At 44.2% G+C, this 144179-nt stretch overlaps 1 protein-coding gene, 1 non-coding gene and 1 pseudogene across 2 annotated transcripts; 1 reads left to right on the top strand and 2 right to left on the bottom strand.

The window, feature by feature from the left end:
* Window positions 1-17349: 17349 nt before the first annotated feature.
* LOC132489696 (small nucleolar RNA U13) lies at window positions 17350-17453 on the bottom strand. The gene has a single exon (XR_009532084.1). It is a non-coding gene; the product is annotated as a small nucleolar RNA U13 (small nucleolar RNA).
* Window positions 17454-26538: 9085 nt separating this feature from the next.
* On the top strand, window positions 26539-135041 carry CCDC3 (coiled-coil domain containing 3). The gene is made up of 3 exons (XM_060095426.1): window positions 26539-26929; window positions 31331-31505; window positions 133167-135041. The coding sequence occupies exons 1-3, from the start codon at window positions 26556-26558 to the stop codon at window positions 133440-133442; spliced, it is 825 nt and encodes a 274-aa protein (XP_059951409.1). The 5' UTR covers window positions 26539-26555; the 3' UTR covers window positions 133443-135041.
* Window positions 48303-48738, bottom strand: LOC132487683 (large ribosomal subunit protein uL24-like; annotated as a pseudogene).
* Window positions 135042-144179: the final 9138 nt, after the last annotated feature.

Raw genomic sequence — 144179 nt, 5'->3', positions numbered from 1 at the left:
TCCTCCCAGAGGTTGCACTCATTTGTTTCATACTAAATAACCAACCACGTTGACCTGGCCCTGGGGCCACCTCATGGAACCATCCTGGGATCCATGGTTCCCTGCCCCATGCTCCTTGCCTTGTTCTTCCCCCAAATCCCAGAAACCTTCAGAAGGTAGAAAGCCCAGAGTTGGTCCTGGTCCCCAAGCCCTAGTCCATGCATCACCATCTCAACAACTAGGATTAATTTGTAAGTTTGCAGTTTTCAAAGTGCCTCCCTCTTTATCTTCTTTTACTCTTTACCACAACCTGCTGTGATAGATGAAGATAGAAAGAAGATGGATGGATAGATAGATAAATAGATAGATAGGAGAAACTGGGGCTCAGAGGATTTAAGTGATTTTCCTGTGATGACACAGCAAGAAATGGTGGAGTTGATATTTGGATCCAGGTCACCTGTCTGCAGATTCTTTGCTTTATGCACAACATCTCACTGCTCCAAGTCCAAGGTCAAAGAAAACCAATTGGAATCTTTTGAGTCTGGGGTGGCCCGCTTAGCACCCTTAATGATCACACCTCTGGAGATGGTGGTAGGTGTTAGCATGTGGTCCTGGTCTGATGGCCACTGTCTGGGGCCATCCCACTTCATCAAGATTCTCTGCCAAACATTTGGAAAGGACTTACTGCGAGGGGAAATCAGCACATATGCGTACTTATTGCGGAATAAGATTACTTAACTCGGAACAGGATGTTATGGTGTGGAGCCAAGAGGAGCTGAGTCTAAACAAACATTCACATAAAAATGTGCAAGATTTGCTGTGAGTGGTGTTTTAGTTTGTATAGCTGTACCAGAAATAAGACTTGATTAGTAAAATACCAGTTATCTAGCTTTAGTTTTGTTTTGTTTTTAAATTTTATATTTATTTATTTATTTTTGGCTGCATTGGGTCTTTGCTGCTGGGTGTGGGCTTTCTCTGGTTGCAGCAAGCAGGGGCTACTCTTTGTTGCGGTGTGTGGGCTTCTCACTGTGGTAGCTTCTCTTGTTGCGGGGCATGGGCTCCAGGCGCATGCAGGCTTCAGTAGTTGCAGCATGTGGGCTCAGTAGTTGTGGCTCTTGGGCTCTAGAGCACAGGCTCAGTAGCTATGGTGAACAGGTTTAGTTACTCCGTGGCATGTGGGATCTTCCCGGACTAGGGATCAAACCTGTGTCCCCTGCATTGGCAGAAGGATTCTTAACCACTCCGCCACCAGGGAAGTCCCTAGTTTTTATTTTTAATTAAAGACACCAACTTTTAGAAACCAAGAGAAATACTAACTCTGTTTCAACTTACCTCAAAGTACCCAAATTAATAGTTAGTTCTGGTTAAGTTGACTTTACCTATACTTGAGTGTTATTTTTTGGAAAACTTTTGAGGATAACTTTTTGGTGTGTGTGCATTCAGACATACAGTTTGGAAAAATAATTACTCCGTCTTTGGAGCTTGATTTTTTTATTCTTCAGTGTGAGGTATTTCATTTGAGGCTGAGCTCTTGAGAACATTATAAAGTTAACTGGGATCTCTAAGAGTGATTGATTCTGTAGGCCTTAAAGGAGCCAGTCTGTAGGTAAGATACACAGTAAATAATTTTAGTCCACTTAGTGCACGCAGGACATAATTTACTAAAGGACTACAGCATCATAAACAGCACAAGGTCACCCTCCAAGACCACCTGGAAGTTCAAGTGTACAGATGGCCAGGAGTTTAGCAACCTGGAACATATTCTGCCTGTCCTTGTTGGTTGGCTCCAGCTGTTTACTTCTAAGTACAGCTCAACTTGCTGGTTAGTCAGGCTCCACTGGCAGCTGGGACCCACTGGCTACTAAAAGAGTTGACCTTGGGCTGATGATATTCTTTACACAAGTTGACAGGGTTGCCAATATTAGATTCTTGTGTGGAATTTAGAAGCAAATCTGGGTGAAACTTTGGGGCCCTTCCCAAGCAGAAGCTGAGTAACCTGAAAAACTTGCAAATGATAGCCCCTGATGCCAGTTGTCTGCTCCCTTCTGGTTCCTCTCATCAAGCCTGGGCTGGACCAGCTGAGTGTAGAACTTCATCTCTCTGTGACTGGACTGTCAGTGACCGATATGCATAGACTGTCAACTGGGAAGGGTGTAAGAGATCACTTACCAGGGTAAATGACCATCCAGAGGACTACTGGCATTTGGGGCAGGAAGATCTCTTTCTGTGAAAACTTTGCTGTGCAGGAGAAACAGCATCCAGGCTTCTGGCATCTACATATCACTAATGCATCTGCCACCATTATTATGACAACTAAAGATCACCTCTCCCAGATTTTCAAATACTGGGGATGGGGGGAGAGGAGGAGAGGGTCATATTATTTTCAGCTGCCAATGCTGCATACAGGGAGGACACAGGGCTCCAGGGAGGAGGACCATAATGCAAATTACAATGAAGTCAGAAGTTTACTCTGATATCTCTAGACTTTAAACATCCTCGTGCTGCTATCCATCTGTAAAGTAGGAATTAATTTACAGATTAATTTACTGTTCATGGTCAGTGTTTGTGAAGTGCTTTAAAGTCCTGTGCAAAAGATACTACATAACTGCCCCAGATGATTTATTATCTATTTATAGTATAGAGCAGTAGCAACAGGAGTATAAATTACAGAATAAAAATTTATATTGGAATCCATTCTGGAAGTACTTTAAAAAAAGAGACAGATCAGGGGTGGATAGAGCACAACTGTGTCCAGACTGACAGCTCTGGGAGGGCAGGTCTGGAATAGTCTGGAATAGTCTCTATATGTCCCAGTCCTGAGCACCAAGCCTGGCGCTGAGCTGACAGTCAGCCATCATGTGTTCATTCAAACTAAAGCACATGCATGTTTGCATGCTCTCTTAGATAGTTAGTCAAAAGGTGTACCTTGGAGTTTCATTTCTAATTACTCCAGGGCTTCCTGACCAGGCTCCTCTGGATTATGGTGAGGAAACCGGACCCTCAAAGCAACCCAGATTGAGCGGGAACTCAGAAGGAATCACCTTGAAGCAGGTATGCAAGATGTGGTCAAAATGAACCACCAGTGCTGCTGGGCATGTGTATAGAAGAGGCCCCCTGGCCAGCCCATAAACCCCTCCCTCCCAGGAGCTCCAGCATCCTGAGCAAGGTGCTGGCTGCCAAGTGCTCTGAGCTGCCGGGAACTTCATCTGTATTCTTGTTTCTAAGCTGCAGATCCAAGCTCCATGTCTGTAAATACAAAGAAAGGAGCAGGGCTGGGTAGACAAGCAAATACATGCGAGCACCGCAGGCTACTTCTTGCTACTTGCCTTCCAACAAGAGACGTGGAGCCTCTACTGCTGAGCCTCAGCAAGTCCTACAACTTTGTCTGTGATAGGAGCTTCCTCTTCTGGAACACTAACACTGTTGGTTGTTTTTTCTCCTTAACAATCAACTTTTGTTCTTTCCTGGCAGAGTGCCTGCACAGCCCTGGGCTACTCTTTCTTTAACTGGATTGTGGGAACACTTCTCTCCTTTCCAGCTCTCCTAGGAAACCCATTAGGGATCTTCACTGGAGAAAAGCTGTTTCTTGGGGTTCCAAGTGGTTAGTTACATTCCTCCACCTGGATCCAGGGGAAGAGTAGGGTAGCGTGGACACGGGTTATACGCCCACCAGTTTCACCAAGTGAGGCAATACAGAGTGTCCACAATATCAAAGGATGCTCCTCTGGAAATCATAGCTAGCCAGGGGGTTTACAGCTTAAGAAATGGCCTTGCAACCAAATTCAGGGTGTGGCAAGTTCTTCAGGACTCTGGACCCAGTTTTTTTCAACTACCCAATAGCATGGGAAGAAAAAAGGGAAGAGAGAGAGGAATGCTCTAGTGTGAAAGAAACTTAAAAGAGACCTAAGTCACATAATAACCTTATATAGTGTTTCAAATAAACCTATGGTAAGAAAGATTGTTTTAGATATTTGAGAAACTTTTACGAAGTTGGGTATCATAATTTTGTTGGGTGTGTTAATGGCATTATGGTTATGTGATAGAATATTTTCTTCTTTTTAGATGCCTAATGAAGTATTCAGTGGCAAAATGACTCGAAAACTTAGATTTGCTTTAATATACCCTAGCTTAAGGAAAAATGACTGTTCATGAAACAAGCATGACAAAATGTTGATGGTTATTGAAGCTGGATAACTGGTACTTGGGTATTTGTTATACTCTATTTTGGGGTATATTTGGAATTTTTTGTCAAAACAATTTAACAGAAAAATTAAATGGTTTATATAAAAATATGAGAATTAGTTATGGGATAAAGTTACTTAGCATATTTAAGGCTTCTTTTACTTTTTGTCTAGGTTAGAGAGAGCCTGGTTTTCTAGAACTTCTCTGACTTAAGCTCTTTGAAGAAGAGGTTTCTATTTGCAAATTGCGTATGGTTTACCTGGAGTTTATGGATTGTTTTACATTTTGGAAATACTGTTAAATTCAGTGATGTCAACTGAATTTAAAAGAGATCAAGCAGGATTCAATATTTTCCACCTTCTCTTTTTTGTTCAGTTTTTAAAATAATTATTTTATTTTTTAATTAATTTTAAATTGATATAGTTGATATACAACATTATATAAGTTTCAAGTCTACAACATAGTGATTCACAACCTTTAAAGGTATACTCCATTTTAAAATATTGGCTATAGTCCCTGTGTTGTACAATATATCCTTGTAGCTTATTTATTCTATATATAGTAGTTTGTACCTCTTAATCCCTTACCCTTATCTTGCCCCTCCCTCCTGCCCTCTCCCCACTGGTAACCACTAGTTCTCTATATTTGTGAGTCTATTTCTTTTTTGTTGTATTTACTAGTTTCTTTCATTTTTTAGATTCCATATATAAGTGATATCATACAGTATTTTTGTTTCTCTGTCTGACTTATTTCACTTAGCATAATTCCCTTCAAGGCCATCCATGTTGTTGCAAATGGCAAAATTTCATTCTTTTTAATGGCTGAGTAGTATTCCATTGTGTGTGTGTGTGTGTGTGTGTGTGTGTGTGTGTGTGTGTGTATGTATACCACATCTTGTTTATCCATTCATCTGTTGATGGACACTTAGGTTGCTTCCATATCTTGGCAGTTGTAAATAATGCTGCTATGAACGTTGGGGTGCCTGTATCTTTTCAAATTAGTATTTTTGTGGTTTTGGATGTATACCCAGGAGAAGGAATTGCTGGGTCATATGGTAGTACTTTTTTTTATTACTACGTACTGGTGGACGGCTACTTCCTAGTGGTATTAGACACTTAAGCCCCTTTTTGCTTTCCTTCCTAGGGGAAAATTTTGTTTGGTGGTGTGTTTCTATTCAAGTTCATTTTCTGAAGTGTCTTCCCAAGTGGTTCCAATTCCAGGGCCCCTTAAGTCATGGAACCATAAATTATATGTGAATGGTTACCACAGACTTTGATATTTTTTCTTTTTAAAATAATACACATTTTATTGATATAATCGACATACAACATTGTGTTAGTTTTAGGTATACAGCATAATTCTTTGATACACGTATTAATTGCAAAATGATCACCACAATAAGTTTAGTTAACCCCTAACACTACACATAGTTACAAATATTTTTTTCTTGGGATGAAAACTTTTAAGATTTACTCTCTCAATAACTGTCAAATATACAATACAGTATTGTTAACTACAGTCACCATGCTGTACACTACATCCCCAGGACTTATTTATTTATAACTGAAGATTATACCTTTTGACCACCTTCACCCATTTTGCCCACTCCTCTACCTGTGGCCATTGGCAACCACCAAACTATTTCTGTATCTATGAGTTCAGTTTTTGATTTTTAGATTCCAGATACAAGTGAGATCATACAGTATTTGTCTTTCTGTGACTTGTTGAGAAACAGTAAAACAGTAAAACAGCCAGTTATTTTACTGGCAAAATGGTTTACTCAGGAAGAGCAAAGAATTGCAGTTTGGGACATGCAATGTGTAGTGAACCACAGGCAAGTTCAGAGAACAAAGGAGAGGAACCTTCTCTTATAGAGGAGAAGGGAGAGTTGGAAGGGGCTGTTATAAACAAGGAGTCCATTGGAGGAAACTGAAAGTTTTAAGTGTAGTGGCTTTTTACTGGCTGAATTGTGACAGTCTATTATTGGCTGGCCTGCTACCAGGCAAGGAGAAATTCTTCCTCCCTTCTGCTGTGTAGTAAAGTAGTAACCTTCCTCCTGTGGGAGATGAAAATGTACCTCTCTTCCTGTTGGATCTGCAATTGACATTGAGTGGTAGGGTGTGAGAGCTCTCCCTTCTGGCCCCCAACTCCATTTTATTTTATTTTACTTTTTATTTTTTCGGCTGCCTTGGGTCTTCGTTGCTGCATGCCGGCTTTCTCTAGTTGCGGTGAGCGGGGGTTACTCTTCATTGTGGTGTGGGCTTCTCATTGCAGTGGCTTTTCTTGTTGCGGAGCACAGGCCCTAGGCGCGTGGGCTTCAGTAGCTCTGGTGCGCAAGCTCAGTAGTTGCGGCCTGTAGGCCCTAGAGCGCCGGCTCAGTAGTTGTGGCTTGTGGGCTCTAGAGCGCAGGCTCAGTATCTGTGGCGCACGGCTTAGTTGCTCCGCCGCATGTGGGGTCCTCCTGGATCAGGAATCAAACCCGTATCCCCTGCATTCGCAGGCGGATTTTTAACCACTGCACCACTAGGGAAGTGCCCCCGCCCCGACTCCATTTTTTTTTTTTTTTTTTTTTTGCGGTACGCGGGCCTCTCACTGTTGTGGCCTCTCCCTTTGCGGAGCACAGGCTCCAGACGCGCAGGCTCAGTGGCCATGGCTCACGGGCCCAGCCGCTCTGCGGCATGTGGGATCTTCCCCGATCAGGGCACGAACCGGCGTCCCCTGCATCGGCAGGCAGACTCTCAACCACTGCACCACCAGGGAAGCCCCTCTGACTCCATTTTAAATGAGGTTTCTGTTTATCAGTTTTCACAGACTTATTTCACTTAGCATAGTGCCCCTATGCTCAAGGTCCATCCATGTTGTCCCAATGGCAGGCCTTTTTTATGGCCGTATAATATTCCATTGTATATTTATCATATTTTTCTTTGTCCATTCATCCATCAATGGACCCTTAGGTTGTTTTTATGTTTTTGCTATTGTCAATAATGCTGCAATGAACATGAGGGTGCAGATGTGTTTTACAGATAGTGATTTTGTTTCTTTTGAATAAATACCCAGAAGGGGATTGCTGGATTATATGGTAGTTCTATTTTTAATTTTTTAAGGACCCTTCATGCTGTATTCCATAGTGGCTGCACCAATTTATATTCCTGCCAACAATGTACAAGTGTTCACTTTTCTCTGCATCCTCATGGACACTTGTTATATCTTGTCTTTTTGTTAATAGCCATTTTAACAGTTATGAGGTGATACTTCATTGTGCTTTTGATTTGCATTTCCCTGATAATTAGTGATGTTGAGCACCTTTCCATGTACCTTTTGGCCATTTCTATGCCTTTTTTGGAAAAATGTCTATTCTGATCCTCTGCCCATTTTTAATAGGATTGTTTTTCTTTCTATTGAGTTTTATGAATTATTTATATGCTGTAGGAATCACATTGAGTCTATAGATTGCTTTGGATAGTTGGACATTGCAGTAATATTAATTCTTCTAATCCAGAGCACAGAATAGCTTTCCATTTGTTTGTGTCTCCTTTAGTGTCTTTCATCAATGTTTTATAATTTTCAGCAATACAGGTCTTTCACCTCCTTGGCTAAATTTATTCCTGGGTATTTAATTTTTTTTGATGCAATTATAAATGGGATTATTTTCTTAATTTCTCTTTCTGATATTTGTTCAAGTAATTCAAGGGATTGTTGTATATTGATTTTGTATCCTGCAACTGTACTGATTTTTTAATTAGTTCTAACAGTTTTTTTGAGGGATTTTTAGTGTTTCCTATATACAATATCATATCATCTGCAAATAAAGACAGTTCTACTTCTTCCTTTCCAATCTGGATAAGTTTTATTTTATTTTTTTCTTGCCTAATATATCTGGCTAGGAATTCCAGTACTATGTTGAATAAAAATGGTGATAATGGGCATCCTTGTCTTGTTCCTGATCTTACAGGAAAAGCTTTCCGTTTTTCACCATTGAGTATGTTAGTTGTGGGCTTGTCATATATGGCCTTTATTATGTTGAGGTACATTCCCTGTATACTCACTTTTTTGAGAGTTTTTAATCATGAATGAACCTTAAATTTTGTCAAATGCATTTTCTGCATCTATTGAGATGCTCAAATGATTTTCATCCTTCATTTTGTTCATGTGGTGTATTATATTTATTGATTTTCAGATGTTGAACCATCCTTGTGTTCCTGGAATAAATGCCACTTTATCATGATGTATGATCCTCTTAATGTATTGTTGAATTCAGTTTGCTAATGTTTTGTTGAAGAATTTTGCATCTATGTTTATCAGGAATATTGGCTTATAATTTTCTTTTCTTGTAGTGTCATTGTCTGGTTCTGGTATCAAGGTAATGATGGTCTCATGAAATGAGTTTGGAAGAATTCCCTTATCTTCTGTTTTTCGGAAGAGTTTGAGAAGGGCTGGTATTAACTCTTCTTTAAATGTTTGGTAGAATTCACTCATGAATCCAAGTGATCATGGACTTTTCCTTGTTGGAGATTTTTCATGACCAGTCAATCTCTTAACTAGGAATTGATCTGTTCAGATTTTCTATTTCTTTAAGATTCATTCTTGATAGGTTGTATATTTATAGGAATTTGTCCATATCTGCTAGGTTATCAGATTTTTTGGCATATAATTGTTCATAGTAGTCTCTCATGCTCCTTTGTTTTTGTATCTCATCACTTGTAACGTCCCTCCATTTATAATTTTATTTCACTCCTCTCTTTTTCTTGATTAGTCTAGCTAAAGATTTGTTTATTTTGCTTACATTTTCAAAAAACAGCTTTTTATTTTATTTATTTACTTATTTTTAGTTTCTATTTCATTTGTTTCCATTCTGATCTTTATTGCCTTCCTTATAATAACTTTGGGCTTGGTATGTTCTTATTTTTCTAGTTCCTTGTTAGGTTGTTTATTTGATATCATTCTTTTTTCTTGATGCATTTATAGTTATAAACTTCCCTCTGAGAACTTCTTTTGCTACATCCCGTAAGTTTTGGTATGTTGTGTTTCCATTTTTATTTGTCTCAAGATGTTTCTGATTTCTCTTTGGATTTCTTATTTGACCCATTGGTTGTTCATTTGCATGTTGTTTAATCTCCACATATTTGTGAGTTTTCCAGTTTTCTTCTTGTAATTGATTTGTAGTTTCACACCACAGTGGTCAGAAAAGATGCTTGATATGGTTTCAAAGTTTATTAAGACTTTCTTGTGGCTTGACATGTGCTCTATCCTGGAGAATGTTCTATGAGCAGTTGAGAAGAATGTGTATTCTGATGCTGTTTGATGGAATGTTCTGTAAATGTCTCTTAAGTCTATCTGGTCTAGGGTGTCACTTAAGTCCAATGTTTCCTTATAGATTTTCTGTCTGGGTGATGTATCCGTTGATGAAAACAGGGTATTGAAGTCCTCTACTATTATCGTATTGCTGTCTATTTCTCCCTTTAGGTCTGTTAATATTTGTTTTATAAATTTAAGAGCTCCTTGATATTTTTTTAAAATGCCTTTGGATTCCTTAACATGAATCAAACAATCAGAATATGCTTGGTTCACTGGAATGTATATAAACATGATATGTTTCCTGCCCTTAACAATATCACAGGTCTAACCAAAAAGACAATGTGGAACCACAGAAAAATTGAAATTTTTGAAAGGCTCATGTAGGGTAGGATATCTGTTTCGGCAAAGTGGTTTTTTTTTGTTTTTGTTTTTGTTTTTTTGCGGTATGCGGGCCTCTCACTGCTGTGGCCTCTCCCGCTGCGGAGCACAGGCTCCGGATGCGCAGGCTCAGCGGCCATGGCTCACGGGCCCAGCCGCTCCGCGGCACGTGGGATCCTCCCAGACCGGGGCACGAACCCGCATCCCCTGCATTGGCAGGCGGACTCCCAACCACTGCGCCACCAGGGAAGCCCCCGGCAAAGTGTTTTTGAAGGATATTGCCATTCATTCCAGAACCAAGTTGAGACTTGTCTTCTCTGGCCTTCTTTACTAGGTGGTGTTCATTCCTTTTTTTTTTTTTTTTTTGGTTGCTAATACCTATTGTTTAGCTGCTGAGCTACAAAACCCATCATAGCAGTCATGCCAAAAGGTGAGTTTCTTTTGCCTGGCTTTCAGGAAGTTAGCAGAAAAGTAATGTAAGACATGCTGGAGCAAAACAGGAGCAAAAAGCACTGAAGCTTGCAGAGGCCACTTCCACTTAGTAAAGGCCCCATATGTAAGATTGCAACCCAGAAACAGAGCAGTGGTGCTCTCTACTTGGACATCCTGCAATAATCCCAGAACTGGGTGTTATAGTGATTTCCTTCCATCTCTTCTGTTTTTAACTCGAATGGACAAGATGAAACTGTTTCCTGAGGCAGTATCAAAGCAGCTTTCCTCATGTCACAGAAACTTCCAGAAGTTGGAGACTTAGAATTGGAATCCGCAGTGGGGGCAGTGGTATCAGAGCCCACCGCAGGCGTACAGGGGAGAGACTGGCATCCCATCAGCCTCCACTTTCATCCTTGATCACATACCACCCACCTTGTTTAGTTATAGAACAAGTGACTCTAAATCGGAGGGAAATTCCACACACTATTAGATTATGCAGTGGTTCATTCGGTATCTGTTGAGAGCTGACAGTATGGCCACCGCTCTGCAGAGTGCAGTGATATGCTAGGGACTGAGACACCAGGTTTCCTATCCTCATGTCATTTATGGTCCAGCAGTGTCTGGAGAAATACCTCATCTGTAAAGAGGCAGAAACTTGGTTTTGGTGAATTTGACTATCAGAAAGGGAGACAGTGCCCTTTGGATTTTACTGCCCTTCTATTTTCTATATCTGTGTTTTTGCATCAATTTGTCCTCCTAGGACTCCAACTTAGACCAGTTATTTAGTGCATGGGGCCAAGAATCCAGCAGTAGTCTACAAATTGACTCCAATACCCATTTTTTTGGTGGGTGAAGTAGTATAATCCACTGAATCCCTAGAGTTTTGATTCTGCTCTGGCATCTGTGAGTGCTCTATGAACTGCAAATTAGAAAAAAAAAAGAAAAAAAATTAAAATCCCAATGAGGTTGTTCGAGTGTCTGGGTGGTCTGGGTTACATGTGTTCCAAATTCTGTTCTGAGCTATTTCACTGACTTAACGACATTGAGACACTGTGTCTTATGTCAACCTGGCCATTGTAAACCAAGGGTCCTTGTCAAACGTGGTAAACATTCTACGGCAGAATCATGATAACTCCCTAACAGGAATCATGATATCTCCTTAGTTTCCATCACTAATTGAGAAAAAAGAATATGAGGTTTAAATGCTGGCTCTAGGGCTTCCCTGGTGGCGCAGTGGTTGAGAGTCCGCCTGCCAATGCAGGGGACACGGGTTCGTGCCCCGGTCCGGGAAGATCCCACGTGCCGCGGAGTGGCTGGGCCCGTGAGCCATGGCCGCTGAGCCTGTGCGTCCGGAGCCTGTGCTCCGCGATGGGAGAGGCCACAACAGTGAGAGGCCTGCGTACCGCAAAAAAGAAATAAATAAAAATAAATAAATAAATAAATAAATAAATGCTGGCTCTAGCATTTACTAGCTGTATGACCATGAGAACTTGGGCAAGTTAATATAACCTCTCTGAACTATTGCTTTAGTTCATTATCAGTAAAATGGGGCTAATAATATTTACCTTGTAGTGTTGTAGCGGTTAAATGATAAACCCTGGTGGAGTGTCAACATGTACTGTGGGCAGGTGGTGGCTGCTCCATGAATGGTAGCTGTGAATGAGTTAACAATTAGTGTCTTAGTGCAGTGAGGAGTCAGAGAGAAGGGGGACAAAGGGGAGACTTCATATTATTATGGGATGTGAAGGAATTCCTGATAAGGCATGATGAATGGGACACATTTCTGAAGGAAGCCATTGAATCTCTTTCTCACTAGATTCTTTAAAATAAGACACTATCCATCTGTTGAAAGAGTTCACTATAGGGTGGATTACATCCTGAGGTGCACTTTGGGTTCTGGGAAATGTCTGTTAGCAGAGGAACTGCTATTGAAATTCACCCATGAACCCAGACCCTGACCCTTTCTCGTAAGCTCATCCCTCACAGTGGCTCTACCTTCCAGGTTGGTGATAGACCAGCTCACTGGCCTTTGGCAGTTTTGTTTTCAAGTTGGATGGAAGCAGAGCTAGTACTGAAGCAGCAATTATAGTTCCTTTAAAAACAACCCAGATTGTCATGGAAACTGAAGGCAAAATGACAAAACTCCAAGGTTGGGGGGTATCCTTTGTTAAGTGCTTATGAAGGTATGTGAAAGGAACAGAAAGTTCAGGCCTGGAAAAATGATGGATCTATCTAAGAGGAGGAAATGAAAGAATAGGTAACAACACTCTAGGGGTGGCCCCAAACAGCACTGTTGAAATCGTTGGCTCTGTGGAAGCATTTGATTAGAGAGTTTCAATTACATTACGTCTCAGATTCATGCTGGGGTAAAAAAAAATCTTGTGTTACATTGACCACTATATGATTAAACTGAGTCTCTGGGGAGGAAATCAAAATGGTCACCATACATGCTTCCTGGCTAGATATTAAATCCCTTAAAAAATTTACCTGTCGTTTCCTCAAGGATTAAACAAGAATGTAGAGTGTTTCCTAAGTTTCAGTGAATTCAAACATTTTAGATTTTTTTTATCTCTATATAAAAAAGACATATCCCAGGTATTCAATGCTAAGTGTAGACTCCATAGCATTATGAAACATAAAGTACTCTTATTCGTTAAAGCCTCCTTCAAAGCTTAAACATGTATCAGAGAACAAAATTAAACCTCTGTTTACAAAGTATACCTTTGTTCAAAATGTTCCTTATAAAGACTCTAGGCCTTTTAGAACTAATATCTGTAGAATTCTCCTAGTGAAGCAGTTTGTAAGAGCTGTAGGTTTTTAAGGCTTGACAAGGAAAGTACTATTGTAAATAATTTCAAGCCACACCTGGTTATCAGTGCCTAGTTAGAAAACTGGTGGGAAAGTGACCATTTAATTCTTCTTTATGAATAAAGTAAAAAAAGATATGTCAGGATGAGGGGTGATGTTTTGGTGCTATTATGATATTTCCAGGGACTAGTGATGGCCCACATCCTGTTTTGTGACTCACTCCTTTTCTGCAAAGGGCTCTTGACCTGAGAGCGAGACTCAAGGCACAAAAACTAAATGCGAAACAAAATACAGGACTCTTTATATCCGAGGATAACTAATACTAGAAAAAGGCCACTCAAACGGAATTCACTTAAAGTGAGGACCAAAATGTCATAGTAGACAATGTAAAACAGGTTTGACAGGTATGATTTTTGACAAATAAAATGCAAATTTAGAAAAATTAGTCTATTTTGTTTCATACTCAACAAAATGATCTTATAAGGACAATTGTGCACTAAATCATTTGCTCAACCAAAAATAAGAGTGTTGATCTGAAGGATGTGATAGACTGTTACTTTAGTGGCCCTCAATGAACCAAGCTTCTTCTTATTTGCATCCCTGTGAGTCCCCTCACACATTGATTCCGGGCTTGGCCATGTGACTACTTTGACCAATGGAACATTAGCAAGAGTGATGCAAGTGAAAGACTGGTTAGTCCTTGCATAGTGGACCTTGCTTTCTTAGAATGCTTCTTTTTGGAAACCATCCATATGCTGTGAGAAAGCATAAGCAACCATGGAGAGAAGCCTCCCTGGAGGAGAATCAAGGCCTCTAGCCAAGTCCAACTGGGCTCCCAGCCTGTAGCAAGTACCAATTTCCAGCCATGTATGTGAGTCCATTTTAGATCTTATAGGCGTCCAACTCCGAGCCAACAACATGTGAAGCCTAATAACCTCCTGGTCAACCCACAGAGTTGTAAGAAGTCATAATAAATTGTGAGAAGCCATTAAATTTGGGGTGGTGTGTTATGTAGCATTAGATAGCTAAAACAGAAACTATGACCTCAAAGTGGGGTCCTGCCACCACATGTGGCATTGATTTTGAGTCTGGTGGAAGAATGGAGAAATTTGGAGAAATGACGAAGAGACTGTTAGTGGACACTGAAGGGAAGTGAGGAACATCCTTCTAGAAGCTGAAGGAAAGAGAACCCGAGTTACGTATTGGTAGAACAATTAGCAAAACTATTTGCCTGTGGAAATATGCGAAATAAATAGAAAGGGTAGCTTATGAACTTGGGATCTGGCTAAGGGGATTTATGGACAGTATATTGAAAGTGAAATCTGGCTCTTTTTAGATGCCTGTGGTGAAGTCCAGGAAGAGCCAGTTGAGGCAAAGAAGGAACTGTTTAGATTTCAAGCAGAATTTAGAAGAACTAAAAAGGCACTAGAACTTGTGGGTTTGATAATAAAATTGATTCCATCCTTAGTCTCTCCAAGAAAAACATTTCTCAAAGTAAAAAATGGCCTTGGTTTGAGGATGAAATACAGGGTGCTATTAGTAAAATATGACCCCCGGGTCAATGTCTCTGTTAAGGTGTCAGAAAGATTTAAGGACTATCTCAATGATCCTCTCAGCTAGACAAGAAGATTTCTAAGAACCTTAAAAGTACCATGTGAAACAGAAGAGCTACCAGATCATCCAATAGCACTGTGAGAAATGTTACATTGTTATTGTTTTAAATCTTTAAATGTATGGGTGGTTGGTTAGGCAACAATAGATAAGCCAAACAGAGCTAATGATTTTTAGATGCACTTGTATAATGGTAGGATAAAATATCTTTGACTTCACGTTTGACTTTTGATGTAATCAGAAAAGGGCTATTTTTGCAAAAATATTCAAAAAATTTATTTAATTTTTCCACGTGCTTTGTATCTTTTATGTCATCATCTTTGTTTATTTTCTCTTCTTCAATTGTTAACTGGTCAAATTATCCCCATTTATTATTATTATTTTAAAAAATAAATTTATTCTCTTTATTTTTATTTTTGGCTGAGGTGGGTCTTCATTGCTGCGTGCTGGCTTTTTCTAGCTGCAGTGAGCGGGGGCTACTCTTCGTTGTGGTGCGCGGGCTTCTCATTGTGGGGGCTTCTCTTGTTGCAGAGCACGGGCTCTAGGCGCGCAGGCTTCAGTAGTTTTGACACACAGGCTCAGTAGTTGTGGCGCACAGGCTTAGTTGCTCTGCAGCATGTGGGACCTTCCCGGACCAGGGATTGAGCCCGTGTCCCCTGCATTGGCAGGCGGATTCTCGACCACTGTGCCACCAGGGAAGCCGCCCCATTTATTATTGGCTTGACATATATTTCAAGCAGTTCTGCAATATTGCTTTCATCAACTTCATGAAATCCAGCATCTTTTGTAATATTTACAAGTTCTTTTCACTTCTATATTTGAATTTATTATCTGCTATAATGTTGGTAGGATGGATACTAATGTCTTGAAAGAAAGGGTCTTTGGTTGGACATTAATTTTATCAGTAGTCAGTTTATTAATGAATAGGTTTGCTTTAAGATGACTTTGCTTCTCTTAAATAACCCAGACAATGGATTCTCATATAATGAGAGGCCCCCTGTACCACTCTGTTTATAGCTGAACAGGCCCTAGTACCAGACAATGCTTGACTCTCTGGTAAAACTGAGTTGAAGCATGTGATTTTGGCTCACAGTCTAAGAGGATTGTCTACGTTTTATCCTGAATCTAAATCTTGGCACAAGCCACTCAGATATAACTTTGGGGAGGGAGAAAACTAGAGAGAAGTCTGGATCCCCTGGCCCATTTTAGCATGCCATTAGAGGTGGAAGAGGTGGAGAAAAGAAATGAATCCTCTGAGAAGACAGCTTCTGCATAGTCTACAGGAGGAGGCTGATGAGAGAGGTCTGCCCACCTGTGTTGTCCTTAAAGGCACCATGAACCTGCTCACTGGCAGATATGACCTGATGAATGTCCTGGGCTCTCACCAATAAAGTTAGTAAACCCTCATCTCTTGTGAGAGGATGGAGGAAGGAGGGGGTAGGGAAATAGAAAAGCAGGAAAAGAGGGCCGGAGATTCCCATCCCTCTACAGTGTCCATCTTACTGGAGAGAATCTACCCATGAGGTGATGGGAGGTTGGAAAGTCACAAAGCAGAGAAGGGAGGTAGGTGTTATACTCCGAGAGCCGATCACTCTCTATTTCTCTCTTAATTTTCCCCCGTGGAAAGGAGATACGAGAGCTGAGTAAAGGAAGCCACACTTCTGGGCAGAATTGCTTTAGCCACAGACTGATAGAAGCTGGTCACAGGAATGAGCTCTCATGCAAGTTGAAGTTCAGAACTTACTGCTGAAAAAAGCTGTAAGATTTTTTTAAAGCCAATTTCCCCCAAAGTGTGTTACTAGAAATAGAAGGGAGTTGACTCCAAGGAAGGATTGAAGTGGAGTGAGAAGCTCTTGAGTGCAGATCTGGAGATTCGTGCAAGATTAAGCTGAGATTGAGAAGAAGAGAAAGATAGAAGGGAACCTATTGTACTTGGAATTGGTTTCTTTAAAAAAACGATTTCAGAAGAGTTATCTGCTTCTATTGCGAAGTGTTAAGCTTAGCTGTGCCCACAAAGAACTCATTTTTGTAAATAATGAGTAGAACATTTGTAGCTATATTATATTATAGCTATAATCCACCCCCAAAGCCCACATTTTTTAGTTCGAACACAAAAATTAAATACATGATAAGGGAACATTTAAATTGAATAAATAGTTTTAGTGTTGGATCATCTTTCAGATGAAGTTGTACATTTATAGATACAGAACATATATATTCATTCATTCATGTAACTCAATAGTGCCTGCTCACTGCTAGTCACTACATGTAGTGCTCACATTATTAACACAGGTTTGGAAAACTTATTTTTAAAGGCTATAATGTATAAAGTGGGGTTACTGGCAGCAAGTCAATATTTTTAAATGGAACAAAATCAGTAATGGAAAATTTGGAAAAAGCAGATATTCTTCTGCAAAGTACTTTACCTTAGGGGTAGAAGTTGCCGAAATACTGATCACATTATGCCTTTGCAATAAGAGCACAGATAGAAAGGTTAATAAATGCAGAATGCAAGTGAAAAGAATCACTTAGGGAAAAAAAAGACTCTAATTGTGATGCCTTTGGGGTTTTGCTATAAATGAATCCGTTGGACTTCTTCCTGATGCCAAACAAAGGGCTGCAATCTACTTTTTTTTTTTTTTTCTTTTTTTTTTTTTTCTTTCACGTCAGACGGGTAATGTGCCACAGGCGTAACAAGGTTGGAAGGAGGCACATGTCACACAAGCGCGTGAACACCCAATCATCACACTTATGAACTACAAAAGGATCTGCAATCTACTTTTATGTATGTTTCAGAGCCATATTTATTAACCCTTTTAATGCAGTGCTTTCACAGTAAACATAAGAATACCTGAAATCCAAACTTTCTGTTCATTTCTCAGTGGTCATCACAATGTCCCACCAAGCCAAAATCCTATGAGATCCTTCCTCTGGAATAAAAGCCTGTTTCTCCAGCAAGCTTTTCAACAGAATTTGAACTCTTCTATGCAGCTGGCAAAAACGTTGAACCAGCAAATTGAAAACACCCAGTGGTTTATATGTTTGGGTCTAAATAAAATTTCCCATGCACGCTATTCTATCGGTTTTATACATTCCCGGAGCAGGAACTGATAAGCTGAGCTAACAGGCAAGGGCTGAGAGGTGAAAATTGGTCCAGGATGCACAGTTTGTGAATTTACAGTCTGTTGAGTGGGCCCAGCTGTGTGTCTTCTCTTCAGCAGGAGGGCTCTTCCCTTTTAAGAACTTTGTTCCACTCCACCCACCATGGTTTCTACCACCTCCCCACGAGACTTCACTTCCTATGGGAAAGAACCACTCGTTGATAACATCTCAGGGCAAGTCAGAGCGGCTTTACGGTAATCACACAGATACCCTCTCTCCACTCCTCCTCCTCAACTGTGGCTTATTGTTTTCCTTCCAAGAACACTCATGTGAAAGGAAATGATGTGACACTAATGTCAGTGAACCCCACCTTGCTCTCGGTCTGAGGGTTGGTTACGCTCTGAAATAGAAAGGGGAACTTGGCTTCTCAGAGGCTCATCTGAGACCCAGAGTGCTGAAGTTTTATTTTTATTTTTATTTATTTATTTTATTTTTTATTTTTATTTATTTTTTTTTTGCTGTACGCGGGCCTCTCACTGCTGTGGCCTCTCCCGTTGCGGAGCACAGGCTCCGGACACACAGGCTCCGCGGCCATGGCTCGCGGGCCCCGCCACTCCGCGGCATGTGGGATCCTCCGGGATCGGGGCACGAACCCGTGTCCCCTGCATCGGCAGGCGGACTCTCAACCACTGCGCCACCAGGGAAGCCCTTTATTTTTTTTATTTTTTATTTTTTGCAGTACGCGGGCCTCTCACTGTTGTGGCCTCTCCCGTTGCGGAGCACAGGCTCCGGACGCGCAGGCCCAGCGGCCATGGCTCACGGGCCCAGCCGCTCCGCGGCATGTGGGATCTTCCCGGACCGGGGCACGAACCCGTGTCCCCTGCATCGGCAGGCGGACCCCCAACCACTGTGCCACCAGGGAAGCCCCAGAGTGCTGAATTTTAACCTGGTCAGTTACTTGGACACTTAAGTGAAGTTGTTTCAGAGGATGTTGAACGAGGTTTTCAAGCCATTCTTTCCCAGGTAAAGGCTATGTCTTCAAAGGCAAGCCTTTCTCTCCCCAACTTATCAATGGCACCAATTTGGCTTTTGGTGGATGTACCCACCCAAGAGGGAGGGGGTCTCTGTTTTATTCACTGCTGTATCCTCAGGGCCTAGAATAACGCCTGACACATGGTAGTTGAAAGGTAAATGTTGAAAGTTATTTGTTGAAACGTACATGTTGATTGATGATATTAGAATGTCAAGATGCTCAATCCATGCCTAGCATTTCCACTTAGCATCTAAAAACTTACACAAAAGGATGTTGGGAATTTGGTTTGATGTACTTAAAATTATAACAGGAATTCTTACAGCCTCAGCTCAGTTACTTGAAAAATCAACTAGTCTCTCTGTTTCTGTTTTGCCAACTGTGAAAAGGGGTCTGGCCAAGTCTTCATTGTGACAATAGAGTGAGGAAGTAAGCATGGTTCCTAAAACCTAACAGAGAGCCATGCATTCCTACGGGGTGCTTGTCAACCCCAAACTTAGCTCATTCTTGTTCTGAATGCGGACGCATAAAATGGCATAGATTAAGATGTCTGTCAAGAGTTAAGCCTCCTTATTTTTATCTTCTCTGGATAGAATTGTCATGGATTCAGCACTGAAAGGGTCTTTTAGGCTAAATATTAGTCCCCAAATTGGATGAATTGGAACTATCAATATTACAGACAATACCTACGTGTCCTAAACCTGCCTCCTGAAAATGTACTCTGCATGCATGTGGGGAAGAATAATGTATGTCGCATCCCAGCATCCCATAACATTCCTTTTATAGAACAAGATTCCCACAGAGTTTTAACACACAAAGTTGTCTCTTAAGAAGAAGGCCCTATTTGGGAGCCAGTGGACACCCGGCAGGGATTCCTGACCCCAAGCCCCATTCCCAGCACCCCCCAGCTCCTGTCGTTATGTGATCCCAGGCAAGGCTTTTAACCCCTTGGGACTCCAGCTTCTTTATCTATGAAATAACATTGGCTTCCTGCCTTCCAAGGGAACCAGAAGGAAGAATGAGTTAATATTTATATAGCACACTGAGAGCCTCCAAGAAAGACACCGTACAACTGGGAACTATGATACAATGGGAAGAACGTCCTTTGTTTTTAACTTGTTGGTCTCTGGTCAGCCTTTCTGGGCCTAGTCCCTATGTACAATGTTAAAATAACAGGCAAAAGTGAAAGACCATTCTGAACCTAATTCAGGTAGGATGACTCTGAATTGTAGCTGCTGGAGTCTTTGTTCATTTGTTAACTTTAGGGAGTCCAGGGACTCAGCTAGTGGTTATTTCCCCAGTTGCTGAAGGTGTAATTGGAATAGACATAGTTGACAAGGGGCAGAATCCCACATTTGGTCTCTGACCCGTGGGTGATGGCCACTATGGTAGGAAGGGCTAAGCAGACACCCCTAGGGTTTCCATTCATATCAAGAGAGTAAATCAGAAACAGTACTGCATCCCTGGGAGGAGTGCAAAAATTAATGTTGCCATCAAAGACTTGAAAGAAGTCTGGGTGATGATATGTAGTGTAGGCCCTGACAGTTTTTTGTTTGATTGTTTATTTTTCGTAGTGCAAGTGCCTGATTTAAGCTTTGATTGCCAAGGCATCCTCTTCAAAGTCAGCTATCTTGAATAAACACAGTGCCAGCCGCAAGACTAGATAAAAAGCCAGGCTGTCCCTACTCCAACCCACCAGCTCCTTTGTTAGAGATCTTGGTTGATTTCGATAACTGACCATCTGGGCTCCTGGGTTTCCTCTTCTTGTGCTTTAGGTTCCTGCTCTTACATTTTATTTATTTATTTTGAATTTTTGAATTTTATTTTACTTATTTTTTTATACAGCAGGTTCTTATTAGTCCTGCTCTTACATTTTAAACTCACCAATAAATAGTGAGCCTGCAAAATCCTAGGCAGCCCCCTCTCAACCCCAATAAAAGCAGAACTCCAGGGACTTCCCTCGTGGTCCAGTGCGTAAGACTCCACGCTCCCAATGCAGGGGACCCAGGTTCCATCCCTGGTCAGGGAACTAGATCCCACATGCTGCAACTAAAGATTCGCATGCCAAAACTAAAAAAAAATCCCGCATGCCGCAACGAAGATCCTGTGTGCCACAACCAAGACCTGGCGCAGCTAGCTAAATAAATAGATAAATAGATAGATAGTTAGATAACAGAACTCCAGGCCTGTGCTCTCTCTCTCTACCTGTGACTTTGCTGTATGACCCTATGTGTCCCGTGTAATTTCTAGGACTTGAAAATAATAAAAAAATTTTTTCAAAGCTTCCTATTAGTTATTGCTGAGGGCATCTTACAATTATAATAAGAACCACAAGGGCCGGTCCAGCCACAATATTAGTTATCTATAGGCTGAAAGCTGCACAAAACATGACACTTAACCACATCTCCATTGAACTCACCAGTTTGACCTGTGCAAAAGTCACACTGATCTTGAAGAATGAGTGATGCCTACTATAAACTTAATGAAGTGGTCACTAAAACTCCACCTGCTGCCCCAGATGTAGTATCTTTCCTGGAGCAAATTGACATGTTCTTGAGCACTTGCTTTGCAGCTACTGACCTGGTGTATGCCCTTTTCTCTATACCAAGTTGTAAAGGCCACCAGAAACAGTTTGCTTTTACTTGTCAGGGCTAACAGTGCACTTTCACAGTCTTGCCTCCGGGCTATACCAATTCTACTTTCTGTCATATTATTCTGGACAGATCTTGATTTTGATTATCTTGACATTCCACAAAACATCATACTCCAAGCTCACTGATGACATTATGATGATTAGATTTGATGTTCATAAAGTAGCAGATACTTTAGAGGCCTTAGTAATGTGTCTGTAAATTAGAAGGTGGGAGATAGGTCCCACAAAACATAATACATATTCATTGAAAAAAATCCCCTTATAAGAGGACTCAAACTCAAGCTCAGTGTAGTTAAAACCCCTGTTGTTCAGGGGTCAGCTGTATATATCACATTTGAATGTGCTACTTGGACCCACCTATAGAATCAACTGTAAACCTGGTTTACAGATTGTTCTGTCTTGTATGCTAGTATCACTCAGTGCCTGCCGCTCAGGGTTGATGCTGAAGGATGCTGGTGAGGAAAAACATTCCCATGGGTAGAACTCTGAGCAACATACTTAGTTGTACACAATGTCCAGACTGAGAGATGGCCAGTAGTACATATGGATACCAACTCTTGGGCAGTTGATAGTGGCTTGATTGGATATGTGTTAGGCATCACCAGAAAAACATGAATATATATATTATATGTATCACCAATATGAGATAGATGTATATATATTAGAATATATAATATATATGTTAGGATATATCTACATTTATATATATTTAGGATACAGGCATATATCGTTTCATTATGCTTCACTTTTCTGTGCTTTATAGATATTATGTCTTTTTGCAAATTGAAGGCTTGTGGCAACCCTGTGTTGAGCAAGTCTATCTGTGTGATTTTTCCAACAGTATTTGCTCACTTCGTGTTTCTGAACTTACCTTACTAAGGCTGATCCTGCTAACACCAATGCTGAAGTCTTACTATGTCAGCACCAGAGATCAATACTGATGCCCTGGTGGCAGATTGACTTCACTGGACCTCTTCCTTCTTGGAGGGAGCAGAGACTTGTCCTCACTGGAGTAGATACATTCTAGGTGTGGATGTGCCTTCCCTGCCCCACGATGCTTCTGCCAGGAGCACTATCTATGGACCAAAGAACACCTTATTCACCGTCATGGTACTCTCCGTAGCATTGCTTCTGATCAGTGACTTCCATAGCATCTCTTCTCTCACAGCAAAGCGAATGCAGCAATGGGCTCTTGGCCATGGAATTAACTGGTCTAACCATGTACTACATCACCTAGAAGCAACTGAGCAAATTTTGAAAGCTTACTGGTACAATGTAATGGCTTATGAAGACTCAGTTCCTGTGTCAGATGGGAGTCAGCATCCTGAAAGGATGGGGTGCTATTTAAAGGATATTGTAAATGTTGTGAAGGATATTGTACACGTTTGAAACAGAGAACATATATGGTGCTATCTCCCCCATAGCCAGAATATACGGGTCTTGGAATCCAGGGGTGGAAGTGGCTTGTTTGCCACCGAACCTGTAGATTCAGTCATAGAGTTTTTGCTTCCCATCCTGACTATCTTGAGCTCTGCTTGTTTGGAGTTCTTAGTCCCCAAAGAGGAGCTGCTCACCCAGGGCTCCAGGTGAAGAACCCCAATCAGTGAGGCCCTCTGCCAGACTTTATAGAGAAGAAAAGCATGACTGATGTGTCTGTGAAGAATCCAGGAGAAGGACAACCTCTCAAAGGCCCTCGTGTCTGCAAAATACATTCTGGGCAGTATTGGAAGAGTTTTGATTCTGTCAGGTTTATACAACAAGAGAGACATCAGTCGTGCTTACTGATTTTTATTTATTTGTTCATCTAAATGGAAAGAAAATTCAGGGTTTTAAGGTCTGTAGAAATGGACAAATGTTTTCCAGGCCTCTGAAGCACTTGAAGATACAATTAAAAAGAAAAACTTCCTTATTCTCTTGTCTGCATAAGTTATAGCACTAACTTAAAATAAACTTAATAACTTATAGAGCAGGGCCGCTGGTTAAAACAAAATTAACGTTAGTCCAATTACAGCCTCATTTAACCATCACTGGTGATTCTGCGAAGGTTATTATTGTTCATATACTCTACTTCTTGATAAAGGGCCCACTCACGCCTTTAAAACATTGCTTGTTTTGTCCATATTTTAATGCTGTAGTTAAGTGCATGGACTCTGGAATTTGATGCTGGGGTTTGAATCCTGGCTCAGTCACTTTCTAGCTCTGTGATCTTAGTAAGTCAATTAACCTCTCTGTTCTTAAGTCCCTTATCTCTAAAATGAGGATGATAGCAGTACCTGCTTTTTCTTAAATTAATTTTTTAAAATTGGAGTATAGTTGACTTATAATGTGTTAGTTTCTGCGGTACAGCAAAGTGAGTCAGTTATACGTACACATATATCCACTCTTTTTTAGATTCTATTCCCATATAGGTCATTACAGAGTAGTGAATAGAGTTCCCTGTGCTATTCAGTAGGTTCTTATTAGTTATCTATTCTATATAAGCAGTACCTACTTCAAAGTGTTGTTTGGAACATTATAATATGCAAAGTCGTTACAATGGTGCTTGGCCCATAGTAAGCGATGAATAAATGTTAGCAGTTGTTAATATTATAATTTGGCAATGCTTGCTCTATGTCGGCTTGCCAGGAATATAAACACTTTTATATTCTCTCTCTCTTTTTCTCTAGCAAACCTGCAGAACACCTGCTAAATAACTTATGGATTAAATTGTGTCCCCTGTTCCCGCCCCCTCCTCCCTGCCCTACATTCATATCTTAAAGCCTTAACCACCAATGAGACTGTATTTGGAGATAGGACCTTTAGGGAAGTAATTAAGGTTAAATGAGTTCACAAGGGTGGTGATCTAATCTGATAGGACTGGTGTCCTTACAAGAGGAGGACGGACGAGACACCAGAGATTTCTCTCCCTCTGCAGGTACACAGAAGGAAGGCCGTGTGAGGATGCAGAGGGGAGGCAGCCATATACTAGCCTGGAAGAGCAACCACACCAGAAACCAATCCTGCTGACACCTTGATCTTGGACTTCCAGCCTCCAGAACTGTGAGAAATAAATGTCTTGTCGTTTAAGCCACTCAGGCTATGGTATTTTGCTATTGCAGCCTGATCAGACTAAGACAGTGACCATGAAATGTTTTAACTCACATTTTCAGTGAGAGACAACTGAGCAGTCCTGAAGTACAACACGTGATGCCATCCTCCATGCCACTGGGAAAGTCTGGTACCTACCATGGGGGGGTGGGGTCGCCGTGAGGAGTCATATACCCTCAGGACTACTGTCCACTTGCTTCCCTCAATATAACTACTTTTTCTACAAAATTAATGGAGGCCTCAGGCTGACTACTAGCTATACAGGGGTTAGTTATTACCTGTGAGGAGCTCTTTACTCTGATTTCTTTCTTCTTTTAGGCCCATCACAGATGATTTTGTAGGAATAAGAATTTGGTCCATTGAGTCATTGATCAGATTCTGGATTAGTGTGACCTCATGTCGGCTGGAGCCTTCCATTCTCTCAGGAGCTGGGCAGCGCTGGCTGGAGTCCTGGTCATTCCACTTCTTGGGATGCCGAAGCCCTCCCTAAGATGTCTTCTGGTTCCCTGAGGCTGCCCTTTTCACACACTCTTCCTCCCCATTCCTTGTCCCACAGTGGCTGGATCTGTGCCCCAGAGTTGCCTTTCGAAAACTTCAGTCACAAGAAGCACCCACGAATTCAGTTGTCCTAACCGAAGATTCAGGGATCACGGTAAGAAGGTTTGGGGATCATGGGAGGTGAGGCCCCAGCCTTGGAATTTTCTCTCCTGCTTCTCTACACTCTTTTCTCTTTACCTTTCCTTCCAGAATTCCCTAAGAACTCTTCCCTTCAGTACAGAGAAGAATTCATCTGGATTCTAAGATTTACACTTTCAGATACCCTGGTTAATATGCTTGCAGAACAAAGAGCCTTCCATTTTAAGGCAGTTTTGCTTATAAATTTATTATAAATATATATTATATAATATGTATGACATATGCATATATGTATATTATATGCATATTATGTATATGTATTGCCTATATAAAATATTACATATTTATAAATATCCTCTTTTTTCTTCTTACTACATTAGGAGCAATTAAGGCAATTTGGAGATAAAAGGAACTGCTAAGTTTAGGAATAAAGATTTAACTGTGGAGTTTGGCTCTCCTCACAGCCACTCATTGACTTGTGAAAAGCTGTTTGCAATTTACTTCTGAATTTATTTCTCAGGTGAAGGGTATTTAGAATCTGAATGTAGGAATTATGTAAAACATGAAATCATGTAACTGTAGGAAAATCAGAGCAGTCTGGCTTTGGCTTTTCAAATCTTTAAGGCTTTCCTAAGAGCATTATTAAAAAATAAGGGGGTGGGGTGGGGAGAGAGAGAGAGAGAATGAATGAATCCAGAAAAGTTTGTTGTATCACATTGAATTTCCTAGTTGACCTCTGCGATGGTAAAGTTAGATTTCTGTGTATTTGACTCTAAATGAACTACAGAAAATGCAAAAACGTATACAGCGTAATCATGGCAATTGACAGCGATCATTCTAAGGATGCCACATCTGGAACAGGTTTTGCGCCTGGAAAGCTTCGACCAGTCGGTCCGCGGGGCGCTGCAAGAGGGCTGGGCCGCCGCTCCCAGCACTGGCTTTTCCGCGGAGCCCGGCACTCCCCAAACACGACGCCTGGCCCGGGGCTACGGGTCCAGCGCCCCGCGTCTCCCGAGCTTCGCGCGTCCTTGGCCCGCGTCCCGCCGCCGCCCCTCCCGCCGCCGCCCACGCCCCACCCGCGGTGGGCAGGAGGAGGCGGCGGTCGGCCCTCCCCGCGCCCTTTTTAAAGCGTCACGGGCTGGGGCCAGCCGGCTGATCCTGGCGGCGGAGGGAGCGGCGCGTCGAGCGCCCAGGGCTGCGCTTCCCCGGCCGGCGGGGCGGCGCCGTGGGCCGGCCGCTCCGGGCTCCCCGACGCCACCGGCGCCCCAGCTCCGCCCCGGGCCTCCCCGCCATGCGCCCCGGCTAGTGCGCCTCGGGCGCAGCGCCCACCAGGCCGGTCCCGCCGCTCGCCCCGCCGCCGGCATGCTGCCCCGGCTGCTGCTCGCCGCGCTCTGCCTGGCCGGCCGGCTGGGAACCTCCCGCAGCTGCCAGCTGCCCTCGGAGTGGAGACCCCTGAGCGAGGGCTGCCGCGCCGAGCTGGCCGAGATCATCGTGTACGCCAAGGTGCTGGCGCTGCACCAAGAGGTGCACGGCTTGTACAACTACCTGCCCTGGCAGTACGAGCCCGGCGAGGCGGGGCTCTTCTACTCGGCCGAGATCGAGATGCTGTGCGACCAGGCGTGGGGCAGCATGCTCGAGGTGCCCGCGGGCTCCAGGCTCAACCTCACCGGCCTGGGCTACTTCTCCTGTCACTCCCACACCGTGGTCCAGGATTACTCCTATTTCTTCTTCCTCAGGTGAGCCCGCCACCTCCCGCCCACACCACCCCCTCGGCCATTTGCGTGTGAGGTCACCTTTATTGGGAGCCGGATCAGGACCTCCCACAGGATCCTGGCCGTGCGTGCCATGTTAGATGATGCCTTGGGCTCCTTCCCGTGCTCGCCTCTTTCCTGCTCCTCCCGACGTGTCTACAACATCCGGGGTACCTCTGGCTAAGACTTGGCAAAAGAGGGATGATTCCTGCGCTTAAAGGGCAGAAGAATGTTTCAGGCAAAAACTCTAGGTGGTTTCCAGCAACAAGTAGCCAGCCTGTTCCAGGAGCAAAGGTTTATGCGGGGGGCTCCGGGGGGTGGGCGGGGAGACCCTGGTCACAGTGCTTTGAGGAATATAAAGGTAAATCAGGCAGGAGCCCTCTCTGATTGAGTTCCATGAAAGTTGGTTTGTGGTCCAGATGAAATGCTTGTGGATAAGAATCGAGGCGATGGCTTCGACTCAAGTTTGAAATAAAGAACAGGTGGAACCCTAATTTAGGTGGGACCCTATATTTTAAGCTGGATTTGGTGAGTGTAGTTTGGGCTGGGCGGTGGTCAAAACAAAACCCCTCTGAAATCGGACCGTTGCTGGAATTCTGGCTCTGCTCTCCCTATGATTTTGAGCAAGTTACTGACCTTGTCCGGAACCTCAATAGCCTCACCTTCATAATGTGAGAAACAAGGCTGGTTGAGACTAAAACACAGTAACTCATGCAAAACACCTGGTTCAGGTTAGATGGGGAACGAATAGTTACTCTATTCTGCGCACCTGCTTAAATGCCAAGATGGGAATGGTGTGGAATGCAGCCCAGCTGTTGTCTTCTTGTTTCACTTATGTTAGCTCATATCAGCTGCCAGCAGACCTCAATGCCAGGCTCTTCGAAATAGCAAAGGTTTATGGAGGACGGTAAGGGCTCGGGGCGGGGTGTCACAGGGCTTTGAAGAATACAGAGGTGAATTAGGTAGGACGCCCTGTCTGATTGGAGACTCCTGGAATCTCGTGCAGTTCCATGAAAGCTGGTCTTGTGGTCACGGTGAAATGCGTGTGGATAAGAATTCAGATGATGGGTTCAACTGAAGTTTGAAATAAAAAACAGCAGGTGGAACCCTAAATGCATTGGTTTTCTCCAGTTGAAGGAGAAGACTGATACGTTAGATTCCATTTTGAGGTTCTGTATCTATCAAGACAGCGAGTGAATCCACGGCTGTGATGGGCCGTGGATTCACTCTCTATCTTGATCTTCAGGGGATCCAGCCTCTGGAGTAGCAGTAAGGAAATATGGACTGACCATGACCTTGGCCTGCAGACTCACTTTTAGCTCTCGAGATTTCATGTCACTGAGAAAGAAAACAGTAAGTTCCACAGAGGGCCGCCGGGAAGCTCATGTCAACACATGTTTTCCATATTGAAGCCAGAATATCTAAGTTTAGAATACATGGCGTGCTTTGTGTTGGCTTGGGTGGTTTAGCTAGATTGAGCTGAGTTTTTTTAATTGCTTGAGAAGTAGAGTTTCTAAATGAAGTCAGCAAGGAGTGAGACAGTGTCTTCTTGATACAGAGAAACTTCATATAGATTTTTTCATGCCTTGATTTAGGGAAAACACTGGGAACCCAGCTATAAAACTATTCAACAATAAAACTTAATTTTCCCAAGAAAAAAGAGCTGGGGCTTCCCTGGTGGCGCAATGGTTGAGAGTCTGCCTGCCGATGCAGGGGACACTGGTTCGTGCCCCGGTCCGGGAAGATCCCACATGCCGCGGAGCGGCTGGGCCCGTGAACCATGGCCGCTGAGCCTGCGCGTCCGGAGCCTGTGCTCCGCAACGGGAAAGGCCACAACAGTGAGAGGCTCGCGTACTGCCAAAAAAAAAAAAAAAAAAAAAAAAAAAAGAGCTGGAGTACTTGAGAAGACATTATTTTCTTTTCCGATTTTATAATGAAATACAGTTTTGTCTGCTGGCTCTGCGGTGGTCAGCCAACTCTTTCATCTTTTGCTATGACATGTTTATAAAACGTTAGGGCAGAAATACAGAGTCAAATGGTAGTCTGACAGATTTCTATTTCTCAGGGCTGTGTTGCCCTGATGTATGTTAACAACCGCATACAAATCATTCCTCTTCTGTTATTCTGGGACCCACTGAGAAGAGAACAGATTCTGGTCAGTGTCACAGGAGAAAGTGGCAGTGGAGACTCCCTGGTGACCCCTAAATGCCCCCTTTTGGCTGGAGGGTAACTCCCATCTCTCCTTTTCCTTTTCTTGACTTTATCTTGCCAACAGATACTTTACGTGAGGCTCTGTAAAAATATTAACTAACTTCATAGTGTCCTCACTCTGTGCCAGATGCTTTACTTACTTTTTAAAATGCAGTCCTTACACCACCATTAAATAATAAGGCGCTGTTGTCATCCTCTTTTTATAGATTGTAAATTGAAGCTTAGAGAATTTAAGAAATTCACTTTGTGTCAGACAGGAGGTAAGTAGCAATGGTAGGACTTGAATCCCGGCTCATTACAACTGGCTTTTCCTTTCACCAAGAAACACTCTGAGAAGGAAGGCCACTTGGGAGACACAAATAGACAAACAGACACATGCACACACTCCCCCATTCCCCAGCTCACGTTTTTTGAAAACCTTAAGAATAGACTCATGTGATGTGAGGCAGAGAAACAAAGTCACTCCTCTAATGAGAGCCATGTAAGACATTGTCGTATAATTGGCAACTGCATCTAAATCAGTGAAGTTAGAACGCACACTCACACCATGCACAAAAATAAACTCAAAATGGCTTAGAGACTTTGCGCCTTTATGAGACTTTTTCTCATAAACATAAGACATGACACCATAAAACTCCTAGAAGAGAGCATAGGCAAAACATTCTCTGACATAAACCGTGCCGATGTTAGGTCAGTTTCCCAAGGCAATAGAAATAAAAACAAATATAAACAAAAGAGACCTAATCAACATCAAGCTTTTGCACGGCAAAAGAAACCATTAAAAAAAAGAAAAGACAACCTATGGAATGGGAGAAAATATTTGCAAATGATGTGACAGACAAGGGCTTAATCTCCAAAATCTAAAAGCAGCTCATACAACTCAACAACAAACAAGCCAATCAAAAAAATGGGCAGAAGACCTTAACAGACATTTCTCCAAAGAAGACATGCAGATGGCCAGTAGGCACATGAAAAGATGCTGAGCGTCACTAATGATTAGAGAAAAGCAAATCAGAACTACAATGAGATACCACTTCATGCCGGTAAGAATGGCCACCATTAAAATGTCTACAAATAACAAATGCTGGAGAAGGTGTGGAGAAAAGGGAACCCTCTTACATTGTTGGTGGGAATGTAAGTTGGTACAGCCACTATGAAAAACAGTATGGAAGTTCCTCAGAAAACTAAAAATAGAACTACCATAGGATCCAGCAATCCCACTCCTGGGCATGTACACGGACAAGACTATAATTTAAAAAGATACATGCACCCCTATGTTCATAGCAGCGCTATTCACAATAACCATGACGTAGAAACAACCTAAATGTCCATCGACAGATGAATGAGTAAAGAAAATGTGGTGTATATACAATGGAATACTACTCAGCCATAAAAAAGAACAAAATAATGCTATTTGCAGCAACATGAGTGTAACTAGAGATTATCATACTAATTGAAGTAAGTCAGAAAGAGAAAGACAAATACCATATGATATCACTTACATGTGGAATCTAAAATATGGCACAAGTGAATCTGTCCACAAACCAGAAACAGACTCACAGATAAAGAGAATAGACTTCTTGTTGCCCAGGAGGACGGGGGGAAGGGAGAGGGATGGACTGAGTGTTTGGGGTTAGTAGATGCAAACTGTTACACTTAGAATGGATGAACAACATGGTCCTACTGTATAGCACAGGGAACTATATCCAGTCTCCTGGGATAAACCATAATGGAAAAGAATATTTTTAAAAGTACATATATGTGTATAACTGAGTCACTTTGCTACATAGCAGAAATTAGCACAACATTGTAAATTAACAATAATTTAAAAAAAGACATTGTCATAAAATTGGCAACACTGTCACAGTCTTCTGTTGACTCTTTTTTTTTTTTTTTTTTTTTTGCTGTACGCGGGCCTCTCACTGTTGTGGCCTCCCCCATTGCGGAGCACAGGCTCCGGACGCACAGGCCCAGCGGCCATGGCTCACGGGCCCAGCCTCTCCGCGGCATGTGGGATCTTCCCAGACCGGGGCACGAACCCGTATCCCCTGCATCGGCAGGCGGACTCTCAACCACTGCGCCACCAGGGAAGCCCTTCTGTTGACTCTTGATTCAGGATGGTACACCCCATATGTATCCAGTCTACAGCTCTGCTTTTTTCCTTTTTTCCATTAGGATGGATGAAAATTATAACCTCTTGCCTCATGGAGTCAATTTCCAAGATGCCATCTTTCCAGACACTCAAGAGAACAGAAGGATGTTTTCCAGCCTTTTCCAGTTTTCAAACTGTTCCCAAGGGCAGCAACTGGCAACTTTCTCCAGTGACTGGGAGGTCCAAGAAGACACTAGGGTAAGAATTGGCTGTACTCTGAGCTACAGCAAAATAATAGAATAGCTACATCTTGTGTGCATTTTGTGACAAAGGGAGTCAAGAGTCTTCCAAAAACCCAGACCAAAGAGTATTTTTCTCCCTTCCCTGCCCGCAGTTAACAAACACTGCTCATAAACTTTGGATTTCTGAGGCTTTACTGTTTGGCGTGGGGTTCCTCACAAAGTGAGGGAACAAGATGGGATGAAGGTTGGCACACTGTGCCTCAGTTTCCTCTTCTGTAAAATGGAAACAATAGTAGCAGCTACCCTGTAGGGCTGTTGGGACATGATTTAACTAGGCAGGAAATGGAAATGTGTAAAGCCCTTAGCACAGTAAGTGCTCAATACACATGAGCTATTATGACTACTATCACTATTATTATCATTATTATTGATAGCATAGGGCTCTAAGGAATTTTCTAAGAGGAAAGAAAAAGCCCTTAAGGAAATGGACTTAAATAATTATCATAGCTAACACTTCTATGATTCTTATCTATAGTTGCTAAGACACGTAGAGGTACAGTGTGACCAAGGTAATTGTGGAATGTAAGGGTCGGGTAGTTTTGGGCATGAAAATATAAAAGGGATCCTTCAATCTGAGGCAGTTGCCAGAGTTGTGGAGACACTTTGAGGATTGTCACTTTCCCAGAGCAGTGGCATTGCCACAATAGACCTGTGGTGATTGTGGGACCAGGTCAGGGGAGGTGGTGGCCCGTGGCTCCCAGTCTCCCATCTGAGATGTTTTTAGGACCATGTGACAGACCACTGGAGAGAGTTCTGATGTGGGGATGTGGGTGTCCCCTGAAACAAGGACTTTTTTAATGGGTCAATTTGCACATGTTAGATGGCTTCCTTCTTTTCTCCTATCTGGGGTGGCCTTGGGGGATGTGACTTTCTCTTGTCTGGTGGATTGGCCCAGGGGAGTGGCCTTGTTTGCCCAAACCTCCTTACCTTCTGCCCAGGGCTCCCTGGCACCTGGAGGCTTTCTTCATGTTCTTTGCCCAGAAACTGTTCTCATGATGGGCAGGTGCATCCAACGAAGGAAAAATGTGGATTCTTACTTCCTTAACATGACCAAGGGTTCCTTCCTTAGGCCTCCTCGACTGACAGAGATCTAGACTCCTCTGACCCTTCCTCCATGGTTTGCCAGAATTTTCTGAGTGCTTGTCTTATATTTTGCTCCCAACATGGTTCCAAGCACCTGTTTGTTAGTTTGTTTTTCTGCTCTTCATCTGGTGGTGGGTGCTGGCACCCACCCTGCATTGAACTGGACCTACCAAGTATCAGCCTGAGTATCCCCAGCCTGGGTCAGTCCTTAGCATGTTCCGAATGAAATCCTTTTAGTCTTGGTCCTTTGGGTCTCCATCCTGTGGGAGTTTTGCTTAAACTACTAAATCCTTGGTAACAATAGATTTATATCAAGAGATCAGATGTTGTTCCAAAAATACCTTATAGCTTAGCCCCCAAACTCTTTAGCTATATAACTGATTAGCCCCGTGGTCACATAATGAAGCTATTAACATTTCCCTGGAATTAGATTTTTCCATCATTAGAAAAAAGTAGAACAATAGGACCATGGAGAATTGTTTCAGTGTGAAGGCAGTCCTATTTCTGGTGGTCAGATGTTGAGCTTGGGGAGAATTCCTTTTCCCTTTCATCACCCTGGTCTCTTAGACAACAAAGGGTGGGCGTGTGCATTTGCTCGAAGAGTCAGAAGCTTCTGGGGAGGAAAGTTAATTGTTACAGATTGCTGAGCTGCTGTGTAGCTGAAGGCGTTTATGGACCTTGTATTTTTCAACACTTTGGCTCTTTCCATTTTTATCCGTGGACCATTTGGAAATGTACCACATTAGAGCTAAATTAAATTAGCAAGTTCATTTGAGAATTTAGGTTTAAACTAAAACTAAGTTGGCTTTCTGGTAAATGTTGTTAGCATTTACATTTTACAACACTCCTTGAGAAATTTTTATGGCCTCTGGAGTGATTAAAGTAGCTGTGACTTGAAGATCTCAGAGTTAGATGAAGAGTTATTGACAATCACTTGCTCCTTTCTTCCAAAAAAGGCTAAAAATTCTCTGCCTTTTCTGTCTGAAGGTGAGCATGCTATTTTCTCTCCTACGCAGTCTAAACACATCATTATTACATCAGAAGCTATGTTTTTCCTAAGGTGGTGGGGTCTCTGTCTTAGGAGGGACCAGAGGAGTTGTGCAGGTCACCTTTTTACTCCAGTTAGACTCTTGCTAATCGGAACACACGAATCCTTCATTTGTTCTGAGACCTTTATGAATGGCCTTGGATGTCGCACGTTAACATGGCTTTCTTGAATTACGTGCCATATCTTAGATGATGATAAATCCTGGAGGAACGCTGAGTTCTTGTCCTTTCCACTGTTGCTGCTGCTCTCCTCTAAGCCCCCAGTCAGCTTGAACGGTGGATCTAGGCTCTGGTTGTGAAGGGCACATCTCCTTCTTTTGTCTCATAGTTCTCACTCATTCGGAGCATCACATGAATCTGGGACTCTAGGGTCCATCTGGAGGTTAAGAAATGGAACCAGAGGAAACTACGTAGGGAAACTTTTTGTGATGCGCACCCAGGGTGACCCGCAACTCATCCTCAGCAGCCGAATCCTCCCATTCTCTAGTTCCACCCTCAAACGTTCCACCCATGCCTCAGACAGTAGAAACACAATCTTGCTTTCAAAAGTTGCCAGGAGGGCTTCCCTGGTGGCGCAGTGGTTGAGAGTCCGCCTGCCGATGCAGGGGACACGGGTTCGTGCCCCGGTCCGGGAAGATCCCACATGCCGCGGAGCGGCTGGGCCCGTGGGCCATGGCCGCTGAGCCTGCGCGTCCGGAGCCTGTGCTCCGCAACGGGAGAGGCCGCAGCAGTGAGAGGCCCACGTACCGCAAAAAAACCAAACCAAAACAAACAAACAAAAGTTGCCAGGAAATCAGCAGCGTTCCTAAGTGTTTAGTGTCTCTCTGGTGCAGTATCATGGTGTTAATGGGACCATGGGGGATGTCTTTGGCAAGTTAGAGCCTCCATCCCATTTTCTGGCAGGATTCTCTCCACAGCAGCCAAGAAGCTTTTCCTTTTTTTCTTCCCTGCTGGGTGAGTGTTAACAATCAAAACAGAAGTTGTCTGTTTTCCCCTCTCAGCATGTCCTGTCCCCTAGGACCAATACCCAGACTGATCCACACTGTTCTAGAATGTCATGGGATTGGGGTAAAATCTGTGAAAGACCTGCTGCCATCTTTCTGTTTTCCCATTTTGGAGTCAGGAGGGATGGTGGGGGAGCTGTCATCCTCCAAGCTGCATCCGAAGGAACGTCGACTTTTCATCAGGAGATTGAGATTGGCTCAGCCATTTCCAGAGGCGTGACCTCAGGCAGGACCCTTAATGTCCCACAACCTCAGTTTTCTAATCTATAAAATGGGGCTAAAAACATCTAAACTGTCTCAGGTTGTTATAAGGACCTAATTAGAGCACATGTTTGAAAGCACTTTGTCAAGTCTAAAGAGTGCTGACTGTAAATTGGTAATTAGAAAGTAGGGCTTTCCAATGTAAAGGATATGTAGCTTTAAAAAAGCTTCCTGCTTCTTCCCGGGGCAGTGGCAGAGTGGTGGCAGCAGTGGTGACGGGGATGTGTGTTGGAGATGGGAACAGTGACGAGGAAGCTGTCATGTGTGCTGTAATTCATTCAATAGAACTTACTGGGTTCCAGCCAGGGAGCACTTTAAAAAAATCGTTTACTGAATTATAAACCATGTTCATGTGGATTCCCAAATCTAAAAGTACAAAATGGTAGCCAGTAGAGTTTTTTTCTCCCACCTCTGACACCCATCCACCCAGTTCCCACCTACCCTCCAAACAAGTAACCACTGTTAACAGTTTCTTGTAAACGTTCGATGAGTATTCTCGTCCAACAAACAATTCACACGTGGTTTATTGTCGTCTTTGACACCAGTGGGACTGCACTATGCACACTTTGCTGTGCCCTGCGTTATTCATAAGTAGATCTTAAACATCTTTCCATATCAGTGCATGTAAGTTGCTTTAAATTGCTGCATAGTATTCCACTGTATGAATGCCTCACTGTATATATTTAATCAAGTCCCCTGTCGATAGGTAGTTATGCTGTTTCCAATCCATTGATATTACATAGAGTGCGGACATGTATAACATTATACATACCTCATTTTGTGGGATTGTTGAGTCCAATCTTTTTTTTTAAAGATCTATTATTTACTTATTTTATTTTATATATTTTTGGCTGCATCAGGTCTTAGTTGCGGCATGTGGGATCTTCGTTGAGGCATGCGGGATCTTTTGTTGTGGCGCACGGGCTCTTCATTGTGGTGCGCAGGCTCCAGGGCATGTGGGCTCTGTAGTTGTGGCGCGAAGGTTCCAGAGTGCGTGGGCTCTCTAGTTTGCAGCACATGGGCTCTAGTTGAGGCGCACGAGCTCAGTAGTTACGGCATTCGGGCTTAGTTGCTCCGTGGCATGTGGGATCTTAGTTTCCTGACCAGGGATTGAACCCGCGTCCCCTCCATTGTAAGGCAGATTCTTTACCATTGGACCACCAGGGAAGTCCCAAGTCCAAACTTTAGCAAATGTTTATTGAGTGCCTACTGTGAGGCAGCTGCTGTGTTAGATACTAGAGTTTCAGTGTTGAACAAAATACAAAGTTCCTGATCTCATGAAGTTTATAGTCTTAGTGTTGATGGTGGACACAATCAAAAGACCACGTAATGACTTTATAATTTAAAATGGAAATCAATGCTCCAAGGAAAAGAAAGGAAATAATCAGGGTGTCTGATCTAGACTTAGGGGTAAAGAAAGCCTTTTCTGCTGAATTGATAATGCAACTAAAATCTGATGGATGAGGAGGTATCTTAGTTAATGTTGGGGTAACTGGGAAATGAGAGCAATCCAGAGAGGGAGAAGAATCTGTGCAAAGGCTCTGTGGTAGCAGGGTCCATGGTGCCTTTGAGGAAACCAAAGAAAGCTCCTGTGGCTGGAGGAAAGGGAGTGAGTGAGAAGAATGAGGCCAGAGCAGTAGGTGGGGTCAGACCATGCAGGGATTGGTAGCTCCTGGTGAGGATTGGGCTTTGTTCTACAGTAATGGGAAACCCTTGATGTTTTGAAAGCAAGGGGGTGATGGGAGCAAATTCACACACACACACACACACACACACACACAAACCACCCAAAGTGGCAGGAGTAGGGAACTGGATTGGAGGGGATCCAGGTGATATGGTAAGAACAGGTAGTGGTTGTTAGAAAGCTACCAGATAGATGTTGGACCAGGGTGGAGGCAATGGGGGTGGAGTGATGTAGGCAAACTTGAGAGAGATTTAGGAAATAAAATCAGTAGATGTTCATGACGGTTTGGATTGGGGTGGTACAAGAGGTGGGAGGGTCAAAGATAACTCCTGTGTTCCTGGCTGACTGCATGCCAGAACTAACACTGATAAATGGGGATAGGACAGGTTTGGTAGGGAATTCATGAGTCTAGGGTTGGACATGTTGAGTTGAGGTGCCCTTGAGCCATCCATGTGAGATCTTGAATGGGTGGTTGTGTCTGTAACTTTGGAGCTTTGAGAAGAGCTCTGAGTAGAAGATATACCTTTGTGTCTGATCGATAACTAATGTCAGCTGAAACTGGACACGGATGAGACTTCCATGGGAGAGGGCTTAGAGTAAGAGTAGAAGCCCTAGGGCAGGACTGAGTGGTGTAGAATGCTAACACTGGTGGAGAAGGAGCGGTCAGACCGGTACGAGGAAAACTAGGAGAGTCAACGGCACAGAATGTCTCCGGAAGGATAAGTGATCGACAGAACCAAAAGCTGTTGAGAAGTCAAGTAAGATGAAGTCAAGTAACCACTCGGCTTTGGTGGCAGAGATGAGGACAGTTCCATAGAGGGAGGAGAATCTAGGTTGTGGGGTGTGAGGAGAGAGTGGGACAAGAGGATATAGAGATAGTGGGAGTGGACAACTCCTTCAGGACGTTTGGCTGTGGAGGGTTGAATACAGATGAGGCTGCAGGTGAAGGGGGCAGAACAGCTGGGTGGGGGTGGGGGGTGGCTGTTGTATGTAAGGATGGCAGCCATCCAAAATAAATAAATAAAGATGGCAGCCATCCTGTTCAAAGCCTCTTGGTCCCTGTTTTCCTAGTCATCAGATGCTGTCTTCCCAAGTAGACTAAACTACTCGAGGGCAGGGATATCTGTTTTATTCACTATTATATATTTGGTATGTTTTTATGGTGTCTTACACATTTGTTGAATGTATTATCTCTCATTCAGGGAGCTCTGAGGCCTTAGTGAGCAGAGGCCTCCTCTTTCTCCCTCTCTATTTCTGTTTTCTAAATTAATATTTAAAGTCCACATGTAGCAGAAGTCACTCTTTTTCATGTACCGTTATGTTTTGACAGATACACATGGTTGTATAATCACAACTACAACCACAATATAGAAAAGTTCTATCATTGCCAAAACCCTCCCCTGAGCTGCTGCCGTATAGTCAGACCCTTCCCCAACCTCAACTCCTGGGAACCTCTGGTTGCTTCTCCAACTAGTTTTGCATTTTCCAGAATGTCATGTGAATAGAATCATGTATGTTGCTTTTTTTTTCTTAGTTTGGCTTCTTTTATTTAGCACTTGAGATTTGTCTATGTTTTATGTATCTGTAGTTCACTCCTTTTTTATTGCTTAGGAATATTCTGCTATAGGGCTGTACCGCAGTTTTATTTATCCATTCAGCAGTTAGAGATACTTAGGTTGTTTCCAGTTTTAGGCTGCTGGAGCTGTTCTAAATAGAGATGTATGGTTTTTGTGTGAAAATAAATTTTCGTTTCTCTTGGGTAAATACCTTGGATGGGTTTGCTGGATCATAAGGTGAGTGTATGTTTAAATTTATCAGAAAATGCGAAACTGTTTTCCAGGGCGAGTGTACCATTTTGCATTTACATTAGCCCTGTATGAGATTTCCAGTTGTTCTGCATTCTCATCAGTACTAGGTATTGTCAGTTAAAAAAAAAAAAGGATATTCTAATAGGTGTGGGGTGCTATGTCATTGTGGGTTTAAAAAAAAAAGCTACATATAAGTGAGACCAAACAGTATTTGTCTTTTTCTGACTTATCTCACTAAACATGATGCCCTCAAGGTCCATCTGTATTGTCACAAATGGCAGGATTTCCTTCTTTCTCATGGCTGAATAATATTCCATTGTATGTGTGTATACCACATTTATCTTCATGCACTTGCTGATGGATACAGGTTGTTTCCACGTCTTGGCTATTGTGATTAATGATTCAATGAACATGGTACTGATTTCTTAAAGGTACTGATTTCATTTTCTTTGTGTATATACTCAGAAGAGAGTTTGCTGGATGGTAGTTCTATTTTTCATTTTTTGAGGACCCTCCATTTGGACTGTTGCCCATAATGACTGCATTAATTTACATTCCCACCAACAGTGTACAAGTGTTCCCTTTTCTCCATATCCTTGCTCACACATGTTATCTTTCAGTTTTTGGATACTAGCCATCATGACAGGCATGAGGTGATATCCCATTATGGTTTTGGTTTGCATTTCCCTGATGATTAGTTGGCCATTTGTATGTCTGTTTAATTCCTTCATCCATTTTTAAATCAGGTTGTTGTTTTGCTGTTTACTTGTATGAGTTCCTTGTATATTTTGGACCAGATAGATGGTTTGCAAATTATTTTCTCCCAATCCATAGGTTGCCCTTTCATTTTATTGATTCCTTTGTTGTACAGAAGCTTTTTATTTATTTATTTATTTATTTTCTTTCTTTCTTTTTTTTTTTTTTTGAGGTACGCGGGCCTCTCACTGCTGTGGCCTCTCCCGTTGCGGAGCACAGGCTCCGGACGCGCAGCCTCAGCGGCCATGGCTCACGGGCCCAGCCGCTCCGTGGCATGTGGGATCCTCCCGGACCGGGGCACGAACCCACGTCCCCTGCATCGGCAGGCGGACTCCCAACCACTGCACCACCAGGGAAGCCCAAGCTTTTTATTTTGATGCAATCCAATTTATCAATTTTTGCTTTTGTTGCCTGTGCTTTTGGGGTCCTATCTAGAAAATTATGGCCCACACCAATGTCAAGAAGTTTTTTTTTCTAGTTTCAGGTCTTACCTTTAAGTCTTTATTTTGAGTTAATTTTTGTATATGGTGTGAGATAAGGGTCCAGTTTCATTCATCTGCATGTGAATCCAGTTTTCCCAACACAATGTATTTTTTAAAAATAAACTTATTTGTTTATTTTTGGCTACACTGGGTCTTCATTGCAGCACACGGGCCCTCTCTAGTTGAGGCAAGCGGGGGCTACGCTTCGTTGTGGTGTGTGGGCTTTTCATTATGGTGGCTTCTCTTGTTGCAGAGCACAGGCTCTAGGCTCGTGGGCTTCAGTAGTTGTGGTGCGCGGGCTCAGTAGTTGTGTCTTGCAGGCTCTAGAGCGCAGGCTCAGTGCACGGGCTTAGTTGCTCCGCAGCGCATGGAATCTTCCTGAACCAGGGCTTGAACCCGTGTCTCCTGCATTGGCAGGCAGATTCTTAATCACTGTGCCACCAGGGAAGCCCCACAATGTATTAAAGAAACTATTCTTCCCCCTTGTGTGTCCTTGGCATCTTTACTGAAGACTAGTTGACTGTACATGTGTGGATTTATTTCTGGGCTCTCAATTCTATTCCACTGGTCTGTTTTTATGCCTGTATCATGCTGTTTTAATTACTATAGCTTTGTAATATGATTTGAAATCAGCAACCATGATGCCTCCAGCTTTGTTCTTTTTTCAAGATGGCTTTGACTATTCAAGATCTTTTGTAGTTCTACACAAATTTTAGAATTGTTTTTTCCATTTCTGTGAAAAATGCCATTGAAATTTTGATAATGATGGCTTTGAATCTCTACATCACTTTGGGTAATATGGGCATTTTAGCAATATTAATTCTTCCAATCCATGAATATGGGATATCTCTCTACTGATTTTTTGTCTTTCTCTCATCAATCTTATAAAGTTTTCAGTGCATAGATCTTTCACTTCTTTGGTTAAATTTATTCCTAGGTATTTTGTTCTTTTTGGTGCTATCATATATAGGATTGTTTTCCTCGTTTCCTTTTCAGATAGATTGTTGTTGGTGTAAAGAAATACAACTGCTTTTTTTGGCATATGTTGATTTTGTATCCTGCAACTTTACTGGATTCATATATTCTAATTTTTGTGTGTGTGGAGTCTTCAGGGTTTTCTACTTATAGAATCATGACATCTGCAAACAGAGATAATTTTATTTCCTTTGTTCCAATTTAGATGCCTTTTATGTCTTTTCTTGCTAGTACTTCCAGCATTATGTTTAATAGAATTGGCAAGAGTAGGAAAAGCTTTCCATTTTCCCCATTGATTATGATGTTAGCTGTGGGCTTTTCATAAATGGCCTTTCTTGTGTTGAGGAAATTTCTTTTATACTTATTTTATTGAGAGTTTTTGTCATGAATGGGTGTTGAACTTTGCCAAGTGCTTTTTCTGCATACTGAGATGATCATGTGTTTCAAATTGTTCATTTTGTTAATGTGCTGTATTACCTTGATTTGCATATGTTAAGCCAACCTTCCATCCCAGGGATAAATATCATTTGGTCGTGGAGTATAATCTTTTTGATACATTGTTGAATTCAGTGTGCTAGTATTTTTTTGAAGATTTTTGCATCTATGTGCGTCAGAGATATTGGTCAGTAGTTTTCTATTCTTGCAGTGTCTTTGTCTAGCTATGATATTAGGTGAGGCTGCTGTCATAAAATGAGTTTGGAAGTATTCTCTCTCCTATTTTTTGGACGAGTTTAAGAAGGATTGGTGTTAATTCTTCTTTGAATGTTGGTAGAATTCAGCTTTGAATCCATTTGGTCCTAGGCTTTTTGCTTTTGGGAGTCTTTTTATTACTGTTTGAATCTCCTTATTTGTTACTGGTATGTTTAGTTTTTCTGTTTCTTCTTGTTTCAGTATTGACAGGTTGTATGTTTCTCAGAATTTATTTCTTCTAGGTTTTCCAATTTGTTCACATAATTGTTCATAAATAGTCCCTAATGATCATTCTTATTTCTGAGGTATCTATTGTAATGTTGCTTTCATTTCTGTATTTATTTCAGTCTCCTCTCTTTCCTTCTTAGTTTAGGTAAGGGTTTATTGATTTTGTTTATTTCTTTCAAAAAATCAACTTTTAGTTGTTTCTGTTATTTTCTAGTCTCTATTTGATTTATTTCTTCTCTGTTCTTTATTATTTTCTTCCTCTGATAACTTTGGGTTTAGTTCTTCTGTAGTTCCTTGAGGTGTAAATTTAGGTTCTTTATTAGAGATTTTCTTTTATAATATAGGCATTTATCACTATAAACTTTTCTCTTAGTACTGCTTTTACTGCATCCCATAAGTTTGGGTATGTTGTGTTTTCATTTTCATTTGTTTCAAGATTTTAAAAAATTCCCTTTTGATCCATTGGTTATTCAAGTGTGTGTTGTTTAATTTCGGTGTATTTGTGAATTTCCCTCTTTTCCTTTGATTATTGATTATTCCATTGTGTTCAGAAAAGATTCTTGGTATACTTTTAATCTTTTTAAATTTGTTAAGACTTGTTTGTTACTTAACATGTGGTATAACATGTGATATATCCTGGAGAATATCTATGTGTGCTTGAAAAGAATGTGTACTCTCCTGCTGTTGGGTGAAAAGTTTTCTATATGTCTGTTAGGTCCTTTTGGTCTATACTGTTGTTCAAGTCCACTCTTAATTGATTCTGCATCTAAGTGTTACCTCCATTATGAAAGTGGGATACTGAAGTCTCCTACTATTATTGTATTCTATCACTTTCTCCTTTGGATTTGTCAATATTTTATATACTTAGGTGTTCTCACATTGAGTGCATATATATTTACAATTATTATATCTTCCTATTGAACTGACCACTTTATGATTATGTACTGACCTTTATCTCTAGAGACAGTTTTTAAAACCTATTTTGTCTGATATTAGAATAGTCACTCCTTACTTTCTTTTGGTTATCTTTCACATGGAATATCCTTTTCCATTCCTTCACCTTCAGTCAATGTGCCTTTGAATCTAAAGTGAGTTTCTTCTAGATACAATACAATTGTATCTTTTTTAAAAATAAATTTTATTTATTTATTTATTTTTGGCTGTGTTGGGTCTTCGTTGCTGCACACAGGCTTTCTCTAGTTGCAGCAAGTGGGGGCTACTCTTCCTTGAGGTGCGCAGGCTTCTCATTGCGGTGGCTTCTCTTGTTGCAGAGCATGGGATCTAGGCGCATGGGCTTCAGTAGTTGTGGTCCGAGGGCTCGATAGTTGTGGCTTGCGGGAGCTAGAGCGCAGGCTCAGTAGTTGTGGCACACGGGCTTAGTTGCTCTGCAGCATTGGGATCTTCCTGGAACAGGGCTTGAACCCGTGTCCCCTGAGTTGGCAGGCGGATTCTCAACCACTGCGCCACCAGGGAAGTCCCAATACAATTATATCTTAATTTTTGTATGTATTCGGCTATCCCATATCTTCTTATTGGGGAATTTAGTCCATTTACATTTAAAGTGATTATTGATAAGGATTTACTATTGGCATTTTGTTAACTGTTTTTTGTTTGTCTTATAGTTCATTTTCCCATGTTTTTCTCTCTTACTATCTTCAATGTTTTGTGCTATGTTTTATTTTGTATGGATAGGTTTTGATTACTTTGTCTTTTTTTTAACATCTTTATTGGAGTATAATTGCTTTACAATGGTGTGTTAGTTTCTGCTGTATAACAAAGTGAATCAGCTATACATATACATACATCCCCATATCTCCTCCCTCTTGCGTCTCCCTCATACCCTCCCTATCCCACCCCTCTAGGTGGACACAAAGCACTGAGCTGATCTCCTGGTGCTACGCGGCTGCTTCCCACTAGCTATCTGTTTTACATTTGGTAGTGTATATATGTCCATGCCACTCTCTCACTGCATCCCAGCTTACCCTTCCCCACCCTGTATCCTCAGGTCCATTCTCTATGTCTGCGTCCTTATTCCTGTCCTGCCCCTAGGTTCTTCAGAAACTTTTTTTTTTTTAGATTCCATATATATGTGTTAGCATAGGCTATTTGGTTTTCTCTTTCTGACTTGCTTCACTCTGTATGACAGTCTCTAGGTCCATCCACCTCACTACAAATAACTCAATTTCATTTCCTTTTATGGCTGAGTAATATTCCATTGTATATATGTGCCACATCTTCTTTATCCATTCATCTGTTGATGGACACTTAGATTGTTTCCATGTCTTGGCTACTGTAAATAGAGCTGCAGTGAACATTGTAGTACATGACTCTTTTTGAATTATGGTTTTTTCAGGGTATATGCCCAGTAGTGGGATTGCTGGGTTGTATGGTAGTTCCATTTTTAGTTTTTTGAGGAACCTCCATACTGTTCTCCATAGTGGCTGTATCAGTCTACATTCCCACCAACAGTGCAAAAAGGTTCCCTTTTCTCCACACTCTCTCCAGCATTTATTGTTTGTAGATTTTTTGATGATGGCCATTCTGACCAGTGTGAGGTGATACATCATTGGAGTTTTGGTTTGCATTTCTCTAATGATTAGTGATGTTGAACATCCTTTCATGTGTTTCTTGGCAATCTGTATATCTTCTTTGGAGAAATGTCTATTTAGGCCTTCTGCCCATTTTTGGATTGTTTGTTTTTTTTATATTGAGCTGCATGAGCTGCTTGTATATTTTGGAGATTAATCCTTTGTCAGTTGCTTCGTTTGCAAATATTTTCTCCCATTCTGAGGGTTGTCTTTTTGTCTTGTTTATGGTTTCCTTTGCTGTGGAAAAGCTTTTAAGTTTCATTAGGTCCCATTTATTTGTCTTTTTATTTCCACTTCTCTAAGAGGTGAGTCAAAAAGGGTCTTGCTGTGATTTATGTCAGAGTGTTCTGCCTATGTTTTCCTCTAAGAGTTTTAGAGTGTCTGGCCTTACATTTAGGTCTAGAGTATCTGGTCTTACCTTTAGGTCTTTAATTCATTTTGAGTTTATTTTTGTGTATGGTGTTAGGGAGTGTTCTAATTTCATTCTTTTACATGTAGCTGTCCAGTTTTCCCAGCACCACTTATTGAAGGGGCTGTCTTTTCTCCATTGTATATTCTTGCCTCCTTTATCAAAGATAAGGTGACCATATGTGTGTGAGTTTATCTCTGGGCTTTCTATCCTCTTCCATTGATCTATATTTCTGTTTTTGTGCCAGTACCATACTGTCTTGATTACTGTAGCTTTGTAGTATAGTCTGAAGTCAGGGAACCTGATTCCTCCAGCTCTGTTTTTCTTAAGATTGCTTTGGCTATTCGGGGTCTTTTGTATTTCCATACAAATTGTGCAGTCTTTTTGTTCTAGTTCTGTGAAAAATGCCATTGGTAGTTTGATAGAGATTGCATTGAATCTGTAGATTGCTTTGGGTAGTATAGTCATTTTCACAGTGTTGATTCTTCCAATTCAAGAACATGGTATATCTCTCCATCTGTTGGTATCATCTTTAATTTCTTTCATCAGTGTCTTATACTTTTCTGCATACAAGTCTTTCGTCTCCTTAGATAGGTTTATTCCTAGGTATTTTATTCCTTTTGTTGCAGTGATAAATGGGAGTCTTTCCTTAATTTCTCTTTCAGATCTTTCATCATTAGTGTATAGGAATGCAAGAGATTTTTGTGCATTAATTATGTAATTATTTATAACTTTACCAAATTCTTGTTGATTAGCTCTAGTAGTAGTAGTAGCTCTAGTGGAAGTTTTTTTGTTTGTTTGTTTGTTTTAAGACTTTCTGATGTGGACCTTTTTTTTTTTTTTTTTTGCGGTACGCGGGCCTCTCAGTGTTGTGGCCTCTCTAGTTGTGGAGCACAGGCTCTGGACACGCAGGCTCAGCAGCCATGGCTCATGGGCCCAGCTGCTCCGTGGCATGTGGGATCTTCCCGGACTGGGGCACGAACCCGTGTCCCCTGCATTGGCAGGCGGACTCTCAACCACTGTGCCACCAGGGAAGCCTGATGTGGACCATTTTTAAAGTCTTTATTGTATTTGTTACAATATTGCTTCTGTTTTATGTTTTGGTTTTTTGGCCCTGAGGCATGTGGGATATTGGCTCTGCGACCAGGGATCAAATCTTCCCCTGCACTGAAATGCGAAGTCTTAACCACTGGACCTCCAGGGAAGTCCCATCATCAAGGACATTCTTAAACTGCCTTTTTCTTTTCTGCCCACACAAGGCACTGAAAAATATAATGCCTATTAGTGTCATTTGGTCTGCTGCCTTGATTTGCACTAGGTGCCAGCAGTTTTACTCACCTTTGCTTTTGCACTAACAGTGCAAATGTCAGCACAGTGAACAAGACATCTTAGTATTGTTCTGAAAATAGTTTTGATTTCATGGGCTCCCCTGAAAGGATCTCTGGATCCCCCAGGAATCTGCAGACTTTGAGAACCACTGCTCTAGACCAGCTAGGTGAATGGCAATCTAGGAGGTGTTACCTGAGCTGAGTGTGGATGGGGGACATTTCACGTTCTGAGCTGGGAAAGGGGGATGTGTGACCTCACAAAGGGGCCCAGAATTTCAGAAGGCCTGGAGTCAACATGGAGCTTGGAATGGTTTCAGCATTTCAGCTTGGAATGGGCTTCTAGCAGTGAGAGTAGTGGGAGTTGCATAGACCAGATTGTGGAGGGTGATGGATACCTATGAGAAGAATTCAGGGCCTGGGCTTCAGCAGATGTGGATTCTAATATGGTCTGTGCCCACTAACTAATGTTAATCTTGGTCAAATCCATTTACTTTGATGGATCTTTATGCTTAACACGTAATTAATATATACTCAATAGGTATCTTGTTCACTGAAATTAAATAATTTCATCTGTGGAAGATGAAGGGGTTATATTTTATTTCTCTGAGGGTTCTGTAAACACTGAACATGATTCTGTTGTTATCACAGTTGAGTCAATTGAAATTTAGACAAACTGAGGAATGTGGGTGGACAGTGATGGAGCCGGAAGTGAGATCAGGGTCTCCCAGCTTCAAGTTCATGCTATTTATGTTCTCCATCCTGCCTGCTCCCTGGTCTCCTGCCTTCCAAAGCTGAGAGATTTTCTTCTCATAGAGTGTTACTTCCCTGACCCACTTCTTATTTGCTATCCTTCCTTTATGCAGCTGGTCTGGTTTTGTCCTTTGATTATGCTGTTAGTGCACACCTTTTTGTGTGTGTGACACTTATCACAAATACAATGGTTTATGAAAATACTTGTTTACTATTCATGTCCCCCATCTGGGATATAAACTCCTTTTTACTGGTTGTTTTATTCCCAGGACCTAGCATGGTTCCCTCACATGGTAGGCATGGGTACCAAAATACAGAAGAGGGTTGTAAAGTATCACATGAGTGGTGTAGGCAGTAAAAGCTTTAGGAAGTCAGAGAAAGGGGGATCAGTGGGGCCTTGAGTATCCCAGGAAGATTTCAGAGAAGAGAGGGGGCTTGATCTGGACCTTGTAAGATGATCTGTAATACAGTTGACCCTTGAACGACACAGGTTTGCACTGCACGGGTCCATTTATATGCAGATATTCTTTAGTAGTAAATACAGTACTACGCGGTCCGTGGTTAGTTGAGTCTGAGGATGTGGAGGGCCAACTATGTTCTACGTGGATTAACCCCTGTGTCGTTCAGGGGTCAGCGGTTTACTGTTTTCAAAGTACTTTTTGTGATATCAAGGGTCATGCTATTTACTTATCCTCTAGTTGAATGTTAGTAACTTTTAGGTTGCCATTAATAGGTCATTCATTGGCCAGGTAGAACCAGAACTGTGAGGGAGTTAGGGTGGTGGTCTTTTTCATTCATTCATTTATTCAGACCTTCACTGTACACGTATTTATTGAATACCTGCTGTATGTCAGGCACTGGGAATACAAAAGAAAAAAAAAGAGAAGAGAGTCCCCTGCCCTCCTAGAGCTTACACTGTAGTGGGATGAGGAAGAGACAATCAATACATCAATCAATAATCAGTCAATAAGAAACATGTCAGCTAACGATGTTTGGCAAAGAATTAAAAGAGGGTGGTAAATGACAAAGAGGAATTGGCAACTACTTTAGGCTGAGGGGGTGACACCTACACTGAAGTCTGAATGACAGGGCAAGCTGTACAAAGGTCAGGTGGCAAAGCATTCCAGGCAGGAGAAGAAGCCAGTGCCGCTGTGCAAGACCCTGCTAGGCATGCTTGAGGGTTGGAAAGGTGTGAAGGGAGCATTGTCGGTGGGGACGAATGGAATGAGATGAGTTTAGAGAGGTGAGCAGGACCTGGACCATTTAGAGCTTTTCTAAGCAAGGTCAAGTTTAGACCTTTATGCTTCGGGGAGCTGTTGAGTGGAGTGATGTGCTCTGAGTGATGGAGGCAGGGTCTAGGGCACAGCAGTGGTGCTGGAGAGGAATGGCTGGATTCAGGATATGTTTGGAAGTGGGGCTTTTCCTGTGTTCCTCCAATTGTTCCCTGATCACAGTCTGCTCTTCTATCCCCACTTTTTAAGCCTTCTCCTTTTTCCTCCTCATATAGGGCCTCAGCCACCCCAAGGTGTTGGCTAAGTACCATATTTTGGGTTGCAAAAGTTACACTTCATCTTGGGAACATTTGCATCTTAATTTACTAATAATTTGCCCTTTTTTTCATTTTTAACAGTTTTTAATGAAAGTTGTATTCAAGATTACTTTATTCCTGCATCTTCTCAATTGTTTCTTCCTTATATTTGCCCTTTTCCTTTCCTACCTGGTGAGATTTGGCTTTATGTTTGAGGATCTCCTTGCAGTCTTTGTCCGGTTTTAGTCTGGTGATAACCACCGTGCTGGAGTGAACGCCCACATGGACAGTCGTGCTATTAGCCTTCTCCCGCTGCACTCATTCAGCGTAGATGACATATTTCTTCCTGTAAACCTGGACTGCTTTGCCAGTTTGCTGCCCTCTGTAGCGCCCTTGTACAACGTGAACTTCATCGTCCTTTCGGATGGGCATGGATCGGACATTGTACTTCTGTCTCAGCTCTTTAAAAACGGGAAGACATGATCTTCCTGCGAATGTGGGAAGGCGCGGTGAAATGCCTTTTCCGGTTCTCGCTTGGGTCAGAAGTCACAAAGGGATTGCACTTCATTTTGGCCGCTGGTGCTTCAGCAATGGCCGCAGAAGGGAAGAGAGCAATAATTTGCTCTTTTAAAAACCAAGTTTAAAGTGGCAATTTGCATCTCGTTAAGGTTTTAGGATGAGTCTTGGTTTCTAACCCTGACTCAGTACCAATTGTGATTTTGTATATCACTTAGCCATTCTGAACTAAGTTTCCTTATCCGTAAAATGGATCAGATTATACCTCCTATGCATCATTCATAGCCCTGTAATAAAAAGCAACTGAGATGATGATTTTAAAAGTACACAGTTGCGGGCTTCCCTGGTGGCGCAGTGGTTGAGAGTCCGCCTGCCGATGCAGGGGACACGGGTTTGTGCCCCGGTCTGGGAAGATCCCACATGTCGCAGAGCAGCTGGTCCCAGTTGCGATTACATGTGAAACGTTGTCTTGGCTTTCATGCCCCTGTGTGTACCCGTTCTCCATCACCTAGCTCGCAAGAGTGAGAATAAAAGATCTTGATGCAGGCAGGCCTTTATTCCATCAACAGAAATCTTTGATACTCCCTACATTCTCAGCATTGTATGATGTATTATGGAGGATGTGGTAGAGGAAGATGAGCTGGTGTCTGAACTCAAGCATCTACTTAGAGAGATACAATTAACCCATGTGGAAAGATGGATACTGCTGCAGGGCCTTATGACCCAGTGGGAAGGATTTGGATAAGTGGAGAGAAGATGAAGTCAGACAGGAAAGAGCATGAATGGAAGCCCAGAGATGAGGATGAGGGTAGATTAGGATAGCAGATCTGCATGCGGGGGATTAGAGGACAAGTGAGGACACACAAGTTAGTGGGTCTACACCGGAAGTTCTTGACTTGTTATCAGGTATATGCAGTTCACACTAAAAGGAGGATTCCTCTGACGTGTTGTAGAGGTGATAGTTTGTGGCTGTACTGTGCAGGCTGTCATTTCTTCTTGACTTCTGCCTTCACTTCTGAGCTTTATTGAAACACAGTCATTACTTTTATTTTTTTTTTTTTTTTTTTTTTTTTTTTTTTTTTCCTTTTTGCGGTATGCGGGCCTCTCACTGTTGTGGCCTCTCCCGTTGCGGAGCACAGGCTCCGGACGCGCAGGCCCAGCGGCCATGGCTCACGGGCCCAGCCGCTCCGCGGCACATGGGATCCTCCCAGACCGGGGCACGAACCCGTATCCCCTGCATCGGCAGGCGGACCCCCAACCACTGCGCCACCAGGGAGGCCCCACAGTCATTACTTTTAAGCATTGACTAATACCCCATGTAGTTACTTTAAAAACCCCACAAACTTCTTATTTTGGAATAAATATAGATTCATTGGCTGTTGCAAAGAAATGGAGAGAAGTCTTTGGTATCCCTCACCCATTCTTCCCAATTGAACATGTCGTATAACTAGTGCAATAGCAAAACCGGGTAATGACACTGGTAAAATGCACAGAGCTGAGTCACCAGTTATACATAATGCACTTGTTTGTGTGAGTGTAGCTTCCTGTTGCTATCAACACAGTCAAGATACAGAACCGTCCCATCACCTCGGGCTCCCTTGTGGTACTCCTTATAGCTACAACTTCTCCATTGTCCATTCCCAAACCCTGGTGGCCACTCATCTGTTCTCTATCTCCAGAATTTTGTTATTTCAAGTGTTATATCAGTAGAACCATACAGTTTAAGGAACTTTCTGAGATTATCTTCTTTCTCTCAGCATAACTTCCCTGAGGTTCATCCAAAGTTGTTTTTCTTTTTATTGCTGAGTAATACTGCATGGTATGGTGGACCATCATTTGGTTAACTATTCACTCACTGAAGGACATTGGTTGGTTTTGAGTTATCAGCTCTAATGAAAAAAACTGCTCTGAACATTCATGCATAGGTTTTTTTGTTTGTTGGTTTGTTTTTTGCAGCACGTGGGCCTCTCACTGTTGTGGCCTCTCCCATTGCGGAGCACAGGCTCCGGACGTGCAGGCTCAGCGGCCACGGCTCATGGGCCCAGCCACTCGGCGGCATGTCGGATCTTCCCGGACCGGGGCGCAAATCCATGTCCCCTGCATCGGCAGGTGGACTCTCAACCACTGCGCCACCAGGGAAGCCCCATGCATAGGTTTTTGAGTGGACAGAAGTTGTCATTTCTTAGACTTCCCTGGTGGCGCAGTGGTTAAGAATCCGCCTGCCAGTGCAGGGGGCACGAGTTCGAGCCCCGGTCCGGGAAGATCCCACATGCCACAGAGCAACTAAGCCCGTGCGCCACAACTACTGAAGCCTGTGCACCTAGAGCCCATGCTCCACAACAAGAGAAGCCACCGCAGTGAAAAGTCTGCACACAGCAACAAAGACTCAGTGCAGCCAAAAATAAATTTTAAAAAAGGTGACCTGGTGACACAGTGGTTAAGAATCTGCCTGCCAATGCAGGGGACACGGGTTCGAGCCCTGGTCCAGGAAGATCCCACATGCCACGGAGCCACTAGGCCCATGCTCCACAACTACTGAGCTTGTGCTCTAGAGCCTGTGAGCTACAACTACTGAGCCCGCGTGCCACAACTACTGAAGCCCTTGCGCCTAGAGCCCATGCTCCACAACAAAAGAAGCCACCGCAATGAGAAGCCCGAGCACCGCAAGGAAGAGTAACCCCTGCTTGCCTCAACTAGAGAAAGCCTGTGTGCAGCAACGAAGACCCAGTGCAGCCAAAAATAAATAAATTTTTTTAAAAAAGGGTATGCCACTTAAAAAAAAAAAGTTTTCATTTCTCTACAGTAAATGGCCAAGAGTGTCATATGCCAGGTCACCTGATGAGTCCATTCGTCATTTTAAAGGAAACTTTCAAACTGTTTTCCAAAGTGGCTGAATCATTTACATTCCCACCAACAATGTCTGAGTGATCCAGTTTTTTGCATCATTGCTGTTTGCCATTATCACTATTTTTTATTTTATCCATTCTGATAGGAGTTCTCATTGTGTTTAAATTTTTTTTAGATGTAATTCACACACCATAAAACTCACCCTTTTAAAGTATATAATTCAATGGTTTTTAATATATTCTCAGGTAGGTACAACTATCATCATTATCTGTATTTCCAAAGCATTTTCATCCCTCCAAAAAGAGTGACTGGTACCCATTACCAGTCACTCCCAATTCAGCCCTCTTCCCAGCCCCCGGCAACCACTATCCTCTGTCTCTATGGATTTGCCCATAGAAATGAAATCTTACAATATGTGGCCCTTTGCGACTGGCTTCTTTCACTAAGCATAATGTTTCGCGGGTTCATCCATGTTGTAATATGAGTCAGCACCTCATTCCTTTGTATGGCTGAATAATATTCTATCGTATGATTACTACATTTTGTTTATCCATCAGCTGATGGACATTTGGGTTGTTTCCACTTTTGCCTGTTATGAATAATATTTCTAACAATGTTTTTGTACAAGTTTTTGTATGTATGTATATGTGTTTTCTTTTGGGTATTTTCCTAAGAGTTGAATTACTGGGTCATATGGTAATTCTATGTTTACCCTTTTGAGGAACTGCCAAACTGATTTCCAAAGCAGCTGCGCCATTTTACCTTCTCATCTTCAGTGTATGAGGGTTCCAGTTTCTCTACATCTTTGTCAACACTTGTTATTATCTGCCTTATTGATTCTAGCCATCCTGCTGGAAGTGAAGTGGTCTTTCATTGTGGTTTTGATTTTTCATTTCCCTGACGAGTTATGATTTGAGCATCTTCTCATGTGTTTATTGGCCATTTGCGTAGCTTCTCTGGAGAAATGTCTATTCAAACTTTTGCCCAGTTTTCAATTGGGTTGTCTTTTTATTGTTGAGTTGTAACAGTTCGTTATATATTTTAGATACTAGACCCTTATTAGGTGTATGATTTGCAAATATTTTCTCCCATTTTGTGGTCTGTCTTGTCACTGTGGTCTAAATTTCTATTTCCCTAGTAACTGCCAATGTTGGTCATCTTTTCATCTGCAGGTTTACCATCTGTATGGCCTCTTTGGTGAAATGTCTATTCATATCTTTTGCCCATGTTTGTCATTTCCTCTTACTAGAGCTATGGCTGTAGACATTTTCCTTTATAGTATTTATGTCTTCAAACTCTTCTTTGCAGCAGCACTAAGATGGATGAGACACAGCTGTTAAGCTGCTCATAGCTATAGATCTTTTAAATTGTGATTAAAAAAACACATAACATGGAATCTACCCTCAACCATTAGGTGTACGGTGCAAGTATTAACTATACACATGTTGTAAGCAGATTTCTAAGACTTTTTCATTTTGCAGAAACTGAAACTCTAGACCCATTGAATAGTAACTCCCCATTCCCCACACATCCCTGCTGCTGGCAACTACCATTCTGCTTTTTGCTTCTGTGAGATTGACTACTTTAGATACCTTAAATGAGTGGAGTCATGCATTATTTGTCGTTCTGTGACTGCCTTGTTTCACTTAGCATAGTGTCCTCAAGGTTCATCCGTGTTGTAGTATGTGACCATAGCTGTAGATTTTTAAAAAATTTTATTGAAGTATAGCTGATTTACAGTGTTGTGTTAATTTCTCCTGTACAGTAAAGTGATTCAGTTATGCATATATATACATTCTTTTTCTTATTCTTTTCTATTATGGTTGATCCCAGGATATTGAATGTAGTTCCCTGCGCTGTACAGTAGGACCTTGTTGTTTATCCATTCTATGCATAATAGTTGGCATCTGCTAACCCCAAACTCCCAATCCATCTCTCCACCCCACCCCTTGGCAACCACACGTCTGTTCTCTATGTCTGTGAGTCTGTTTCTGTTTCATAGATAAGTTCATCTGTGTCATACTTTATTTTTTATTTTATTTTTTTATTATTATTTTTTGGCCATGCTGCGTGGCCTGTGGGACCTTAGTTCCCCAGCCAGGGATTGAACCTGGGCCCTCGGCAGTGAGCGTGCGGAGTCCTAACCACTGGATTGCCAGGGAATCCCCCATTTGTGTCATATTTTAGATTCCACATATAAGTGATATCATATGGTATTTGTCTTTCTCTTTCTGACTTACTTTACTTAGTATGATAATCTCTTGGTCCATGCATGTTGTGGTAAATGGCATTATTTCATTCTTTTTTATGGCTGAGTAATATTCCATTGTATATATACACCACATCTTCTTTATCCATTCATCTGTTGATGGACATTTAGGTTGTTTCCATGTCTTGACTGTTGTGAATAGAGCTGCCAAGCTGTAGATTTGGATCCATGCTAGGCCAGTGCTCATTTTTATCTCATTAATAACCATGTGATCTCACCATGACTCAGTTTCTCCATCTGCAAAATGGATCAGGGTAGGTCATAGTGGTATGGAACTTGGTAACTAAACTCAGAGCTTTGTGAATAATCCATACTCTCATCCTGTGGACCGCCTCACAGATGGCAGTTATGCATCTTCGCCAAAAAGTCAGAAGTGAGCAGGAGAAGGTTCTCATCCTGGTTTGTTGAAGAGGCTTCACTGAGTGACCTCATTTCTTCATTAATTTTTAATTTCTTTTCTTGCATAATGTCCACCCTTTAATCCCCAAATCATTCCAGAGTACCTCAGCACATACATCCTGAAATTGAAAGGGGAGGATCCAACAAGGGATCTGGTTCTTGTTAAGGGTCTTCTATGCCCCCAAAGAAGAGGATCTTTAAGCCAACCTCCGTCTGGCCCCACGAGGCACCCAGTTCTCTGGGAGTTGCTATGGAAATGTGTTCTGGTACTAGGAGGAAAGGAAATAAAGCATTCCGAGAGTCTTGCAGGCTAGGAAATGGACGTTCTGACGTCTGTTCCCAAAGTCTACTGCAGTTGCTTTCTTCATTAAATTCTTTCTCAGTGTTTCATTGTTCCCATGTGGACACGGAGACTGAATGTGTTGACTGTCCTTGTCCTTTACAAAGCAGCGTGAGAGATTTGGAAGAGAGATCTCTGGCCATCAAGCTGTGGTCTTAAATAAGACAGGATGATCATTTATCCCCTTCTTGTCTTGGAAGCAAAAAATCTGCCACCATCTGAGCTCTCCCTGTGGAGATATTAGCTCATGCAGACCTCTCTTGGGAAGGGAAAACGTATCTTTGCCTTTATCCTTTTTTCTTCCGCACACCCCCTTCTCCCAGTAGGCCCTTTGCTTCTGCATCATCCTATCCCAGGAGTTGACTAGCAGCTTCAGCTCTCACCTTCCTCAGCAGGCACTGTGGTTTTGCACACAGCTGGGGGAATTCCTGGGGATGGATCTCAGTGGTTAGAGCAAACATTGCCCGGGAGTCTTGGGCCAGAGGAGGTTCCTCCAGTCTCCTCCATACTGCTCTGGTTCTCACTCACCAGACCCTCAGGGAATGCTGTCAAGCTTCAGTTCCCATGGCTGGTTTTCATCTTTCTTTCAGTTAAATCAGCTGTGACACCTGGCAGAGCCATGCTTCCCCTGGGGGCCTAGGCAAACCCAGATGCTGCCAGCCTGTTCTGGGGATCGGTGTCCCCTGGGTGCACTCAAGGCCAGTCCATTTACTCTGCACAGACACAAGGAGAAGAATGTCAGTGCTAGAAGGGAGCTGAAGAGTCATCTGGTCAACCCCTTAATGCAACATCGCGGAAGAATTTTATAGGAAAACAAAGACCCACCCCACAGCTACAACTCTTATCATGTGGCCAAGTGCTGCTGTTTTGATTTTAAATATGGTAACTGTAATTTCACTAAAACTATTAAAATATTAGTAGAAGCTAGCGTAGGGTTCCAAAAGTGTGTAGACTCTGTCGTAGCTTTGTAGTAAAGCAAAATGGTCGTAAATACAGGTCAAAGGAATATAATAAACCAATGCATGTGTGCGTAAATACATACATACATAAAAAGTAAAGGAAGGACATTTTTGCACAGTGTCAGGTGGCAACCCTCTAGGTGCTTTCTAAATCATTTCTATTTGTTTGCTTTGAGAAAAGGGCCCTTTTTTTCATTTCCTTATTCTGTGGCCAGAGAGAAGGGTTGGTTTCTCAGTTTTCTGGGAAATGGTCATAGTTGCATCTGGAGACCAGGGTTAGTCTCTATGTGCTGTTTGTCTTTTTGTTTTCATCTCTGGGTTCTCCCTGCAGACCCCCGTTGGCCGCCTGCCTGGTGCCCATGGCTCCCACCTTATCTCTTTCTTAGAGTCCCATTCTCCAGACCCCAGAGATCTCTTCTGCCCCACCTGTCCTTTGCCTGCCTGTGTTGTGTAACCCCAAGGCTCTGCTAGACAGTTGAAGCTGATCTCATAGACTAATTCAGGGTAAAGTGGTAAGGGAGGTTAGTGGCATTATTTATTGCCTTCCGTAAACATTTACATTTTAAAGCTTTAGATCCTTTAATTCTTAAAAAAAATGAGTCAAGGGGAATGGGGAGGGACATGATAGTGGAAGGGCATTAAGAGGTATAAACTGCTAGGTATAAAATAAGATACAAAGATATTAAAAAAACTAAAAACAGCACTACCATATGACCCAGCAATCCCACTACTGGGCATATACCCTGAGAAAACCATAATTCAAAAAGAGACATGTACCACAGTGTTCATTGCAGCACTATTTACAATAGCCAGGACATGGAAGCAACCTAAATGTCCATCGACAGATGAATGGATAAAGGAGATGTGATACATATATACAATAGAATATTACTCAGCCATAAAAAGAAACGAAATTGAGTTATTTGTGGTGAGGTGGATGGACTTAGAGTATGTCATACAGAGTGAAATAAGTCAGAAAGGGAAAAACAAATACTGTAGGCTAATGCATATATATGGAATCTAAAAAAAAATGGTACTGATGAACCTAGTGGCAGGACAGGAATAAAGACACAGACATAGAGAATGGAACTGAGGACACGGGGTGGGGGGAAAGGGTAAGCTGGGACAAGGTGAGAGTAGCATTGACATATATACACCACCAAATGTAAAATACATAGCTAGTGGGAAGAAGCAGCATAGCACAGGGAGATCAGCTTGGTGCTTTGTGGCGACCTAGAGGGGTGGGATAGGGAGGGTGGGAGGGAGACACAAGAAGAAGGGGATATGGGGATATATGTGTGCATATGGCTGATTCACTTTGTTGTACAACAGAAACTAACAGAGTATTGTGAAGCAATTATACTCCAATAAAGATGTATAAAATAAAAAGATACAAGGATGTAATGTTCCGCACAGGGAATATAGCCAATATTTTATAATAACTTTAAATGGAGTATACTATGTAAAAATATTGAATCACTATGTTGTAAACCTGCAACTAATATAATGTTATAAATCAACTATACTTCAGTTGAAAAAAAAATGAGTGGAACAGGGCACTCAAGCAAGAGTGGGAAAATAGCTTTTCTTTTCTAGACAATACATTGGGTCACTCAAACCACACAGTTGATACCATCCAGACACCAACCATGAACAAGCCTGGGCCTGAGTTCATTCCTCTGTTCCGTTGTTCCTAAGGAAGATGAAACCTGCTTTATTCCAGACGTGTCTTTTTTATTACTATTATTAATTTATTTATTTAGTTTATTTTTTGGCTGCGTTGGGTCTGCGTTGCTGTGTGCGGGCTTTCTCTAGTTGCGGTGAGCAGGGGCTACTCTTCTTTGTGGTGTGCAGGCTTCTCATTGCAGTGGCTTCTCTTGCTGCACAGCACAGGCTCTAGGCATGCGGGCTTCAGTTGTTGTGGCACGAGGGCTCAGTATTTGTGGCTCGTGGGCTCTAGAGCGCAAGCTCAGTAGTTGTGGCACACGGGCTTAGTTGCTCCGCAGCATGTGGGATCTTCCCAGACCAGGGCTCGAACCCATGTCCCCTGCATTGGCAGGCAGATTCTTAACCACTGCACCACCAGGGAAATCCCCAGACGTGTCTTTTGTAAGTTTTTATCTGTCTGTAATAAGGTCATAAGCTACTAATGAGAAGGAATCCTCTCTTTCAAATCCAATTCTTTTCATGAACAATAGGAACTTAATATGTATCTGTTAGTGATGAAACATTAATAAGTCTGAAGGAGTCAGCAGTAAGTCTTTCCTAGGGTTAGAAAACCGCTTACAAGGCCTTATTGGAAAGGCCCTATGAGAGCTTGGATTTTGTTATGAGAAACACTAATTAATTGAAACCCTCAAGTGAAGGGCATTTCTTCTCCCTTTAGTCAATTCATGTTGCAAACATGTTGCTCTCATGGCTGGAATTGGATGCTTTCTGGAGAGACCTATCCAAGGAAATTAGCTTGAGATGCTGTCATTGTCAGCATTGCAGTCAGCTTACTAACTCTGCAGGGGTGGCAGGTTTGCTCTTTTCCCTTGAAAGGCTTCATCAACACTGGTATCTACAGGCATTTAGGGGCACCAAGGAAATATGTCAAAGGCACTGCTTACTCTCCTCTGGACACTAAAAAGTGGTGGATACCATTTTGAGTGTTGACCCGGGGAGACCTGGGGGCTGAATCCTGGTACTGCTCCAAACTCATTCTGTGACTGTGGGTAAGACGTTCAACCTCTCTGAGTCTCTGCTGCTTTATCTGTAAAACTGGGATAATGATCTCTTTGCACAGGGCTATTTTAAGATTTAAACGAGCTATGTATGCAAAGACTATGGCACAGAATAAGAAGTGGCTAGCTGCTGAATGGAGCTCTGTAATTTGGCAAATCCCCAAATGGTTTGCATTTTGGCCCACTGAACTTCTATCTCAGGATGGTGTGTGAAGGCAGAGCTTGCAGACTGAGAAATCTGGGCTTCCAAATGGACGTCTCTTTAAATCTTGGACCCTAGAGCGTGGCCATGGAGGCTCAGATGCCTGGCATACTGCATAATGTCTCATTTTGGTTGCTGCCATGGAGAAGGCTCTGAGCAGAGAGAGGGCTCAGGGTGGGTAGGCTGGCTGGCTGCCCAGGGCTCTTGTTGCCACAGACTGAATGTTTATGTGCCCTTCCCTCCATTCATATCTTGAAACCCTAACCCCCAGTGCGATGGGACTGAGAGGTGGTTAGGTCATGAGGGTGGAGCCTTATGAATGGGATTAGTGCCCTTACAGAAGAGACCTCATTGAGCTCCCTGTCCCTCCATGTGAGGGCATAGCGAGAAGATGGCTGCTTATGGACCAGGAAGCTGCACTCACCTGACACCGAATCTGCCAATGTCTTGATGGACTTCTTAGCCTCTAGAACTGTGAGAAGTAAATTTCTGTTATGTGCAAGTCACCCAGTCTATAGTACTTTGTTTTAGCAGCTGGACTGGACTAAATACCCATCTATATTATGATCTGGTGGTGGTCTTATCAAAGTTTTTTTAAACTACTTTATTTTTTAGAGTAGTCTCAGGTTCACAGCAAAGTTGAGGGGACGATAGAAAGATTTCCCATACACCCACTGCCTCAACACATGCATGGCCTTCCCCATTATGAACATCCTTCTCCAGATGGTACATTTGTTGCAATTGACGAACCTACATTGATACATCATAATCACCCAGAGTCCATGGTTTACCTTCGGGTTCACTCTTGGTGTTGTACATACTATGTGTTTGTACAGATGCATAATGACATGTGTGCACCATTAGAGTGTCATATAGGGTAGTTTCACTGCCCTGAGATTCCCTCGTGCTCTGCCAATTCATCCCTCCCTCCCCGCTAGTCTTACTGGATTTTCAGCGAGAATTACATTATTTTGCATATGGGACAGGGCATGTGTAGAGGTGCATGCATCTGTTTTTATCTACTTGTATCATAAGACTGTAAGTTAGAAGCAGGTTAGGATCAGATGTAGAAAGATAAATTCTATAACATACATTTCTTTGTGGTTGTGGATTCTTGTCTTGACAATTCAACCTTATGTGGTGGAATTCACTTAGAATTCTTGGCTACCCCTGCTCCCCATCCCTGCCACTCCTCATGCTACGCTTCTCCATTATACCTGCTACTCTGAGGGTAGGGACCATGTCTTCATCATCCTTGTAGCTTAACACACAGAAATTGCTCAGCGAATGGGAGAATGAATGCTCAAGTACCAGCTCCAGAAACACCACTTCCTTTCATTTATGCAGGTCCATGAGCTTCTGCTGACCGCCCGTCCCTCACTTATGCTGCTGCTACTGCTCATCTTTCTACTCATCCATCTGAGGGAAATTGGGCAGAGACCTTGGTCTCCAGAGACATGCTTCTCACCAAGCCCGGGCTTGTGGCTGGTTGAGGTGGCCTTGCTCCACTGTCTGGACCCCATCTGGGGAGACCTGGGGGCTGAGATGCAAATAACAGCCATCTTACCCCTGCAGGGATTCTCACCTCCTGTCTTTAATAAGTCAGTAGGATGCAATGTGGAAGGGTGCGTCTTGGGGCCCAGGGTCCTATGACTGTGCTGTGTCCTGAATTTCCAGCCTGACTCAATTCATTGAAACCTGGGGAAATGAAGGTTAGCACCTGCAAACTGGGGTTGGGATAACTCTACCACCCTTGGTAACAAGGTTAAAGGATGATAAGAGTGAAATGCTTTGAGGCTGTCTGTAAGAGTTGCTGGTTACATGCACAGTGTGTCCATTTCTTGTCACCTGCCAGGGGCACCCCTTGTGTGACTGAGGGCACTGGCAACAGAAGGACTGTTAGCAGGACTTGTCCCCCAATACTCAGCAGGTGGGCAGCTGCTTGTTGAGAGCCCTTGGCTGCAGGCCTGGCCTTGTGCACAAAGAGAGACTTGAGTGCTGTAGACCGTGGGAGGGGTTGTTGAGTATTGATTTGCCCATGTTTCTTCTAGTTGGAGAAACAACTAGGGGTGAATTGGCTCGGTGGATTTTTTTACTTGCAGCCTTTCTCGTGAAAGGCTGATGAAACTCAAGTTCTTCTCTTACAAGGCTGATCTGTGTGCAGTAGGTGGGGTTGGAATTGAGTAGAACATGGGAAGGTTCCTGTCTGTTCAGAACTTGGGCTGGGGGCTAGGCCCAAAAGGAGCCCTGGTTTGTTCCCATTGGAGGGTGTGGGAGGCTGGGAGAGAGAGAGGGAGGGGGAGGGAGAGACAAACAGAAAGAGAGAGTGTGTGTGTGTGTGTGGGTGGGTGGGTGTGGGTAGGTGTGGGTGTGGGTAGGTGTGGGTGGGTGTGGGTAGGTGTGGGTGTGGTGGAGGACATTTACAAGGGAGAGATGCCTCTGCTCCCTGCTGGGTCAGGGCTTGGGAAGAGGGTGTGGATGGCAGGATCAAAGCCCATGGTGTTAAAACAATTTAAACCTAATAATGAAGGCCAGAGAAGCCCACGTGATGACTTGAGTTCAGTCAGTCAGGCATGGACTTGACTCCTGGACTCACCGGACAGTTGACCTTTGGGAATCCCTTCGTTGTGGAGGTGGTGGCAGGAGGGTGGTCTCAGATTCTTCATTTGTCATGGCACAATGTACAGGGTAGGCATTACTTACCTTGAAGAGGTTAAGATTTCAGGAGATAATGTATATAAAACCCTAGCTACTACACATCTCTGACACACAGTAGGTGTTCAAAAAATGGTAACTGTTAAACTGGGAGAACACATTGGAGCTCTCCGAGGAGATCCCGATCTGGCCATCCACCTTCATCCCTGGATGCGATTCAAATAAGACCCATTGAAGAATTCAAGATGTTGAAAGGACGAAACTTCACAGAGCCCCGCCCCCCCGCAGTTAGGCAGTGACCTAGGGGCGATGGAAGACCCCCGTGGAGCCGGCAACAAGGACCCAGCTGCTCAGAAAGGCGGGTGCCTCTGCTGGTGGGTCAGCGTCAAGGGCTCCGAGAGCTGCGTCTGTTTCTTTTCCCTACACTCTCACAAAAGTTCTCGACAACAGGACGCCACAGTACCGTTTCGCCACGTGGAACGGCATTTCCCAGCTATGCTGCCCTTTTCTGCTTGGCTATTCGGAGTGACAGTTAACTCGTGTCTTAAAGGCCTTGGGAGGGCTTCCCTGGTGGCGCAGTGGTTGGGAGTCTGCCTGCTGATGCAGGGGACACGGGTTTGTGCCCCGGTCCGGGAGGATCCCACATGCCGCGGAGTGGCTGGGCCCCTGAGCCATGGCCGCTGAGCCTGCTAGTCCGGAGCCTGTGCTCTGCAGGGGGAGAGGCCACAACAGTGAGAGGCCCGCGTACTGCCAAAAAAAAAAAAGGCCTTGGGGACATTTTTCAAACACCTGGCATGAAAGTGAACAGTATGAGCTGTGGGATCAGTTTCCTCATGAAAAAAAAAAATAGGATAATAATAGACTTTACTTCATAGGGTTGTTAGGAGTTAAATGTATTAACTCATGTTAATATACTTAATACACTTAGAGTAAAACCCCGGTAAATATCGGTTCTGTTGTTCTCACTGTGATTATTCTGTATTCCATCTTCTCCTCCTACACCTCCATCCTCTCTTTCCATCTCCTGCCTTTGATTTGGGTTCCAAGAAGTTTCCAGGAAGGGCAGGGGATTGTCGGGACTGTCTTGAGAAGCTGGGTTCATCCTACCCGCCTCCTCCCACCCACTTCCATTCGGATGGGTTGAGTCAGCCCTGTTTTCTTCCCTTGTGCCTGGCAGAAATCAGGTCTTGCTCTGCAGAAGGTTGGTTCCTACCATTGCAGGAGCTGGTGAGAGAGTGTCCTCATCCGACCTTGAAGGATGGGCCTCCGGACAGAGAGGAAGTGAGCAGACCATGGGGCTTCTCTGGGCTGCAGGGAGGACTCTCATAAAACACCCTCCTGTTTCCTTTTCTGGGATTAAGGATGCAGATGACATCACTGGGAAACACCAGGCCTCTTCTTGATCCACTCACCCACCTCTCCTTTCTCCTACAAAGACGGGGGTGTCCTGTTGGCCTGGGGGTCCAGCCCACCTTGGGTCTCCTGACTGAGCTTGGCTCCCAGCTCCATTGTGACTCATAGTCAGAGCTCACTCAGCCTTCAGCCCCGTGCCCTCTGCTTCCCAGTACCTCGTATTCTGTCTGGGCCGTAATTCCCTTTCCATCCCACCTCTCCCTCCCCTTCTGCAGGGTATTCTGAGGCCGAGTTTAGGTGGATAAAATAGCCATATGCATGATTTCCAAATTCTGTATAATTGCTATCACTTCAATATATCAGTCTACCATCAGGCAGTTCCATCCCCTCTGCTGATAAAGATAACAGCTATAAAAACACACTTTGAGAGGAAAACAGGAGGAGAGGCATGTGGCCAGTCCCTGCCAGCAGGATCATCATTTTGGTGGCAGTGGAGACCTCTGGCCTGCACCGAACTGCCCTGTTCCTGTGCTCTGTTGATGACGTATGGAACACGTTGGCTGGTTTGGCCAGGTTCTGAAAGCAGCCTGTCTCATAAATGGAAAGTCCAGACAGGAAGTTTGAAAACCTGGCCATGGTTTCTGCATGGGATGAGGCTTTTCTCACTGTACCCAGCAGGTATTTCCTATCCAATGTGTTTCATTATGGAGGCCTAGGTATCTCAGATTTGGGATGCTCTGTCCATCGCCCCTTAAATCTCCTACCATTAAAAGGGCTATTGTCTATGTCTTTGACCTTTCCAAAGATCATCTTGGATCCTTCTCTAGTGCTGCCTAGTTTGGGGATGCTTTTATTTTTCATTTCATTTTCACAACCACAGATGTCATTACAGATGACAACGTGGTTGGTGGGGGGGTAAGTGACCAACTCAAAGTCACAGAGGCTGTTAGCAGGTAGGAAAATAATTCAGGTCCCCAAATGTCTGGTGTAGTGACTTTTGTTTAAAACTACATCGTGGGCCTCCCTGGTGGCGCAGTGGTTGAGAGTCCGCCTGCCGATGCAGGGGATGCGGGTTCGTGCCCCGGTCTGGGAGGATCCCATATGCCACGGAGCGGCTGGGCCCGTGAGCCATGGCCGCTGAGCCTGCGCGTCCGGAGCCTGTGCTCCGCAACGGGAGAGGCCACAACAGTGAGAGGCCCGCATACCGCAAAAAAAAAAAAAAAAAAAAACTACATCGTGCTCCTGGGAGAAAAGCTGGGGTTATATGCAAGAGGCCTTGGGGGCGTGGGACTTGGGTTGGGTTTACCTGGAAGCCCTAAGTGCAGTGGAAATTGGGTAACGTGCATGAGCGCGAGGGAAGCTTACCCCTTCTCACTGACTCGGGGACAGCAATGGCCTTCTGGTGGCGCTGGGAACCCAGCAAATAATCTCGGCCTCTGACCTCTTGGAGGAGACTTCCATGTGGGAAGAGCATGGTTGTCTCCCCCAACCCTTCCTAGAGGTGGACAGTGCTGGTCCACACAGGCGAGAACCGGCGGCATCCCCCAAGGACTCAGGCGTGAGGCCAGGTTGCCTCCCTGCCTTCTTCCATCGCTCAGGCCTCCCGCCTTGGTTGGACTCTCTCCAGGGCCTCCTCCTTCTTCCCTTTAGCCTGGAGACTTACCCCGTAGGGTGGGCAGCTGTAGTGGCCCTGTATCATAGAGGGACTTGCACTGTGCTAGGATGTTCTGTTTCTTTCTTTTTTATTTTATTTTATTTTTTATACAGCAGGTTCTTATTAGTTATCCATTTTATAAATATTAGTATATATATATCAATCCCAATCTCCGAATTCATTACACCCCCACCCCCGCCACTTTCCCCCTTGGTGTCCATATGTTTGTTCTCTACAGCTGTGTCTCAATTTCTGCCCTGCAAACTGGTTCATCTGTACCATTTTTCTAGGTTCCACATATATGCATTAATATGAGATATTTGTCTTTCACTTTCTGACTTCCTTCACTCTGTGTGACAGTTGCTAGGTACATCCATGTCTCTATAAATGACCAAATTTCGTTCCTTAATATGGCTGAGTAATATTCCATTGTATATATGTACCACATCTTCTTTATCCATTCATCTGTTGATGGGCATTTAAGTTGCTTCCATGACCTGGCTATTGTAAATAGTGCTGCAATGAATATTGGGGTGCATGTGTCTTTTTGAATTGTGGTTTTCTCTGGGTATATGCCCAGTAGTGGGATTGCTGGGTCATATGGTAATTCTATTTTTAGTTTTTTAAGGAACCTCCATACTGTTCTCCATAGTGGCTGTATCAATTTACATTCCCACCAACAGTGCAAGAGGGTTCCCTTTTCTCCACACCCTCTCTAGCATTTGTTGTTTGTAGATTTTCTGATGATGCCCATTCTAACTGGTGTGAGGTGATACCTCATTGTAGTTTTGATTTGCATTTCTCTAATAATTAGTGATCTTGAGCAACTTTCCATGTGCTTCTTGGCCATCTGTATGTCTTATTTGGAGAAATGTCAATTTAGGTCTTCTGCCCATTTTTGGATTGGTTGTTTGTTTTTTTAATATTGAGCTGCATGAGCTGTTTATATATTTTGGAGATTAATCCTTTGTCCATTGATTTGTTTGCAAATATTTTCTCCCATTCTGAGGGCTGTCTTTTCGTCTTGTTTGTAGTTTCCTTTGCTTTGCAAAAGCTTTTAAGTTTAATTAGGTCCCATTTGTTTATTTTTGTTTTTATTTCCATTACTCTAGGAGGTGGATCAAAAAATATCTTGCTGTGATTTATGTCAAAGAGTGTTCTTCCTACGTTTTCCTCTTAAGAGATTTATAGTGTCTGGTCTTACATTTAGGTCTCTAATCCATTTTGAGTTTATTTTTGTGTATGGTGTTGGGGAGTGTTCTAATTTCATTCTTTTACATGTAACTGTCCAGTTTTCCCAGCACCACTTATTGAATAGACTGTCTTTTCTCCATTGTATATCCTTGCCTCCTTTGTCATAGATTAGTTGACCATAGGTGTGTGGGTTTACCTCTGGGCTTTCTATCTTGTTCCATTAATCTATGTTTCTGTTTTTGTGCCAGTACCATATTGTCTTGATTACTGTAGCTTTGTAGTATAGCCTGAAGTCAGGGAGTCTGATTCCTCCAGCTCCATTTTTTTCCCTCAAGACTGCTTTGGCTATTTGGGGTCTTTTGTGTCTCCATACAAATTTTAAGATTTTTTATTCTAGTTCTGTAAAAAATGCCATTGGTAATTTGATAGGGATTGCATTGAATCTGTAGATTGCTTTGGGTAGTATACTCATTTTCACAATATTCATTCTTCCAATCCAAGAACATGGTATATCTCTCCATCTGTTGGTATCATCTTTAATTTCTTTCATCAGTGTCTTATACTTTTCTGCATACAGATCTTTTGTCTCCCTAGGTAGGTTTATTCCTAGGTATTTTATTCTTTTTGTTGCAGTGGTAAATGGGAGGGCTTCCTTAATTTCTCTTTCAGATTTTTCATCATCAGTGTATAGGAATGCACGAGATTTCTGTGCATTAATTTTGTATCCTGCAACTTTACCAAATTCATTGATTAGCTCTAGTAGTTTTCTGGTGGAATCTTTAGGATTCTCTATGTATAGTATGATGTCATCTGCAAACAGTGACAGTTTTACTTCTTCTTTTCCAATTTGTATTCCTTTTATTTCTTTTTCTTCTCTGATTGCCATAGCTAGGACTTCCAAAACTATGTTGAATAATAGTGGTGAGAGTGGACATCCTTGTCTTGTTCCTGACATTAGAGGAAATGCTTTCAGTTTTTCACCATTGAGAATGATGTTTGCTGTGGGTTTGTCATATATGGCCTTTATTATGTTGAGGTAGTTTCCCTCTATGCCCACTTTCTGTAGAGTTTTTATCATAAATGGGTGTTGAATTTTGTCAAAAGCTTCTTCTGCATCTATTGAGATGATCATATGGTTTTTATTCTTCAATTTGTAATATAGTATATCACATTGATTAGCGTATATTGAAGAACCCTTGCATCCCTGGGATAAATCCCACTTGATCATGGTGTATGATCCTTTTTTTTTTTTTTTTTTTTTTGCTGTACGCGGGCCTCTCACTGCTGTGGCCTCTCCCGTTGCGGAGCACAGGCTCCGGACACACAGGCTCCGCGGCCATGGCTCGTGGGCCCAGCCGCTCCGCGGCATGTGGGATCCTCCGGGATCAGGGCACGAACCCGTGTCCCCTGCATCGGCAGGCGGACTCCCAACCACTGCGCCACCAGGGAGGCCCGTGTATGATCCTTTTAATGTGTTGTTGGATTCTGTTTGCTAGTATTTTGTTGAGGATTTTTGCATCTATATTCATCAGTGATATTGGTCTGTAATTTTCTTTTTTTGTAGTATCTTTGTCTGGTTTTGGTATCAGGGTGATGTTGGCCTCATGGAATGAGTTTGGGAGTGTTCCTCCCTCTGCTATATTTTGGAAGAGTTTGAAAAGGATGGTGTTAGCTCTTCTCTAAATGTTTCATAGAATTCACGTGTGAAGTTATCTGGTCCTGGACTTTTGCTTTTTGGAAGATTTTTTATCACAGTTTCAATTTCATTACTTGTGATTGGTCTATTTATATTTTCTATTTCTTCCTGGTTCAGTTTGGAAGGTTATACCTTTCTAAGAATTTGTCCATTACTTCCACGTTGTCCATTTTATTGTCATAGAGTTGCTGGTAGTAGTCTCTTAGGATGGTTTGTATTTCTGTGGTGTCTATTGTAACTTCTTTTTCATTTCTAATTTTATTGATTTGAATCCTCTCCCTCTTTTTCTTTATGAGTCTGGCTAATGGTTTATCAATTTTGTTTATCTTCTCAAAGAACCAGCTTTTAGTTTTATTGATATTTGCTATTGTTTTCTTTGTTTCTGTTTTCATTTATTTCTGCTCTGATCTTTATGATTTCTTTCCTTCTGCTAACTTTGGGTTTTGTTCTTCTTTCTCTACTTCCTTTAGGTGTAAGATTAGATTGTTTATTTGAGATTTTTCTTGTTTCTTGAGGTAGGCTTGTATAGCTATAAACTTCCCTCTTAGAACTGCTTTTGCTGCATCCCATAGGTTTTGGATCATTGTGTTTTCATTGTAATCTGTGTCTAGGTATTTTTTGATTTCCTCTTTGATTTCTTCAGTGATCTCTTGGTTACTTAGTAATGTATTGTTTAGCCTCCATGTGTGTGTTTTTTTACGTTTCTTCCCCCTGTAATTGATTTCTAATCTCATAGCGTTGTGGTCAGAAAAGATGCTTGATATGATTTCAATTTTCTTAAATTTACTGAGGCTAGTTTTGTGATCCAAGATGTGATCTATCCTGGAGAATGTTCTGTGCGCACTTGAGAAGAAAGTGTAATCGGCTGTTTTTGGATGGAATGTCCTATAAATATCAATTAAATCTCGCTGGTGTCTTGTGTCATTTAAAGCTTGTGTTTCCTCATTAATTTTCTGCCTGGATGATCTGTCCATTGGTGTAAGTGAGGTGTTAAAGTCCCCTACTATTATTGTGTTACTGTCGATTTCCTCTTTTATAGCTGTTAGAAGTTGCCTTATGTATTAAGGTGTTCCTTTGTTGGGTACATATATATTTATAATTGTTATATTTTCTTCTTTGATTGATCCCTTGATCATTATGTAGTGTCCTTCCTTGTCTCTTGTAACATTCTTTATTTTAAAGTCTATTTTATCTGATAAGAGAATTGCTACTCCAGCTTTCTTTTGCTTTCCATTTGTATGGAGTCTCTTTTTCCATCCCCTCACTTTCAGTCTGTATGTGTCCCTAGGTCTGAAGTGGGGCTCTTGTAGACAGCATATATATGGGTCTTGTTTTCATATCCATTCAGTGAGCCTGTGTCTTTTGTTTTGTTCCACAGGCTGCAGGATTGTAGTTCTTCTTGCTTCTGCTGTCTGCCCTCTGGTGGATGAGGCTATCTGAGAGGCTTGTGCAAGTTTCCTGATGGGAGGGACTGGTGGTTGTTAGAGCTGGCTGTTCCTCTGGTGGGCAGAGCTCAGTAAAACTTTAATCCGCTTGACTGCTGATGGGTGGGGCTGGGTTCCCTCCCTGTTGGTTGTTTGGCCTGTGTCGACCCAACACTGGAGCCTACCCGGGCACTTTGGTGGGGCTAATAGCAGACTCTGGGAGGGCTCACGCCAAGGAGTACTTCCCAAACTTCTGCTGCCAGTGTCCTTGTCCTCACAGTGAGCCACAGCCACCGCCCACCTCTGCAGGAGACCCTCCAACACAAGCAGGTAGGTCTGGTTCAGTCTCCCCTGGGGTCACTGCTCCTTCCTCTGGTTCCCGATGCACACACTACCTTGTGTGTGCCCTCCAAGGGTGGAGTCTCTGTTTCCCCCAGTCCTGACGAAGTCCTGCAATCAAATCCCCCTAGCCTTCAAAGTCTGATTCTCTAGGAATTCCTCCTCCAGTTGCTGGACCCCCAGGTTGGGAAGCCTGACGTGGGGCTTAGAACCTTCACTCCAGTTGGTGGACTTCTGTGGTATAAGTGTTCTCCAGTTTGTGAGTCACCCACCTAGCAGTTTATGGGATTTGATTTTATTGTGATTGAGCCCCTCCTACCGTCTCATTGTGGCTTCTCCTTTGTCTTTGGATGTGGGGTATCTTTTTTGGTGAGATCCAGTGTCTTCCTGTCATGACTGTTTAGCAGTTAGTTGTGATTCTGGTGCTCTCACAAGATGGAGTGTGAATGTTCTGTTTCTTGCAGCCTTAAGGGCTGGTCTCATCTGGTCTCCTTCCCCTGAAGACTCCATAAATGGTAGCTCCTGTCATTGTTCTTCTGAACTTCTTTATTCCTCATGACAATTCCAAAAACCAGGTGGTGGTATCCCCACCTCACAGTGCAGGGACCAGGCTTAGAGGAGAAGCCTGCCTAGTCACAGTTGGTGAGTTGGTGGGATTCAAACCCAGGCCTGTCCGCACCCAAAGTTGGGATTCTTTCTACTCTACCACCCTACTTCCCTCTGCTATGCTGTTTACCCCAAACCAAGCTGTCTTCTGGAATTCCTCATTTTTATTTTGTAAAAAATTAAAAAATTTTAATTTTATTGGTGTATAGTTAATTTACAATGTTGTGTTAGTTTCAGGTGTAGAGCAAAGTGATTCAGTTATATATATACACATATTCATTCATTTTTAGATTCTTTTCCCATATAGGTTATTACAGAATATTGAGTAGAGTTGCCTGTGCTGTATAGTAGGTCCTTGTTGGTTACCTGTCTTATATATAGTAGTGTGTGTTTGTTCATCCCAAGCTCCTGATTTTTTTTTTTTTTTTTGCTGTACGCGGGCCTCTCACTGCTGTGGCCTCTCCCGTTGCGGAGCACAGGCTCCGGACACACAGGCTCCGCGGCCATGGCTCGCGGGCCCAGCCGCTCCGCGGCATGTGGGATCTTCCGGGATCGGGGCACGAACCCGTGTCCCCTGCATCGGCAGGCGGACTCTCAACCACTGCGCCACCAGGGAAGCCCCCAAGCTCCTGATTTATCTCTCCCCTCCACATTTCCCCTTTGGTAACCATAAGTTTGTTTTCGATATCTGTAAATCTGTTTCTCTTTTGTAAATAAGTTCATTTGTTTAATTTTTTAAAAAATCAGATTCCACATATGAGTGATATCTAATGATATTTGTCTTTCTCTGTCTGACCTTACTTCACTTAGTATGATAATGTCTAGGTCCATCCATGTTGCTGCAAGTGGCATTATTTCATTCTTTTTAATGACTGAGTAATATTCCATTGTATATATGTACCACATCTTCTTTATCCATTCCTCCATCAGTGGACTCTTAGGTTGCTTCCATGTCTTGGCTATTGTGAATAGTGCTGCAGTGAACTTTGGGGTGCATGTATCCTTTTGGATTATGGTTTTCTCCAGATATATGCCCAGGAGTGGGATTGCTGGATCATATGGTAGTTCTATTTTTAGTTTTTTAAGGAACCTCCATACTGGAATTCCTCATTTTTAGAGGCATCTGGAATGTGATCTAGAGTCTCCAGGTGGCTATGGAACACGCTTGTCCCCCAGCCCTGGTGGATGGGGACTTGGCAGGAACTGGGAACATATCAGGACTCCAGCTTAGAATGGGATGTGGCTTAGGGTAGGAGGTCTGGTCCAGCAGGAAACCCAGGATGCCAGACTGGAAACATGGCAGAAACCAACTGTATGGCCTGGACCTGTGGCTGAGATAAAGGGATGCTTGCCTCTGGCCGGCTTTAGAAATTGGGGGTGAGGTGCCAATGAGGTCCAAGGATGCTGTGCATTTTTGGAGGTGAAGCCTGCTTGACTGCGAGTATCATGACAAAAATAGAACAACAAAAGCAAAGCCACAAGCAAAGTTGGGGAGAGAGGTTGCATTGGAGGCCTTGCTTGGGTAGGGGGTGGTCTGGGTTGTGGATGGCAGGAAGTCATGGTTTGACAGTGAGGGTTATTATCCTGTAGGCAGTGGGATGAGAGGCAGAGAGAAGTTGACGTGCCTGGCCTGGGAGGTGATGGTTGCAGCCACGAGGCAGCATGAGGCCACCTCGGAGGAGACAGGAGAAAACTGAGGTTGAGAACCGCACCTTGGGGCTTGGCTGCAGTTGAGGGAGGAGGACAGAGGGACAAGACTCAGCCCGGCCGACAGACAACCAGCCACGAGGAATGTGGGTGGGAGAGCAGGAGACTGCCGTGTGGCGGGACCCTCTCGCAGAGACAACGAGGCGGGCAGCGGTGCCAAGAGCTGAAGTTCAAGGGGCGGAAAGATGCTGGGTTTGGCAAGAAAGAGGTCCTTTAGGACTGCAGCGTGCACATTCCTGCTCGTCCACGTTGCCGCCTACCATGGTCGACGTTGGGAAGTTGTGCTCTGAGTGGGAGACCTGAGGTCCTCAGAGAGTCACTTGTGTTCGCTGTGCAGGACCAGTTAAGGCAAGAGAACGTCCCTGGTCATGGGAGGAAGGGTAACAGCCACTGGTGTTTTCCGTTCAGGCCTTGGTTCGGCTGACCACCGAGGCTCCTCTCCTGCCAGCTTCAGTGAGGCAGTTTTGCCGCACCGTGTAAATGTAGTCTATGAGTCCCCCCGGGACAGGGAGGGAGGGAGGCAGGCTTCCGAGGGCAGTTGACGGCTCGGGGTCTGATTCCACATCCTGACAGTCCAGGACTTTTCTTCCCTTCAGAATACTACAACTTTGCAGATGTATGTATTAGAGTGATGACCTGCCTTGACACTGCACCTGTAAGTAGACAGGCTCCCACTTTAGGGTGTAGACCCTGAGAAGTGGACGGTGTGATGACACGCCTGCCTTTGCAAAGTGCTTTCTATTTGCTTAGTTTATTAGTTTGTGGAGTGGCTTTTAAAGAACTTTTTAAGAGTCTCTAATTTGGGGAGAGACACGCTCTTTGTCAGAATGAAAAATAGGTCACTGAAATAACAGAAGAATTCATCTAATTATCTTCTGTGCCTGGTCGAAGCCTCTGAAGCGAGGAAAAATTTAAAGTTGGGGCTTCCTGTAAATTAAGCTCTCTATCAAACAGAACCAAAATCAATAAATGGTGTTGCACTGAAGCAGCCTTTAAAAGGCAGGACTGGGGCTTCCCTGGTGGCGCAGTGGTTAAGAGTCCGCCTGCCGATGCAGGGGACTAGGGTTCGTGCCCCGATCCCGGAAGATCCCACATGCCGCGGAGCGGCTGGGCCCGCGAGCCATGGCCGCGGGGCCTGTGTGTCCGGAGCCTGTGCTCCGCAACGGGAGAGGCCACAGCAGTGAGAGGCCCGCGTACAGCAAAAACAAACAAACAAACAAACAAACAAACAAACAAAAGGCAGGACTGCCACGTCGGGGGAGGTGGAGAGAGCCCTGGTCTACGTCCTGCCCCATCACGGCTCCGTCACGCGGCTCACGGATTCTTAGAGCCTTGGAGGAAGCTGAGAGGGAAAGGTATTCCGCAAAGGACAGAAGCCTGGAGCTAGCGATCTGCGACATTGCGCAGAGCTGTGGACTCTGGACAGATCACTTAAAATTTGCGAGTCCCAGTTGCCACACTGGAGCCCGCTTGGGATGATAAACGCTGTCTTCCACCCAAAGAGAGAGGATATGGGAGAGTGCTTCTAATGCCATGAGGCACTATACACACACAGTCAAGGGTGGTGAAGCCTCTCTGCTTTTGGAAAATGTTGGGGTCGGAGTGTGCTCCATAAAGAGCCGCCGGCTTCGTCACCCATGTTCTAGATTGAGTTGAAGATTGCTTTTTCTTTAACGGATCAAGATGGTGTAGGAAAATGTCATCCTACCTGCAGGTGAGAGGGCAGTTTCTCCAGTGTAGGATTCGATGGACTCGCCCACCCAGTCAGGCACAGATGGCTCTGGAAAACCACAGCCTGTGTCTGTGGGCTGTGGTGCTCTACTGTTTTCAGCTTTGATAAGAAGACGACAGGGAGCCCCCTGTGGTCAACTAGTTCCCGAAAGGGTAAGGGGAGAGGGTGGGACCAAGAGAGGCAGGCGCAGTTTCCGTTCTCAAACCAATCAGAATTCACTCCCCGCCCCCTGGGAGGGGGGCCGTGAGTGAGGAGCCCCGGATAGACCAGGAGCGTACCTCCACTGAGGGACCCTCTACAGAGAAACCAGACAGCAGGGAAGGAGACTCCTCCGGACAGATATTACCATTTAGAAGTAACTCGGCCCAGAACTAATGCTGTGGGCTTTGAATTCATTAGCGCTTTTTTACCTCACTCCCAGATGCTTCTTGTTCACAGACCATGACAGATTTATTGAGACATTGCCTTAGGAGCCTCTGGGGAAAGGCTTACAAAGGACCTGGAAGTCTGATGCCTGGGTGGGGGGTTCGCTTTCTGTGCTGGAGACTCTTATTGATGGGCAGTCACTAAGAATGAACTCTTAATTTGCTTCATAGAACTCAATGGTTTATCATCCGGAGTGAATTCCATGCCGAGTCCCGCTTGTGTGGAGTCTGCCTTTTCCATGTGTCATTCTATGGCATCTGTAGTAATGAAGCTTTCTCCTTGGGGAGAGCCAGCGTTGGGCTCTCTTTTGCATGATGCCTCCTTCTAGCCAAAATCCCCACACAGCTAGCATCCAGGAGTCAGTGACTCAGGATCACGGGAGAAAAGAAGCATTAACAGTAAACAACAGATCACTGCCTGGTTTATATTCTTAGACTATGGTGGCTGATCGCTTGATTTTACTAAGATAAACTGTTAAGAGTCAAAACCATTGGAGTTTAATAAATAGAGAATATATTTGCCTTCTCATGTGCCTATGACACTTTCAGTGACTTACACCTATAATCTCTTTCTCTCTCACACAACATCAAAATCTAATAATCTTTGGGGATAGGAGTCAGAGATATATATTGAGCTCTAGTTAATGAACTTGCTAACCATAATTTCAAGATTAGTTGTGATGTGCTTGTGTGTGTGAGAGAGAGAGACTGTGTGTGTGTGTGATTATGAAAGTATATGTACATATAATTTATAAAACACTGGTATTTGGAAGTCGTTCTCTTAGCCCTTTTTCTTAGGTTTTGTGTATAAACCGTAGTCCCTTAGTGCCTGCATGTTCTTAGGACATTTACTAGCAGTGTGATTTTAGGTAAGTCACTTGCCCTCTTACTCTTTATTTCTTTCTTCATCTCTTAATTTACAATTAAGGATGCCTTTGGCTACAAGTAAGAGAGAACTCTGGACTCAGCTAATTTAAAACAATGAGGAAGGGACTTCCCTGGTGGCACAGTGCTTAAGAATCTGCCTGCCAATGTAGGGGACATGGGTTCAATCCCTGGTCCGGGAAGATCCCACATGCCGCGGAACAACTAAGCCCGTGTGCCACAACTACTGAGCCTGCGCTCTAGAGCCCACGAGCCACAACTGCTGAGCCCGCGTGCCACAACTACTGAAGCCCACATGCCTAGAGCCTGTGCTCTACAACAAGAGAAGCCACCGCAATGAGAAGCCCACGCACTGCAACGAAGAGTAGCCCCCGCTCGCCTCAACTAGAGAAAGCCCGCGTGCAGCAATGGAGACCCAACGCAGCCAAAAATAAATAAATTTTAAAATATAATAAAAAAATTAATACTAGATTAAATAGTTTATAGAAGAATAAAACAATGAGGAAATGTCTTATCACATGAGGCAAGAAATCAAAAGCTATGGCAGCTGCAGAAACAGTACAGTTGGGGCTCTCGGACCCCTCTGGGTGACTCTCTTGGCTTGGCATTCTCTCTGTGGTGCCTTTGTCCTCAGGCTAGATTCCCTCATGGTTGCAAGAAGGCTGCAGCAGTTGAAGGCATCAACTCCAGGCCCAACAAGATCCAAAAGAGGGAGACATTCTCTCTTCCTGTGTAGCTTTTATTAAGAACAAAAAAATTATTCTCATGAACTTCCCCCTCCCCGCAACCCGGCAGACTTTCTCTTGTGTGTCTTTGGCCAGAAGTGTGTCACATACTTGCACCCAGTGGGCCACTTAACTTAGACCAGTAAGGACCCGCCCCCTAGGACACCCTCCTGCAGTAATGGCCATGTGAAAAAGGGTGGAACTTTAACAAAGTTGGGATTTAACGGGAAGGGAGGAAGGATTTGGGTGGCCATCACCATGAAGCCTGTAAGATTATTGTGAGGAATGTTGACATAACGTGGTTTAATGAGTGAAGCACATACAAAACTCTTCGAACAGTGCTTAGGACATGGGCACCACTATGTGTGTGTTTGCTTATTGTGCTGAATATATGTATTTGATGAGTCTGAGGGCCATACCAATAAAAAGTAGCATTATGAATGGTATTGTTTTGTTAGAGGTAAAAGAAAAGAGAGAGCCAGAGGTAAACAAGAAAGGAAATCTAGTTGATGCTCAGAGCCAAAGAGGAGACAGAGTGAGCACTTGGCCTGTATTTGGTCATCGTCTTTATCTTGGGAGGAGTTAGAGCAGCTTTCTAAATAAAGGAAAAATACTATTGTCCAATGTGTTAAAGAATTCCAGTCTCAGAAGTCTCCTCTTTCCCACAGCTATTTTCTTTTACTAGTTGAAAGTGGTATTTAACTGCAGAAGTATTCTTAACACAGCCAGTGGTCTCTTAACCAAATAAAAAGCTTAGATTCCATTACTCTTGATGGGAGAATGGAGTTGGAAAATAGTGTGTTGTGTATCTGTGTGTAAATTTATGAAAAGCATACACATACACTTGTAAGAAACATATAAAAGCTATGGCAATTCTAGCCAAGAAAAAGGAAAAGAAAAAACTTGGCTTCTTGAAGCTTTTAACTAGAACTAAAAATAATCTTCCTAGTCCATGTTTGATACATTACTCAAGAAAAAATTTATTCTGTGTATCCCAAATGATTTTGGAGTTCATATTCACACTACGTGACTTAAGAAGCTCCCTGTTGTATCTGAAGATGTTTTATGTCATTTGGGACTTAGGCTTTTGTGCTGGCCACTTGATATGGCATTTTAGATGTAACAGGTGACAACTGCAAAACTACAGGTCTTTAGAAGAAGAAAGGAAGAACCAGTTCTAAATGGGAAAGCTCATTCATGTTAATGCATCATTTCATTCTTACAGCTGGAAGAGATTTGGGGGGTTTGCTGATGGTTCGGTATTTTTCTTAGATCCAAAGCAAATCTCTTTAAAGGGTAGGTGTCCATCTGACAGTAGAACTTGTCATATCAAATCCTTCCACTTCAGGGAAGCCAAAGGAAGGCAGGGAGAAATTTTGGAGCTCTTACCCTGGTGTGAAAACAGCAGTTTCTGTTTTCTTTCTTCTTGGCCTTTTATCAAATTTGACTTTGAATCTCAGAAAGCTACGTTCCATTATTTATCGTCAACCTCCTAAAGTCTGATGTTTGCCCATCTATCTGGTCTGACACTTAGCATCCACAAATACAAATAGTCATTTCTTTCTCAGAAGCTGTTTCCTCATGTTCATGCCCTCAAAGAGGGGTCAGAGGGTCTTCCTCTACATGGCTGGAGTATTTTCTTTGAAGTTGAGACCACAAGTAACTATTTGGAAGCCTCCTAAGGAGGTCTTTAGTGCAAACCTGGATCACCAACGTTGAAATGGAAACTGTACTGATTTCAGCTGATTTCTTGGGAGTGGCAGATCCTTTGTGCGTCCCCAGCGCTCTGAGCCTAGGTGCTTCCATTAACTTCCTAATGCAAAGCCCTCCTTTGTCCTGAGTTGCTCCAGGCTTTAGAGCAAACATGGATCGGGGAGCTAGGCTACAGGTATACGGTAGTCCCAGAGCCTTGAGGAAGAAGCAACAGAAAAAACACCCCGATTACGTATGCCAACACCTTTCCCGACCTTCACAAGGACCATTTCTATGAATAGATTTGCTACATAGACCGTAGCTCGGATAATTTAAGACTGATGGAAGCGTCTTCCCTCTTTGTGCGTTTCATGCTCTTTGGCTTTATGGTTCTTCTTTTCTTTGAAGGAAATACTGGTCTTCAGCAAGGAGTCGATCCACCTGCCGTTCCTTTCCTGACTCATTTTTGGGAACAGTGGATAAAGTGGGTGACAGTCACCCAGCAGGCTCTGGCAACACTAGGTTTTCACAACAGCCTGTGGTGTGTGTACTCTGAGGACTCTCCTGTCGTAGACGCGGACACTGAGACAGGGTGGGCTGAAGCCACTTGTTGAAACCACCGAGCTGGTGAGGGCGGAGTCTGGGCCAGGGCCTGGGTGTAGGGGATCCCAAGCCCATGCTTACGCAGAGCTGTTTCAGGATGGTGGCGCTCTCTGCCAGCACCTTAGGGGGCATCCCTATTGCCAAGGGTGTGGTGGTGGTATTTGTGGGCTCTTCCCTGCTGTTAGGCACTTCTGTTCCCCGTCCTGCCTACTTTTCTTCCACTGAGATGTCACATTCTAAACAGACCAAGTCTGAAGACCACCAAAATCTCCCTTGCATTTCTGCACAGAGCTTTATACCCCATAGAAAACTTTCCATTTTCCATCCTGATTGGTTTGGTCAGTAGGTCTGCTTCTGGGTGTCAGGGCAGAAATCCCAAGCTTGGGATGTGGCGGACGGAGTTCGGGCAGCACAGTTACTCTGGAAAGGTGTGGCCTTCTGCAAGCCCTTGGGTCTGGGGAGGGTTGTGCAGCCTTGCCCCCTTCAGGGGCCTCAGCGTCATCTCCCACAATTCTCGCCTCTCCCCACTGCCCAGCTCCCCCCGCCCACCCTGTGTTTCCACTCTGCATAGCTTGCCATTGTGGTGGAAAAGATGTTGAGCTCTGTACAAAAGCACCAGACGTACACTGAGTATTGTGGGCTTTGGCCTGTTTCTTCCACAGAGATCAGGGCTGGAATGTCACATTATAAATCTCCCGTGCCTCGCAGCTGCCTTCTCTGGGCCAATAAGCAGATAAGTCTTGAACCTAAGGTTAGGGAATTTCCATCCTCTGCTGCACCAGGACCCAGACACATCTTTCTCGCTCCCAGTGATCTTTTCTTTATTCTGGCTCTTCACCCCCGGACACCCCCCCCGCCCCCCGCTCTTTCCACACGCACGCAAATGAAACACTAAAAAACAATACAGGGCTTCCCTGGTGGCGCAGTGGTTGAGAGTCGGCCTGCCGATACAGGGGACATGGGTTCGTGCCCTGGTTCGGGAAGATTCCACATGCCGCGGAGCGGCTGGGTCTGTAAGCCATGGCCGCTGAGCCTGCGCGTCTGGAGCCCATGCTCCGCAACGGGAAAGGCCACAACAGTGAGAAGCCCACGTACCGCAAAAAAAAAAAAAAAAAAAAAAAAAAATACAGTAATCCCAAAGGTCTGTGGAACTGGAGGGTAAAAACACAACAGATATTCAAAACTCTTATGTCTGTTATTTTCATTGCTTTTCCCTCTCAAGGACAGTACAGTTATGCTGAGAAAACCCTTAAGAAAGGAAGGAACTTTTTAATTTTCCTGAAGACTCACCTGTAAGTGTTTTGGGTACTATGTGGTGCTGTGGTAAACACCAGGCTGGCAAGAAGCCCTAGCCCTGACCTTGACCCTGACCAGCCTTGAGATCTAGGCCACACCACCAACCCTGTCTGAGGCTCAGGTTTTTTGACTGTAATCCGAGGGGTTTGGACTAGATGATTTATAAGGTGTCTTTCAGCTCTGACATCCTATTTTTTGAGTGGAGGAGATACTAAGTCCATAAAGATGGTTTCCTATGGGCTGGTCCTTGGCTCACCCTGACCCCCCTGTATATGCAAATGGTAGAACACTTGGGTAACTAGTATTTGAGTGTCTGTTACAAGCCAGGCACTGTGCTAAGGAATAATAAGGCATAGTCCTACTCTTTGTAGCTTGTATACTACGACTACTAACGTGGGTGAGATGGCAGTGGTAGCCCTTCCCAGGTTACAGTGGATTAGGGCACTTGTAGGGTCCTTATCAGAGTCTAAGATTTAAGAGTCTTATGCTCTACCGACTAAGCTAGCCAGGCAGCTCAGAGTCTAAGGTTTAATTTTCATTCCTGTCATTTTTGGATATCTGCTGCTTCGGCCTGACTCTTGCTCTTGGCAGTGGCGTCCTGACTTTCTGTGGCCACCCTTTCTCCCTGAACTGATTGCATCCCTGTGATCTAGGCCTGGTCCAGTAGATTTCATCTCCCCTGGCCGTGGTCAGTGTTTAGGAAATGGGCAGACACCTAAGCCAGGCCAATGAGACTTCTGCTGGAACTGTAAGGACAAAGCCTCCCCGTTCCCTTTGGGGTCACCAATAGGAAGAGGGTACACCTGGTGCTGTTGGCATCTTCACCACGACATGGGGCGAAGCTCCTGAGGATGAGGTCGGTGACGGGGAAAGCAGAGGAGAGGAGATGGGAAAGCCTTCTGATGGCATCGTCAGCATACCTGAGTCCAGCCCTGCCAGAACCTAAAGTGAGTCTTGGACTTGTCCGTTTCATAGACCAAAGACTCCTTTTTCCCTACTGGAGTTTTGGGTTGCATTTGTGTTACCTGCAGTTGTCATGATCACCGTGGCTCTTTGGGCACTGCTGTGTTTCTGCCGCCCCCTCTGGGCAGCCCTTCACCCTGTGGATTGAGTCAGTTAGGAGGTGTCTGACTTCAGGGTTGTACCCAAAGCAGCCTAAACGCTAGGGTGTTTATCAGTCTCCTCTAACAAGAAGCCCAGGGCCGTGCAGGTCCAGGGCTGGTATCTGGTGTCATCGGAGGCTCAGGCTGTCAGGGTCTTGGCACCTGTGACTCTCAGCCTGGCCTTTGAACTTGTCCCCTTGTGGTGCAAGGTTGTAGCCTTAGGATTCACCTCCTCACACAGCTGCTTTATCCCAAATGGAAACTTCTCTCCAAATTCCTTCCTAGTCTTGGATGGTTGGGGTTTTTTTTTTGTTTGTTTTTGTTTCATTTTGTTTTTGATCAGAAAGAAAATGTTGTAGCAGCCCTTTAGCAGGCTTTCCTTCTGCTTCTGGCAAAGAAAGACAAAGCCTGACACGAGGTAAGGGCGGTAAAGACAGATTTCACGCAGTACTATGGCAGTAGGAGAAAGAGACTTGAGTATGTGGAGAGCTGGGCTTAACTCTGATCTGGGTAGAGGTGGCTGTGAGTTTTAAGAGGAGAATGAACAGAGGCTCAAGCACAGACAGAGAGGTATAAAAATCACAAAAAGCACGCTGGTTAGTCAGTGTGATGAGGCCATGTGGGTTTACTAAATGGTGCTAATAGAAGTTAGCCTCCTGCCTCCCATATAGCCTGGGAGACCGGGGACGGTGTGTGTGGGTGTGTGTGGGTGGGTGCTGTCTTTCCTGATGATTACATTTGAAAGGAATGGCTCTCAGGTCCTTGAGAAAGACACTCCTTGGTTAGAGGAGATACATATACATCTCAAAGGGACAGAAGAAGGATTTACAATTGTAAGGTTTTTTGTCTTGTTTTGGTTTTTTTTTTTTTTTTTTTTTTTGGTGGTATGCGGGCCTCTCACTGTTGTGGCCTCCCCCGTCGCGGAGCACAGGCTCCGGACGCGCAGGCTCCGGACGCGCAGGCTCAGCGGCCATGGCTCACGGGCCCAGCCGCTCCGCGGCATATGGGATCCTCCCAGACCGGGGCACGAACCCGTATCCCCTGCATCGGCAGGCGGACTCTCAACCACTTGCGCCACCAGGGAGGCCCTCTTGTTTTGGTTTTTAAATAAATGCTTTAAGAAAAGGGAGTCAGGGGCCTATCAGGCTGTTGGCTGGAACAAATGGTGAATTCATTTGGCAGCTTTGAGGTTTTTCAGGTGGGAACTCACAGGGCACTGGTTCAACCCAGGGACAGGACCACAGGCTGCTAGAAGCCGTGCTAGAGTTTGTTTGAGCCCCTTAGTGGGTGCAGTGGGTAAGATCCTTTGTGCAGAGAGTCAAAGTCCTTTCAGCACGAGGTTGAGGCCTCGTGGATTAGAAGACTCCGAGGAACTTGACTAAAGCTTCGTCAAGAAGAGGTCTTTGTCATTTCCTTGGCCAGGATTGTGCTCCTGGCCCATGATAATTAATCCACCAGGAGCTCCAGGCTTATACTGTGGCAAAAGAAGTGTCATTTCCCCTAGTAGTGTAGAGTCTAACCTTAGACTCATCAAGATACATCTCCTGGGCTTCCCTGGTGGCGCAGTGGTTGAGAGTCCACCTGCCGATGCAGGGGACACAGGTTCGTGCCCTGGTCCGGGAAGATCCCACATGCCGTGGAGCGGCTGGGCCCGTGAGCCATGGCTGCTGAGCCTGCACATCTGGAGCCTGTGCTCCACAATGGGAGAGGCCACAACAGTGAGAGGCCCACGTACCGCAAAAAAAAAAAAAAAAAAAGATACATCTCCTGGAGGTGGGAAAGCCCTTTCTCTGAGCCTGGAACCAGGAGGAAGGTGAATAAAATCAGGGTTCCATGGGCAGGAAGAAGCGGGTGAGGAGTGGCTTTCGGGCCTGCCACTGGGTCTGGGTGCTGACTCCCCAGCTGTGTTGGGTGGAGGGCCCATTCATGTCCATCTTAACCATATTCCTGCTCCATAGACAGGCTCGATGGAGGAAAATTGGCCTGAAGAGTATAATACGGAGTTTTAGGAATAGCTCAGTATATCTTGAGAGTCCTAGAATGATGGATGAGGACGTTTTCTTTCTGATTGTGGTGGTCTGGCAGAACAGCAACATGTAGTGGTCACAAGTCACAGAAACAAGGATGAAGTTATTGAATCTGCATCTTGGTTACAAACCAGATGATCCACAGGGGCTCCCTTGAAACTTTTCTCCCTCTCTTCACTCCCAACATCCTGCCCTGTAATACCCATGGACAGGCTTAGACATCACTGGGCTTTGCCTCAGAAAGGTGGTGGTTTCAGACAGGAATCAAGTGATGGATGGAGTACGATTGGGGGCGGGGGGTGTGGAATCCCAATCAGAGGGCAGGTAGTAAGATTTTCTTAAGTGAAATTCTATAGGTTGCCTAACAGAGGTGTCCTTGAAAAGTTATATTTTATTTGAATTAGGAGAGCTTAGTATTTAACGAAATCTTACAGTGACTCTTTAGGGAAATGGAAGTAAACAATTTTGGGAACACGTAACTCCATTTGGTATACCAACTGAGGAGTCTAAATATCAGACGTGTCTGAACAAAAATACACTTATTCTAAACGTTTTAAAAATAGATGATGAGTCATCGAAAACAGTTGAAGCACAGGTTGCTGCTGTGGGCAGTGTGTGGTGACTGCGTGAAGTGCTGGGCTGTGAGTGACAGCTGGTGATGTCTAGGTGGGCTGGTCCACACACTAAAGACGGGAAGGCAGATGGTGATGGACGTCTGCAGGGCTCTCCTGGGACTCTCCCAGGTGACACATGCATTGTGATTGTCTGGGTCCCTTATTTGCTTTCATGGGTGATATTCATTTTTTTGGAGTGTTGGATTCTAATGGGGCAAATATATATTAAGTACCCCATTCAATAATCTGTGTCATAGAAGGAAGCATAAGCTCATTCAAAATCAAAAACATTTGAGTTGGATGAAGTCTTTTATGAGCATCATGTTTGTTTGAACTTAAAATATCCAAATTCTGGAAATACTGATAATTTGGCATAGGTCAGATCATGGGCATTCTGGGTAAACTACAACAATATTTGTTTTCTTTTTTTTTAATTTAATTTTTATTTTATATTAGAATATAGTTAATTTACAATGTTGTGTTAGCTTCAGGTGTACAGCAAAGTGATTCAGTTATACATATACATAGCAGTATTTGTTTTCTGAGTGAAGATTTTCAGACGTTATTACCTAGCATGATTTCTCCACACTAGGCCAGAGGTTGGCAAACTTCGGCCCTCAGGCCACATCTGGTCAGCTGGTCACCTCCGGCCCACTGCCTATTTTTGTATGGCTCCTGAGCTAAGTATGGTTTTTACGTTTTTAAATGTAAAAAAAAAAAAATTTGCAACATGAGAATTGTACGAAATTCTAATCAGTGTGTATAAATAAAATTTTAGTGGCTCACAGCCTTGGTTGGTGTTAGGGATTGTGTGTGGTTGCTTCTGGGCTACAATGGCCTGGATGAGTGGTGTCCCAGGCCATGTGGCTCACAAAGCCCAAAATATCTATTCACTGGCCTTTTATCAAAAATGATTGCCGTCCCTTGCCCTGGACCCTTTCATGACTTCCCTTATTTTCTTCTTCCCACGTGAGAGGTCCTTTCTCTTCGGGGTCGGTGTTCCCTGGGCTGAGTGCCCACGAGCCCCCCAGGCTCTTCCTAAGTCACAATTCCACAGGGTTAAACCTGAGCGAGCCACCCTCTCAGCTTGTCCCTCAGCGAGTGAGCAGCGGGACCGGGGAGAGAATGTTCCCTGCCCACGTTCAAGCAGGTGGTGCCAGGGTCACAGACCAGTGACTTCTCCGTGGTCTACCTGTGAAAACACCATTAGCCGTTGACTTCCTATTTTTTCTTTTGCTTCAGGCCGTATCAGTATTTTATTTGCATGTACATATTTTAATCCTTTTAATTTTCTCGTAATTTATGGAGATGGGATGAGATGGGCTGAAGGTGGGCAAGAGGGGTCCAGGAGGACTGACTGGTTTACTCGTTCATTCATGTACTCGTTTATACCTCCATTAAACACTTACTGAATAAGAGCCTCTGTAGATCTCAGGGAGCTCAAAATCCAGCCCGGGAGCAAAACACCTAACCAGGTAAACTGCAACAGGATATTAGCCAAACAACAGTTGTACTGGATTTGTCTGCGGTACAGAGGTAGCATGGATGAGAGCTTGGTTTACTCTGCAGAGGCTGGGGTTAAGGGCACGTGATCAGGGCAGGCTTTGAGGAGATCATACCTGACCTGGGACTTAAAGGAGGATGACTTAAAGGGACGGTTTGGCTGGGCTGTCAAAGAAGACTAGCATTTCAGGCAAAGGACACTGAACCTGCAATGGCACCAAATCATAAAACAGTCCCATGAGACGGAGAATTTCAATTAGTTCATTATTGCTAAAGAAGAAGTTTCAAGATGGGCTGAGAGGGAAGAAGAATCTGTAGCTAGAAGGCTAGGAGGGAGCTCGGGAATGGAGTGATGCCCCAGGCCAGGGTAGTGTTCAGTCCAAATGATGCCATCAGAGCATTTCAAGCTGGAGTTAAATAATCTTGGTTCTAACTCAGTTCTCTAAGTCTAGCTGAGTGTCTTTACTGCACCTCAGTGAAACATGATTTCTTTGTAGGGTTAGGTAAATGTCCATGTCACTATATCATGATTTTTGAGCTTTGGGGATTGTCCTAATTCATTCCTTCATTGAATTATTCACTCAACTAATATTTATTGAGGGCCAGCTTTGTGCCAGGGACTGTTTCCAGGACTGAGGACGGAGCAGCGAGCTGCTCTAGCTGGCGCCCACTAGCTACTTGCAGCCGTTCATTGTTTGGCTACGTAGTTGGTTTGGGGAGGACCACACAAGCCTGCCTCTTGGTCTTACCTGATTTGGCCACAGCCATTTTGGCCGTGTCCTCTGAGTGGCCACTAGAAGTCATTTTCTGTTTTGCACCTGCATCCGTTATCTGTTTAAAGGGTATAATTGTGGCCATCTTTGAACACACCGGAAGAACAATATTGGGGGTTGTGCAGATGGGGTCGAATTCCACGGAAGGCGAGTGCACGAGACATAAAAGAGGAGCTCCCACAAGAACGTGAACTATTCATCATTTATTCAGGCAGTGGCTCCCACACATTTTTGGCTGGAGCTCCCACAAAGAAGAACATTTTAGGACCAAAACAGAAGTTTCACAAAGTTATGAAAGTGTAGCCCTGATACTTTCTATTCTGTCCTGATTTATTTACAAATGTAGGTAGAGACCCGCTAAATTGATTTCACAACCCACCGTGACTGCGTCATGGCCTCCAGGCTAAGCATCGCTGTGTCAAGGTGAACATTCCTTGCTGGCTGACACAGCGTTTTCAACTGTCTTTATTTCTCCCAGTTCTCACTAAGTACTTGTTGATGGATTGTTTCAGCTCCTCCTTGGCCTTTGATATCCAAGCAGCTGTGCACAAACTGAGCCATAGATCATTCAGTCTTTGTGTTACCGAGGAAGCCCAGCCATACATGCCCCCTGCATGTCTTGCCCCTCCTGAGGTGACCCGGGCTGCCTGGTCATAATTACTCCAGTTGGGCATTAAATGGAGTCAGACCCTTCCTGATAGAGGATCTCGCTGTCAGCTGTGAAAAAACGATCGTGACCGACACCTTCCCTGGGCAGGACTGCAGGTCTGAACTTGTGCAGTCGGCTCTGCTTGGGGTGTGTGGGTTCTTCTAAGGGTTTCAGATGTGGGTGACAAGGTGGGAAGTTGAGAAATGTTTATCTTCTCTATTCTAATGGCGTACAGGAGATTTAGCCAGAAAATCCAGGATAAGGGGAGAAAATGACAATCAAATTCATGTTTCTCTGAGGTTCACCAACCCCAGCGCGTTAAAGCATTTCATGTTGTTTATTTTATTTTATTATTATTTTTTAAATTTTTATTTATTTATTTATTTTTGGCTGCATTGGGTCTTCATTGCTGCGCTCGGGCTTTCTCTAGTTGCAGCGAGCGGGGGCTGCTCTTTGTTGCGGCATGCGGGCTTCTCATTGCGGTGGCTTCTCTTGTTGCAGAGCACGGGCTCTAGGTGCATGGGACTCAGTAGTTGTGGCTCGCGGGCTCTAGAGCACAGGCTCAGTAGTTGTGGCGCACGGGCTTAGTTGCTCCGCCGCATGTGGGATCTTCCTGGACCAGGGCTCGAACCTGTGTCTCCTGCATTGGCAGGCAGATTCTTATCCACTGTGCCACCAGGGCAGCCCCCCATGTTGTTTATTTTAATAGAGAACAATTCACCTCATTCTGTTTGCTGCGAAACTGATCTCGGGCGCCATAGCTATCATCTGAAAGGGTGAGGGATGAATTCCTTCCTTTAGAGTCTTGCTTAGCATTCCAGCAGGCAGTGTCCCCTCTTTTTTTCAAGTGAAACAATCCTGTGGACAGAGCAACCTAGTGATGACTCAGGCTGATTCTCTTTTAAATATGCACTGCTTTCTGGCTTCTGGGGAGTGCTTTGGAGAGAGTTTCCTGTTACCTTGAACTCTCAGGCCTGACGCCTTATTGAATATTTAGTTTTTTTATTCATTCAATACGTATGTTTTGAGCCCTGACCTGTCAGGGGGAGCCCTTGGGTTAGTCAGTGTGCAGGTAAGAGCTGGAGGAAGAAAGGACCGGCTTCCAGGAAGGGGTGGGGCTGGGTCTGTGTCGTAAGGAGAATGGTGGATGCGGGAAGGGGGCTGCCCTGGAGAGGAGACAGCCAGGGGAGCGCAGGACGTGATGGTGTATGAGGGGTGAGGGGTAGCAGTAGCCAGGAGAGAGCACAGGTGTGCCCCTAAAGCATGCTCAGAAACAGGTACAGTGTGATGCCCAGCCATTCCAATGGATGTCCGTTCCACTAGATGTCCCGCCATTCCGATGGGCCTGCGCAGTCACCACGTGTATACAACCTCAGCCTAACATCAGCACCTGATTGCTTGACAGGCTGCACTCATAGTGATATATAGCCAGAGAAGTCCATGGTTCCCCTGGTCAGAAAACCCAGATATATTGGTATTAAAGGAAGAGTCTTTGTCCAAGAATCTGATGTGACCTCCTCAAAGAGTCCTGCCAGGTTATTACTTCCACGGAGTTAGAAGCATGAGTCTGTTTTATACCTTCTTGCCCAGTGAGCATGGCAACTAGCCCAGTCCTGCTGTGTTATATAAATCAGTATGTATTCCTAGTGTTAGTTTCAGGTCAAGGATCAGAAAACCCAAGAGGCTTAGGTAGAGGTTTGTTTCTCACTCATGTGAAAGTCAGGTAGGCAGGCCAGACTGGAATGGAGTGCCCTGGGGTCTGGTCCTTCCGTCTGGTTACTCCCCTGTGCGTGGCCTCTGTGACTAACTTCAACTCATGGCCCAAAATGTCCATTCCAGCTCCAGCCATCACATCTGCAGTCCAGCCAGTGGGAAGGAAAAAAGGGTAAGAGAAGGACATGCTTTTACCTTTATGAAGTACTTCCTAGAAGTTGTACATTATACTACTCTACCTACCACTTCTACTCATATTCCGTGGTCAGAACTTGTTCACATGCCTGCAGTTGGCTCAAGGCAGGCTGGGAAACTTGGGTTCTCACCTGGGCAACCCAGTGCCCGGTTACACAGTTCTCGTAGGATTCTGTTACTGAGGAGAAGAGAGAACCCATATCGAGGGACCGTTGGCAGTGGTGTTTGGCTCTTCTGCTATTTAAATAACCAGAGGAGTCTTCCAGGGGCCCTTAAAATCAAATGTGTTGTCGCAGTCTGCTCACAGCCCCACAGCTTCCCAGGTATTCTCATAATGTCACAAGATATATATGAACGGGCCTAAGGACAAGGACTTGAGTTCTGACCAGACCTGTTGGTCTTCAGTTGGTCACCAGATATTTATTTAGTGCTCCCAGTGATTTAAGGCATTGGACCTAGGGTCTAAGAAGGGCAAATCCTGTCCAACAATGACCTTCAAATTAGGGTTGAAGAGAGAGACCTGCTATTCTAGGAAAAGTCCTGCAAGTAGAGAGAGAGAGAAGGAAGGGATGTGGGCTGAAGGTGTCCCTTTCCTCCATCATGTATGTATATTACCTTCCTTCCTTAAGCCACATCCGATTCTCATCCCTTTGAATAGGGAACCACCCTGACCCAAAGGTGACTTCTGCAGACATCTAAGCTTGTTCATAACATGGATCTTATTAGGGTAACTCTCAAAGGGCTATACGATTTTGAAATCCTTGCTGACCATTTCATTGCAGCCTTCTGTGCACCAGTAATATATTTGAAATGTAGCAGTTATCCCCACATCTTGTTTCCCAACTGTAAAATCTCATTCCCAGGAGAAACAGTGTACTGGGGCTTGGCTTAAGGGGAAAAAATTCTTTCAATTACTATTTTTCCAGATGCCTTATTTTTTCTTTTTGTGTCATTGCTTCTTTAACTGAAATAGTCTGATGTATTTTAAGCTATTTGCTTTTCTCTGTAAAACATCTGCCAGCAGCGTTCTCTGCTTTGTCGGAAAAAAACAGTCCGTTTTCACATATTTAAGTCTGTTGATGAACTACGCTGGTACCTAACAGTCTTTGTTTTCAGGAAGTTCTTTGGGTTTACCAATTAGTTAAGATTTTTATTAAGTCATTGGCTGTAAAAAGTTACTGATTTTGGTCACTCTTAATGGGATTGCTCAGGCTTTGATTTCATAGTTCTTTTAGGTAATTCTCATGATTTGGTTGGTATCTCCAGTATGTCTCTGTATGGCCCCATGTGAGAAAGCTGACCTTCCCAGAGTGTCTAATTTATTCTTAGAGTCCAGCTGATATCTGGACAGCATTGATCCATTTCTACCCTTTATTACATAGTAGTAATCTTCATTATAAAATACAAAGCTTCCTTCTCAGGCAGCTTAAAAGGTACAGTGGGATGGGTTGGATGGAAGTTGAGCACTGGAGTAGGAATTTAGCTTACTCCAAAGGAAGGCAGCTTTTCTCCTGGAACGGGAGATGAGGAGATGCAGATATGTTTAAGGAATGGGGAAGAAAGCTGAGGAACCTTTATTCTGCCCCACTTCACTTCTTCCTTTCTCTCTCATACACACGTGAGCGTGTACGCACACACACACGCACACACGGAAGTCTTTATTTCTCTATAAAGCAGGAAGCAGTCATCTGCCAGGAGTGAAGAAAGAGGTGGTTGGAGAAGAGGGCTTTGAGGGAGCACTGAAGGCTGGCATCACTGTTGTGAGCGATAGCAAAGAGAGTTGACTTGAGACACATAAAGGAAGAACTGGGCAGAGTTGAAGCTGGAGATGCTGAATTTGTAGTGGAAGCAGTCAACATCTGGGGGGTAGAAGGGGAGAAGTTAGATCTTTGGTTAGATCTGGGGCTGGTGTATTGTTGGGGTGTTTATTAAAAGGACAAGAAGGCAGCGGGGCTGAGGGTATGGACGAGAACATAGTTGAAGTTACGGATCATTGATTAATTCATCCATTAAGCAAATATTGATGAAGCAACCAGGGGAGAGAGGGTGGCTGCATAAGGAAGGAAGTGAAGACAGGAGTAAATGGATACTTTTGGAGAAAATGGAGAGGTCAGGAGATGAGAAACCCCAGGACGTCAAGGACCAACAAAGGAAGTGATGGCATGAGCAATCTGGAAGGATGATAGTGGAAGCTGGTGTATAAATAGCTCTGTATGTGTGCCAGGCATCATTCTAGATTCTTGGTGCAAATTAACTCATTTAACTCTCACAGCAACCGTATGAGAAAGGACTATTATTTTTCACATTTTACAAGCATGGAGAGATTAAGTAACTTGTCCAAAGTCTCCCCACTAGTACAGAACTGGAATTTGAACCCAGGTAGTCTAGCATCAAAGCCTAAGCTTTCCACATTGTACTTATACTGCCTCTAGGAAGGTGTGGTGCGTGATGGGTGTAGAATGTTAAGGGTGGGGTGGTTCCAGGTGATGACTCACTACTGGAGACATCCAGTAGGAGAAAGTGGCTAAAGCCTGGTGTGAATGAAGGTCACTGGAGGCAAGATCAAGGGTACATTATCCATGTGATTCCTGGTGGGAGAGAAGTCTGGGCTAAAAGCATTCCTGAGTGTAGGCTGGTGATTAGAAAACCAGTGGATGACAAATGAAGAGGTGGAGATTGTGATACAATCAGATGGCCTGAGTCTGAAAGCTCCAGGGTTGTTATATGTGAGTGGAGGAGGAATGGTTTGGAAATGTCATTGTTGGGGGAGGAAAAAACGAATCCCTCCTCCCAACCCTGCAGCCTGAGGGACTGGGAAGCTGTGTTCTTGGAAGAGCGAGGCTTCAGCCAGGCGGGCAGATGGAAGGAGGGTTCTCCCCACGAGATGAAGATGTTTGAGGATTGATTTTCTATACTGCAGAGTTCCAGCGATTTGGGAGGGAGGAGGGTGTGGGCAGCCTGGATCAAAGCATAAGGACACAGAGAAAGTTGGAGTGAGAGCAGGGCCGAGGATGGGAGGTGGAAGGGGCCAACATTTTGGGTGATGACAGACCTGGGTGGACTGTGTGCCTTCAAGGGTCCAAGTGGAGCCCTGGTGTGAAGTTGCATGGGCCTCCAGCAGGCCAAGGCCCCAGCTTGTGACCACTGTCTAAAGGGCCCAGGCTGGCCTTCCATCAGAGCCAGGCCAACGAACATGCTTTCCACAGACCATCAGCTTTCCTTTAGCCGTGGCAACAATTTGTGAATGGGCTTGTTCTGAGTCATATTCTGTCCCTATCCAAGGGGGAGTCTGTTTTTTTTTAAAAAATTTCATTGAAGTGTAGTTGATTTACAATGTTGTATTAATTTCTTCCATACAGCAAAGTGACTCAGATAGATAGATAGATAGATAGATAGATATTCTTTTTCATATTCTTTTCCATTAGGGTTTGTTGCAGGATATTGAATATAGTTCCCTGTGCTCTACAGTAGGACCTTACTGTTTAACCATCCTATATATACTAGTTTGCCTCTGCTAATCCCAAACTCGCATTCCTTTCCTCCCTACCCCTCCTCTCACTTGGCAACCACAAGTCTGTTCACTATATCACCAAGAGAGATTCTTAAACTTTTTCTGTGCCGTAGAGCTCTGTGACAGTCTGGTGAAGCTTCTGGACCGCTTTTCAGAGTAATATTTTTAAAGGCAGAAAATAAGATGCCCAGGGTTACAAAGGCAACCAGTTTTATGTACATAAGTTATCAGAATATAAAAAAAACAAATTTGTGATATAGAAATACACATGCTCTATTGTTGACACATTATAGAATAAGAACTAGCTGCAAGTCTCATAACATTTATAACTTCAAAGTAATGATGAGCATCAGTAATTTATTGAGATATAAGGTGAGATGAAGGTGTCTGATTTCCACCAGTGACAGAACGTCAGGTGTTGCTAATACTGCTGTGGCTTGTTGACTGAATTCAGAATAGAGCAAAATGCTATGTTTCAGTTAGAAATCAGTGAAAATAAATATGTAATATTTTCCCACCCAAATCCACAGAGCCTCTGAATTCTACTCACAGACCTTTGGCGGGTGGGAACCCCTGAGTAAGAACCCCCATAGAAGAAACATACACATAGGACCCAATTCTTGAAATGCAGACAGTTTAGGACTTCTGGCTTTTCCCATTCCACCATGTCTGCCTAAAAAAGTTGATAATTGTTGTACTCATGCGTGGACCTCATTCACAAAGGTTTGTGAACACAGTACACTTGTCAGAGCTCTAAATGGATTTGTGCCCCTCACTGTGTAGAGTCAGGTCTGGACCAGAGCCTGGGACAGACACATGTCATTGGAGTTCCCACTGAAGCCCCATCCTTACAAGCCCCTCCTTTGCTCTGTGCTCCAGGTCTCCTTCTAGAACGGGCTTTCTCAGCCTTAGCACTGTTGACATTTCGGGATGGATACTTCTCTGTTGAGGGGGCCTGTCCTGGGCATTGTGAGATGTTTGGCAGCATCCCTGCCCTCTGTCCACAGATGGCAGTAGTGTTATCTCCAAAGTCACGACAAGCAAAATGTCTACAAACACTGTCAAATGTCCCCTGGGAGGTAAAATCCCCCCAACCCCATTTGAGAACAGTTGCTCTAGAATGTGGTTTCAGCTGTTAACCCAATCGTAGCAGCCACTGTCTGCTGTGGCTGTTGTCAGTTGCACAGGAGGACAATCCTACCTCACATATCAAAACGGCATGCCGTCCCCTCAGTGTCAGATTGACCTCTTACCAATAATACAGAGAAACATTCGCACATTGAGGGGAACTCTCATCCCAGTCATGGGAAGAGAACATTTTCCATTATTCACAATATTTGCCACTAGAAACTGGGTAATACCTTCCCTCAAAATAATATCTAAGTATACCCACCACTCTGCTAAATGTCTACAGATTGCTTTTGTGACACGTATGCTTTCTGAGGGCACATTGCAAATCGGTGACCCATTATCACTGATTAGAGAAGAAAGTGAAAAATGCTAAACCATTCACAGAGAAACTTCACAATCTCTTCTCCTGGAAAGCTTTTTCAAAAGGATTAGAGACCTATTTGATGAAAGTGATTTGGCTGAGGTTCTGCCTGGAGCATGAGCTTGATGACATCTGGAATTCTGTTCCAACTGTGCAATTATGAAAGGAAAAAATGAACGAAGAAAATCATCACTGGGGCTTCCCTGGGGGTGCAGTGGTTAAGAATCCGCCTGCCAATGCAGGGGACATGGGTTCGAGCCCTGGTCCGGGAAGATCCCGTATTCCGCGGAGCAACTAAGCCCGTGCACCACAACTCCTGAGCCTGCGCCCTAGGGCCCACATGCCACAACTACTGAGCCCGCGTGCTGCAACTGCTGAAGCCTGCACGCCTAGAGCCCGTGCTCCGCAATGAGAGAAGCCACCGCAATGAGAAGCCTGCACACCGCAATGAGGAGTAGCCCCCGCTCGCCGCAACTAGAGCAAGCCCGTGGGCAGCAACAAAGACCCAAAGCAGCCAAAAATAAATAAGTTAATTTCTAAAAAATCATCATCATAACTTGCTCCCAAGTTAGCATCTCCCATTATAACATATAGATGTGTAAACAGTACTTTTACTTTAAAACAATACATAGCTGTTAATTGTCACGTCTTTCCCATTTTATGTTTGCGGACTACCTTATAATACCCTTCACCTTTCATCTACTTACTACAAAAAGAAATTTCAGTGGCTAAAGCAAGCCCAGAAAATTCTTTCTCATTCTAGATTTTCTGTTATTGTGCCCTGCAGGATAGGACTGTACTCCCTCCCACGTTGACTTCTTAGCTTGCTTTTGTATAGCATTTTATAGTTTACAAAGACCTTCCGTATACGTCTTCATGCATGATGTAATCCCCAATTCTCTCAGACTGGCATCACAACTTTCATTTTAAACATAATGAAACATAGCACAGGGAGATCAGCTCAGTTCTTTGTGACCACCTACAGGGGTGGGACAGGGAGGGTGGGAGGGAGACGCAAGAGGGAGAAGGTATGGGGATATATGTATACGTAGAGCTGATTCACTTTGTTATAAAGCAGAAACTAACACACCACTGTAAACCAGTTATACTCCAATAGATGTCATCTTTTAGTCTGATGGCCCCAGATGACCTGGATCTTCACTGTATCAGTCAGAGAAACAGAACCTAGAAGATAAATGTAGGAAAACGGAAAGACTTTTTATGGGGGATTGGCTCATACCATCTGCCATCTGCAAGCTGGAGGTCCAGGAAAGACAGTAGTATGGTTCCAGTCCCAACCCAAAGGCCAGAGAACCAGGGGTCCAATGGTGTAAGTCTTGCCCTGAGTCTGAAGGCCTAAGAACCAGGAGTGCTGATATCTGGGGGCAGGAGAAGACAGATGTTCCAGCTCAAGCAGAGTGAGAATTCACCCTTCCTCCACCTTACTGTTCTATTCAGGCCCTCAAGGGATTGGATGATGCCCACCCACATTGGGGAGGGGGATCTTCTTTACTCAGTCTACAAGCTAAATGCTAATCTCTTCCAGAAACACCCGCAAAGCCACACCCAGAAATGTTTTACCAGCTCTCTGGGCATCCCTTATCCTGGTCAAGTTGACACATAAAATTAATCATCACATTCATCTCCACTTGAGGTCAACCAGGTGTCTGCAAAGCTGGTCTTGCCAACGGTCCTGTGATAGAGACCTTTCTGTCCCCTCACTTTGGATGTTGGGGGACTAGACATGTCTTCAGTGGAAGAAGAGCCTTTTGCCACATCAGAACTTGCTACACAAAAAGGACTGACTTCCCAGTTGCTGCTCCAGGGATGGAATGGTGGTCAGAGGACAGAATTCCTACTCTACTCTGAAAATCTTTAAATACTTGTTTATTTACAAGATGGAAGTTGTTTGGGGGCAGTGACTATATCTTATTTATCTTTTTAATGCTCACAGCATTAAAGAAATATTCCCTGAGTTTACTTCCTACATTTTTTGTTTTTAGGGGTAAAATATATATAATCATAATGTTTTCATGATGAGTTGACCCTTGATGAAGTGTCCTCTGTTATCTCGAGTAGTAGACTCCATGTGCTGAAGTCTACTTCACCTGATATCAGTGTAGCCACACCAGCTTTCTTGTGCTGCATGTTTCCATGATGTATCTGTGTCTGTGTATTTAAAGTCCATTTCTTATAAATAGCATGTAGTGGGTCTTGCTTTTCTATCCAGTTAGATCATCTTTGTCCTTTTAATTAGTGTTTAGTCCAACCATATTTAATGGTTGAGTTTAAGTGTACCATCTTGCAATTTATCATTTTCTATGTCTTACCTGTTATTCGATCTTTGTTTCCACCTTAATAGAAAAACAGGATGCAGAGCAAAGAAAGTAGGCCCTCTCTGTATGATCACTCACATCACAATCTTGAAAAGAGTGCCTGCTGCATCACAATCCCAATGCATCGTGAATGAGGCATCCTGGAGCCAGGGCATCATGTATGTCCTGCCGTCCTTTCATTGGACCTCATAGCTAAGGCCGCTGTTGCCTGCCATCCTTTTCCATTTAGCCACAGTTCTTGGCATATATGAGAAATACATTAATGGCTTTAAATACATGGCTTTGGTACCCCATCCAGTGGATCTTAGGGTTATGTCAGTTTCTTAGGCTCAGAATTTGATGATCACTACTTGTCACACACAGCCCGGTGTATGGAGTAGAGACCAGCCTATTGTCACTAATTTACAGCTGTCTTCACACTCCACCTGTGTTTCCCAGTCCATAGCAAGGACTGATATTTATTATTGTTTTGGTTTCTACTCTTGACTGTCCACCTGTTTCCATCCCACCCAGTGTCATAGACCCCACCCAGTCCAGCACTCCAGACGTATCACTGGGTGCCCAGCTGTCCTTCTCTACTCCTGCCCAACCTCTCTCTTGGGCACAACACCTCAAATACTCCACTGCATCTGCAGATTCTTCCTCTACAGCCCGGTAAGGCCTCCTCAGGCCTATCCCACCTTAGTGAGCTGGCTGTAGGGGAGTTCCACCTCTACCCCTCCCTGCTCCCTCTTGCCTCATACATAAGGTTTGGGCTTTAATGGCCCTGATCAGACCATCCCTTAAGCACAGTGCTCAGCTCTGGACACCACATTAGGTAGAATGAATGGATGGATGGATGGATCGATCGATTGGAGGGTTTCTTGAGATGTGGAGTTTAGACCATGAGGGAGTCTTGAAAAATGTAATGTGAGAAATGGTCCAGGGAGCTGGCGATATTTACCCTGGGATGGAGAGGACTTAGAGAAGGCATGATTCTGTATAGTACAAACCTTGGGAAAGGTTTGAGGAAATGGTTTTATTATGCGTGACTACAAAAGCAAGAATTGAAACCATTTATGTTATATTTTGCTATAAGGTATGTAAGTATGTTTACCTTTGGGATAGGTAGTTGTGCTAGAAAAAAAAGTGAGCTGGATGCCAGGTGTGGTCAGAGTGTCTTTCCCCAGTGGCCACTTGTCAGAAGTGGGTGAGAGGTGCCTTCACTGGGTGAGAGGTTGCCTGCAGGACCTCGAAACATGTGATTCAGCGGCTCTGAATTTTGAAATTGTTCTTGATTAATAGTGGGCCACCAGGGATTTTAAGGAGGGGAAAGGTGATCTGGATGACTTTTTGACTAGGATCAGTAACCTATTGAATATGAGCCAGTGAGGCAAAGAGGACACCCTAGTTTGGTGACCTCAACAGCACTCCCGCTGACTGGCTTTCTTAGCACCTCGAGGCGTCCCTTCAGGCCTTGCTGCTTATCCCCCCTCTCTGGAATCCCCTTCCCACCTACCTGCTACCTGATGGAGACCCACTGGTCTGACCGAGGTCTGTTGCTCTCCCCAGTTGGGCTCTCCTGGGACCCTGTGTTTCATTCGGACCATCTCTGCCTCCCAAATCAGCCTTCCCCCCGAACAGTTATGGGTGGTGCCCTCTCCTTCAGCACACAGAAGCTTCTAGAACTTCAGGCTTACTGCATCCCCTCCACCTGGGCTCAGTGATCCCTGGGGGCTGCTCACCACGTCCCATCCGGTTCCCACCTTGGGGAACTGCCAGTCTCCCTTGAAAATCTCTAGCTCCTCTTGGTCTGTTCTCTCGCACCGTTCTCCATGGTGCTCACACCCCGGAGACCCACACTGACCGTGTGTTCTGGGGAGTCTCACATTCACACATGTGTACATACAGAACGTGATGGAGAAGCAGGAGCTAGAGCCTGGATCCCCACAATGACACTCAGAGGAAGTCAGGGCATTTAGAGATCCACAGAGAGGCACAGTGGGTTAAGACCAGGAAAATGGGTCTTACCCCAGGTCCCTGTGGAGGTCGCACCTGGCCGTTACACTCAGCCTGTTCTCAGAACCATCAGGGTTATATATTCTTAGGCTGAGTGAAACGTGACAGGTTGGCTGCCATGGCAGCAGAGTTATCAGTTCCCTTTTGGCAATGAATTTTCAGTTCAGAAGGCATTCTAGGATTTCTACTTCAACCCACAAGTGTAGGATTTCCTGAAACAGGTCAGAAGAACCTAACGAGCTCATTCGTGCTGGAAAGTCTGCAGCCTAATGCAATGATTTTTGTGTCTTAAGCCACACTGTGTGGGAATGTGGTTTCAAGACAGAATCGGAAATAGGGAATGTTAAGCTCTTTGCTTTATGGCTTTCCGGGAGATTGGGAAGGGCTCTAAAAACTCAGAGCTTCACCTGGAAATTTGCATAGCCTAAGCTAATCATACCAGATGCTTCAAGTGGAAATTGAGGGGATGATAAGTCTGTAGCATCTGAAACCAGTCTCCTTCAAGGTACAGAACTGAGCTCATAGATGAATCTCAGACCAGACCTAGTGTGTCATCCGTCTATCAAAGGGAGGGAATTCCACTTTCCCTTGGTTTCACTGCAAAGTGCAGCTGTTCCGTGGGGATGTGTGCACTGCTGAGTTCAGGCTCCTTATAAACATTTGCAAAGATCCACATGGCAGTGGAGGTTGTGTCCACAGGCTGTATGCTTAGAGAAGTGTTATCAACTTGTAAAGCTCAATAGACTAATGTTTACTGAGTACCCGGAAAGTTCCAGGCATGGAGCAGGGGTGCTGAGTGATGGAGACCAGGAGGCAGACACAGGTGTTGTCTCCAAAGATTCATCATTAAGCGCAGAGGTGAAGACAAGTATGTACATGACCATGATGTATCCCTGGGGTGAACCTATCTATGTACCTTATGATAAGATATCACATAATGGGTTTTAATTCTTGCCTCCGCAAGATAAATGCAAAAAGGGGGGTTCCAGGCACCATGGGAGGCCAAAGGGGGTGGATTACATGCAGTCGAGGGACCCAGGAAAGGCCTTGTGAAAGTGGCATCAGAGGCTGGCCTTGGAGAGGGTGCCTTTTAAGTGGGTGGGGGTGGGGAGACATGCCAGGTGGAGAACGCATCGGTAATGAAGACTCTACAAGTGATGGTTGGGGTGTGTTTGGGAAACAGCAAGACAAGTTCAGGGTGCCTGTAATTTAGTGCTTGTGAAAAGAGTAATGATGTCAAATCGGAAAGCCAAGTGAGGACCACCTCCTGGTGGGCTCTGGTTGCCTTTGAAGGTTTCTGAGCAGAGAAGTGATGTAATACAAGTGCCCTGGCATGTATTTCCCAAACAGGGGATTGCAGGGGAACAATCATATTACTTTCTCTTCTAGGAGATTAAAGTTACAGACGGGCCCAGGGGATGTCTGTAGAAGCCCATTCCAATCTGGTTTCGTCTACTTGGTTTCTTTCCTGTGTTTAAGGCTTTCAAAGAGTCCAGATGGTCTCTTTCCCCCCAGTGACTTCTAGAAATAAGTAATTTATTCTTCAAATCTATCAAGGGATTGTCTTTATCTCGCTCACAGAGGGGGAAGGGAAGGAAAAGATGTCCTATGTTTGTATATCGAACATTTGGCAAGCATCAGGGCAAGGGTATGCTTTCTGAGCCCAGAAGGCTCTGGGCTCCCTTTCCAGGCTGTAAATTGGCATTTGGGGAATTGTCTCTTTCGGTACATTCCCTCCTATGAGATGTGACATCTAAGTGGGCATTTTTTCTGCCAGACTCAGCCAAGGGAAGAGGTTAGAAACAGAAGCTCCTTGGGATTCAGACAGCAGGGAGCCTACCACGTGCTGGGCTAACATCAACTTTCTGGGTTCCCACCAAAGGCAGAGAGTGAGGAGTGGGCGGACAGGGGTGTTGTGGGAAGAGGGAAGTGAGAACTGAGAAGGAGAGTGATGGAGAGAGAGAGGGAGCTGGAGTAGGAATCACTAGGAGTCAGTGTCATCTTATAGAAGGAGCCTGTCAGCATCTAACAGAGCTTTCCACATCCTGGGCCCTTGACAAGACTCTTTTTTAGTCCTCACATCCATTGTAGCAGTTAGATAGAGGGGCTCCATTTTGTAGAGGGGTGTTTTGTCTCCTTGAGGTTCGGCCACCTGCGCGGGGTCACCTAGCTGCCCAGGGAGGTGCCAGGTTGTAACCCGGGTTCCAAAGCATCTCCTGACACGGAGAAGCCTGGAGGGAGGAGCTGGTGGATGCAGGGCTGTCCAAGGGGGAGGCTTGGGGGTCCGCTCAGGGGGCAGATCCTGAGCCTTCTGGGCAGGGAGGTCCAGCCCGGGTCTGGAAGGAGGCGCCGGAGGCCATCAGAGCGGGGCTGCTCGGGAGCCTGTGCCGTGTGGGCTGCTCGCGGTGCAGGCTTTATTCCCCAGAATGGCACCGCTGCAGAAAGCAAAGGACCATCTGGAGAAGTGGAGGCCAGTTTGTAAGGGCCGAAGTGGAGCAGTTGACAGGGGAAGGTAGGGTGGGGTGGGAACGCTTAGGGAGCCCAGAGGTGAGGCCTGGAGACGGATGGCAGGGGGGACTGCACAGCCGTGGGAATGCACTTGAGGCCACGGAACCGTGCATGTAAACATGGATGCATTAATGGTGTTCTGTGTATGTCACCACAATAAAAAAAATTATTTGAGAAAAGGAGGGACTTCCCTGGTGGCGCAGTGGTTGAGAATCTGCCTGCTAATGCAGGGGACACAGGTTCGAGCCCTGGTCTGGGAGGATCCCACATGCCACGGAGCAACTAGGCCCGTGTGCCACAACTACTGAGACTGCGCGTCTGGAGCCCGTGCTCCGCAACAAGAGAGGCCGCGACAGTGAGAGGCCCGCGCACTGTGATGAAGAGTGGCCCCCGCTTGCCACAACTAGAGAAAGCCCTCGCACAGAAATGAAGACCCAACACAGCCAAAAATAAATAAATAAATAAATAAATAAATTAATTAATAAACTCCTACCCCCAACATCTAAAAAAAAAAAAAAAATCCGCCTGCCAATGCAGGGCACACGGTGTCGAGCCCTGGTTCGGGAAGATTCCACATGCCATGGAGCAACTAAGCCAGCGTACCACAACTACTGAGCCCGTGTGCCACAACTGTTGAAGCCCACGTGCCTGGAGCCCGTGCTCCACAAGAGAAGCCACCGCAGTGAGAAGCCCGCGCACCGCAACAAAGAGTAGCCCCTGCTTACCGGAACTAGAGAAAGCCCACGCGCAGCAACGAAGACCCAACACAGCCAAAAATAAAATAGATAGATAGATAGATAGACAGATAGATAGACAGATAGATAAAAAGAGAAAAAAGCATAAGGCCTGGCTTTTCCTCGGGTCGGTCAAGTCTATCAGTGGGCGGGGCTTCCTGGCTTCCAGCTCAGGGAGGGGGTGAGTGGGGAGCTGGCCGCCCACCCTGGGCCTCTGGGCAGACCTCACAGCAGATGCACACGCTCAGCCTTGGGGACAGGATTCCAGCGCTGAGGCCGCTCTGGCCACAGGATGTATAAAGTTTATGAGTCCAAAGGTCACCTTCTCAGGGACTAGAGTGGAATTTGATGTTCATTAACTGTTAGTTTTTAAAAGCTGAGCTTGGGTCTTCCCTGGTGGCGCAGTGGTTGAGAATCCGCCTGCCAGTGCAGGAGACACGGGTTCGAGCCCTGGTCTAGGAAGATCCCACATGCCACGGAGCAACTAGGCCCGTGAGCCACAACCACTGAGCCTGCGCGTCTGGAGCCTGTGCTCCGCAACAAGAGAGGCCGCGACAGTGAGAGGCCCGCGCACCGCGATGAAGAGTGGTACCTGCTCGCCACAACTAGAGAAAGCCCTCGCACAGAAACGAAGACCCAACACAGCCAAATAAATAAGCTGAGCTCATGTCCTTCTTCACTAAAGTTGCCTCCTTAATTCATTTTAGATTGAGTATCCAGAGCTCGCAAGTGGGGTCACGGACGCAGATGAGGAGGCGGGCAGCTGGAACGCTTGTTTTCAGTTTTCTCTTTTGGTAACTGAAACCACTGTGTCACAGGCAAAATTTTGTCATGTTTAGTTTGCGCCTGGTTTTTTGGGGGTGGGGGCACGGGCGGAGGAGTGGGGAGTAGGTGGAAGGTGGTGGAAGGGGAATGGACTTGTGTGCACTGCGGAGGGCCAGGGAGGAGAGCCAGGCCCCTGGAAAACTCCACTTGAGCTATTGGTTTGCAGATGAAATCTACTTATTTGAAGACCTCTGTCACAGAGCTTAAGAGCAAAGGGCACACAGCCTTTGAGGAGAGATGGTCTGATTCCAAGCTCAAGTTCCATCACGTACCATGGGGCTTTAGGCAAGTTGCTTCTGCCGTCTGAGCTTCGTGTTTCTAATCTCTAAAATGGGACAAATAGTTCAACCTACCTTGTGGGTCAAATGTCAGAATTTAATACGAGAATGTGTCCAAAACAGGTAGTACGGTGCCTGGCACGTGGATGCCTTGATAAATGGTAGTTATTATTCTTTCTCCAACGCCAGAATCTCGGGGTGGTAAAGTCCCAAGTGTGGGAATCTTGGTGCATCAAGTAAATAACAGCCCCCTTCCACAGCCGTGAACCGGATCTGATGGGTCGTGTGTGATGTCCCCAGCTGGTTACATGCTTAGCACCTGCTCCTTTATGACTGGTTGGGAAGTGTCACCCGTGACTCGGCTGCTAGTCTAATCCTCATCAAGCTCCCCCCACCCTTGCCCGAGAGTGGCTTTTCTTACCTAAAATGGCAACTGGCAACTGCAGTCTTCTGTGATTCCTGCTGGGTGAGGATCCCTGGGGGCCGAGGCCCTGGGTGCTCCATGGGGCTAAGTCATGCCGAGCACCTACGGAAGGAACCTCATGGCACCAAGGCATGTGCAAGAGAAATGCACCTAAGAGCTGATCATCCCTTCCAAGAGAATGACTTTATTATTTATTTATTTTTGCTGTGTTGGGTCTTCGTTTCTGTGCGAGGGCTTTCTCTAGTTGTGGCACGCAGGGGCCACTCTTCATCGCAGTGCGTGGGCCTCTCACTATCGCGGCCTCTCTTGTTGTGGAGCACAGGCTCCAGAAGCGCAGGCTCAGCAGTTGTGGCTCACGGGCCCAGTTGCTCCGCGGCATGTGGAATCTTCCCAGACCAGGGCTCGAACCCGTGTCCCCTGCATTAGCAGGCAGACTCTCAACCACTGCGCCACCAGGGAAGCCCCCAAGAGTATGACTTTAAAAACACGTACTCATTTCTAATTGCACAAGTGAAACATGCACACATATGGTATTTGTATAAAAATGTATGCACTACAGATAAAAGCACAGCTTCCTTTACAACTCTGAGTCCCAGGCCCCTCCCCGGAGGCAACCTCCTTAACAGTCAAGATCCTTCCAGACCTCAGACCAGGGTTTTACATGCATACATGTGGACCCTAAAAAATAGTTTGGTGGGCTTTTTTTTTTCATAAGTGGTATAGTACTATATGAATGGGTCTACAACTGGGGGGAGGTTACCACTTGATAATACATGTCAGAGATTTATTCCCTTTTCATCCCTTTAATTTTGCATAGTATTTCATTGGGTGGACAGGCTGTAGTTTATTTAGCCCTTCCCTTACTGTCGGGCATGAAAGTTGTTGCTACTTTTTCAATCTTATTAATACTGCTGTGACCGTCCTTCTTTATCCCCATTAGGAACATCTGTGCGTATTTTCTAGATGGGTAATGAGAAGAGGGAACATACAACTTTTATAGGTTAAATCCAGAACAAAACATAAAACTTTCATGGCTTTATTCCCTGAGTAGGAATAAGACAGATGAATCAAGGGTGTATTTAAGAAAAAATAAAGGGCAGGGAGACAGATGAGAAAAGCATATACTTTGAAGCAGTTTTTAAAGTTAGGTAATAAATATTAGTCTGTAGTTTTTGATACACTCAAAATATGTATAGAGCTCTATGGGTTCATACCGTATTTTAAGATCCTTATAGAATCCATCTGGATTTTAAAAGTTTGGCTAAGGACTTTTTGAAAAAGAAGAGGAATATCCTATCACATGATATACTATGAAAGCCCCATGAGACTGGTGTACTAACCCACAGCTAAACAGGCCGAAGTAGGTCCAATCAGACCTTAGTATAAGTTAGAATCCTGAGGAAGGAGGTAATATAATCTGTGGGAAAGGGAGGAGTATTTATTTATTTATTTTGGATTTTATTTTTTATACAGCAGGTTCTTATTAGTTATCTATTTTATACATATTAGTGTATATATGTCAATCCCAGTCTCCCAGTTCATCACACACCCCCACCCCCACCCCACCCCCGCTTAAGGGAGGAGTATTTAATAAAATGTGAGAGAATAATTGCTTTGCTTTTTGGAAAAAAATGTATTTATGTACTCACATCATACCATATACCCAAATAGATTCTAGGTAAATCAAAGAAAGAAGTATGAAAAATTAAATCTTAAATCAGTATAATACTCTTAGAAAACAATTTGGCAACACAGAGCAAAATTCTTAGAAATGTTCATTACTTCCAGTCTAATAACCTAAGAATTTCACTTTCAAGTGTCAGCCCTAAAGAAATAATCCTGATAAAGAAAAATGTGGCGTGTTATTTTCTTGAACATTATTTAAAATAGTACAATGTTTAGAAACAGCCTGTGTGCCCAGCCAAAGGAATATATCTAAATAAATTAAAGAGTAATCTTATAATTAAATAGATTCAGTCATCAGAATAGTGAAACTCTTAGATTGTAAGGTTTTTATGAAATGAAAGCTTGAGAAAGCCAAATTCAAAATTGAAAATACAGTGTAGTTTATAACTAGGTTAAAAAAAATGCCAGTAAAAGAAGTCATTTTTGAGTGGTGACTTTGTTTTTTCTGTTTTGAAGTAGTTTCCAATTTTTAAAATAATTAGCATGTAATAGCTTTATAATTCGTTATTTCAGTCAAAACTCTTTTGAGCACTTACTGTATGCCAAGCACTGTATTAGGGTAATAACTGCACTAGGGTAATAGCAGTAAAAATGAGAGACAGGGTCCCTGTTTTATAGTGTAATGGAAGAAAGAGATAATTAATCATTATTTAGTCAACTGATCATGCTATTAGGGGCACGAGCAGGTTGCTGAGGTAGTCATTAGGGGAGGTTACTTACAAGGTGGCAAGGAAAGACATCTGAGACGGTGACACAGGAACCAGAAGGATGACAATGAGCCTGATGTGCAGAGTCATGGAACAGCATTTCAGGAAGGTGGAACAGCAAATTGTTAAAGAGGTGGCTAGGAATAACTTTGGTTGTTTGTATAATGGGACAATAATTAAGGCATATTTAAATTTTCTTCTCAGAGCTAATATTCCTTTTTCATTTGTCATAGAATCTGGCCATAACTATGCAGTGGGTAGGATTCTGTAATCTAATGCCTTTCACATGTAAAGTTTGCCCTGACCATGTTATTGAAACTTTTAAGTTTGCAGGGACTTGTGCCAGATACCAAGGCAGGAAGGACAGCCCTTGAAAGCTGGCAGAAACACATCAGTGTGCTTGAGTATCTGTTTGTCATCTGTGGTTTAAGGATTTTCCAATAATATTTTTACCTATTAAAATATTAGCTGAGAACTGATTCTGGGACATGAGGTTATGGACTGAGCCTGTATGTAATTATAATGGTCAACATTTAGTGGATGGACAGCTTCCCAAATACCGCCATGCACAGTCTCACCATTATCTGTATCTCCACTGTCTGAAAGAAGAAAAAATAGCTGCGTAGCCTGAGCTAAGTCTGAAGCTAGCTCTCACTGAATCCCACCCCCAGCTCTTTCTCCTCTAAGGAGAGGTGGCTCCGGGGCTATCTGTCTTGATTCAGTAGCAGAAAATCCTGTATCTGGGTTTGAAAAACTCTCCCAAGCAAACAGACTTTGGACTGAGTCAGACCCTGGATGTGGCCGTGGACCAGTCATCAGTCTCTGGGAAGTAAATAGGAGCATGCTCACAGCTTATAAATCTTTGTTGCATTTCCCAGTTGGGCTGGGCTGGTGGCAGGAACCCTTTGGGTTTTTCAGCCAGTACTGATGATGCCAGGAAAATACACCACACATCAGGAGGGAAAGTAGAGCCTGGTCCTTAGCTGCCCTTTTCAGAAGGGCTGGAGACAATACGGAATGTTTGAAACCTGTGAGTGTGAAAGGCCCCAGGGAAGTGAGCCTTGGACCCACATGGGTCAGGCCAGTGATGCCTTTGAAGAGAGAGCAGGGGCAGAGCAGGCTGGCTTGCCTCTGGGCCAGTTTCTGCTCTAGGCTTCCCCTCCCTGGTGGGACCCCCGTGATCCATGGTTCAGCCTTCCTACTCTCAGCAGCCTTACCCGATGCCTTGAGATCAGAGGGGCTGCCTTTAGGTCACCTTGGACTGAGTTCAGAGGTCCACAGAGCCAGGGGGAAGCTTCACCTTGGCCTGCTGTTCCCTTGGGCAGCAGCAGTGACCCGAGGCCTGGAGCTTAAGGAGCCAGTCGGTGGCTCTGTGAGCCCCACTCAGCAGTGGTCCGCGCACCCAGGGCTGGGGCGGGAATGAACTTGGCCCCCATCGCCAGTAGTCGCACATCTGTCGACTGCTGGGTTTGGAGGTGCCCACACCATCAGGCCCTTTCATTCTTCCTCTCCCATAGCCCGAGATGCCATGGAAGCTGAGCACGCACATCAGAAGGCCAGTGGTCAGATCTTTAAATAAAATCCTGAGGTCCCAGTGACCATGAATAGCACCCATGCCTCCCAGGGGAATTCCTGCATTGGCAAGTCTACTGTGGGTCTGTTTTCCTCCCACTGTTTTCATGGGAGAGAATCCCAGCCCTGGCCAGAACTGGACAACTAGGGACTAAAACGCCCAAGGAGGCTTTGACCAAACATTCAGAGGCATCGGAAGACGTCTTTGAGGCTACAGCTGAGGTTCAGGGAGGACCATGACTCGCCAGTCACCAACTCATCGATGGCAGGACAGGGACTAGATGGAGGTGCCCATCCTTCTACTGTGATGCCAGTTGTCTGGAATGAATTTCTGGGAACCTAAAAAAGTCACACCCTGCTTTCCACTTTACCGGGGAGTCTTCTCTCCCTCGCACCATGGAAAGTGCTCGGAACTGAATAAAGGCTGCTAGCAGCCGTCTCACGCGAGGGTCTGCGGTTTCCGTTTTACCCCCGTCGGTAGGTCTAGAAAAGCCTTGGGGGTAGGAATCAGTCTTCCATGACCTAGTGCTTCCTGGTCATCCTTCCATCATGGACAGTGGAAAATGATGTTTGCAAAACTCCCTGGGGAGGGCCGGAGGAAGATGGCGGAAGAGTAAGACGCGGAGATCACCTTCCTCCCCACAGATACATCAGAAATTCATCTACACGTGGAACAACTCCTACAGAACACCTACTGAACGCCGACAGAAGACCTCAGACCCCCTAAAAGGCAAGAAACTCCCCACATACCTGGGTAGGGCAAAAGAAAAAAAAGAATAAACAGAGACAATAGGATAGGGACGGGACCTGCACCAGTGGGAGGGAGCCGTGAAGGAGGGAAGGTTTCTACACACTGCAAGCCCCTTCGCGGGCGGAGACTGCAGGTGGCGGAGGGGGAAAGCTTCGGAGTAGCGGAGGAGAGCATAGCAACAGGGGTGTGGAGGGCAAAGCGGAGAGATTCCCGCACAGAGGATCGGTGCCCTCAGGCACACACCAGCCCGAGAGGCTTCTCTGCTCGGCCGCCGTGGCGGGCGGGGCTGGGAGCTGAGGCTTGGGTATCGGCTTTCAGTCGGAGCGCAGGGAGAGGACTGGGGCTGGCGGCAGGAAGAGAGCCTGAAGGGGTTAGTGCACCACGGCTAGCCCGGAGGGAGTCCGGGGAAAGGGTCTGGAGTTGCTGAAGAGGCAAGAGTCTTTTTTCACTTTCACTTTCGTTTCCTGGTGCGCGAGGAGAGGGCATTAAAAGGGCTGCTTAGGGAAGCGCCGGAGACAGGCGCGAGCCGCGGGTAAGGCGTGGACCTCGGAGACGGGCGTGGGCCGCCGCCGCCCGCAGCCGCCGCGGCCCGCCGCCGCCCACCGCCCGCCGCCGCCCGCCGCCGCCGCGGCCCGCCGCCGCCGCCGCGGCCCGCCGCCGCCGCCGCCCCCGCGGCCCGCCGCCGCCGCCGCCGCCGCCGCGGCCCGCCGCCGCCGCCGCCGCCCCCGCGGCCCGCCACCGCCGCCACCGCCGCCGCGGCCCGCCGCCGCCGCCGCCCGCCGCCGCCCGCCGCCGCCGCCGCAGCCGCGGGGCCTGTGTGCGAGCGCGGGTCACTGTCCGCCCCGCCTTCCGGGGGACCTGTGCACCCCGCCACCGCCGGGGTCCCGAGACCCGGGGACGGCTTTCCCGGGAAAGCGCACGGAGCGCCACGGGCTGCTGCAACGTCACGCCGGCCTCTGCCGCCGCAGGCCCGCCCCACACTGCGCGCCCCTCCCTCCCCTCTGCATGAGTGAGCCAGAGCCCCCGAATCAGCGGCTCCTTTAAACCCGTCCTGTCTGAGAGAAGAACGGACGCCCTCCGGCGACCTACGCACAGAGGCGGGGCCAGGTCCAAGGCTGAGACCCGGGAGCTGTGAGAGCAGAGTCAGGGAAATCTCTCTGTGCAGCCTCGGAGGCAGCGGATTAAAGCTCCACGGTCCATTTGATGTGCCCTGCGTCTGTGGAGTGCATGAATGGACAGCGAATCATCCCAAATTGAGGAAGTGGACTTTGAGGACAAGATTTAAGACTTTCCCCCCTTTTCCTCTTTTTACAACGAATTATTCCAAAGTAAGGAGGTGGACTTAGAGAGCAAGATTTCAGACTTCTTGCCCTTTTCCTCTTTTTACAACGAATTATCCCAAATTGAGGAGGTGGGCTTGGAGAGCAAGATTTTTGATTTTTCCCCCTGCTCTCTTTTTGTGAATGTGTATGTGTAATCTTCTGTGTAAGATTCTCTCTGTATAGCTTTGCTTCCACCATATGTCCCAGGGTTCTATAGGTCCGTTTTTTTTTTTTTTTTTTCCCAATAATTACTTTCTAATTTTAATAACGCTACTATATTTCATACTTTATTCTATTTTACTTTACCTGCTCTTTCTTTTTTTCCTACCTTCCCTTCCTCCCTCCCTCCCTCCGCTCTTCCTTTCCTTCTTTCTTTTTCTTTCCTCCCTCCCTCCCACCCTTCTTCTTTCCACTTTCTTTTTCTTTCCTTCCTCCCTCCCTCCCTCCTGTCTTTCTTTCTTTCTTCCCTTCCTCCCTCCCTCCCTCCCTTCTTCCATTCACTCATCCTTTTGCTTTCATTGCCCCCTCCCTCCCTCCTTTCTTTCCTTCTTTCTTTCCATCCTTCCTCACTCCCTCCCTCCTTTCTTTCTTTCTTCCTTCCTTCCTTCCTTTCTTCCCTTCTTCCTTTCTTTCCCTCTCTCTTTCTCTCTTCTACTAATTCTTTCTTTCTGCTTTTTCTCCCTGTTATTCTGAGCTGGGTGGATGAAAGGCTCTTGGTGCTGCAGCCAGGAGCCAGTGCTGTGCCTCTGAAGTGGGAGAGCCAACTTCAGGACACGGGTCCACAAGAGACCTCCCAGCTCCACATAATATCAAGCAGCGAAAATCTCCCAGAGATCTCCATCCCAACACCAGCACCCAGCTTCAGTCAACGACCAGCAAGCTACAGTGCTGGTCACCCTATGCCAAGCAACTAGCAAGGCAGGAACACAACCCCACCCATTAACAGAGAAGCTACCTAAAAACATAATAAGGCCATAGGCACCCCAAAACACACCACCAGACGTGGACCTGTCCACCAGAAAGACAAGATCGAGCCTCAACCACCAGAACACAGGCATTAGTCCCCCCCACCAGGAAGTCTATACAACCTACTGAAACAACCTTAGCCACTGGGGTCAGACACGAAAAACAACGGGAACTACGAATCTGCAGCCTGCAAAAAGGAGACCCCAAACACAGTAACATAAGCAAAATGAGAAGACAGAAAAACACACAGCAGGTGAAGGAGCAAGATAAAAACCTACCAGACCTAACAAATGAAGAGGTAATAGGCAGTCTACCTGAAAAAGAATTCAGAATAATGATGGTAAAGATGATCCAAAATCTTGGAAATAGAATAGACAAAATGCAAGAAACAGTTAACAAGGACCTAGAAGAACTAAAGATGAATCAAGCATCGATTAAAAACACAATACATGAAATAAAAAATACTCTAGATGGGATCAATAGCAGAATAACTGAGGCAGAAGAACGGATAAGTGAGGTGGAAGATAAAATAGTGGAAATAACTGATGCAGAGCAAAATAAAGAAAAAAGATTGAAAAGAACAGAGGACAGTCTCAGAGACCTCTGGGACAACATTAAACGCACCAACATTCGAATTATAGGGGTTCCAGAAGAAGAAGAGAAAAAGAAAGGGACTGAGAAAATATTTGAAGAGATTATAGTTGAAAACTTCCCCAATATGGGAAAGGAAATAGTTAATCAAGTCCAGGAGGCACAGAGAGTCCCATACAGAATAAATCCAAGGAGAAATACACCAAGACACATATTAATCAAACTGTCAAAAATTAAACACAAAGAAATCATATTAAAAGCAGCAAGGGAAAAACAACAAATAACACACAAGGGAATCCCCATCAGGTTAACAGCTGATCTCTCAGCAGAAACTCTACAAGCCAGAAGGGAGTGGCAGGACATAATTAAAGTGATGAAGGAGAGAAACCTGCAGCCAAGATTACTCTACCCAGCAAGGATCTCATTCAGATTTGATGGAGAAATTAAAACCTTTACAGACAAGCAAAAGCTGAGAGAGTTCAGCACCACCAAACCAGCTTTACAACAAATGCTAAAGGAACTTCTCTAGGCAAGAAACACAACAGAAGGAATATACCTACAATAACGAACCCAAAGCAATTAAGGAAATGGGAATAGGAACATACATATCAATAATTACCTTAAATGTAAATGGACTAAATGCTCCCACCAAAAGACACAGAGTGGCTGAATGGATACAAAAACAAGACCCATATATATGCTGTCTACAAGAGACCCACTTCAGACCTAAAGACACATACAGATTGAAAGTAAGGGGATGGAAAAAGATATTCCATGCAAATGGAAATCAAAAGAAAGCTGGAGTAGCAATTCTTATATCAGACAAAATAGACTTTAAAATAAAGACTATTAGAAGAGACAAAGAAGGACACTACATAATGATCAAGGGATCGATCCAAGAAGAAGATATAACAATTGTAAATATTTATGCACCCAACATAGGAGCACCTCAATACATAAGGCAAATACTAACAGCCATAAAAGGGGAAATCGACAGTAACACAATCATAGTAGGGGACTTTAACACCCCACTTTCACCAATGGACAGATCGTCCAAAATGAAAATAAATAAGGAAACACAAGCTTTAAATGATACATTAAACAAGATGGACTTAGTTGATATTTATAGGACATTTCATCCAAAAACAACAGAATACACATTTTTCTCAAGTGCTCATGGAACATTCTCCAGGATAGATCATATCTTGGGTCACAAATCAAGCCTTGGTAAATTTAAGAAAATTGAAATTGTATCAAGTATCTTTTCCGACCACAATGCTATGAGACTAGACATCAATTACAGGAAAAGATCTGTAAAAAATACAAACACATGGAGGCTAAACAATACACTACTCAATAACGAAGTGATCACTGAAGAAATCAGAGAGGAAATTAAAAAATACCTAGAAACAAATGACAATGGAGACACGACAACCCAAAACCTATGGGATGCAGCAAAAGCAGTTCTAAGGGGGAAGTTTATAGCAATACAATCCCACCTTAAGAAACAGGAAACATTTCGAGTAAACAACCTGACCCTGCACCTAAAGCAATTAGAGAAAGAAGAACAAAAAACCCCCAAAGCTAGCAGAAGGAAAGAAATCATAAAGATCAGATCAGAAATAAATGAAAAAGAAATGAAGGAAACGATAGCAAAGATCAACCAAACTAAAAGCTGGTTCTTTGAGAAGATAAACAAAATTGACAAACCATTAGCCAGACTCATCAAGAAAAGAAGGGAGAAGACTCAAATCAATAGAATTAGAAATGAAAAAGGAGAAGTAACAACTGACACTGCAGAAATACAAAAGATCATGAGAGATTACTACAAGCAACTCTATGCCAATAAAATGGACAACCTGGAAGAAATGGACAAATTCTTAGAAATGCACAACCTGCCAAGACTGACTCAGGAAGAAATAGAAAATATGAATAGACCAATCACAAGCACTGAAATTGAAACTGTGATTAAAAATCTTCCATCAAACAAAAGCCCAGGACCAGATGGCTTCACAGGCGAATTCTATCAAACATTTAGAGAAGAGCTAACACCCATCCTTCTCAAACTCTTCCAAACAATTTCAGAGGAAGGAACACTCCCAAACTCATTCTACGAGGCCACCATCACCTTGATACCAAAACCAGGCAAGGATGTCACAAAGAAAGAAAACTACAGGCCAATATCACTGATGAACATAGATGCAAAAATCCTCAACAAAACACTAGCAAACAGAATCCAACAGCACATTAAAAGGATCATACACCATGATCAAGTGGGGTTTATCCCAGGAATGCAAGGATTCTTCAATATACGCAAATCAATCAATGTGATACACCATATTAACAAGTTGAAGGAGAAAAACCATATGATCATCTCAATAGATGCAGAGAAAGCTTTCGACAAAATTCAACACCCATTTATGATAAAAACCCTGCAGAAAGTAGGCATAGAGGGAACTTTCCTCAACATAATAAAGGCCATATATGACAAACCCACAGCCAACATTGTCCTCAATGGTGAAAAACTGAAACCATTTCCACTAAGATCAGGAACAAGACAAGGTTGCCCACTCTCACCACTCTTATTCAACCTAGTTTTGGAAGTTTTAGCCACAGCAATCAGAGAAGAAAAGGAAATAAAAGGAATCCAAATCGGAAAAGAAGAAGTAAAGCTGTCATTGTTTGCAGATGACATGATACTATACATAGAGAATCCTAAAGATGCTACCGAAAAACTACTAGAGCTAATCAATGAATTTGGTAAAGTAGCAGGTTACAAAATTAATGTACAGAAATCTCTGGCATTCCTGTACACTAATGATGAAAAATCTGAAAATGAAATCAAGAAAACACTCCCATTTACCATTGCAACAAAAAGAATAAAATATCTAGGAATAAACCTACCTAAGGAGACAAAAGACCTGTATGCAGAAAATTATAAGACACTGATGAAAGAAATTAAAGATGATACAAACAGATGGAGAGATATACCATGCTCCTGGATTGGAAGAATCAATATTGTGAAAATGACTCTACTACCCAAAGCAATCTACAGATTCAATGCAATCCCTATCAAACTACCACTGGCATTTTTCACAGAACTAGAACAAAAAATTTCAAAATTTGTTTGGAAAAACAAAAGACCCCGAATAGCCAAAGCAATCTTGAGAACGAAAAAAGGAGCTGGAGGAATCAGGCTCCCTGACTTCAGACTATACTACAAAGCTACAGTAATTAAGACAGTGTGGTACTGGCATAAAAACAGAAAGATAGATCAGTGGATCAGGATAGAAAGCCCAGAGATAAACCCACGCACATATGGCCAACTTATCTTTGATAAAGGAGGCAGGAATGTACAGTGGAGAAAGGACAGCCTCTTCAATAAGTGGTGCTGGGAAAACTGGACAGGGACATGTAAAAGTATGAGATTAGATCATTCCCTAACACCATACACAAAAATAAGCTCAAAATGGATTAAAGACTTAAATGTAAGGCCAGAAACTATCAAACTCTTAGAGGAAAACATAGGTAGAACACTCTATGACATAAATCACAGCAAGATCCTTTTGGACCCACCTCCTAGAGAAATGGAAATAAAAACAAAGATAAACAAATGGGACCTAATGAAACTGAAAAGCTTTTGCACAGCAAAGGAAACCATAAACAAGACCAAAAGACAACCCTCAGAATGGGAGAAAATATTTGCAAATGAAGCAACTGACAAAGGATTAATCTCCAAAATTTATAAACAGCTCATGCAGCTCAATAGCAAAAAAACAAACAACCCAATCCAAAAATGGGCAGAAGACTTAAATAGGCATTTCTCCAAAGAAGATATACAGACTGCCAACAAACACATGAAAGAATGCTCAACATCATTAATCATTAGAGAAATGCAAATCAAAACTACAATGAGATATCATCTCACACCAGTCAGAATGGCCATCATCAAGAAATCTAGAAACAATAAATGCTGGAGAGGGTGTGGAGAAAAGGGAACACTCTTGCACTGCTGGTGGGAATGTGAATTGGTACAGCCACTATGGAGAACAGTATGGAGGTTCCTTAAAAAACTAAAAATAGAACTACCATATGATCCAGCAATCCCACTACTAGGCATATACCCTGAGAAAACCATAATTCAAAAAGAGACATGTACCAAAATGTTCATTGCAGCTCTATTCACAATAGCCCGGAGCTGGAAACAACCTAAGTGTCCATCATCGGATGAATGGATAAAGAAGATGTGGCACATATATACAATGGAATATTACTCAGCCATAAAAAGAAACGAAACTGAGCTATTTGTAATGAGGTGGATAGACCTAGAGTCTGTCATACAGAGTGAAGTAAGTCAGAAAGAGAAAGACAAATACCGTATGCTAACACATATATATGGAATATAAGAAAAAAAAATGTCATGAAGAACCTAGGGGTAAAACGGGAATAAAGACACAGACCTACTTGAGAATGGACTTGAGGATATGGGGAGGGGGAAGGGTAAGCTGTGACAAAGCGAAAGAGAGGCATGGACATATATACACTACCAAACGTAGGCTAGATAGACAGTGGGAAGCAGCCGCAGAGCACAGGGAGATCAGCTCGGTGCTTTGTGACTGCCTGGAGGGGAGGGATAGGGAGGGTGGGAGGGAGGGAGATGCATGAGGGAGGGGATGTGGGAACAGATGTATATGTATGACTGATTCACTTTGTTATAAAGCAGAAACTAATAAAAAAAAAAATAACACAAAAAAAAAAAAAAAAAAAAAAAAAAAAACTCCCTGGGGAGATACGGATTTCCCCCGCGAGAAGCTTAGAACCTAGATCGAAGTGTCACAGAATGGAACAAGTTCAGTTCCCATCAGCAAGGTCCACGTGCATACAATTGAGTGATTAATATTCTTTCTCTTTATAGAGATATATGTCTGTATCTCTATATAGATATATATATAGAGAGAGTGTGTAGTGGGATGCAGTGAGGACATTTATTCATTTATGTATGAGTGGTAATTAAAATATCATTAATTATCTCCAAAGTTTATTCTAAAAGTTACTGAACTCCTAGACCCATGATGCCTTTTCCAACCATAACAGTAAAGGATTTTTGTAATGGACATTGATTAAAAAAAAAGCCCTGAGGACAACGTAGCAGGCTGCTCATAGCTGAGTGGACTGGCTGCCTCCAGGGCTAGGAAGATGGACATCCCCCCAACACATGAAATCAGTTCTTGTTGCCTGTTGGAGGGCTCTGCCATAGTCAGATGAGAACAGGTGTAAAACATTTATGGAGGCTGATTTAATGCAGGACCAACGTGTATGGTTGATAGGTTAATGTGTATCATATCAAAGAGGGAGACATAATATGCAGAATTTTTGAACTTTATTTGACCAAAAGACCCCCTTTTGTCCCCATGCGAGCATCACGAGTTGAGCATTATGTAGACCTCACCTTGGCAGTGCTTTCTAGGGCATTTATCTGAAGATTTACCTTTATCTCTCTCTGTAACGGAACTTAATCGGTAAACTTCCCTTTCTGTGATGGCACAGAATGGACCCAAGGCGGCGCAGTCTCTCCTGATTTTAATCATAGTCGATTCAAGAATTAAGCCCTGGCCTTTGAAGACCCTGTCCTCTTCTTCCGCCACCTCTGGAGTCTTTCTGAAACGTGATCTGTGTCCTGAATTTACCTGGGCTTCCTGTAACCCAGCATCTCCCCGTGAAAATTCAGTCTTTTCTCACCTCCATTATGTCCTGCAGCTCTTACGGATTTGGTGTAGAATACACAAAATAACCTAGTCAGCGGGGCCTGGGAGAGAATCAGAAAAGAAAATGCATTAACTTCAGGGATTATTAAAGCCAGTTCCTGATCTTACCAGAACAGGGAGTCAGAACAGACTTCGGATAGGACTTCACAAGGATCACAATGAACCAGCACCTACTTTCCAAAGGTGGCTCCTGCTTCTCCGTTTGTTGCTCATTTTTAAGTCACTGAACTTGTTTTTATTTCAACCTGCATCCCTTCCTTAAGTGCTTTATTCCATGCCAGGTACTGGATACAAAGATGAAAAGATGGAACCCTTGCATTTGAGGGACTTTGACTGTCCAGGAGAGAGTCAGACTCAGTGTGATAAACTTGACAATAGAATTGGGGAAAGATTACATGGCTCTTTCTGGAGGAATCAGGGAAGGCTTCACAGAGGAGGTGACCCTTGAACCCAGGCTTGGAGAATAAGTAGAATTTCGTCAGTTGGATAAGGATGTGGGGGGTAGTTGGTGGAGATTTTCTAAGCAGAAGGAACTACACGTGCAAAGGCATAGATATTTGAGGGAGCCCAGTGTGGTTATGAAGGAGCAGTTCAATCAGGAAAGTTCAGGTGAGGAACAGTCATAAAGATTCATTTACTGTATGTTTACCGTATGTCAGGTGCTGTGTCAGATGCTTTTACATCTGTTATCTGAGTTTAATCTTCAAAGCAAGTCGATGGTGGAGGCGTTATTACCCCCGTTGTGTAAATGAGGAGAGTGAAGTAAGGCAGCTTCGTTGATGCAGGCGAGGCGGCCCTGCCATACGGTGAAGGAGCAGCCAGGATGCAATCCCAGTTTTGCCTGGTTCTGAAGCCCAGGCTCCTACCCAGGAGGCCAGACAGCCTTGGCTTGTCTGGGGAGAGTGGGGGGAAGGGAGCAGGAAGGGAGGGTTGGGGGAGCCCCTGAGCCAGTACTGCCCAGTGGGAAGGGGGCTCTGTCCCCTGACCCCCTGCCTGCCTGCTCCCACCCCCACTTGCCCATTCTCCATGCCCCTCGCCTTCAGCCACAGCCTGTCTGGGGCATCTGCTCTCGCTTCTGCTGGGTTCCTGGCACAGGGAGACAACTCTTTTGACTTTGGGTGGAGCACAGGAAGGACCAGATGCCAAGTCAAATACAGTCATAGGAACCTCAGGTTGTTTCTCCAGAGAGTCCGCAGAAGAGCCACGCTGTTGTCGCTTCTGTGGCTTGCGAGTTTTCTCGGTAGTGCTGGGTGTCATCCAAACTGCTGCTGTCAAATCATGTAGGAAACCATTCTGCTTTGACTTGACTCTGCTGCTCGCCTCCTCACCCCTCTGCCTCTAAGAGGTTTAAAACAATGGTGGGACGAAGAGACAGGGTGAGGGAGCCCTGGCAGGAACTTGGGTTGAGGCCTGTGCGCTCTCCATCAACCCTCCAGGAGTTCCCGCATCCCACGGAGAATGAAGGAGTCTTGGCCTCTGGCCTTGACTGGATCAGAAGGCACCATGCAGTGTAAGCTTTTCAGAACTGACAAATTGTGTGACCAGCGACCCACTTCAGAGTGCCTCTCGCCCTGAGAGTGGCTGCTCCTGGGCAGTGCACATGGGTAGGTTCCAGAAAGCGTACCTTTCCAGTGTCGCTGGGGAAGCACTTTAGAAAGAGTGGGATAACCATTTTGGAAAGAGCTCTTTTGTGAACTTCCATCTGGAGGTTTGAAATTGGCAGCAGTCTGCTGAGAGTCAAAGCCTCCTTGACAAGAATCACTGAGAACTTGAGCTGCGACCTGGCAGCCCGAAGCAGTGATTGCACATCGGTGTTCGAAAGTGGTGTGAAAAGGGTGAAGGGTGGGCAGTGAGGGTCTTGGCAAACTCTGGGACCCGATGCTTTTTCCATCCTTTACCCTCTTCCATTCTTTATTGGCTGTTTTCCCTCCAAACTCATCCAGTTGTCAGTTGTTGCCTTTGCGTCTCCGTTTGCCTTGAGCTTCTCTCAAGATGAGTGTTCCAGAATTTTCTCCGACAATGGGCCAGGTACTAAACATTTTAGACTTTTTGGACCACACAGTCTATGTCATTGCCATTGTAGTGGGAAAGGAGACACAGACCGTATGTAAACAAAGGAACGTGGCAGTGTTCCAATAAAACTTTATTAGCAAAAACAGGTGGTGGGCCGGATCCGGTCCACAAGCCATAGTTTGCTGGCCTCTGTTCTAGATTTTAATTCTCTCCTTTTTTTTTCCTTTCTCTTTTTTGAATCTCAAGAACAGGAGCAAAGTGTTAAAAAGGCAAGCTGTTGGTCAGTGTTACCACTTTGGGACTTGCCTCGTTTTTAACATTTCAGAAAGTACATTTTTGTCTTGTCTGTATAGGGTTATTTAAATTGAAAGCAGCTGTGAAGGCAAGAATCCTCTCAGGGAGCCTTTGGTATGTCTGCTGCCATGAAATAGTAATCTTTAATGCACTGTCTTATTGTTAAGTAGATACAGAGCTTAGTGGTATATTGTGGAATAACTCAGGGAGAACTTTCTGCACCGTACAGTGCCAGGCATGGTATAATAAATGCTTCTTGCTGGAATGAACGAACATATGGAAGTGGAAACCATTTAGAAATGATTTCTTTAATCATTTAGAGGTGATTCTGTATTGTATATGGATTCTATATGGTAACATGGCTTCAATTCCTTAACCCTTCAAGATCTTGATTGGGAAACTTTCCCACAGCACCTGAGATTCCTGGGGACAGCAGAGAACACATGGGAAGGTTTTAGGTAGAGCACAGGTGAGAAACTCTCATGGGTTTGTCCTGTCATTGGAGGCTGGTGACCACCCGAAAGGCCACCCTAAGATCATTCAGCCCCACAGATGCAAAAACGCCCATCTTGGCATCCTTCCCTGTTGGCCTGTGGTTATAAGGATGGAGGAGGATTAACAACCAGGGATGAGTTTTGCAGTTCACGGCAGCTGGGCAGAACCACCTGACTCCCCCTCCCCCAGCTTCCATCGAAATGCTCCATGGAAGTGGACAAGTGTCCAGAAAATAATCATGATAAAATAGCAAAGGGAAGAAATCACATCAGAAAGTCTAATAATGGCATGAGTCCAACTTCGTTTGAATATTTATGTATACCAATAGAAACAATCCTAGGAAGAGATATATTAAAATGTCAACCAGTGGCCGTCTCAGTGCAACAGAATTACAGATGATCTTAATTGTCTTTTTTTTGGTCTTAATTTGAAAAAGTTTTTCTACAATAAATATGTTGCTTTTTATAGTTTAAAAAGACGTTACTTTAAAAAGAAGGTAAAGAATGGGTATCCCAGCCTACCTTTTGTCTGAGAATAAAAGTGCAGGCTCCCCTATGACAGCCTCCCCATCCACCCTGAAGCAGTGGAGCTTTCTAGAGAAAAGCGACTCAGCCACAGGTGGATGCTGGGGGCTTAGACATCTGACAGGCAAGGGCTTTCTCCTCTGTAGCCAGTCAGAGCTGGTGTGACGTGGTCCTGAGGATGGGGCTGCTCACTAGGAATCAGTTGCTTGGGGGTTGCCCCAAATGATCATTTGCTTCTCTTTGGTTGTTCTTCAAAGAACACGTGGCAATACGTGTTTCCTCTTGGTCTGGCCTTTCCCCCTCCTCTCCTCAGCCTCTTATAAAGCACACAAAATTAAATGAGCAAGTGTGTTGACCTTTTATATGTATACTTTAAAAGCAGTTTCTAAAGAGATTGATTTCATTTGGAAAGCATTCCAGAGAAAGGATAGTTTCTTAAAGAAACATATATTTAAAAGCACAGGTCTTGTGTAGAAATTCATGCTTTCTCAAGAGGTGAAGGCCAGGATTCCGGAGGCCTGCTTGAGACCCTTGTGACAATGGCTTCATTTTATGGGGTTAGCCTCTTATTCCTAGGGCCTAAGCCCTCCCTATTTGCAGGCAGAACCCACTTTCCACAGAGATAAAGACCTTCTGCTTGGTAAGGGGTCCTGGGTCACAGCTTTGCTATTGGTGACATTGGACAAGAGTCCTTCTATGTCTTTCTGCTCCAGCTCAAACCCTACCATGTCAAAGAGAGGCTAAGGGATTGAGAGTGACATATTCACCAAGGAACTCCAGTCATCCCTTTCATCCCATTTTAATAACTACCCCCCACCCCCACACAGACACACACAGACACACTTTCCGGCTGTCCCTTTGCTTCATCTTGGTTTCTTCAGGCCATTGTCAAGGTGGCCTTCCTCTTGCTCTATCTCCCTAGAGTAGGGAACAGCTGGGCCCTGGGTCTGAGGGATGCCTACGAAGAGTGTTGATGTCTTAGATGTGCACTAACGTTCCACCAAGACCACAGAGCTTGTTGCATCCCACCGTGTTTGCTCTCATTTATTATTTTATGGTATCTTTTTTTGTGTGTGTGGTACGCGGGCCTCTCCCTGTTGTGGCCTCTCCCGTTGTGGAGCACAGGCTCCGGACCTGCAGGCTCAGCGGCCATGGCTCACGGGCCCAGCTGCTCCGCGGCATGTGGGATCTTCCCAGACCGGGGCACGAACCCGTGTCCCCTGCATCGGCAGGCGGACTCCCAACCACTGCGCCACCAGGGAAGCCCCTCATTTATTATTTTAAAATGCAGCGTGTGAAGAACGTCATAAAATGTAACTCAGCCTTCTCTTTGATGTTATGTTCCAACCCACTATTGGATTCTGTCCTTTCAAAATGAACAGCCAGCCATATTAAAACCCAGTCCTCTTTTTTAACTTTTCATTTTATACTGGAGCATAGGTGATTAACAACGTTGGGTTAGTTTCAGGTGTACAGCAAAGTGATTCAGTTATACATATACATGTATCTATTCTTTTTCAAATTCTTTTCCCATTTAGGTTGTTACATAATATTGAGCAGAGCTCCCTGTGCAATACCCTGTTGGTTATCCATTTTAAATACAGCAGTGTGTACATGTCAATCCCCCCGAAAACCCAGTCCTCTTCTTTTAATAGACTTTGCTTGGATTCTTTTATCTTGTTCTTGGTTCAAGGATCTGTCATAACTTAGAGAACGATCATGACTTAGTGAGAGTGGATATAAAGTGCTGAGCCTAGTACGTGGCCATATTAAACTGTCAGAAAGTTATATAGATGATATCTGGTCATATAGTATCTAAATAATGAGTTCTCTAGAGTCTCCTGTGGCACCTTCAAGGGGCTCATTTTGGCCAGAAGAGGGCAGTGTGGCACATGTTCCCTCCCCCCAACCCCCTTAACAGTGGCAAAAGCTCTTTGTTAAATGACAGGTATTTTTGGAACACTTAACTTGATTCAGATGTTTTAGTGTATGCCTAAAATGGCCAGGGCAACAAGGCTACAAAGACCATGGTGAAATAGGCCTTCGGCAGTTTGTGATGTGACGAGGGCAGTGCACGTACCCCCGGGGCTGTGTGGTGCTTCGTGTGTGCTGTATGAATAGCTCTGCGTGCTATGGAGATGGGGGAGTAGGAAACGTTATGTGTAATTGGAGAGACACCTATGGAAAGTGTCATGGGGATGGACCTGCAGAATGGTTCTAGGACTGCCAGACAGAGCTGGGGTCAACCAGCCCTCCAGGAGGAAGGAAGAGCATGCAGAGAGGCCCAGAGATGGGAAAGAACAAGACATACTGGGGAACAACTAGAGCCAGGTTGCTTTGGGCATAAAGTGTGTGAACAGGAGGAGGATAAGTAAGACTGGAGATGCAGGCTGGGTCCAGTCACAAAGGTCTTAAGGGTTTTAAGAGATTGAACTCTATACCATAATAATCACCAACATTTAGTGGACATTTACTATGTACCAGGGGGTCTTAGTCTGTTTGGGCTGCCATAACAAAATTCCACCTACTGGGGGACTTACAAACAACAGAAATTTTTTGCTCAAGGTTCTAGAGGCTGGAAGTCCAAGGTCAGGGAACCGGCATGGACGGGTGAGGGCCCTCTTGCAGGTCACAGACTTCTTGTATCTTCACCGGCAGAGGGGGCAAGAGAGTTCTCAGGCCTCCTTTGTAAGGACGTTAATCCCATTCATGAGAGCTCTGCCCTTGAGGCCTAATCCCCCACCAAAGTTTCTATCATAAATGGATGTTGAATTTTGTCAAATGCTTTTTCTGCATTTATTGATAGGATTTTTATCCTTCATTTTATTAATGTGTAGCACATTAACTGATTTGCAGATGTTGAACCATCTTTGCACCCCTGGAATAAATGCACCTTGATTATGGTAAATGGTTCTATTAATATATTGTTGAAAAGAGTTTGTTAATGTTTTGTTGAGGATCTTTGCATCTGTATTCATCAGGGATACTGGCTTGTGATTTCTGTGGTGTCCTTGTCTGGTTTTGGTATTAAGGTAATACTGGCCTTGTAAAATGAGTTTGGAAGTGTTCTCTCTTCTATTTTTTGGAAGAGTTTGAGAAGGATTGGTATTCATTTTTCTTTAAATGTTTGGTAGAATTCACCACTGAAGCCATATGGTCCTGGACTTCTGTTTCTTGGGAAGTTTTTGATTACTGGTTCAATCTCTTTACTAGTACTTGGGAAGTTTTTGATTACTGATTCAATCTCTTTGCTAGTACTTGGTCTGTTCAGATTTTCTATTTATTTTATGATTTAGTGTGGGTAGGTTGTATGTTTCTAGGAATTTATCCATTTCTTCAAATTGTCCAGTTTGGTGGTGTATAATTGTTCATAGTCTCTTATGATCTGCTGTAATAGGTGTAATACCTCCTTTCATTTCTGATTTTATATATGGCTCTTTTCTTCGCTGAATCTAGCTGAAGATAACTATTTTTTCAGAAAACCAGCTTTTAGTCCTACTAAATTTGGGCTTTATTTTTTCTTTTTCTAGGTCCTTGAGGTGTAAAGTTAGGTTGTTTATTTGAGATCTTTCTTGTTTTATCATGTAGGCATTTATCACTATAAACTTCCCTCTCACAACTGATGTTATTGCATCCCGCAAGTTATGGTATGTTTTATTTCTTGATTTTCTCTTTTGACCCTTTTGTTGTTCAGGAGCATGTTTAATCTCCACATATTTTTGAATCTTCCAGTTTTATTCTATAATTGATTTCTACTTTTATACCATTGTGGTCAGAAAAGCTGCTTGGTAAGATTTCAGCGTTCTAATTTATTATCTATCCTGGAGAATGTTTCCTGTGCATATGAGAAGAATCTGTGTTCTGTTGCTTTTATTTTTATTTTTTTTATTTTTTTTTTGCGGTACGCGGGCCTCTCACTGTTGTGGTCTCTCCCGTTGCGGAGCACAGGCTCCGGACGCGCAGGCTCAGCGGCCATGGCTCATGGGCCCAGCCGCTCCGCGGCATGTGGGATCTTCCCGGACCGGGGAACCCGTGTCCGCTGCATCAGCAGGCAGACTCTCAACCACAGCGCCACCAGGGAAGCCCTGTTCTGTTGCTTTTAGATTGAATGTTCTGTAAATGTTAAGTCTATCTGGTCTAACGTAGTTTAAGTCCAGTGTTTCCTTATTTTTCTGTCTGTATGATCTATTTATTATTGATAGGGGATACTGAAGTCCCCTACTATTATTGTATTGCTGTCTATTTCCCCCTTTAGGTCTGTTAATATTTGCTTTATATATTTAGATGCTCCTATGTTGAGTGCATAAGTATTTACAAATGTTATATCCTCTTGATGAATTGATCCCTTTATCATTATATTAATGACCTTTGTTTCTTATTATAGTTTGTCTTATAGTGTAAGTACAGCTACCCCAGCTTGCTTTTGGTTTCCATTTGCATGGAATATCGTTTTCCATTCCTTTACTTTCAGTCTCTGTGTGTCCTTAAAGCTGAAGTGAGTCTCTTTTAGGCAGCATATAGATGGGTCATATTTTATATCCATTCAGCCACTCTGTCTTTATTTATTTACTTTATTTATTTTTGGCTGCGTTGGGTCTTTGTTGCTGCATGCGGGCTTTTTCTAGCTGCAGCGAGCGGGGGCTACTCTTCGTTGTGGTGCATGGGCTTCTCATTGCGGTGGCTTCTCTTGTTGTGGAGCACGGGCTCTAGGTGTGCAGGCTTCAGTAGTTGTGGCACGCAAGCTTCAGTAGTTGCGGCACATGGTCTTAGTTGCTCCGCGGCATGTGGGATCTTCCTGGACCAGGGCTCGAACCCGTGTCCCCTGCATTGGCAGGCAGATTCTTAATCCCTGTGCCACCACGGAAGTCCCGCCACTCTGTCTTTTGATTGGAGATAGTCCATTTACATTTAATGTAATTATTTATAGGTATGTACTTATTACCGTTTTGTTAATTTCTTTCTGGTTGTTTTGTAATTCCTCTGTTCTTTTCTCTTCTCTTGCTCTTTGTTGTTTGATGATTTTCTGTAGTGGTAGAGTCCTTTCTCTTTATATTTTGTTTATCTACTATAGGTTTTTGCTTTGTAGTTACCATGAGGTTTATGAAAAACAACTTGTAACAGTCCATTTTAAGTTAATAACTTATTTTCCAATGCTTTTGATGTCACAAATACATCTTTTTATCTTGTGTATCCACTAACAAATTATATAGTTATTTTTCTACTTTTATCTTTTAACCTTCATACTGGCTTTACAAGTGATTAACCCACTGCCTTTATGACATTAGATTATTCTGAATTTTACTATATATTTACCTTTACCAGTGAGATTCATACTTTTTAATGTTTTCTTGCTACTAATTAGCACCTTCTCTATTCAGCTTGAATAACTCCCTTTAACATTTCTTGTAAGGCTGGTCTAGTAGTGATGAAATTCTCTTGCTTTTGCTTGTCTAGAAAATTCTTTCTCTCTCCTTCAGTTCTGAAGGACAGTTTTCCAGGGTAGAGTATTCTTAGTTGGCAGTTTTTTTTTTCTTTCAGCTCTTTATAGCTGTATATCATGCCACTCCCTCTGACCTGTAAAGTTTCTGCTGAAAAATCTGCTGATCGTCTTGTAGGTTCCCCTTGTACATAACAAGTTATTTTTCTCTTGTTGCTTTTAAGATTCCTCCTTGTCTTTAACTGTTGATACTTGAATTACAATGTATCTTGGTGTGGGTCTCTTCGGGTTCATCTTATTTAATACTCTCTGGGTTTCCTGGATCTGGATCTAGGTTAGGGAAGTTTTCAGCCATTATTTCTTCAATTAAGTTTTCTGCCCCTTTCTCTCTTCCTCTTTAGGGACCCCTTTTGCTTGATGTTGTCTCGTAAGTCCCTTAGGCTATCTTCAGTCTTCTTCATTCTCTTTTCGTTTTGCTGTTCTGATTGGATGAGCTCCACTGCCCTGTCTTTGAGTTCCGTGATCCTTTTTTTCTGCTTCATCCGGTCTGCTGTTGAACACCTCTGTTGTATTTTTCAGTTCAGCTATTGTATTCTTCAGCTCTGTCACTTCTGTTTGGTACTTTCTCATATTCTTGAGCTCCGTTGAAGTTCTCATTTTATGCATGCATTCTTCTCCTGAGCTCTGTGAGCATCTTTATCACCATTCTTTTGAGCTCTTTATCAGGTAAATTACTCATCTCCATTTCATTAAGGTCTTTTTCTGAGGTTTTATCTTATTCTTTCCTTTGGAAATATTCCTGTTTCTTCATTTTTCCTTGACAATCTATGGCTTATATGCGTTAGATGAAACAACTACCTCTCCCAGTCTTGAAGGAGTGGCTTTGTGTAGGAGATGAACCTTATCGTTCAACTCTGCCCTACCTCTTGGATATGTCTCAAACCTTTGTGATTGTCCAAGAAGCCTACTTTATTCTTAGTGGCTCGTAGTAGTTGAGGGTGTGCCAAGACCTGTCAGGGCAGGATTTCAGTCAGCACCTAGATTCAGGCTGATTGGAAGCCAAGCCCTCATGTAGAAGCTTTTACAGTTTGCAAATATCTCTTTTAGGAGAAGACTGGGAACTGGGCATTTCTGTCTGCTCCCTCTGCCTTGAACCCCATGGTAATAGCCAGTTAAGAACTATTTCTTTGTTTGCTACCATCCCGATGAACCCATGAACACAAGCCCCGCTGGCCACCAGAGCCACGCTATCAAGGGATGTGTTCTCTGGGTGACAGACACAAAAGCTAGGGTGTCAGATGTGTACATAAGCCCCCTTCTTGGAGACACCACAACCTAGGGTGGAACAGAGGGAAAGCATGACAATGGATCCTGAAGGCCATAGTCTTTGTCGAGTATTTCAGTTGGCCTTTAGCTGTGTGTTCAGTGAGAAGCCTGCCCCTCAGGCCAGAGCTTTCAGAAGAGCGAATCGGGTGCTTTTCAGTCGGCTGCCTCTGCACTGGGCCTTGGTGCTGGGTAGCCAGGTGAGTCTGTGTGAGCCCTTTAAGAACTGTTCTCAGTTCACTCATAGCCTGTGGGTCTCAGGGAGGCAAGCCCTGGTGGCTTTCAAACCTGGAAGTTTCAGGGGCTTGGTCTCTCAGGTGCAGGTCTTAAAAGTTGGGGTGCCAGATGTGGGGTTCAACCCCTTTGCTCCTCAGGGATAAGCTCAGTTGTCAGTTCCCTCTTGATTGCAGGTTGCTGCACTGGGTTTATGATGAGATTGTCTCAGCCTCTCCTACTTGCTTCAATGTGCGTTTTTTTCTCGGTTGTCTGGTATATAGGGGTCACTCGTAGTTTTGGGGTTCCTTTCAGGGGAAGATGTTCTGTATGTAGCTGTAGATTCGGTATGTCCATGGTGGGAGGTGAGCTCACAATCCTCTTATGTCACCATCTTGAACTGGAACCGTATTTCTTGTCTTTTTGATGACAGGTGTGAGTGATACCTCATTGTGGGTTTTGTTTGTTTTTATCAGGCAAGGCTTTATTGGGGCCCCTGCTGCAGCAGGGGGGAGTGAGAACAAACAACAGGTTCCCTTGCTTGCCCACTCCCTGAGAGGGGGTGAGCTTGTTCCTTATATGGGGTGAGGGTAGGGGTGTGTCCAGGGGTTGGGCCGAAGGGGTAGCTTAGGTGTTTTGCCCACCCCTTAGGTGGTGTTGTGTGCAGGGGGCATGTGCAGTCCCCTGCTTTTGCTCCAGGCTCCTCAAAATGGCAGTCGGGTTTTTTTGGTCTCTATATCTTTTGTCCAGAATTTGCCCCAACTGAGCATGCACGCGGTAATTTTTAGTCCCATACAGTTTCTTTTAATTTGTTGCTTGAGGAGAGGTGTGTCCAGGTGCAAGCATTGCAGCACTGCAGCAAAGGGTCCCAGGTCCCAGCCTGTCTCATTCCCCCATGAGAGACTCTACACATTTATTGAGGGGTAAGAGGCTGAAGGTCTCTTCTTCTGAAACTTCCTCCTGCTGGACAGGGGCCGCAGACCCTAACCCTCCCCTAGAGGAGAAGTCCCTCGCTGACTGTTCCAAGGACAAGTAGGGACCTGGGACACTTTCTGCTGGAATGGGCTGAATTTCTTGAGCCATCATGAGCCTTACTTCAAACTGTTGGAGCCTAAAAGACACAAACTTAACCAAAAGGTTAAACAAAACAAAGGCTAAAAAGGAGAACAACAACAATTGCCATTAAAGCACCTAGAAAGGGAAGGAACCAGGTTAACTTTGGGCTTCCTTGACTGTTGACCACCAGACAAGGAAGGCGATATCACCCCTGACAAAATTATAAAGCCACTCTGCCTGAGCTTATATTTCCTTAATATTAACTTTTACCTGTCCTGTTGCATTGATTCAAGTGCAGTGGGAAGTATTAGTTATCGCACAAACTCTGCCTTGCTTTGCCAGAAGGTACTCAAGGGCCAGACGATTGTCAAGAACCACATCAGCCAAGGAAACAAGAGAGGTCCCAAGTCCCATTAAGGCTTCAAATAGGAGCCAACCCACTACATCATTTTACTTACCTGTTGATGGTACCTGTCTTTGGAAAAGGCGTCTCAGATCTTCTGCTGGCTCACAGGTGCATTGTTCTTCTGTTGTGACCCATGGGGTTTCTGGAAGTAAAAGCTTTAGTCTGGACAGATGTACCCAAGAGATACCCCTTGCAGTTTGACAGCAGTGGGGGTGGTTAAAATTACTTTATAGTGGTCCTTCCATTTTGGCAACAGTTGGCCTTTGGGGGAGCCCTCTTTCCAGGTATTGAGAAGAACTTGGTCCCTGGGGTTTATTTGTGAAGGAACTGCTCCTTCCGCTGTATTTTTAGTGGGAGCTGGCAGTGCCTTGTAGGCATAGTCCTGGATTGCTTTCTGAACTTGTCCTAGAATAATATATCTCAGGGTCTGGTTCACTTCCTCATCCAGTAGAATGTCAGTAGTAAGAAAAGGCCTCCCGTAGGTCATTTCAAGTGGACTAAGTTTCAGACCACTCCTGGGGGCTACACGGACCCTGAGGAGTACAGTAAGAGGCAGGTTGGTCCAGGGTGCATGAGTCTCTGGGCAGAGCTTTGCTAAGGTTTTCTTTAAAGGATGGTTCATTTTCTCTCCCTTCCCTGAAGACTGGGGGTGCCAAGAGGTGTGTAGCTTGTAGTCTAGCCCTAGGGCTGTTGTGAGCCCCTGTGTGATTTTGGCTATAAAAGAGGGCCCGTTATCACTCTGCAGGGACTTTGGAAGTCCAAACCGAGGAATTATTTCTTTTAAAAGGGACTTACAGACTTGCATGGCATTTTCAGATCGGGTGGGGAAGGCTTTAACCCATCCTGTGAAAGTATCAACAAACACTAGAAGATATTTATATCCTGATCATGGGGGCATTTGGGTGAAATCTAACTGCCAGTCTTCCCCCCGGTATGTCCCTCGGCATTGAATTGGCCTGAGTAACGAAGGGGGGATTGGATGGGCCTGTGGGTTATTACAGGCGAGGCAAGCGTTACTTGTTCTTTTAAGCCCCTTTCCTGAAAAAGCCTTTTGCATCAAGTCCCATAGTGCATCCCTCGCATAGTGGGTGGCGTCATGTAAGCTCTTGGTGAGTTTCCATTGTTGGGCTTCAGGGATTAGAAACATATCTTCCTTTTTATACCAGCCTGTGCTTCCTTTCTCAGAGCTCCATTTCTCAGCATTTTCTTATTCCTGTGGGGAAAACTGAGGAAGGCTAGGGAGTTCAGGAGGGGGGCCAATCACTAGAGCCTTAACTTGTTCAGGTTCCTGCAGTTAAGCTGCCTGTTTTGCAATTTGATCAGTTTTGCTGTTCCCTTGGCTCGCAAAAGATCCATCCCTCTGATGGCCCCTGCAGTGGATTACTGCTAGCTGGGTAGGAAGCTACACTGCTTCTAACAGACCAGAATCAAATCTTTATGTTTTATGGGGGAACTTCAAGTGGTTAACATTCCTCTTTCTTTCCATATGGCAACATGAGCGTGTAGCACGTGGAACCCATATTTAGAGTCAGTGAAAATATTTAATTTCTTATCCTGCCCTATTTGCAAAGCTCTCATTAAGGCTCGTAAGTCTTGCACAAACCGACACTCCCCCGTTAGGCTTCTGTATGGGGAGGATCAGGGTGCTGCAAGGGGATTGGCAGGGCCTAATGAGTCCGTGTTTCAGGAACCTGCTGAGCAGCGGCTGGAGTCCCCTCAGGGCCTTAGGCTTTAAAGGATATTGTCTCTTCCAGGGGTATTTCTCCCCAGGCCTTAACCTTGTTTTTATTGGGGGAACACGTTTTGCCCTTCCTGGCACCGAGGTATCCCAAACTGCAGGATCTACCTGTTCTGTAATTTCTTGGGGGATGTCTTGGGGCATATTTTGATGCCCAACAGGTGGGTCATCTGGGACTACTAAGAGATGCATTCTCCGTTCGGATTACCTTCTTGGATTCACCCTGACCTAATATACTAGCTCCTAACTTATTTAGCAAATCTCTCCCGAGGAAAGGGACAGGGCATTCTGTCATGTACGAAAAGGAGTGAATAATAATAATGGACCCGATTCCACAGGCGAGAGGGGATGGTGAATCGCCTTTCCTTTGGCTGTCCATCGACTCCCATCACAGCACAGTCATGGCTGGAGAGGGGGGCCAGCTGGCCAAGTCAGAGCAGAGCAGGCGGCTCCAGCGTCTACAAGAAATCCAGTTCTCCCACCTGCCACATCGAGGGTGGCCCGAGGCTCCGCTGCAGTCATGAGGATGGATCTGGAGCCGGCAGGCGCTCGGGCCCCTTCCGTTGGTGCGCGGGAATCTCTCATCCGAGAGGTTTGCAAGGAACTGGGGCCGGTCGGGGCTGCCCCTCAGGCGTCCCACAGGAGGGCGCCCAGGACATTCCGCCTTCCAGCGCCCCCCTTTCTGACAAAAGGCACACTGGTTTGGGTCCAAGGGGCTTCTTGGTGGTCTGTCCAGCCTTCTCGGCCCTCCAGGGTCCCCTCGAGGTGGTAGGTGGATCAGAGCAGCCAGAAGCTGCGTTTTCTTTATCAGCCTCTTATCCTTATTGGCCTCCTCTGTTAAGTCTCGGTTGTTACAGACCTTGAAGGCCTCCTCAGGGTTGACAGCGGGGCTGGGGGCCCAGCCGCAAGCTTCTGTAACTGTCTCCAGATATCAGGAGTAGCCTTGGTGATAAAATGCATGGCCCAGAGTGTCCTCCCTTCTGCGGACTCAGGGTCTGTATTGGTGTCCTTCCTGAATGCCTCTGTCACCCGGCTCAGGAAGCCTGCTGGGCTTTCACCTTTTTCCTGTGTAACCTCTCAGACCTTATCGTAATTGACTGGCTTCACCATACACCTTTCCATTCTTTCTGATAGACAAGTAGTCTAATGTCTCATCCTAGCCTGGCCCACACGGTCTTCATAGTCCCAGTATGGGTCATGTTCTGGGACTGCGCCCCACCTACCTGATAAATTTGGCCGTGTGGATTGGTGGCCATCTGCGGGTTCCCTGGCCTCTCTCAGTATGCGCTCCTTTTCATTGGGGGCGTGCAACACGGGGCCAGAATAACCATGATGTCCTGCCAGGGGAGAGAGAATGTCAATCCCAGCCTGATAAATTCATCCCTAAACTTGTCAGGGTTCTCTGAGAACCTGCTAAACCTCTCCTTCTGGGTTTCCTAAGTCTCCCATTGAGAAGGGGCTGTGCACTCTAATAATGCCTCCTTTGCCATCGCTACTTCCCGAAGGGGGGAAAGGCGGGGGCTGACTTTGAACCTGATCCTGGGAAAACTTTGTTCTTTTACAAGAGAGAGAAACGAAGTCCAGTCTTGCATCAACCTACTCTTAATAAACTCCATTTACCTAATTAAATTTAATCCAACCTTAGAAAATCCTGACCAAAGTTCCTAATGTTACTCTTCTGCAGACCTGCAACTTTCTGTGGCCATACTTTGTCCCTATTCTTCCCCCATTCAGAAACAGCCAGCTCTAGGACAAAGTCATCCTTTTTCCTTTCAACAAAATATATTTCCATTCCTCATACCTTCTTTTCTTAACGCATCCCACTTTCCTTAAGCAACCATGAACTGTCTTTCACATTAGCATTCCATAAATTGGTAGCCGACATCTCAAGGTGGCACCAAACAGCTTAATTTCTCTCTCAAGGTGGCACCAAACAGCTAAATTTCTCACAAGAGGACAAAAGTAGGTAAATCTAGACCTGTTTAGCAATTAATGTTCCAATAGTTTATCTTATTTGAAATGGCCTGCATATACAATTCCTATCTTAATTCCTTTAGCTTCAAATTTACCAAAAATTGGAGAGACTGTTTTAGATGGTCGTTTCCAAAACATAATTATTCCTATGTAGTTTAGCAAAAAGTTCTTATCCCAGTTACATTTACTTAAAAATTTAACCATATCAGGTTATTGTCTCTGTTGACAGATTTTTATAACAGGAACAATATGCACTTATTGACTTCCAGTAACCCTAGATACAATGAAAGTAGTGTACTTTATGTTGATGACTCTAAAGATGGGTCTGTATTAATTAAACCCATAGCTTAAGTTAGACAAGTTAATTTCTATAGAAGCAGAGATCTCATAGTTTTCCCGCTTGAATTTAAAATGGCCTTTTTTTCCCCCCTCAGTCTGGGGGACTACAGATCAACCAGGTAGTTCCTGAGAGCCCAGGCAGAAGAGTTACATTGCAAAGGCAGAGGAGAGAGAGATGCAAGCTCCTGTCTTTTCTTTTTGTTCTTTAAAAGCCCACTAAGTAACCCAAGGCTGGAGTCTCAGGCAACGTGGGCTGTGTTTGTATGTGCTCACGATGTCGGCAGTGACTTCCAGGAACAGCTGCACAGACAAAAACTACATCACAAAGATACCCAGTGCAAAACTTAGACACAAACAAGAAGTTTTCAGGATTAAGGGGATGGGAGGGTAGGGGTAAGGACCAAGGGAGAGGTAAAGGTAGGAGGGACAGAAAAGACTGAAAAAGAGACAGAGAGACTGCCTTTTCAGCCCGCCCCCTGCGGCTGTCTATTCAGGTACCAATCTGCATGCTTCCAGAAAGGGCCAGTCAGTGAAGGAGGGTGCACCCTGTCCACTGCCCACCGGGGTGATCAAGCCCGGAAACCAGCCAGTTGTATGTCGTCTGTGGGTCCCCGACCCACAGGTGGGACTCTCACCCACGCATGCACCGGTATATAGAAATCTGCTGCTTCAGCTCGTTCCCCGCGGGACTTCTCTTGGCGGCAGGAAAATAAAGGTGAGAATATTGGGACGATCGGACTTACAGCCCACTACACGATATGAGGTTTGAACCTCTATCATTCTCAGAAATCTCCAGTCAGGGCGAGCCCGCTGGACCAAGGTCTGCAAGGTGTGAAGGGAGCCTCTCCCACCTCTGCTTATCACCCGTCAAGGTGAGCCACTGCCGGCCAGAGGGAGCTGTAGCTTGCCCGACATCCACTCTCTTGGAAGGACAGGACAAAAGGAGGAGAGGACAGAGAGAGAAGTAGAGAGATTTCAGGAGAGGGAAAATGGTGAGGGACAAAGGGGAGGGGAGAAGCGTTGCCTGGATGAGGGTACTGAGGCCCCTCGGGGGCCAGAAAGGCAGACTTACTTACCAAACGAGGTGATGCTGAAACAAGAGGTTCCCATGGGGAAGCTGCGTTTGGTGGTCCCGGAGGTGCCCAGATCCTCGCCCCGAGAAGGGACAAGCCCCATGTTGGGCACCACAGAATATGTTACCAACTAGGGTTCTTGGCCTCCTTAATCAATAGAAATTGATCAGAGGCCAAGTTCAGTCAAGGCTTTATCAGGACCCCTGCTGCAGCAGAGCAGGGGTGGGGGGGTAGTGAGAACAAACAACAGGTTCCTTTGCTTGCCTGCTCCTCACTGTGGTTTTGAGTTGTATTCTCCTGACGATTAGTGAAGTCTAGCACCTTCTCGTATACTCGTTGGCCATTTGTATATCTTCTTTGGAGAAATATCTGTTGAGGTTCTTTGCCTGAGAGGGGCTGGAGGAAGCTCACGGACCACTGAAGGGTCCACAGCCAGGACTGATGTTTGTCTTTTTTTTTATGCTTTAAAATGAACAATCATTTAATGTATTATCATTTTTCACTTATAAACATACAATTTGCATATACAGGGAAAAATAGGTTCTGTGGACACAATAGAATACTAGAGACAGGCAAGCAATCAGAAAGACAGGCATGCATAGACTCCTCCTGGGTCCCTTGGTGGATCCCACAGTTCTCTTAAAGTCACTTTTGTTCATGGATAGATGCCATTTTTGTTGGGGGCGGGAAGAGGGATGTCTCATATGGCCATGATGCTAATGTCATTCCTCAACCTTCTTATAACAGTGTTAGTTGTTTTATGTGTGTGTGTGTATATATATAAAATACAATTATAATTATTATATTATACTATATATAATATATAAATATACATTTGCACATATGGGAGTGTTTCTATCAGATGAAGTCCCAGAATGACTAGATCAAAGGGTATATGCAATTTTCATTTTGACACAGATTACTCTTTATAGAAGTTTACACTCTACCCACAGTATATGAGAATCCCTATTTCCCCAAATGCTGATTCTGATTTTACCAAAGGGTAAAATCAAAATTTCATTTTGTTAAAAAAAAAAGCAATCCATTGTGGATCTACTTTGCATTTATCTTATTAAGTTTTTCATATAAGAGATTAAGAGATATTTGTATATTACCTTTCCTGTAGACTATTCATATCCTCTGTGCATCTTTGTTTCGGGCTTTGTTCTTTTACTTCTTGGGTCACTAGAGCTCTGTCCTTTTTGCTAGAGTGACGTATTTAGAATATCTTTTTTTTCTGTAAGAAACCAAGGGGGCTTAGGTAAGAAACAAAAACTCAATTTTTCAAAAGAGACACTCACTTCCAGCCCATCCCACGATAACTAGAAAGGTTTCCAGAATGAGGGTGTTTGCACCTCAGCACAGGCAAAGCCCTTTTGTGGAAATACGCTGAAGGCCCTCTGTGGATCCAGTTTCGCTTCCAAGTGGGTGATCCTCAAGCTTTGGCTTTACTGTAAAATGTTCTATAGCCAGATTAGAATTGAACAGGCAAAACTGCTGAGTGAGAGCAAAAAGTGAAGAGTGACCTGCTCCAACGGGGACTCAATAGGATGCAAATCAATAGGCACGTAAGAAGACAAAACCATGGAGTATCTTTTTAAAACAAAATTATCTAGGGTACCCAAACACAGAAAGCAAAAGAGGGGGCCTCTGCATTTGGGGTCCACAGGGTGAAAACAAGAAGGGGGCATGAGGACTGTCCTTATCCTGGGTTGGGGCCATTGGTGACATCGGGGTCTGTGTTGCCGGGCTGGCAGCACCAGGAAGCTTACCCTGGGGAGGTTTTCTGAAACTCACCTACGTCTCCTGGTGTTTCCTCCCCAGCTCATGTGTTCCTCGGTGCAGAAGGCCCTGTTTGAGGAGGAGGACCACGTCAAGAAGCTGCAGCAGAAGCTGGCCACCCTGGAGAAGCGGAACAAGCAGCTGCGGGACCGGGTGAAGAAGGTCAAGAGGTCCCTGCGGCAGGCGCGGAAGAATGGCCGCCACCTGGAGCTGCTGAACCAGAAGCTGAGCGAGAAGCTGGCGGCCGCGGCAGGCGCGCTCCCGCACATCAACGCGCTGGGCCGCGAGCCCGCGGGTGCCGCCTACCTGCGGGGGTAGCAGGGATGGAGCCTTGGCCTCACCTGGGACCCACCGAGGCCTCTCCCAGGGAGTGGAAAAGGACACTGGGCTTAGATGTGCACATAGCTCAAGAACTCTTGTAGATGATATTTTTACTGTGCATTTGGTAGCGTCTAGTTGGTTTACAGGGCGAGTCTCGTATCTCCTTGGCTGCCGGCCTCCCGCCCTTCCCAGGCCTTGTCCCAGACCCAGTGCTCTGATGCTGGCAGTGCTATGTGCTTGCCGGGGGCCTGTCCCTGGCTTCCAGGAGCAGCTTGGAAAAAGTGCACTTATTAGGGAAAGAACATTTTAGAATCTCTAGAAGTACAAGAACTCAAGGGGTTCAGCCTCCATTTCCGAAGAAAGGCAGTGTGGTCCCAGCTCTCAGCAGCGGGACAGCCGTTGGTTTGAAGGAATGATAGGTCGTGGAATCTTCTGGTGTCGTTAAGACTTAGGGAGCTCATCACAAGTCAGGGAGTGGAGCTAGAGGTGGCAGGTAATGAAGTAAGAAGAATTATACCTGATTTCCAACCTCAGCTATCCAGAGTTACAGAGGTTTCCCATGGGCCACTTTAATCTAAAGGGGCATTGCCTTTATGGTGCTGTCCTGTTTCATGAAAGCACACTTCTAAGTTGGAAGAGCTCGAACGGTATCTCGGCCCCTGCTAAATTCTAACTTACTGTTTGCTCAGTGATTACTTCCAACGTCTCTGAATTCGAGGTGAGCTGACCCAATATGTTGTGAACTTCTGTTGTGCAAAGACACCTCCTTACCTACTGGGGTCTGGGGACCCTGCCTCGTTGCTATCCAGGCTCTGCTCCCAGAAGGGCTTGTTGAGGGCATTCCGATCTTGGCTTCTTTATGCAAATGCTTTCCACCCACCTGGACTGTCCAGACAGACCCTGGGAGTAGTGTTTGCACATCAGCCCGCTTCTCACTGCATTAGATCCTCCGTACGATCGCTTCACCTTCTTTGGGAAGAAACCTCGAGAGAGAGTATTGCAAGTAAAAGATATTCACAATACCTAACACTTGAGCCCTTCACTTAGCCACATGTGATCGCGTCCCAGCTGTGTGACTAAGAAGTGCCCATCCCTTGGTTATCTTCTGATGATGGTTCTCCAAACCAACCAGTGTCCCTGCCCCTTTACCACCCCAGATACAGGAGGGCCCGACAATGCCGTCCTCTCCATTGGAAATGGCAGTTAGGGTCAGATTTCCATCCACTGCCTTTAGAAAAACCATGTCCTTCTTGCTCTGGCAGCGCGCCTGGGGCATGCGCCTTGTGACACTTGGGTCGTGATGGTAGGCAGTGGCCTCAGAGGAGAAGTCAACGCCCTGGACTGCACAGCCTGGGGACTTTTGCTCAAGGGCTCTTTACTGCTAAGCTTCTGCCAGCACTTTATCAGCTGTAATCTTCATGGTCTGGTACCATAGAAGGCACATCTTGTGGTTTATTCTTCCCAGGGACGTTTCATTACAGCAGTTTTGCTGCCACCCAAGGGAATGACAAGCCTAACAGTAATTTACAGCCAGTGTTTGGAGAACTGTGGAAGCTGGATCTCTTCAGATGCATTATGTTCTGCCTTTTCAATAAACATGAGCAATAGTTCAGCCACAGCAGTAAAGCAATGCGTGTTTCTTTTGGAGCAGGGGTCCTGCAGGAGTTCCAGCTTTGGCCTGAAAAGGCCATTTAGATCCTCTGGGGGAAGCATCTGTGGGTCACACCTGAGGCATTTAGGAGATTGAGCTGAAGCCTCCTCTGCTTTCCCCGTTGGGATGAGGCTAACCCTGTCTCTCCCCGGGTTCCCATCTCTCAACACACCTGCAGACAAGCAGTGTTATCCTGGCCTCACCTCACAAGGGACACGCAGCTTCATTAATCAATGTCTTCAAAAGTACATTAGGATCTGTGGCAACAGGAGCTCCCAGGTCCCCATTATCTGCTACGTTGTCATCTTACGGCAGCCCTCGCCACCCGCTCGTTTGTACTAGTAGGAATTATTCATGCAAGAAAAACCCAAGAATTGCTCAGAACTTGACACACATTGGCTGACCTGTCGTAGCACTATCTCTGAGCTGTGGGCCATGGTTTAGTTCCACTCAGCGGTCCAAGGAGGCTAAGTGACTTTGCCAAAGTCACATAATAAGCAAGAGGCTGATAGAATCTAGCATCTTTAAACCAGGGTCCCCAGGAGGTACAAACTGGTGGCATGTGGGCCACACCTCATGTGGGGATGAGGTTTCTGTGTTTGAATGTCAACCTTCAATGGACTACGGTTCAGGCCGCTGTCTCTGCTACTATCACACCCACCCCCGTTTGGGTTTTTTGTTTGTTTGTTTGTTTTTTAACACACATCACGCATTTGTGGTACCTGCCTGGCAGCAGAAGTTAACAGGGATTCCCGCTTCTGTGGTGCAAATCCTCACCTTCCTTTGGGGAGAGAGAACACAAAATCCAATCACAACGACTATGCATCAGCTGTTCGCTCAGCAACGCCCACATTCTATGATGGTTTAAAAAAAAAACAAAACTAAGTACCCAGAATGCTTTAGGCTCTCGCACACACATCTCAGTTAATATTCCTAATAATTTCATAAATAGTGATTCTGATCGCCATTTTCCAAGAGGAATCTGGGGCTTCAAGAGATTAACTTGCCCAGTGTACACAATTAGGACAGGTGGCCAAACCTCCAACACTGTCGTCTTTTCTCTTTGCACGTGCTCACCTGTAGAATGGGGATAATCACTCCTACTGTAAAGGCCGTGAGGAGGACTGAAATTACTCATATAGATGCTTAGCATGACACCTGACACCCCACACGTACTCAGTAATATTACTCACAATAATCATCTATATTATATTGATAAATACTCACCAGAAAGGACCAATGCATGTCAGAAATGAGTTTGGTGGGATTCCATGTAATTTTCTCATCCGATTGCCATACAATATTCCAGCTCCTTTTCATTTTCCTTATTTCTGAACTACCTCCTTTTCTTTCACATTCAGTAGTTGGTTGTTCCTTCAAATTTACCAAGAAAATATAGTCCATCAGAAATGTGTTTGCTCACCTTCCTAGGGTCGACTTAAAAAATGCACAACCTAAAGGTTGAGAATTGCGTTTTACTCGGTGGACATACTGAGGACTTCAGCCCAGGAGATGCCTCTCAGGTCGCTCTGAAGAGGTGAGCGAGAAGCCAGGGTACGCAGGAGCTTTTGCAGAAACAAAGCAAAACACCACCAGATAGAACACTGAAAGATGGCGGTTAATTAAAGAAAAAAAACAGACATCGCAAGTTAACGCATTTTCTACCTTATGGGAAGATGTGAGAGTCTGGGCTTATTGAAGTCATTCCTTTGATATGTACCTTAACTAGCTAGGGCCAGTGTCCTGTTTTCCTCCATCCTGAATCCCCTCAGGGTGCATAGGACCGCTGCAGTGGCTGCTAGCTTGACAGCCGCAACATCCTTTGTTTACTGATATGGCAGGGGACATTCTTCATCCATACTAGCTTGTCACGCACACTGTCTAGTTTGCCCCCCTTCTCTCCTCCCTTCCAACTCAAAGGAAGGCTCATCCCTCTGGGCCACATCCAGGGTCAAACCCCTGCCCTGTTATCCTGAGTTCATATTGCTCCTCTCAAAACCTGGCTCCACCAATGTTCCCTCTTTTATCATAAATCTTTTCTTCATTGGGGAATCCTGCCCTTATCCTCCAGCCATGCTCAGATTTATCCATCCCAGGAAAAAACAAAACAGTTTAGAAAGTATTGAAGCTGTCTTTAAAGATGGTTACACAGAAGGCTCCTGGACGCCCTCTCGTCCAACAGACACACCTAGTGAACGGCTACACCCAGAGCAACTCCCTCTGAAAGAAACTGAAACTGGCTAAGGACCTCTTATACAATGAGGGACCAAGAAAACACCTATGTCTTTCCTATGTATGAGTAGGAAAGGCTGAGACATGCTGTTGCCATAAACCCCAGCCCTGGCACAGACTGTACAGTTGGAAGGAAATCCCCAAATGCCAGCTTCTCCTTGAGGGGTGAAGGGTTTGGACCCCACATCTGCAACCCCCAGGTTTTAAGAGTCCTACCCGAGGGGTGGGCCTCCAAACACCTAGCTCTGAAAGCCAATGGGGTTTGCGTCCATGAGATCCACAGACTATAGCAAAAGAAGAAGCAGTTGTTAAAGGGTACAAGAACTCACTTCAGCCATCACCTTGGGGTCAGTGCAGAGGGAGCAGGGAAAAAACGCTCACCTTCACCTCCCAGTCTTTCCCTGAATGGGGTCTACTTGGATACTTTAAAAGCTGCTGCCTGAGGGTCAGGCTTCTAATTGAGCCCATATCTAGGGGCTGACTGCCATCCTCCCCAAAGACCAGCGAAGCCAGTGGACACCACCCCTGTCCTCTCTCTCTGACCTGCTCCAAGTTGCCAGAATCTCCCTGAAAGAAACTTGTACACAAGTCTGCACCCCAGCCTTTGTGGCTGCTGGTAGCTGATGGGTCCCCAGATCACCTGGCTCTGACAGTCACCAGTGCTTCCATTCACAAGTCCCATAGGACTATAGAAAACAGAGGCAGTTTTAAACTGGCCATCCCCCCAGGGATCAGCCTAGAAGGAGAAAACAGAAATGCCCAGTCTCCCAGCCTTTCCCTGAAAGGGGTCTCTTTGCATACTTCAAAAGCTTCTGCCTGAGGGTCAGCCTTCTAATGTACTATGCACCTAGGGCCTGATTGTGATCTTGTCTGAAGACCAGGGAAGCCCGCAGACACCTCTTCCTCCCTCTTTTTCTAGCCTGCTCCAGGTTGCTAGTTATCTCCCTGGAAGGAACTTGTATACATATCTGTGCCCCAGCTTTTGTGGTTGCCACCTCAGGATGGCAACCCAAATTGCTTGGTTCTGATAGCAAACAGGACTTACATTCGTGTAGCAAACAAAGAAGTTCTTAAAAGGCTCAAGAGTACACCCTGGCCACAAAGCTATACACCTGGGCCCAGTGCAGAGGGAGTAGGCAAAAACACCCAGCTCCCATTTCTCTCTGGAAGATGCCTATCTACATACTTTCCCAGCTGCTGCCTGAGGGCCCAGCTACCAACCAGGCTTCACGTAGGTGCTGTGTTCATTTCCTTTGGAACCCCGCCAAGTTGGCACACCTTCAACTACTGGGAGGTACTAGGAACAAAAAAGGTGGCTTGGACAATCACAAAGGTTACAGGAGCATGAGCCAGCCTGATAGATAAGGTTCATCTCCTACACAAGACCACTCTAGCAAGACTGGGAGAGGAGACTGCTTTATCTAATGTGCAAAAACAAACACAGAGTCAAGGAAAATGAAGGAAGAGAGGAATATATTCCAAACTAGAGACCAAGATAAAACTCCAGACACGTCTCAATAAAACAGAGGTTAGTAAGTTATCTAACAGACTTCAACTAACAGACATAAAGACGCTCACTGTGGTCAGGGGCACCTTGGCTCCATCATCATCTGCATGAACAAAGTGAGAATTTCAACAAAGAGATAGAAAATATTAAAAAGTACCAATCAGATCACAAGGCTGAAGAGTATAATAAGTGAACTGAAAAATTCAATAGAGGGTTACAACAGCAGACTAGATCATAAAGATCCATAATCTTGAGATAAGGCAGTAGAATTCATCTAATCATAGGAGCAAAAGACAAAAGATTGAAGAGAACTTAAGGGGTTTATGGGACACTATCAAACAGACCAATATACACATTTATAGGGGTGCCAGAAGAAGAGAAGGAGAAAGGGCAGAAAGCTAATTCAAAGAAATAATGGCTGAAACTTCCCTAACCTGGAGAAAGAAACAGGCATCCAGATCCAGGAAGCCCAGATTTTCAAAAAGGATGAAAACAAAGAGACTCACGCTGAGACACATTATAATTAAACTGTCAAAAGATAAAGACTAGGAGAAAATCTTAAAAGCAGCAAGAGAAAAACAACTTGTTATATACAAGAGAACACACACAAAATTATCAGATTATTTTAGCAGAAACTTTGCAGGCCAGAAGGGACTGGGATATGTATTCAAACTCCTGAAAGAAAAAAATCTACCAACCAAGAATAACCTATCCAGCAAAGTTGTCCTTCAGAATAGAAGGAGAACCTATTATATATACAAAACCCTAAAGACTCCACCAGAAAAAGTTCTTAGAATAAACAAATTTAGTAAAGTTGCAGGATGCAAAATCTATATACACAAATCAGAACTGAAGGAGAGAGTTTTCCAGACAGGCAAAAACTGAAGGAGTTCAGCACCAATAGACTAACCCTACAAGAAATGTCAAAAAGATTTCTTTAAGCTGGAATAAAAGGGCACTAATAGTAACAGGAAACATATATAAAAGTATAAATCTTGCTGATAAAGGTAAATATGTAGTCAAATTCAGAATAATCTAATGCTGCAATCAATGATGGTGGGTTAATCACTTATATAACTAGTATAAAGGTTAAAAGGCAAAATAGTAAAAATAACTACAATAATTTGTTAATGGATACTAAAGATAAAAAGATGCAAATGTGACATCAAAAACATAAAATGTGCTGGGAGGGGAGAGTAAAAATGTAGAGTTTTAGAATCATTCAAACTTAAGTTGTCATCAGCTTAAAATAAACTGTTATAACTCTTATTTGTTTTATGTAAGCCTCATGGTAATCACAAAGCAAAACCCTACACAAAACACACAAAAGATAAAGAAATCTAAGTACACCACTCAGAAAAACCATCAAATCACAAGGGAAGAGAACAAGAAAAGAAGGAACAGAAGAATACAAAACATCCAGAAAACAATTAACAAAATATCAGTAAGTCCATATCTATTAATAAGTGCATTAAATGTAAATGAACTAAATTCTCCAACAAAAAGATATACAGCGGCTGAATGGATTAAAAAACAAACAAACGTAGCTTTACCAAGGATACAGCCTTTGAGAGAGTAAGGCAGGGTTGAGACCATCAGCACTGAATATGCGACTGAAACCGGCCTCTATATAAACTTTTAAGATTCTGGTGGGCAGGTGCAGAGAAGTACTCATCTTAACAGCTACAGGAGACAAGTCTCTTATGTTCACAGGCCAGGAACATGCAAGAATCAAGAGCAAATGTATTTCCACCTGTGTGGCTGACAGGGTCTTGGTGCTCTGGCCTGGTGTCAGGCCTGAGCCACTGAGGTGGGAGAGGCAAGTTTAGGACATTGGACCACCAGAGACCTCCTGGCCCCATGTAATATAAATCGGCGAGCGCTCCCCCAGAGATCTCCGTCTCAATGCTTAGATCCAGCTCCACCCAACAGCCAGCAAGCTCCAGTGCTGGACATCGCACACCAAACAACTAGTAAGACAGGAACACACACACACCCATTAGCAGAGAGACTGCCCCAAATCATATTAAGTTCACAAACACCTCAAAACACACCACCGGACGTGGCCCTGCCCACCAGAGAGACAAGATCCAGCCCCACCGACCAGAACACAGGCACCAGTCCCCTCAACCACGAAGCCTACACAAGCCACTGAACCAACCTCACCCACTGGGGACAGATACCAAAAACAACAGGAACTACGAACCTGCAGCCTGCAAAAAGGAGACCCCAAACACAGTAAGTTAAACAAAATGAGTAGACAGAGAAATAAGCAGCAGATGAAGGAGCAAGGTAAAAACCCACCAGACCAAACAAATGAAGAGGAAAAGGCAGGCTGCCTGAAAAAGAATTCAGAGTAATGATGGTAAAGATGATCCAAAATCTTGGAAACAGAATGGAGAAAATACAAGAAACATTTAACAAGGGCCTAGAAGAACTAAAGAGCAAACAAACAATGATGAACAACACAATAAATGAAATGAAAAATTCTCTAGAAGGAATCAACAGCAGAATAACTGAGGCAGAAGAACAGATAAGTGACCTGGAAGGTAAAAGAGTGGAAATAACTACCACAGAGCAGAGTAAAGAAAAAAGAATGAAAAGAATTGAGGACAGTCTCAGAGACTTCTGGGACAACATTAAACACACCAACATTCGAATTTTAGGGGTCCCAGAAGAAGAGAAAAAGAAAGCGTCTGAGTAAATATTTGAGGAAATTATAGTCAAAAACATCCCTAACATGGGCAAGGAAACAGTCAAGTCCAGGAAACACAGAGTCCCATACAGGATAAATCTAAGGAGAAACAAGGCAAACATATTAATCAAACTATCAAAACTTAAATACAAAGAAAAAATATTAAAAGCAGCAAGGGAAAAGCAACAAATAACATACAAGGGAAACACCATAACGTTAACAGCTGATCTTTCAGCAGGAACACTGTAAGCCATAAGCGAGTGGCACAATATATTTAAAGTGGTGAAAGGGAAAAACCTACAACCAAGATTACTCTACCCAGCAAGGATCTCATTCAGATTTGACGGAGAAATTAAAACATTCACAGACAAGCAAAAGTTAAGAGAATTCAGCACCACCAAACTAGCTTTACAACAAATGCTAAAGGAACTTCTCTAGGCAGGAAACACAAGAGAAGGAAAACACCTACAAAAACAAACCCAAAACAATTAAGAAAAGGGTAATAGGAACATACATATCGATAATTACCTTAAATGTAAATGGATTAAATGATCCAACCAAAAGAAACAGATTGGCCGAATGGATACAAAAACAAGACCCGTATATATGCTGTCTACAAGAGACCCAGTTCAGATCTAGGGACACATACAGACTGAAAGTGAGGGGATGGAAAAAGGTATTCCATGAAAATGGAAATCAAAAGTTGGAGTAGCAATTCTCATGTCAGACAAAATAGACTTTAAAATAAAGATTATTACAAGAGACAAAGGACACTACATAATGATCAAGGGATCAATCCAAGAAGATATAACACTTGTAAATAATTATGCACCCAACGTAGGAGCACCTCAATACATAAGGCAAGTGCTAACAGCCATAAAAGGGGAAATCGACAGTAACACAATAATTGTAGGGGACTTTAACACCCCACTTTCACCAATGGACAGATTATCCAAACAGAAAATAAAGAAGGAAAAACAAGCTTTAAATGACACAGATGGACTTAATTGATATTTATAGGACATTCCATCCAAAAACAACAGAATACACTTTCTTCTCAAGTGCTCATGGAACATTACCCAGGATAGATCATATCTTGGGTCACATATCAAGTCTTGGTAAATTTAAGAAAATGGAAATCGTATCAAGTATCTTTTCCAACCACAACGCTATATGACTAGATATCAATTACAGAAAAAAACTGTAAAAAATACAAACACATGGAGGCTAAGCAATATGCTACTAAATAACCAAATAACTAAATAACTAAATAACCAAGAAATCACAGAAGAAATCAGAGGAAATAAAAAAATGCCTAGAAACAAATGACAATGAAAACACAACGACCCAAAACCTATGGGATACAGCAAAAGCAGTTCTAAGAGGGAAGTTATAGCAATACAATCCTATCTCAAGAAACAAGAAATATCTCAATTAAACAACCTAACCTTACACCTAAAGCAATTAGGGAAAGAAGAACAAAAATCCCCCTAAGTTAGCAGAAGGAACAAAATCATAAAGATCAGATCAGAAATAAATGAAAAAGAAATGAAGGAAACAACTGCAAAGATCAATAAAACTAAAAGCTGGTTCTTTGAGAAGATAAACAAAATTGATAAACCATTAGTCAGACTCATCAAGAAAAAAAGGTATAAGACTCAGATCAACAGAATTAGAAACGAAAAAGGAGAAGTATCAACTGACACTGCAGAAATACAAATGACCATGAGAGACCACTACAAGCAACTATATGCCAATAAAATGGACAACCTGGAAGAAATGGACAAATTCTTAGAAAAGTACAACCTTCTAAGACTGAACCACGAAGAAACAGAAAATATGAACAGACCAATCACAAGCACCGAAATGGACTGTGATTAAAAGTCTTCCAACAAACAAAAGCCTGGAACCAGATGGCTTCATAGGCCAATTCTATCAAACATTTAGAGAAGAGCTAACACCATCCTTCTCAAACTCTTCCTAAATATAGCAGAGGGAGGAGCACTCTCAAACTCATTCTATGAGGCCACCATCACTACCAAAACCAGATGAAGATGTCACAAAAAAAGAAAACTACAGGCCAATATCATTGATGAACATAGACGCAAAAATCCTCAACAAAATACTAGCAAACAGAATCCAACAGCACATTAAAAGGATCATACACCATGATCAAGTGGGATTTATCCCAGGAATGCAAGGTTTCTTCAATATACACAAATCAATCAATGTGATACACCATATTAACAAATTGAAGGACAGAAACAATATGATAATCTCAATAGATGCAGAAAACGCTTCTGACAAAACTCAACACCCATTTATGATTAAAAACTCTACAGAAAATAGGCATAGAGGGAACCTACCTCAACATAATAAAGGCCATATATGACAAACCCACAGCCAACATCGTTCTCAATGGTGAAAAATGGAAACCACTTCAACTAAGATCAGGAACAAGACAAGGTTGCCCACTCTCACCACTATTATTCAACATAGTTTTGGAAGTTTTAGCCACAGCAACCAGAGAAGAAAAAGAAATAAAAGGAATCCAAATCGGAAAAGAAGAAGTAAAACTGTCACTGTTTGCAGATGACATGATACTATACATAGAGAATCCTAAAGATGCTACCACAAAACTACGAGAGC

Source organism: Mesoplodon densirostris, chromosome 4 (assembly GCF_025265405.1).
Source record: "Mesoplodon densirostris isolate mMesDen1 chromosome 4, mMesDen1 primary haplotype, whole genome shotgun sequence".
Classification (NCBI taxonomy): domain Eukaryota; kingdom Metazoa; phylum Chordata; class Mammalia; order Artiodactyla; family Ziphiidae; genus Mesoplodon; species Mesoplodon densirostris.
Note: the sequence above shows the minus strand (reverse complement) of the source record. Positions and strands in the feature narration are given on the sequence as shown.

Excerpts from the sequence above, each read along its gene's own strand:
- CCDC3 (XM_060095426.1), top strand. The coding sequence starts at position 26,556 with ATGCTGCCCCGGCTGCTGCTCGCCGCGCTCTGCCTGGCCGGCCGGCTG. Across the intron at positions 26,930-31,330 it reads TCCTATTTCTTCTTCCTCAG|GATGGATGAAAATTATAACC; the intron begins GTGAGCCCGCCA and ends TTTTTCCATTAG. Across the intron at positions 31,506-133,166 it reads AGGTCCAAGAAGACACTAGG|CTCATGTGTTCCTCGGTGCA; the intron begins GTAAGAATTGGC and ends TTTCCTCCCCAG.